This window comes from Canis lupus, chromosome 1 (assembly GCF_011100685.1).
Source record: "Canis lupus familiaris isolate Mischka breed German Shepherd chromosome 1, alternate assembly UU_Cfam_GSD_1.0, whole genome shotgun sequence".
Lineage (NCBI taxonomy): Eukaryota > Metazoa > Chordata > Mammalia > Carnivora > Canidae > Canis > Canis lupus.
Window position 1 is genome coordinate 110,115,385 of NC_049222.1, and position 142,026 is coordinate 110,257,410.

General features: G+C 49.4%; 2 protein-coding genes and 2 long non-coding RNA genes across 9 annotated transcripts; 1 reads left to right on the forward strand and 3 right to left on the reverse strand.

Annotated features, from left to right (window-relative positions):
• Nucleotides 1-8,934: 8,934 nt before the first annotated feature.
• LOC119870007 lies at nt 8,935-10,948 on the reverse strand. Its single transcript, XR_005353228.1, has 3 exons — nt 10,630-10,948; nt 9,538-9,790; nt 8,935-9,410 (listed from the first exon to the last, which is right to left on the reverse strand). It is a non-coding gene; the product is annotated as an uncharacterized LOC119870007 (long non-coding RNA).
• Nucleotides 10,949-44,354: 33,406 nt separating this feature from the next.
• On the reverse strand, nt 44,355-63,771 carry PPP5C (protein phosphatase 5 catalytic subunit). The gene is made up of 13 exons (XM_038528513.1): nt 63,565-63,771; nt 57,369-57,610; nt 51,368-51,515; nt 50,545-50,666; nt 49,657-49,722; nt 49,241-49,339; nt 48,326-48,431; nt 47,440-47,582; nt 47,204-47,291; nt 46,347-46,387; nt 46,078-46,256; nt 45,072-45,153; nt 44,355-44,877 (listed from the first exon to the last, which is right to left on the reverse strand). The coding sequence occupies exons 1-13, from the start codon at nt 63,683-63,685 to the stop codon at nt 44,815-44,817; spliced, it is 1,500 nt and encodes a 499-aa protein (XP_038384441.1). The 5' UTR covers nt 63,686-63,771; the 3' UTR covers nt 44,355-44,814.
• Nucleotides 63,772-63,786: 15 nt separating this feature from the next.
• LOC102152105 lies at nt 63,787-77,285 on the forward strand. 2 transcript variants are annotated; one of them, XR_005354560.1, is made up of 4 exons: nt 63,787-63,862; nt 69,891-70,047; nt 73,934-74,067; nt 76,313-77,285. It is a non-coding gene; the product is annotated as an uncharacterized LOC102152105 (long non-coding RNA). The 2 variants fall into 2 exon arrangements; XR_005354559.1 differs by lacking the exon at nt 76,313-77,285 and having other exon boundaries at nt 73,934-76,306.
• Nucleotides 65,870-94,608, reverse strand: HIF3A (hypoxia inducible factor 3 subunit alpha). 5 transcript variants are annotated; one of them, XM_038528509.1, is made up of 15 exons: nt 94,551-94,608; nt 89,437-89,627; nt 88,110-88,255; nt 86,735-86,819; nt 86,331-86,443; nt 85,972-86,180; nt 83,925-84,031; nt 83,566-83,713; nt 80,050-80,168; nt 78,864-79,054; nt 77,629-77,733; nt 73,299-73,570; nt 72,199-72,316; nt 70,726-70,807; nt 65,870-68,560 (listed from the first exon to the last, which is right to left on the reverse strand). In XM_038528509.1, the coding sequence occupies exons 1-15, from the start codon at nt 94,574-94,576 to the stop codon at nt 68,463-68,465; spliced, it is 2,010 nt and encodes a 669-aa protein (XP_038384437.1). In that variant the 5' UTR covers nt 94,577-94,608; the 3' UTR covers nt 65,870-68,462. The 5 variants fall into 5 exon arrangements, with proteins under 5 accessions (XP_038384437.1, XP_038384439.1, XP_038384438.1 ...); XM_038528511.1 differs by lacking the exon at nt 88,110-88,255; XM_038528510.1 differs by lacking the exons at nt 88,110-88,255; nt 94,551-94,608 and adding an exon at nt 93,178-93,328.
• Between the last annotated feature and the right edge of the window lie 47,418 nt (nt 94,609-142,026).

Sequence of the window (142,026 nt, forward strand, 5' to 3'; positions counted from 1 at the left end):
GATGTTAAGCCAAGGAAACCAGACACAAAAGAAACCAGACAAAAGCATGTACATTGGTTCTATTTATTATATGGAGTACAGAAAACAGAATCACTCTGTTATTAGAAGTCGGGACAGTGGTTTCCTGTGGAATGTCTTAATGACTTGAAATGTAGGACTCTCAGGGGGAGGGAGAGCTGGTGATGTTCTCTTTCTCTTTGTGGGTGTTGGTTATGGGTGTGTTCAGGCTGACAAATTCAGCACGCTCTATGCCTGTGACGTGCACTTTTTGGTAAATATTTTATACTGCAATAATAGGCTTTACTGTTTTGCTGATGGGTTGGATGTGAAATGCAAGGGAAACCAAGCAAGAGAGACTCCTAAATTTTTGGCATGAGCAACTAGAAGAAGAGTGATGCCGTTTCTTTTTATATGGGGAAGGTTTGATGGAGAATGCATTTGGGGTGGAGGGGAGAAGGTGAACACAAGTTTTGTCTGGGCCACGTTGAGTTTAAGATGCTGGTTGAGGGTCTCCAAGACCACACTCAGGTTCAATGGTTTCGTAGGACTTATGGAACTCAGAAGAGCTATTGTACTTGCAATTATAGTTTATTACAGCCAACAGATACCAGTTAAAATCAGCAAACGAAAAAGAATAGATAGGATAGAGTCCAGGAGAGACCAGGCATGAGCTTCAACTTGTCTCTCCTGGTGGAGTCATATGAACAGTGTTTACTTTTTCTTTTTTGTTTTTAAGATTTTATTTATTTATTCATGAGAGAGAGAGAGGCAGAGAGGCAGAGATACAGGCAGAGGGAGACATGCAGGGAGTTTCCATGCAGGGAGCCTGACTTGGGACTCAATCCTGGGACTCCAGGATCACGCCCTGGGCCGAAGGCAGGCACTAAACCACTGAACCACCCAGGGATCCTTAGTGTTTATTTTTTCCAGCAACAATGGGTGACAATGCATACGGTATTGCCAACGGGGCAGCTCATCTAAGCCTCAGTGTCCACAATTTTAATTTCTGAGTCTATCACATAGGTGTGGAACATCTGTGTAGTTGAGCTTAATTACTCAGCCTCCAGCTCCTCCAGAGGTCAAAGTGATGGTGCATGGGGGCACCTGAGGGCGCCTTGGTTAAATGTCTGCCTTCAGCTCGCATCATAATCCATGGATCCTGGGATTGAGCTCCAGGTTGGGCTCTCTGCTCAGTAGGGAGTCTGCCTCTCCCTCATGCTCTCCCTCTCTCAAATAAATAAATAAATAAGATCTTTATATTAAAAAAAAGTGATAGTGCATGGCCCAAGGCCCCCACCATGAGTGGTGGTGTTAATATAGGATACCCAAGGGCTTAGGGGTTAACTAGGAGCCAGTCAAGAGCTACTCATTTCTTTTCTTTTTTAAGATTTTATTTATTTGAGAGAGAGACAGAGAGAGTGAGAGAGAGCACGAGTGAAGAGAAGAGAGAGAAGCAGACTCCCTGCCCAGCAGAGAGCCCAATGCAGAGCTCAATCCCAGGACCCAGAGATTATGACCTAAACTGAAGGCAGGCACTTAACTGCCTGAGCCACCCAGGCATGCCCTGAGCCACTCATTTCCTTTTTTTTTTTTTTTTTTGAAGATTTTATTTATTTATTCATGAGAGACACACAGAGAGGAGAGAGAGACAGAGACAGAGACAGAGACACGGGCAGAGGGAGAAGCAGGCTCCATGCAGGGAGCCCGACGCCTTGGGACTCAATCCCTGGACTCTAGGATCACGCCCTGGGCTGAATGTGGCGCTAAACCCCTGAGCCATCCAGGCTGCCCCAAACCACTCATTTCTTTGGGATGTGCAGATTTGGACAACCCAGGCCTGCTGAGTTAACCCCCTCATTGCATGGATGCCAATGAGTGTATCAATCAGGCATCAATCAGAGAAGCAGATTGCTAAGTGTTCCAAAATATGTAAAAGATAATTAAGTAAATATTTAAGAGAGATTTTAAAAATGTTAATTTGTTTTTAAATATCAAAAGGAATTTGTAAATATATATTTGTAAATGTACAATGACCTGTATACAATGACCTGTATATATATATATATACACACACACACACACACACACACATACGTGTATGGGTGAGCGTGTGTGTGTGTGTGTGCACGCGCGTGTGTGTTCAGTGGAGTCACCTAACTGCTCCCTCTCCTATCAAGGAGTCGCCCTGATTACCAGCAGATCTAAAAATAGTTTTGAAGCACCCTTGATGGAAGTCAGTGTGGTGGTTTCCATGGCAACACATCCCTGCAGCCTCAACCCTTCCACCCATCTCTGCACTTCGGGTCCAGTCACCTCTCCCTCCTCTCTCTGTTTCTCCTTTGGGTTTTTATCTTGTGTCTGTGCATTTTAAGCGAGAGCCCAGAGAGTTTCCATAAATACTAAACACAGAGAAGGTCCAGGGGGCTCTGGGCTCCCACCCAAATTTCCCCTCTCAAGTAAGCTGTAATAATCCACCACGGTGCTTCTGTGATGCGTCTGGTTTGTACTGGGAGAGCTCCTTCTTGCTCCAGGGTCTCAGGTTCCCTCTTCCCTCTCATCACCCCCCAGTTACACCTCTTCCCCCCACCTCTACCCCCCAGGTTACCAACCTCAAATCTGGTGTGAGTCTGCACATCCATTTCTCCGTCTCATATACTCATTTAAAAATACATGGATTAGGGGCACCTGGGTGGCTCAGTGATTAAAAGTTTGCCTTCGGCTCAGGTAGTGATCACGGGGTCCTGGGATGGAGTCCCGCATTGGGCTCCCTGCAGGGAGCCTGCTTCTCCCTCTGCCTATGTCTCTGCCTCTTTCTCTGTGTCTTATGAACAAATAAATAAAATCTTTGAAAAAAATAAAAATATGTAAACTAGGGGTACCTGGCTGGCTCAGATCAGAGCACGTGACTCTTGATCTCAGGATTGTAAATTCAAGCCCTGTGTTGGATGTAGAGATTACATAAAAATAAAATCTTTAAAAGAAATGCATAGACTAATGTCAACTCTAATACCATTTTAAAAAAGAAAATAGAGGGACAGCTGGGTAGCTCAGCGGTTGAGCATCTGCCTTTGGCTCAGGGTGTGATCCCAGTTCAGCGAGGATCTGTCCCATATTGGGCTCCCTGTGGACACCCTGCTTCTCCCTCTTCCTGTGTCTCTGCCTCTCTTTGTGTCTCTCGTGAATAAATAAATAAAATCTTTTAGAAAAAAGAAAATAGAAAAAATTAAGTACCTTTTTGGATTTAAAAATAAATAGCCATAGTTTATCTCTTAAAAAAATTATTGTTGAGGGCACTTGGGTGGCTCAGTCGGTTAAGCGTCCAACTCTTGGTTTCAGCTCAGGTCATGATCTTGGGGTTGTGGGATCGAGGCTTGTGTCAGGCTCAGCACAGAGTTCTCTTGAGGACTCCCTCCCCTCAAATAAATAAAACCTTTAAAAAAGTTGTTAAAATGCTCCAGGAAAAAAAAAAAAAAGGGTAAGGGGAGATGAATCAAGATTGGCCATGAGTTGATCATCGTTATAACTGGAGGCTGCCTGTACTATTCTCTCTGCTGTTGCATATGTCTTAAAATTTCCATAATAAAAAGTGTTTAAAAGGAAGGAAGGAAAATGCCTCTGTCTTCGGGATTTTATTTTTCTCTTTTTGCTAACATGGTTTACAGAAAGAGTAAAATGCATCCCTACAAGACTTTATTGTGGTTGTTGTCGTTGTTTAAAGATTTTATTTATTTGAGAGAGAAACAGAGAGAACAAGCAGGGGTGGGGAGGGGCTGAGGGAGAGGGAAAAGGGAGGGGGAGCCCAATGAGGGGCTTGATCCCAGGACTCTTGCAATTGTGACATGAGCCGAAGGCAGATGGTTAACCAACTGAGCCACCCAGGGGCCCCAGGATTTTATTGTTTTCATCCTAATCTTTCTCATAACATGCATCCCGTTCTATAACTTTTTTTTTATTTTTATTTATTTATCATAGTCACAGAGAGAGAGAGAGGCAGAGACACAGGCAGAGGGAGAAGCAGGCTCCATGCACCGGGAGCCCGACGTGGGATTCGATCCCGGGTCTCCAGGATCGCGCCCTGGGCCAAAGGCAGGCGCCAAACCGCTGCGCCACCCAGGGATCCCGCGTTCTATAACTTTTAAAGGTAAAATTCATATTGTTAACTAACAGAGTGTCCCATCCCTCTTTATTTTATTAAACTATTTAACCAGGTCACCTGGGTGGCTCAGTTAGTTAAGCATCTGCCTTCTGCTCAGGTCAGGATCCCAGGGTCCTGGGATTGAGCCCTACATCCGGGCTCCCTGCTTAGCAGGAAGTCTGCTTCTCCCTCTCCCTCTGCGTGCCCCCTGCTTATGCTCTCTCTCTCTGTCAAATAAATAAAATCTTTAAAAATAAAATCTTTAAACAAATGAATATGTACTGCATTCTCTATCTAAATAATTATTCTCAAATAATTATTCCCATAATTTTAGAATACTGTCATTATTAAATATTTAATGAGAAATAATACCAGAATGAGCACCTGGGTGCCAGTTTTCCCACCCCTACGCCCCCTCTCCTGCTTAAGAGTAGAAGCATTCTTTGTTCATTTAGGTCTTTCTCAGCCGTGATCTTCTGTGATTCTTACCTTAGGACATTTGCACTTGCAGTTTCCTGTGCTTTCATGTAGTTCCCTTCTTGTCATCCCAAATTGGGCCAAATGTCACTGCCTCTAAGAAATCTTACCAGACTCCACCTAGCAAAAGTAGTTTCCCCTTCACACACACTCACAGAAGTCAGTATCATATTACATTTGTTTATTGGTGTATCAGTTAGCAGTCACTGTGTAACAAACAATCCCCAAAGTGGATTAAAGGTGCTGCTTACACTACCTAAAATTGTATTCCCTGTGATACTCTAAGCCCCCAAGGACAGGCACCTTTTCTCTGTCTTGTTCACTATTACATCATCAGAAGCTAGGCAGTGTTTGCCACAGAGAGACATGTTTTTGTTTTTGTTTTTTAAGATTTAATTGATTTATTTGAGAAAGAAAGAAAGCACAGAGGAAGAGAGAGAAGCAGACTCCCTGCCAAGCAGGGAGTAAAACTTGGGGCTTGATTCCAGGACAGGGTTTAATCCCAGGACCCCAGGATCATGACCTGAGCTGAAGGCAGATGCTTAACTAACTGAGCCACCCAGGCACCCCTACAGAAAGATATTCAATAATTCTGTGAATAAATATATGTGGGGATGCCTGGGTGGCTTAGTGGCTGAGCATCTGCCTTTGGCTCAGGTCATGGTTCCAGGGTCCTGGGATCTAATCCCATATCAGATTCCCCTCAGGCAGCCTGCTTCTTCCTCTGCCTGTGTCTCTGCCTCTCTCTGTGTGTCTTTCATGAATAAATAAATAAAATCTTTTTAAAAAATAAAAATAAATGGGGATCCCTAGGTGGCTCAGTGGTTTAGCACCTGCCTTCAGCCCAGGGTGTGATCCTAGAGTCCCGGGATCGAGTCCCGTATCAGGCTCCCTGAGTGGAGCCTGCTTCTCCCTCTGCCTCTCTCTCTCTCTCTCTCTCTCTCTCTTTCTCTCTCTCTCTGTGTCTCTCATGAATGAATGGAGTCTTAAAAATATATAAAATAAAATAAAATAAAATAAAATAAAATAAAATAAAATAAAATAAAAGTATGTGTCCTGGGGTGAAAATGGAGCAGGCCACTTGGACAACTGCTGTAATTCTACCTAAACCCAGAGAGAAAGATGTTCTTTAAAAAAGAAGAAGAGAGGGATCCCAGGGTGGCTCAGTGGTTTAGCACCTGCGTTCAGCCCAGGGCATGATCCTGGAGTCCTCGGATTGAATCCCACATCAGGCTCCCTGCATGGAGCCTGCTTCTCCCTCTGCCTGTGTCTCTGCCTCTCTCTCTCTGTGTCTCTCATGAATAAATAAATAAATAAAATCTTAAAAAAAAAAGAGAGAGAGAAGGTTGCTTCTGTCTGCAGCGCTGGGGAAAAACCTAGAACAGAGGCATGCTTATTCATCGGTGTAGACAGCTAAATAGGAAACTCCATGGGAGGAAACTCCCACCCTCCCTCTGCCTTGGGAGGAGGTTTTCCCAGTGCCAGTCCATGAGGCCATAGGTCTTGTGTGTGGCCATTTTCGGGAAAATGTCCAATCCGATCTCTCCCAAGGTCCAGGTCCCCTGGGCACATCAGTGTGGAGTATCCTCCGCTAATGTAGCCTCCTGTACATTTCCTCCTCGTTCCCTCAAAACACACGTTTTCACAAAACTCCATCGCTTGCATCTGGCCTTACCGCAAACATTTATTTTTTAGCCTGGCAAACTTTCCCAGTGGATTTCTTGAATTCCCTCTCCCTAACAGCCCACCTGGAAAAAAATCATCCGATGGTAAGAGCCAATGAGAGCCATCTGCTAGGAAAACCCATGTTGGCCTGGCTGCTGGGTGTGCGGGGACCCAGAGTTAGAGGGGTGAACTTCGGGGTGGGGTTGAGCTCTTGAGTGCTCCTAAGGGCTCTTGTAATATTTATCACCACTGTCATCATCATTAGCATATTATCACATTAATATGTTAATTATATATTAATCTATTCATATAGTGTAATATAAAATGACGCTATTATGTTTAAAGCATGGTTCTAGCACTTTGGGTACAGCAGTGAGCAAAATAAACAAAATGTGTGCCCTTTAGTGGAGGAGATAAACGATAAACAAATAAATGGAACATCAGGATGGGGATGAGGTCCCATGAAGTAAAATAAGGCAGTGGAGAGTGACGAGAAAGTATATTTTTGAGAAAGCAGTCACAGAAGGCTTCTCTAAGGAGGTGACTTTTTTTTTTAAAGATTTTATTTATTTATTCATGAGACACACACACACACACACACACACACACACAGAGGCAGATACACAGACTGAGGGAGAAGCAGGCTCCATGCAGGGAGCCCAACGTGGGACTCAATCCTAGGTCTCCAGGATCATGCCCTGAGCAGAAGGCAGGCGCTAAACCGCTGAGCCACCCAGAGATCCCAGGAAGTAACTTTTAAATGGAGACCTGAGGGACACCTGGGTGGCTCAGCAGGTGAGCGTCTGCCTTGGGCTCAAGTCGTGATCCCAGGGTCCTGGGATCGAATCCCATGTCAGGCTCCCCGCAGGAAGCCACTTTTCCCTCTGCCTATATCTCTGCCTCTCTCTGTGTGTCTCTCATGAATAAATAAATAAAATCTTTAAAATAAGTAAATACCTGAATGAAGGGAGAGAATGAGCTTTAGAGAGATGTGCAGTAAAGGCTTCCCAATTGGGGAAAACAGCCTGTGCAAAGGCCCTGAGGTTGGATCTCATGAGTGATTTGAAAAGCGGTGAGGAAGCCAGTGTGGCTGGTGCAGAGTGAGGGAAGGGGAGTCAGTGAGAGACGTGGCTAGAGAGGGAAGAGAACAGGTTTTGTTGGGCTTTGGGAGGACTTGGCTTTTCCTCAGAAGAACACGGGAGCCACTGTGGTGATCTGAGCAGAGGCGTGATCTGGTCTGTGTTTAACCCTTACAGTAGGCACATTGAATAGGGATTACGAACCCATTCTACAGATGAGGATACTGAGGTTCAGAGGCTACAATCCAGTTTGTATAGGGAGCCAGGATTTGGATCTGCATCTATCTGGCTCCCTGTGCCCCTAACTGGGGACTTGGACCCCAAGTACAGAGTGTATCAAGCCAGCCTGGTGACATTGGCTCAGGAACTGAGCAGAGTAGGTAGGAAGGATGGAGATCCCCCTGAGCAGGGCTGGGCCTGGTTACAGACAGCTGCTCTCATCAGAGATGCTCCTCTGTTCCACCACCCACCAGTCTGAGACCAAGTCTCAGGGCCAGGCCTGAAATATGTGATTACCTTAGAGTAGTCTGGAGAAGACCTGGAATGCACTTCTATTGTTTGAGTCGGACTTTTACATTTACTGTAAGTTTTTGTGGACTCTCTAAGCCCCCCGGGCCTGCCTCTGCAAAGCATTGGTCACTCTTGAGATGGAACACACCCCCTTGTCCTTCAGATCTCAGCTTATTCACCTCCTCCTCCAGGAAGCCCTCCTTGATCCCCTAAGCTGGGTTCAGTGCCCTCTTTAGGCTCCTTTGTCTCACCTCTGACCACTCTGGGCCATCACTGTCTGAAGATGGGCCTATCTCTCCCCACCCCCCGCCCCCAGGTTGTGAGTCCAGGGAAGGCAGGGCCAAGGCTGTCATTGGTCACCTCTGTGTCCCCAGGACTGGCTGGACACAGAGAAAGGGCTTCGGGGATACTTTTATTGGATACATTTGCCATAAATTCCTCAAAGACAGTAATGCAAGCCGAGAGGAGGATTGAGGTGATGGTTGGCAACTTGAGTCAGGGGTGCCCGGGTGGCTCAGCTGGTTAAGTGTTTGCCTTTGGCTCAGGTCATGATCCCAGGGTCCTGGGATCGAGTTCTGCATTGGGCTCCCTGCTCAGTGGGAAATCTGTCCCTCCCCCTGCTCCCCCTTCTGTCCCTCCCGCTGCTTGTGCATGTGCTCTCTCTCTCTCTCTCTCTCTCTCTCAAATAAGTAAATAAATAAAATCTTTTTTAAAAAATGAAAGACAACTTGGGTCAGGCTCAGGTTCATATCTGGGCTCTGTAACCTCAGAGGTGTGAAACTTTGAACACATCACCCCATCTGTCTGAGCCTCAGTTTCTCTGTCCAGAAAGTGGGGCATTGGGGGTTTCTGGAGACAATGCAGATGAATCATGGGGCCTGGCATGTGCCAGAACATGTCAGTTCTCATCCCTATTTATTAGCCAAGATGGGGAAAGAAATGACACAATTGTGCTTCTTAAGCATTTCATTTTATTTCTTCCTGATTGGGGGGAGGGGGCAGAGGGAAGCAGGTACGAATGAGCATTTTTATCTGATTTTAGAATACCAAAAAAAAAGGAGGGGCGACATATACCTAATATGAAGAGTTGGAAAAATGCTGAAAAGAAAGAGGGCAATAAAAATCTCCTGCAAATCCATGCTGCGTGGAGAACTTTGTTGCCACGTGAAATCATGACTGTCACACAACTCCCAAATGGGCGCATGTCAAACATTTTAATTATAATACCTCAGTAAGATGATACAACCGGTTCAAAGGACAAATCCCGAGGGGTGACAGACATGCAGGTTTTCTTTCAGGAAAGGTAAAGGAATTTCCTGAATATATCGAAAACTGGCTTTTCCCCCAGGGGAAGAGGGAAATTCACTGAATCTCCAGCAGACAAAAGTTCCTTGCATGGCTGTGGACAAGGACTATTTGCCTCGCTCTGTCATTTCCAATCTACAGAAGGGTAAAGAGCTCAAAGACTCAGAGTCCCCCGAGAATCAGAGCACCTGGAAAGGTGCACCGGACAGACCACATGGTTGGTATATTTTGGGTTTTCCCTACGGAAAAACAGAAGACAAAATGATCTGAATTCATCTCGCATGGTAACATGTTTTAGGGAGTTTTACTGTGTGTATGTGTGTGCATGTGTGTCCTCGGTCAAAATAAGTACAATGTATTTCTTACCAGACATTGCGGCCGATGCTGTGTGACAGCCACTGCCCTGTGGCTGTCATTAGCCGGTCCCCTACGGAGGGATCTATAAATTTCTCCAGCTCTTTGCCATTTCATATGAAGAGCTGACATTTGCCGGCGGGTGGTGCCCTTAGATTTCTGTGTTGCTTGGATTCAGATGCGACTTCTCAGCTTGTTTGAAATAATGATGTTTTTAAAAGAGAGAGTGTCTGGTTTGTACATTCGCGTTGCACAGGACAGGAATCTAAATAAAATACAGCCTCATCTTCAGTACCACGGACCTGGCAAGCCTGTGTCCTCCTCCCCTGGGGCCCTTCTGAGCTCTTTCTCTCCCCCTTTCTGGAAATAACCACAAAACCCTAGGATTGTGCAGAGGGAGAGGAGAAGTGTCCCCGTCCAAGCTGAGGCTCAGGTTACAGTCTCCAGCTGCACGCCCTGAATGAATCTCCTGCTGGCAAAAAGTCCAGCAGCTGCCTCCAGTCTGCAGCGAGGAAACGTGGCCAGGAACCCGAGGGGCCCCACGTTCTTTTTCTTTGCTTAATTTATTTTTCCTAAAAAACAGCCGCACAGCAAAATAATCCATATAGGAAGATCGCACTAACGGAACGTTCAAAACGGTCCATTCTGCAGTGTCGAGAAATGCAGTTTGGTAGTAAGCATACATACATATCTGCAGCAAATCAAGTTTTATCTCCTCAAACAGGATATTATTTACTCTGGGGGAGGGAGGGGTTTAGGATGGGCACGACACTCCAGGGACGTCTGGACTATTTCCTTTTTTTTTTTAATAATAAATATATTTTATATTGGTGTTCAACTTGCCAACATACAGAATAACACCCAGTGCTCATCCCGTCAAGTGCCCCCCTCAGTGCCCGTCACCCAGTCACCCCCACCCCCCGCCCTCCTCCCCTTCCACGACCCCTAGTTCGTTTCCCAGAGTTAGGAGTCTTTACGTTCTGTCTCCCTCCCTGATATTTCCCACACATTTCTTCTCCCTTCCCTTCTATTCCCTTTCACTATTATTTATATTCCCCAAATGAATGAGAACATACACTGTTTGTCCTTCTCCGATTGACTTACTTCACTCAGCATAATACCCTCCAGTTCCATCCACGTTGAAGCAAATGGTGGGTATTTGTCGTTTCCAACGGCTGAGGAATATTCCATTGTATACATAAACCACATCTTCTTTATCCACTCATCTTTCGATGGACAGAGGCTCCTTCCACAGTCTGGACTATTTCCTGATCACTTGTAGGATATGGAGTTTGCTAGATAATAATCTGTGAAACTGTATGTTTCTGTTTGGGGCACGTTTCCATATACGTGTTACATATGCCACGATTTTTTTTAAAGATTTTATTTATCTATTCATGAGAGACACAGAGAGAGAGAGAGAGAGAGAGAGAGAGGCAGAGACACAGGCAGAGGGAAAAGCAGGCTCCATGCAAGGAGCCCAATGCGGGACTTGATCCCAGGACTCCAGGATCAGGCCCTGGGCTGGACGCAGGTGCTAAACCACTGAACCACCCAGGCGTCCCAATGTCACTATTTTTTAAAAATGTTTTAAAAAAAACATTCACGCAGGGGATGCCTGGGTGGGTTCAGTGGTTGAGCTTCTGCCTTTGGCTCAGGTCATGATTCTGGGGTCCTGGGATCTAGTCCTGCATCCGGCTTCCTGCATGGAGCCTGCTTCTCCCTCTGCCTGTGTCTCTGCCTCTCTCTCTCTCTCTCTCTCTCTCTCTGTGTCACTCATGAATAAATAAATAAAACCTTAAAAAAAAAAAAACAGTCACACAGAATACAGCAGTGAAATAAATGTTATACCTGTTTTCTAGAATGTTCCGCAGAAGAAAATCTGAACCCAGCAGTACAAATGTGCATTTTCAAAAGACTCATAAGTGAATGCACACACACATACACACACAACACACACACACAATCAGGTGAAGCTTCTCGTGTTTAGGTTTCGGAGGCTGATCAGGTTTCTTCCTGGTGGCTGGAAAACATCACGTGGTTAGAATAGCCTTGGCTGGTGACTATCCCTGCTTTTTGTCTGAAGCCCTTAACCAAGGAAAAAAGAAAGAGAATGAACTGTTTTTTTTTTTTTAAGATGTTATTTATTTATTCATGAGAGACACACATAGAGAGAGAGAGGTAGAGACACAGGCAGAGGGAGAAGCAGGCTCCATGCAGGGAGCCCAACGCGGGACTGGATCCTGGGACTCCAGGATCAGGCCCTGGGCTGAAAGCAGACGCCAAACCGCTGAGCCACCCAGGGATCCCCTGTTTTTTTTTTTTTAAGAAGATGTGTATTATAGCCTTTAAATTCTAAATGTATAATTTCCGTTCGATAAAAGTTATAAATATCTACTGGAAGATGGCAACGTGGCAGAAAAACAACTGGGAAACCAAATTTAGTAAACATAATGAAGAGAGGGTCTCTCTGTGTTCCCTCAAACCCAGGACCCGCGATCACGCCCTGAGCCGAAGGCAGACAACCACTGAGCCACCCAGGTGCCCCACTTTAAAAAAGAAAAGGATTTTATTTATTTATTTGAGAAAGAGACAGAGAATGAGATTGAGAGAGAGAGAGAGAAGGAGCATGGGCGTGGGTGCAGAGGAAGAAGGAGAGGCAGGCTCCCCCCTGAGCAGGGAGCCCGATGTGGGCTGGATCCCGGCTGCGGGGATCGTGACTGATGCTAAGGGCACAGGTTAACCTACTGAGCCACCCAGGCACCCCGACGCGAGCCATCCTAATGAAGAGCATGCATAGGAGCCAGCAGATTTAATTCCAGCTGAAACAAGATTTACGCAGGAATGAGGCTGCCCTCTGGGGCCACCCACTCACACGCTGGGGAGGTTTCTAGCTTCGAGGTTGAAGGGAAAAATGAATCATTTGTACATCTTTCGTGTATTTTCTTTTTTCCTGGCAAGAGCTAGCATTTCCATTAAAGTGCTCTGTGTCTGTCCCACCCTACTTAGTCCATTTGTTTTTATTTCTTTCCCTCAGTGTCATTTAGATGGACTTTCTTCACCTACCTATAAAAGTAATTATGATTGGGACACCTGGGTGGCTCAGCAGTTGAGCGTCTGCCTTTGGCTCAGGGCGTGACTGTGGGGTCCTGGGATCGAGTCCCGCATCCGGCTCCCCGCAGGGAGCCTGCTTCTGCCTCTGCCCGTGTCTCTGCCTCTCTCTGTGTGTGTCTCTCATGAATAAATAAAATCTTTTTTAAAAAAAGTATGATGGCTAGATAAAACCCTCAGTAAACAGCGAAAAATTAACCCATCATTTTGCCACACACGTAACTAACATTTTACTGCTGAATACTTTGCTTCTTAAAGTTACAATATAGGTTTTAATTTAAAAAATATGGAAGCATGGAAGCCTTAGGGCACCTGGGTGGCTCAGTCGTTTAAGTGTCTGCCTTGGGATCAGGTCATGATCCCGGAATCCTAGGATGGAACACCACCCTGGGCTCTCTCTTGGTAGGGGAGCCTGCTTCTCCCTTTTCCCTCTGTTCGTGTTCTCTCTTGTTATCTCTCACCCTCAGGTAAATAAATAAATAAAATCTTTAAAAGAAAAAAACCAAAGAATATGGAAACCTTTTCTTTTCTTAAGATATTAAAATTTTATTTGACAGAGCAAGAGCAATGGTGGGGGGGTAGGAGCAGAGGGAGAAGCAGACTCCCTGCTGAGCAGGGACCCCCCCCCCCCCCCAAGCAGGACTGGATCCCAGCACCCTAGGATCATGACCTGAGCAGAAGGCACACATTTATTTTTTTTTAATTTTTATTTATTTATGATAGTCACAGAGAGAGAGAGAGAGAGGCAGAGACACAGGCAGAGGGAGAAGCAGGCTCCATGCACCGGGAGCCCGACGTGGGATTCGATCCCGGGTCTCCAGGATCGCGCCCTGGGCCAAAGGCAGGCGCTAAACCGCTGCGCCACCCAGAGATCCCAGAAGGCACACATTTAGACGACTGAGCCACCCAAGTACTCTGGGAACCTTTAGATAAGCCATTAACAGTCCTCGTAAGGCATATAACCATGATAATTCTAACAGGGCCCAGAGGTGACTTATGTAGTGCAAAGAAACTTTGAGTGGGAATCAAGAATTCTGGGTTCGGGGTGCCTGGCTGGCTCTGTAGAGGAGCATGTGACTCTTGACCTCGACATTGTGAGTTTGAGCCCCACGTTGGGTGCAGAGATTACTTAAAAAGATCTTAAGGGGGGATCCCTGGGTGGCGCAGCGGTTTGGCGCCTGCCTTTGGCCCAGGGCGCGATCCTGGAGACCCGGGATCGAATCCCACGTCGGGCTCCCGGGGCATGGAGCCTGCTTCTCCCTCTGCCTGTGTCTCTGCCTCTCTCTCTCTCTCTCTCTGTGACTATCATAAATAAATAAAAATTAAAAAAAAAAAAAAGATCTTAAGGGATCCTTGCGTGGCTTAGCGGTTTAGCACCTGCCTTTGGCCCAGGGAGTGATCCTGGAGACCCGGAATCAAGTCCGTCGGGCTCCCTGCATGGAGCCTGCTTCTCCCTTTGCCTGTGTCTCTGCCTCTCTCTCTCTCTCTCTCTCTGTCTTTCATGAATAAATAAATAAATAAAATCTTAAAAAAAAAAAAAGATCTTAAAAAAAAAAAGACTCCTGGGTTCTACTCCTGGTCTGCCGCCAACTTGCCCCATGACCTTAGCGAATGCCTCCGCCCATCTGCCCTCTGTTTCTTGCCTATGAAATAGAGACCAGAGCAGAAGTGGTTTCTAATCCACCATCCCTACGCCACACCTGCCACACCTCCGACCAACAGCTTCAAACTCCGAGGGTGTGGCGGGGCATCCCAATGTCTTAAACACTCCCCGGGGGATTCAAATGTGTAGCCAAGGTGGAGCACCACTGTCCTTTTCTAGGGTTCTGAGTCAGTAGTCTCTTGGAAGTGGGGGGACCCGGCCCATTGCTGCTGCTCGGGGGAACACACTTTGAGAACCACTGCCTTAGCTGTTAGTTCACTCTCTCCCCGCTGTGACAATCCTGCAAGTTTGTGAGCGTCTGGCTATTACAGACCAGACTGGTTTCCCGGGTGAGTACAGGTTTGTCATAGTGAGGTGGTTTCGTGGTTGTCCTGGAAAAGGTGGCTTTGCCGTGCGTCCATCAACCGCTCACCTAAGACAGGCTGGGATGCCATGACCTACGGTGCCACACACACACACACACCAAGAGATGATCGAAAGGTCTGTTATGAGGGGCGCCTTGGCTGCCTCAGTTGGTAGTGCTTGTGACTCTTGATCTTGGGGTTGTGGGTTCGAGCCTCATGTTGGGTGTAAAGGTTACTTAAAAATAAAATCTTTAAAAAAAATAAATAAAATAAAATCTTTGGGGAAAAAAAAGGGTTGTTGCTTACACGCTGGGACTTTTCTGGGGCAACTGAGGCAGGCAGCATAAACTAGTCCCGGTGGTTTGAACAAAATCAGAGCAGGTGGGGGCTGGGGATGCGGGTTTGCAAGACTTGACCTTCATCCCAGCACCAAGGGAGGGAGTGTATGGGCTTTCCTATCAGCCTTCCCAGATGTGCGGCATGGGGCGGGCAATCTCAGAGCTGTCAATGGTCGATGGTCGAGTCGCCTAGGTGGCTCAGTCAATAAGGGTCAGATTCTTGGTCTCAGCTCAGGTCTTGAGCTCAGGGTCATGAGTTCAAGCCCTCCTCCTAGCCCCTGCATCGAGCTCCACTTTGGGCTCAAAGCCTACTTAAAAAAATAAAAATAAAAATAAATTAAAAAAAAAACAATGATCAAACCTCAAAAACAGAGTCAGCCTCTTATCACAGGGGGATTTTACTTTTGGGATCGCTGTTTATGCACGATCATAAAACGTAAGTGGCACAAGGATTGGGCAGCCCACATAGCTGAGTGAGTGGCCTAAGGTCACACAGCAGTGAGTGGGGCGGGAAGAGGTTAGGACTTGAACCCAGGTCAGACGTCCAGAGATCAGCCTCTTGTCCACTGTGCTGTTTCTCTCTCTTTATGGGAACACAATGAAAACCGTCTGCTGTTTATCCACATGTGTATTTCCTCTTTTTTTGGTACCTCAAATGGTAATGCATAAATTGTAATGTGCATCCGAATCACCTGAGCTCCCTGGTACAAGGAAGCCCCGATGCAGTGGGTCTGGGTGGCGCCTGTGAATCCGCTGTGGAACCAGCTCCCAGGAGGGACATGCGCCTTTCTTGCAAAGGGATATAATGTGCACTGCTCCACACTTCGCTATTTCCAATTAATAATGTATTTTGTTCTATCATCTACCATGGATCCACCTTTTAAAAGATTTTATTTATTCATGAGAGACACAAACAGAGAGGAAGAGACATAAACAGAGGGAGAAGCTCCTCCTTTGGGGAGCCCGATGTGGGACTTGACCTCAGGACCCCGGGATCACGACCTGAACCAACAGTGGACACTCAACCACTAAGCCACCTAAGGGCTTTTCTTAAAAAGCCCTTGCTTGCTTTTCTTAAAGCACATCAAGCTCGTTGCTGCCTCAGGGCCTTTGCACTTGCTGTTCCCGCTGTCTGGAATGCTCTTTCCCCAGGAATCCATGTGGCTTTCTTTCTCTCTCACATCATTCAGGTCTCTGCCCAAATATCACCTCCTCATAGAAGCTCTCACTGACTATCTAAGGTAGCTCCAGGATGCTCCGTCCCCTCAGCCTGCTTTGTTCTTTTTAGCATTTGATTTATATCGTGGGCCTGAATACTGCAACTGAAGTAGGGATGTCTGTCCACTTGCTCACTGCTGCCTCTCCAGTGCCTACCCCTAGCTTCTAGGTGTGAGATCGTGGTATGTAAAATAGAGTCCCCCAATATTCATGTCCACCAGAACCTCGGTCAAGAAGTTCCAACATCCAACACCCTGATTTCAACTTCCAGCCTCTGGAACTGGGAGAGAACACATTCCGTTGTTTGAAGCCACAGTTTGTAACAGGTGGCCAGAGTCCAGCACACCAGCTTCTGGTGGCCCCTGGCATTCCTGGGCTCGTCGCCCATCTCTGCCTCCGCCTCCACATTGCCTCTTCTGTCTAGGTTTCTCCTGCCTCAGTATCCCTCTCCTTCCTTTATAAAGATGCCCCTGGTATTGGATTTGGGGCCCACCCAAAATCCCAGATGGTTTCATCTACAGATGCTTAACTAATTACATCAGCAAACACCCTATTTCCAAATAACACCTTGCTCTGAGGTTCAAGGGGAGGCCTCAGTTTTGAGGGGGATGCCAGTAGACCCACTATATTGCTTTAAGCCAGAGAGGCTTTTTTTGGGAGGTTCAGAAGCAGGCTCCGAGAGACTTTGACAGCTTGGAAAGAAGAGGCTCATCTTACAATTTTCCATTTAAAAAATGTTTCCAGGGGATCCCTGGGTGGTGCAGCAGTTTGGCGCCTGCCTTTGGCCCAGGGCGCAGTCCTGGAGACCCGGGATCGAGTCCCACGTCAGGCTCCTGGTGCATGGAGCCTGCTTCTCCCTCTGCCTGTGTCTCTGCTTCTCTCTCTCTCTCACTGTGTGCCTATCATAAATAAATAAAAGTTTAAAAAAATAATAAAATAAAATAAAAATAAATAAAAAATGTTTCCAGGGCAGCCCCGGTGGCTCAGCGGTTTAGCGCTGCGTTCAGCCCAGGGTGTGATCCTGGAGAACCGGGATCGAGTCCCACGTTGGGCTCCCTGCATGGAGCCTGCTTCTCCCTCTGCCTGTGTCCCTGCCTCTCTCTATGTCTCTCATGCATAAATAAATAAAATATTTTTAAAAGAATGTTTCCACTTGGGGCCCTGGGTGGCTCAGTGGTTGAGTCCCTGCCTTCCACTCAGATTGTGATCCCAGGGTCCTGGGATCCAAGTCCCACAGACTCCTGAGGGGAGCCTGCTTCTCCCTCAGTCTGTGTCTCTGCCTCTCTCTGTGTCTCTCATGAATAAATAAAATCTTTTTTTTAAGTGTTTCCACTTAATTTCTTTATACACATGTAAAACTTGACATGACCCGACAAACATCATCACGTGGTGATGATCTGTTACCGGCTTTGTGGTCTGGACCCACAGAACCCCTCTCCCTACATAACCAGGTCAACTTCCTACACCTTGTACTTGAGCGTTACTCTGTGCCAGGAGCTATTAGAAGCCCTTTACGTGTATTCTGCAAGGCAGATCCTACTATCCCTATTTTACAGATGAGGACTCTGAGGCCCAGAGAGGTCACAGAGTCAAGTCAGGAAGCCAAGATTTAGCTGCGCTCCTGCGCCTACCTCTTTAGCCCCTGACATGGCCTTCACGCTCTCGCTTTGTTCAGTGTCAGTATGGACACATATACAGAGAGGTCATTTGGGGCATATTTTTAAAAAAGATTTTCTGTGTTTATTCATGAGAGACAGAGAGAGAGAGAGAGAGAGAGAGAGAGAGACAGGCAGAGGGAGAAGCAGACTCCATGCAGGAAGCCCGATATGGGACTTGATCCCAGGACCCCAGGATCATGCCCTGAGCCAAAGGCAGATGCTCATTCGCTGAGCCACTCAGACATCCCAGCATATTTTTTTAAATCTTTTTTTTTTTTTTTTTTAAGTAAACTCTACCCCCAGTGCAGGGCTAGAACTCATGATCTGGATATTAGGAGCTGCATGCTCCCCCAACTGAGCCAGCCAGATGCCCCTGGGTATATATATTTTGACCGAAAAAGGAGATCATATGACAACCTTTCTGGCCTCCCGCTGCTTTTACTAAAAAGGACCCCATGGAAACTATGCAGGCTGCATGGACCCTCCATGCAGGGTTTGGGGGGTCCAAACCCTGGGCATTCCCAGGGGGACTTCTGCCCCGCAGGTGAGCCATCCTGATGCCAACCTGGGGTGCACCAGAGATCCTTTCTCTTTTCCCGAGCCCATTATCTGTGACAGCAGTGATTGTGTCACCTGATGGGCCACGTGTATTTGAGCCTTCATCTGTTAAAAGTACTTGACCAAACTATATCACTGTTTCAGGCATGCTCAACATATTTTGACACATCTTCATTAAAAAATATTTATTTAGGGATCCCTGGGTGGCGCAGCGGTTTGGCGCCTGCCTTTGGCCCAGGGCGCGATCCTGGAGACCCGGGATCGAATCCCACGTCGGGCTCCTGGTGCATGGAGCCTGCTTCTCCCTCTGCCTGTGTCTTTGCCTCTCTCTGTGTGTGACTATCATAAATAAATAAAAATTAAAAAATATATATATATTTATTTATGTATTTGTTTGTTTGTTTGAGAGAGAGAACACAAGTGGGTGAGGGGAGGTGCAGAGGGAGAAGCAGAATCCCTGCTGAGCAGGGAGCCTGACATGGGGTCAATTCCAGGACCCTGAGTTCATGACCTGAGCTGAAGGCAGAAGCTCAACCGACTGAGCCACCCAGGCGCCCCTCAATATTGTTTTTAACTTGAGGAAGATTCAAAGGGTGCCTGCAGGGTCCAGACCCCAAATGCAGCCAGTTGGCTTCTGCAGGATTGTGATTTCAAATGTGCCAGGATTTTTAGGGAGGAAGCCCCAGGAAATTGAAACCACCCTTTAACTGGAGTAGCCCAGCTGCCCCCCACCATCACCAAGGAGAAAAAACAAATACAGATGAAGAGGCCACCTGGGTGGCTCAGTGGTTGAGCGTCTGCCTTTGGCTAACGTTGTGATCCAAGGGTCCTGGGATCAAATTCCACACTGGGCTCTTTTCAGGGAGCCTGCTTCTCCCTCAGCCTATGTCTCTGCCTCTCTCTGTGTGTCTGTCATGGTAAATAAATAAAATCTTAAAAAAAAAAAAAACCACACAGATGAAGAGAGGAGAGATGCCACCCCATGATAGGTGGGGACCCCAACTCAGGCCTCATGGTGCTGTGACAGAAAGACAGGACTCCTAGGGGTGAGGAGGGATTTAGAGACTGGATCATTCTCAGGCCTGTCACTTATTACAAGCTGTTCCCTTTCAGCTGCTTACCTAACCTTTCTGTGCCTGCAATTCTCATCAAAAAGGCAGATTATGATAGAATATTCCTTCCAGGATTGCTGAGATGATTGAAGAAGACATAATGTATTAAAGCTCAAATCAGCCCCAACAGACATCATCTCTCCTTGTCCTATTCCTGTTCCATATCAGAAGCAGCCAGAACTTCACCAGATGTCTCAGCCCCAATTGGGGCCCCCAGGACCCTGGTTCCCATCCTGGCTGGTAGGTGGACCGACCAGGGAGGTTCCCAACACCCTTGGCCAGCCTGCATACGCAGAGATTGTCATGCAAGCGGTACAAGGTGAGGTTGGGGCTCCCAGAGCCCTGGGGCTTGCAGGGTGATTCCATTGTGCACCCGGGACTGACCACTGCTACCCCAGGGCTCCGGGAGATGACCAGACCCCACAGCAGACCCTCTCCAGCTGGTCGTGCAGCAGAATCCTTGGGAGGCTTTCAAAACCACAGACTGCTGGGTCCCAACCCCAAGTGATTCCCTAGGTGTGGGGTGGGCTCGGGAAGATGCATCTCGTCCAGCTCAAGCTCGGGGTGAGAGCAGCTGGTGCTGCTGATCCCAGGACCTCACACGAAGGGCCCTGCGCTACAGAAACGTGCACTCTGGGCAGCCTGACGCTCCAGGTGGAGCTTTGACCTGGAAGGCCCTGGGCCAGGGTCTGCAGCGTCCCGCGCCCTCCCCGAGCGGTCCTGGAGCGCCCCCTGGCGGGAGCCGCGGCGGGTGCGGGCGCTCTCCCCTCTCCGGGGGCCGGGGGCGGGGGGCGGGGGCGGATCCGGCGGCGTCTGCTGGCCTCGGGTCGCTGGATCTTCCCTCTAGAAGCTCTGGGACCCGACCCCATTCGCAGGAGTCCTGGGACTCGAGCGGGCCGAGGGGCCCGCACGGGGGGGTGGGGGTGCGGGGGAGGCCTGGGGGGGGGGGGGGAGGCGAGGTTGGTGGGGATCAGCGGGGCGGCGGACACTGAGGCCACAGGTTCAGAAACGTTAAGCGGTTCTGCGAGGGAGCCCCGGAATAGGACAAATCCGGGTTCGAGCTCCCCTCCCCGCCTCCTGAGCCTCACTTTCGTCACCTGGGAAACGGGAGTGAAAACCTGCCTTCGCCCATCCTATCTCCCCAACCCTATTCTACGCACAGGATCAAAAACAGGACACACACGAGCCAGCCCCAATCTCGTCACCCCACAGACCCCACAAGGACACACACAGCACGGGGGTGGCACTGGAGGGGCCCGGGAACACCCGCGAATGAGCCCTTGGCTCACGGGCCTGCTCGGGGCTTGTGCCCCGCCGTCGGGCGGCCTGAAGGCGCCTCCCTCGGGGATCCCCTGCCCTAGGCCTCACCTCTTCGGGTCCTCGCTCAGCCGCACCTGCTGCGAGAGGGCGTCCCCCAGCCCTTCTCCCTCCTCACCCCCACCCCCCACCCCCACCCCCACGGGGGGTGCTGGCACCCTGCCCCGCCGCAGCTAGCCGGCAGCCTCCGGGGTGCTGCACAGCACGCACTGCTCCAGACGCGTCTCCCCGGCGCCCCCGCCCCCCGCGCCCCGCGAGGGTCCTTCCCGCCGCCGCACTAGCGCCGAGCACCGGGCGGGGCTCCGTGTCCCCGTGACCCGCACGGTCCCTGCCGCCTCTTCCTGAGTGCCACCTCCCGCCGCCGCCTCCAGGCTCGCTGTCCTCGGGGCTGCGGTCTGGGTGGGGGCTCGGGCGGGGACCTCCTAACCTTGGGGCCACCTGACATTCCCTTTCTGCACTTGGGCCTGAGGTACCTGTGTCACCGATCCCTCTACTACACCCCCTGACAAATACAGTCAGCGGGTCATCTGGGAACAAATTAGTGTCGCAGGCGGCAACCAATTCGAGCTTGAAAAAGTGAGATGTGTGGGAAGGGCTATATTTTTTGTAGGGTGGTCAGGGAAGGCCTGCCTGGGAATGTTTGACAGTTGAACAAAGACAGGAATGAAGTGAAAGTGGAGCTACACAAATATCCCGGGGAAAACACTCCAGGCCCCAGGGGAACAGCAAGTGCAAAGGCCCTGAGGCAGGAATAGGCTCCAAGAGTTTCCTGAAAATCAAGAGATCTGGGCATCTGAAGGCCTGAGAGAGTGGTGAGCAGTGAGGCTGATGGAATGGAGAGAGTAAGCGAGCACTGCTGTCACAGAGAACTTTCTGCGATGGTGGAAATGACCTTTACTTGCACCTGAATGGAAGCCAGTGCCCCCACGCAGCTCTTGAGCACCTATAATGTGACTGATATGGTTGAGGAAATGGATGATCAATCTTACATTTAATCAATTCAATCAATTAAGTTTAATTTTAATTGTCTCATTTGGGGACACCTGGGTGGCTCAGTGGTTGAGCATCTGCCTTTGGCTCAGGGCGTATCTTGGGGTCCCAGGATCGATTCCCGCATAGGGCTCCCTGCAGGAGGCCTGCTGCTCCCTCTGCCTATGTCTCCGCCTCTCTCTCTCTGTGTCTCTCATGAACAAATAAAATCGTTTTTATAAAGTTGTCCCAATTGCCCAGTGGTATTGGACAGAGCGTCTCTAACCATTACGAAGACTTTTGTCTTGACCTTTAGTGACCTAGGAAAACATTAGAGAGTTTGAGAAAGGGAGTGATTGCCTGGAACTTGACTTCTTGGTGAAACCGAGTTAAGTCCAGCCCAGATTCAAGTGGAGGGGAAACAGGCCCATCTCCTGATGGGCGTGATGGGCGCTACTGGCAGGGAGGGAGTGGAGTGGCCCTTTTGGAGACAGTCCTCTGCAGCGCACCGGCTGGCAAGCACCGGCTGGCAAGAAGACCCGGAGTCCGTTTGTCCTGCTCTAGGCGGGACACAGCTGAGTCGGCCCGTCTGGACCCCAGCGTGAGCATCTGCAGCGGCAGGGATGCGGAGTGGGCACTTTGGTAACCTGGAGATGGAGGCACAAGTATTCACCATTTTTAAGGCCAGGAGAGTGTAAATGGTGCCTGCAAGGCCTAGTCCCCGGATTCAGCCCGTGGATCCTTCTGGGTCTGTGGTTTCGGACTCAGCACGGTTGGTAAGGCTGTGACCCCCAGGAAACCCGGGTCTTGACTCCAAACCAGCGTTTGTGTGGAGCAGCCTAGTGGCCCTTGGCTGTCATCAAAGGGAATGTCGACAGAACACAGACCTGGAGGGAAGAGCACAAGAGCACGCCTGGGCTGGGGGGAGGGACATAGATGGGGACATCATAGGTCCCCATTCTTGGGGGGGGTGGGACAGGAAGAGATCCTGAACCCACACAGCCCGGGTGCAGGTATTTGGAGTGGAGCTGCCTGGGCTCTCGCCCACTCTCTGCCCATCCTCCTTATGACCTTTGGCTGGTTCCTGACCTCTGAGTGTCTCCACTCACTCACCCGGAAAATGGGGATGCTGTTTCCTTCGCACCCTCAGGGAGATGGGAGGGTTTGATGTGCTGGGCTCCCCTGCCCGCCAGCTGCCAGTCTCATCCAAAGATGAGAGCTCACCTGGAGCCTCTGCCTCTGGCTCACCTCCAGCAGCTCCCCTACACCTCACATTCCCCCTTCTGCAGGAACCCTGCTGGGAGATTGAAGGACCACAAAGGAGAAGCCTCATGGATTCTGGAGCCACACAGATCGAGTTTGAGTCCAGGTAGCCCGCCTGGGTTCAGATCCCAGCGCTGTGTGACCCTAGGCAAGTCATCTACCTTCTCTGAGCCTCTCTTTTCTCCCGGGTAAAATGTGAACAACAGGGAGCCGAAAAACAATCTGAGTGTCATCGCTAAAACATGGCAGGAACACAAGCGACCATCCACCGATGGCTGGATAAGCAAAATGTGTTATATTCACACAATGGAATAGTATTTGGCCCCAACTGGGAAGTTAATTCTGCAACATGCTACACCGTGGATGAACCTTCGGGGCATGATGCTAAGTGCAATAACCCAGCCACAAAAAGACAAGTGCTTCCAAATGGTTCCACATATAGGGGGTAGTTAGAGTAGTCAAAATCATAAAGACGGAAAAATCTCATGGTGATTGGCAGGGGTTGGGGGACATCAGGGAGAATGGGGAGCTATTGTTCAACAGGTAGAGGTTTACAAATGGAGGGTTCTGGGGTGGATGGTGGTGATGGCTGCACAATAGCGTGAGTGGATTTAATACCACCGAACTGTACAATTCAAAAATGGCTCTGAAGGTAAATTTTGTGTTATGCGTATTTTAACTAAAAAAAATAAAAATAAATTTAAAAAATAATTAGGTGCCTGGGTGGCTCTGCGGTGGAGCATCTGCCTTCAGCCCAGGGTGTGATCCCAGAGTCCCGGTATCGAGTCCCACATCAGGTTCCCCGCAGGGAGCCTGCTTCTCTCTCTGCCTGTGACTCTACCTCTCTCTCTGGGTCTTTTATTATTAAATAAATTTTTAAAAATCTTTTTAAAAATTTTTAAATAATAAAAAAAAACAATTAGAGTACCTCAAACAGTGCTTGGAATATAGAACTATAGAAGAAATGGTTAGTGTTATTTTTGTAATTAGCGTTGAACCCCCACTTCAGAGCTGAATGGATCTGGGCAGGTTATCCCCCCACCTCCACCCCGACCCCGAGCTGCGGAGCCCCCTGCTGGGCTCGCCCTCAGCCAGCGGTCCTGGAGCGCCCCCTGGTGGGCATCTCGGGCACCGCAGACTGGGGCGGGGCGGGGCGGGGTTGCCTTCCATCCCCAGAGCCCCCATTCCTCCTTCCGGCTGCTCTAAGATCTGGTCACACACTCAAGAGTGTCCGGGCGCCCCTCTCCTTGCCTGGACGGGCCGAAGGGCCGGGACAGGGTCAGCCTCAGGGGATGGATGTCGGGGGCTGGCGTGGGGACACCAGGACCTCAGCCTCGGGGATTCGGTCTACACCCCCCTCCTCCACCACCCCCTACGCAGGACTAGGGATGGTCATAAAAGGGGCTGTGGGGTCAGACCCGGGTTGGAGGTCTTCTTCCAAGCCTCTCTGAGCCCCAGTTTTGTCGTCGGGGAAATGGGAGTGTAACCTGCCTCTGTCCTGTTCTCAGTGTCAGCCTGGGAGGGGCGCCGGGGTGGCTTCCACCAACCAGTCGGTGAGAATGGAGGGGAAAGCTTGAAGGTGCTAAGTTAGGAAGTAGGGTTTGGATAAATCTAAATATGGATTTCATGTGAAGGAATCGTTGTAGTCTGAGATCATATCCTACCCACTCTTTGGCTTTGTGGTTTCCTGTCTTCACGTGGGTTGTATTTTTATGTTTGTTTCTATTTATTTTTGCACTTAATTTGTGTTAGGCCACAGAAGAGGTCAGTGACCCTGTATCTGGGAGTCCCCAGGATGCCGAGATTACACTGAAGGTGACACCCGAACTTTGGGGGCCTGCTCGGGCGCAAGCTCTCCGTGGCTGCTCAGCACACGGACCCAGGGTGGTTTGGTAGCTTCAAGGTGTGGGGTAGGCTCGTGTCAGCCTGTGTCGCAATCACACTAACACGTTCACATACACAGAGGCTCACAGAAACTAACACACTCATAAAATACACACTCGGTCACAACTCACACATTCTAACACACGGAGGCACACTCATGCACTCACACATACAGCAGACCACCCGGGTATACACAGAGATTTGCACACCTTTGAGCATTCACATACACCACACCTAGGGAGTGGGCTGGGGCATCAGACTGGAGGCCACCCCAGCCTCTCTTAGACTGGGACTGTGCTGGGACCTTCCCTCTCTGTGGAGCCCTGGGCTTCCCCCTGCTATCACCCTCAGCCCCCAGGCCCCACCCCTCCTGTCTGGGTGCCTCCTTTCTGGTCCCAGCTCCCTCCTCTCGTCTCTTCCCATTCGCCTTCCACGTGGCTGCACAAATCTGGCCCTGCCCCTCCCCAGCTCAGAACCTGCCATGGCCCCCCAGTGCCCGCAGGACAGGGCCTGGCTCCTCATCGTGGCCCCGAGGTCTGAAAAAGTCTGGCCTCTACTCCTCCCGGGTCTCATTCCAGCCTACAGGGCCTGGACCCCGTCAGGTGCCCACTCTGGGCGGTCACTAATGTCTCAGCCTCGAGCTGTGTGAGCCCCGGGAGGGCGGTCCAGGCCTGTCATGGACAATGATGGGTTCCCAGCACCACCCAGCAGGTAGAAGAGGTTCAAGTAGTTCCTGAAATGAATAGATTAATTAATTCTCCGTTTAAACTTTGGCTCAAAAAAAAAAAAAAAAAAAACACCGAAAAAGAAAAAGGGGCAGCCCTGGTGGCGCAGCGGTTTAGCGTCGCCTGCAGCCCAGGGCCTGATCCTGGAGACCCAGGATCGAGTCCCATGTCGGGCTCCCTGCATGGAGCCTGCTTCTCTCTCTCTGTCTCTATAAATATAAACAAACAAACAAACAAACAAATAAATAAAACTTTGGCTCCCTGTTCCTTTCCCTTGAGCTGTGATTTCCTGTGCCCACCAGAGGGCGCTCTGCCCCAACAAATATCTAATTCAGCGGGTCCCTCTCGGGCAGGGAGAAAGGAGGGACTATTCTGTCGTGGACAATTACTAATTTCAACCCTACTGCCTGCCAGGCCGGCGTCTACTGAGCGCCCCCACGCACCCGATCTCCACATCAGCAGCGAGATGAGACCTAACCAAGATGGGTGAGGAAAGGCACAGAAAGATTGTTTAATTTCCCTAAGTCACACACATCCAAGCCACAGGCAGGCACAGGCAGGCTTCCACTCCAGGCCTGTGTGACTTCACGGCTCCTTGCTCTGTTGTTTGCCAAGGTTCCCAGAAGAGAGAGTGGTGACAAGGTGCCTGGCCAACGCTTGGAAACAGGGCCTCCAGCCAGGCGCCCTCCCCCCGGCCCGACCCGGCAGCCCCCAACAGGGCCTGTGTGCCATAGAGCATGTTCTTCACAGCTTTAGCTGCTGACTGTAGCTCTCTCAGCGGTCCAGAGGTGCAGGTGCTACTATCATCCCCATTATACAGAGGAGGAAACAGGTTTGGGGGAATCCGGGGACCTGTCCAGGGTCACAGGGCACGGAGGTGGCAGGGCTGTGATTTAGTCTGTAGGATGCCACAGCTGGGAGGAGGTATGGATGTCTTTCCAGAGAGGAGGAGAAGGAACTAAAGGGTGAGGATCTGAGAGGAGAGTGGGAGCCTATTTTAGGAGGAGGAAAGATAATCCTTTGTAGATCTGCATCAAAGGTTCAAGGGAGCCCAGGGAACCTTGTCTTCTCTGAAGTTAATTTTAAAAAGAAACCAGGCACCTGGGTGGCTCAGTGGTTGAGGGTCTGCCTTCGGCTCAGGTGGTGATCCTGGGGTCCCGGGATCAAGTCCCGCATGAGGCTCCCCACAGGGAGCCTGCTTCTCCCTCTGCCTATGTCTCTGCCCCTCTCCTGGTGTCTCTCATGGATAAATAAAATCTTTAAAAATAAAAATAAAATAAAAAGAAACCAAAGTAGGGGCGCCTGGGTGGCTCAGTCAGTTAAGCAATTGAATCTTGGTCTCAGGGGGGTGAGTTCAAGCCCCATGTCAGAGTGGCACTTCCTTAAAAGGAGAAAAAAATCTTTTTTTCTATTAAAGATATATTTATGTATTTACTCACGAGAGATACACACAGAGAGAGGCAGAGACACAGGCAGAGGGAGAAGCAGGAACTTGATACCAGGACCCTGGGTCACGACCTGAGCCAAAGGCAGCTACTCAACCGCTGAGCCACCCAGATACCCAGAAAAAAAAAATCTTAAAAAGAAAAAACCCAAAGGATGCAGAGTGAGGAAAAAGGAAGTAATAAACCATTCAGCTATTAGAAAGAAGACTCTAGATCCCTTATGGGCCAACCTGGAAAAAAATGCCCAGGTAATGTTATTAAGTGAAGAAAAAAGCCATGGGTAGAAATAGGAGTGTACAGCCACTCCGTTTCGGCTCATTAAAGAAATAGTTTTATAAAGCTGACATTTATTACCTGCTAATGACATGCCGGGAATGGTCTAAGAATTTTATGTGGACTTTTGTCATTAATTTCCATAACCTTTATAGTTCCTATTTTACAGGCAAAAAAATTGCATGAAGCCCAAGAGTGGCAAAGTGTGGTTGCAGACACAGGTTTTCGGACCCCAGAACCCCAGCTCTCAGTCCCTGTTCCCTGGTGCTCACAGCCCCAAACTTGCTCTGTGCCTGGGCTCTTCATGTTTCCCACGGTGCCCCCAAATAAATACCTGTTGTGTTTATTGTCTAGTTTGGCCCAAACATAAGTCCTTGTGTCCTAACAACTTAGTAGCCATTTGGAGGGAAAATAATAAAATAAATAAACACACACACATATACATACATCCATATGTATGTATATAGAAATAAAAAACCAATATTTTAATTTCATTCTTAAATAAGCATAATTATTCACTAAGGAGATGTGTGTGCTTGTTGGGCACAGTCCAACTTCTCAAACCTTGGGATCAAATTGAGATCGCCCCTTTCATTCTGTTTCGTCTTGACTTCCGCGCGGGGTTTGCTTGTTACTCTCTAAAACCCACAAAAACGCAGCTCCACCTGCAAAGGCCGGTAGCAAGGGAGGCGGGGGTGGGCGGGCGGGGAGACTTCGAGCTCCCTGAGCCGGTAGTTCACACAGTGTCCGACAGACGGCGCTGTAGTCCAATAAAAAACTTAAAAGATGCCTTGGGAACCAGGGCGCTGATGCTTTTCTACGTATAAATGGATAACTGTCAGAGCGAGTTTTTGTTTGAAAACCACAGATGGTCCACGAAGAGCTGAGTAAATATATATAGGAAACGAAAATTGGTTTTTTTTTAAAGATTTTATTTATTCATGAGAGACGCAGAGAGAGGCAGAGACAGGCAGAGAGAGAAGCAGGGAGCCTGATGGGGGACTCCATCCCAGGACCCCAGGATCACAACCCGAGCCAAAGGCAGATGCACAACCACTGAGCTACCCAGGCGTCCCAGGAAACAAAAATTGAATCCCTAATTTACACTGCTACTCACAAAGGTGGACTCTAGAGCTCTATGGAAAAACAAACAAACAAACAAACAAACCCAAAACAACAACAAAACCCACAAAAAGCCATCCAAGCTCAGAAGACTAGGATGAACTTGGGGGTTTAGGGTAAGCAAGAAGTACATCTTCGACAAAACTTAAAAATATAAACTCTCACGCAAAATCCGGTGAATCTGATTATATAAAAAAATTAGAGTTTTTATTTAATTATTCATAAGAGAGAGAGAGGCAGAGAGAGAAGCAGGCTCCACGCAGGGAGCCCAACGCGGGACTCGATCCCAGGACTCCAGGACCGTGCCCTGGGCCAAAGGCAGGCGCTAAACTGCTGAGCCACCCAGGGATCCCCAAATTAGAGTTTTTAAAAAAGAGTAGCTCTTAAAAGTTTTCACCACACACTCACAATAAAATAAATGGTAACTATGTGAAGTGATGGGTGTGTTAACTATTGTTAATTAACCTTAATGGTTGTGCAGTACACACATATACCAAATCATCCCATTGCACACCTTAAACTTACACAATGTTGTATGTCAAAAAATTTAAAGATTAAGAGCCTCTGTTAACACATCACCACAAAGTAAAGGCACAGAGAATGGAAGTGGAACATTGCAAACTGTTACGTGTTAGGAACACATGATGAGAAATGTACACAGTATTAATGCAAATTGGGGAGAAAAAGAAGGCAATCCAGGAGAAAAATGGGCGAGAATACAAACAGGCAGTGTAGAAAAGAGGGCAGCTCAAGGGCTCATCCATACATGATTAGATGCTCAAAAATCATTAAAATTCGAGATGTATGAAAGTAAGTAACAGGGATCCCTGGGTGGCGCAGCGGTTTGGCGCCTGCCTTTGGCCCAGGGCACGATCCTGGAGACCCAGGATCGAATCCCACGTCGGGCTCCCGGTGCATGGAGCCTGCTTCTCCCTCTGCCTATGTCTCTGCCTCTCTCTCTCTCTCTCTCTCTTTCTCTTTCTCTCTGTGTGTGACTATCATAAATAAATAAATAAAAATTAAAAAAAAAGAAAGTAAGTAACAATGAGCTTATCGCTTTACAACCTGTAAGACCGGAGAAATGAGAAAGCTGGATAATGCTATTAATAATATACCCATTTTCCAGAGGAGAAACCTGATACTTGGTGGGGAAAAAGGTGGGGGATCTTGCCAAGTCCCACAAGCTGGGAAGTGGAAGGGGCAGGAAGTCATTGTTCTCTCACACCTCAAACCCCACACTGTTAACAACTATATGTCAGGCAGGCTTCAGTAGCACCATCCCTGCCATTCGTTCATTTACTCATTGATTCATTCATTCTTCCATCAGTCCATCCATCCCTCCAACCGTCCACTTATCCATCCAAGAGAGCACCCACCATTGTTGGATACCATTGAGATGAAGATAAGTCTGGTTCCAGTTGACAATATAAGTCACATAAACATCTGTTTAATTACTACCTGTCAACAACATGGACTGTGGCATGACCATTAAAAAATCATGAGCCGGATCCCAAAGCACTGACCTGGCAAATGGGGGAAAATGAGTTATGGGGGAAGAGACCTAGTTAGTGCAGTCACTCATATCAATCAACTATAGTCAACCATCCTCATCAATGACCTGTCAAGTTATTTAGAAAATGTATGCATTTTCTGCCCCCCTATTTAAAATTTTTTTCAACTTATATGATGAAAATGTTTAGCTGTAATGGGGAAGATGTTGTTTTGTTTTTTTTTTTAAAGATTTTATTTATATATTTGAGAGAGGGAGAGTGAACAGGGAGAGGAAGAGAGGGGCAGAGGGAGATGGAGAGATAATCTCCAGTGACTCCGTGCAGAACGCAGAGCCCGACATGGGGCTGGATCCCACATCCCTGAGATCATGATCTGAATCGAAACCAAGAGTTGGATGCCTAACCAACTGAGCCACCTAGGCACCCCAGAAGGTAGGTCTTCAAAAACACTTTTTTTGGGATCCCTGGGTGGCTCAGTGGTTTAGCGCCTACGTTCAGCCCAGGGTGTGATCCTGGAGTCCTCGGGTTGAATCCCACATCAGGCTCCCTGCATGGAGCCTGCTTCTCCCTCTGCCTGAGTCTCTGCTTCTCTCTCTCTCTGTGTCTCTCATGAATAAATAAATAAAATCTTTAAAAAACCCCACTTTTTTAGGGGATACAAAAAAATAAAGCTTGAAGTCCACCATCCTAGGTGACTTTCATTTGCTATACATGTTCTTATTTAATTTAAAGGCGGACAGAAGCACAGGACACAATCCTGAGAAGAAAGGAAATCCTAAGTAGATGGAGCAGGAAAATCTCCTTCTGACCAAAGACCTGCAATGATTAAGCCAAGGTCAAGGAAAGGGGGTGAGTGTCAGCTGGGACAGACTCAACCTGAGTAGGGGAGCAGGGGAACCCTCCAGGTGTCTTTCGTGTCCTTCCAGAGGTGTACGCACATGTACACACACATGTGCAATGTGACATATTCTTTCTGCCATACAAAAGGCATCACATTCCACACACCTTTCTACTCCTTGTATTTTGCGCTTAACACCACATCTCAGAGTTGATTTCTTATCAGGACACTTAGAACCACAGCCAACTTTCTCTTTGATTTTCTCTTCTTTCCTTCCTTCCTTCCTTCCTTCCTTCCTTCCTTCCTTCCTTCCTTCCTTCCTTCCTTCCTTTTTTCCTTCTTTCCTTCCTCTCTTCCTTCCCCCCTTCCTTCTCTCCTTCTTTCCTTTTTAGGGGTAATAGCTTTATTGAGATATAATTCATATACCACGAAATTCACCCATTTAAAGCGTACAGTTCAGTGGTTTTGAGTACAGAGTCCTACAACATCAACACAATCTATTTTTTAAAGTTTTCGTGACCCCCCAAAGAAACTGTACACCGGTTAGCAGTCGATCCCCATCTTTCTTCCTCCCTCTTCGCTCTCAGCTCTTGACAAGCCATTTACCTACTTCCTGTCCCTATGGATTTCTTTATTCTGGACAGCTCATGTAAACAGAATCATAGAATATGTGACTAGCTTCTTTGATTTAGCATAGTGCATTTTCAAAGATTTTTATTTATTTATCTTAGAGAGAGAGAGAGAAAGAGAGTGTGAGCCAGGAGAGGGGCAGTAGGAGAGAGAGAATCTCAAGCAGACTCCGTGCTGAGCTTGGAGGCTGATGCAGGACTGGATCCTATGACCCTGAGATCGTAATCTGAGCCAAAATCAAGTCAGATGCTTAACTGACTGAGCCACCCAGGTGCCCTGACTTAGTGTATGTTTTATGTGTTGTTGTTGGTTCTTTTTTTTTTTTTTTTTAGTGTAATATTTTGAAGGTTCATCCATGTTGGTACCACAGTCACTGCTTCTTTTTTTTTTTTAATTATTTTTTTAGTTTGATGTTTCCCCAGTTTGTAACAAGTAGGATTAAAGCCTTTTTTTATGATTTTATTTATTTATTAATGAGAGACATAGAGAGAGAGAGAGAGAGAGGCAAAGACACAGGCAGAGGGAGAAGCAGGCTCCATGAAGGGAGCCCGACGTGGGACTCGATCCCAGGTCTCCAGGATCAGGCCCTGGGCTGAAGGCGCCGCTCTACCGCTGAGCCACCCGGGCTGCCCTGCTTCATTTCTTTTTATGGCCAAGTAAGACTCCATCTCCCAGATCTACCACATTTGGGCTATCCATTCATTGACTGGTATACATTTGGGTTGTTTCTGCTTTTTTACTATTACGAACGTCCATGGACAAGCTTTTGTGTAGACAGATGTTTTCATTTCTCTAGGGTAGAGACCTAGGACTGGCACTGCTGGATCATATGGGGTATCAGTTGGCTAGCGCTGCCATCACAGAGGACCAGATTGGCTTCGACAACCGAAAAGTATTTTCTTGGAATTCTGGAGGCTCGAGGTCTGAGATGGGGGGCAAAGGTGATTTCTTCTGAGGCCACTCTCCTTGTCTTGCTGATGGCTTCTCTCCATGTCCTCACATGTTCTTCCCTCTGCGTGTGTCTGTGTCCTAACCTCTTGTTATCAGGACACCAGTCACACTGGATGAGAGCCCACCCTACTGACCTCATTTAACCGCCTCTTATGGTCCTTGGAGGGACTCACATTTGGAGGGACTGGGGATTGGGATTTCATCATACGAATTTGGAGGGGATGTAATTCAGCCCATCCCATGTGGTAATCCTGATTTACCTCTTGGGGAACTGCCAGAGTGTTTGCCACAGCAGTATTTTTTTTGTTTAGTTTTGTTTTTTTCTTTTTCTTTTCTTTTTTTTTTTTCATTTTTTAAAAAGATTTTATTTATCGGAGAGAGAGAGAGAGAAAGCCTGAGCAAGGAGAGAGAGGGAGAAGCAGGGGAAAGGGAGGGACAGGAAAGAGGAAGGGTAGGGGGAGAGGGAGAAACAGACTCCCCGCTGAGCAGGGGGCCCAACACAAGGCTGGATCCCAGGTCCCCGAGATCATGACCTGAACCCAAAGGCAGAAACCTAACCGACTGAGCCACCCAGGCTCCCCCACCTCCAGCAGCATTTTAATTTAAATTTGGCTGTGTTTTCTCTGCACTCATCCTGCCCTCTCAAAAATTCCTGTGAACTGAGGCAAGTTAGCCTATCTAAATTGTTTTCAAATGTAGAGACATGCAGGCTTATTTAATAGTTACTTGACTTGACTCACTGTCAGACATTGAAAGGAAGGTTAGCTAACTACAATTTTGCTGGTTTCTTTCTGTATTTAGGGAACCAATATATTTTTCCCCGATTCAGACATTTTGGGGAGGTGCTAGTGGGCAGAAGCAGCTGTTTTTTGAGCTCCTGCTGGCTGGACCTTGCAGACAAAGTATTAAAGCAACTCAACGCAAATGTCTTAAGTACGTGAATTTGGGTTTGATTTTCATAGCTGTGGAAAGCTCAGCATCCCTCCTGGCAAGTAAGGGGAGAACTTTGCCATAGTTTTTTTTTTCCTCTCGCTATAGTTTTACTATTAATAAAGTCATTTTGAGGGTGTCTGGGTGTTTCAGTGGCTGAGAGTCTGCCTTGGGCTCAGGTCGTGATCCCAGGGTCCTGGATTCAAGTCCTGGATTGGGCTCCTTGCATGGAGCCTGCTGTTCCCTCTGCCTGTCTCTGCCTCTCCCTGCGTGTCTCTCATGAATAGATAAATAAAATAAAATCTTAAAAAAAATAAACTAAGGGGAGAGGTTGCTTGAATCAGAATCCGTAGAGATGGGATCCCTGGGTGGCGCAGCGGTTTGGCGCCTGCCTTTGGCCCAGGGCGTGATCCTGGAGACCAGGGATCAAATCCCACATCGAGCTCTTGGTGCATGGAGCCTGCTTCTCCCTCTGCCTATGTCTCTGCCTCTCTCTCTCTCTCACTGTGACTATCATACATAAATAAAAATTAAAAAAAAAAAAAAAAGAATCCGTAGAGATAATTCAGGGTAAGGTTGCTCTGATGAAAAGCCAGAACGAGATCTTCGGTGGACTGCTCTGCTCACTTCTTCAACCAGACAGCTAGCAACCAAAGGATAATCACGGATCAAAAAAAGGTGGATTCGTTTCAAGTCTTCTGTTGGTTGGTTCCATTCACCTGGGAGTCCGTGATCTCTCATTACCAGGATGGTCTCTCTCTCTCTCTCTTTCTCTTTTTTTTTTTTCTTTTTTCTTTTTTTTTTCTCTCTCTTTTTTTTAAGATTTTATTTATTTTCATGAGACACACAGAGAGAGGCAGAGACACAGGCAGAGGGAGAAGCAGGCTCTCTGTGGGGATCCCAATGTGGGACTCAATTCCAGGACTCTGGGATCACCACCTGAGCCAAAGGCAGACACTCAACCACTGAGCCCCCCAGGTGTGCCTCAGGATGGTCTCTAATCAGATTATTTTTTCCTTTATATTCTTGCTTTATGATTCCCCAGGTGTTCCTTTGAAGTTTTGTGTAGAAGATACAAGAAAGTGTTTTGCTGACTGAAGCCAGAGGGGAAAACTAGATCTGACTTTCTTCAGGGGTTGGTGGACTGTTGTCACCAAGTGACAACATGACAGGAGAGTGACAGTGACTGCGGAGTCTTTCGACTCTTGCCCTGCGAGTGTCCAGCCTGAGAGCAGCCTCTCCATCCACAGCAGAGGACGAGCCCATGTGGGGCAGAGGGTTTCCAAGAAGCTGTGAGTCCTGGCTCCTGGGCCTGAAACCCAGCAGGACTCTGCAAAGTCTGACCAGGTCGGGGCTGCTGGTTTGTCACTTGAATCTCTAAACACTTATTTGACTTTTTACAGATATTTTTGACCAGTCGGATTGTTCCCACACGTGGACTTTTGGCTCTCAATCATTTCTCTAACTACTGTTATTTTAAGTGCTGTTTGCTTTCATTTTGAATTGTATGGATTTCACGCCTCTGCACTCCCCCCATATTTCATATACCCAAACACATGCATATGGACATGTGCTGTGCAGAGAACCTTTATAAAGCCTAAAATTAAATAAGCCATAGAGGTAAAAGACTCAAGTTATTGAATTTAGCTATAATTAGAGGTTTGTGTCAGGGTGAGGCTGGACTGTGCCGGTCCTTCTGGGCTCTGCTAGGGGTTTATCCTGAGAATGCTGTGGGGCATGGAATTGCCTAGAACAGGAGAAGGGCACCAGCAGCGCTTCATTGCACAGAAGACTTGAAATCTTGGCCAGCGTGACAGGTGCTGAGCCCCACCTTGGGAGAACGTGGGTAAAATGGTGGCCTGCCACCTGCACAGCAGGAGGTGGGGAATGGGAGGGGCCAGGACATGCCCTGGGTGACAGAGAGGACAGAGCAGCCACCCGAGATGGGCAGGAGAAGAGCAGCAGGAGGAGGCTTGGGACGAGAGAGGGTAATAAGGCTGGTTTTATGAAGGTTTCCCTGTATTCCTCAGAATGGTGATAGATTTCTTCTTTTTTTTTTTTTTTTTTTTTTAAATTTTTTTTTTTAATTTTTATTTATTTATGATAGTCACACAGAGAGAGAGAGAGAGAGGCAGAGACACAGGCAGAGGGAGAAGCAGGCTCCATGCACCGAGAGCCCGATGTGGGATTTGATCCCGGGTCTCCAGGATCACGCCCTGGGCCAAAGGCAGGCGCCAAACCGCTGCGCCACCCAGGGATCCCGATTTCTTCTTTTTTATCACAACAAATAAACTAATCTACACTCTTCGAAAGGATTTGGATAAATACAAAAGTAAAAATCAGCTAGGGGCAGCCCCAGTGGTGCAGCGGTTTAGCGCCGCTTGCAGCCCAGGGCGTGATCCTGGAGACCCTGGATCGAGTCCCAGGTCAGGCTCTCTGTATGATGCCTGTTTCTCCCTCTGCCTGTGTCTCTGCCTCTCTCTCTCTGTCTCTATGAATAAATAAATAAAATCTTTTAAAAAATCAGCTAGGATTCTTCGTAAAATAATTCCTATTGTTATTTGATTGTATACTTATAATCTTGGTTACACAGACACAGGGGTATAGATACAGGTGCAGACAGGGATACACACATAGGTAAGGATATGCTCAGAGGTATGGATGCAGCCGTGGATGTGCATGTGGATATACAGAAGGATGTAGATGCTGCTACAGACAGAAGCATAGCTATTATAGTGGGGTGAATGTTGATCCCCCTGAAAATATGTCCACATCCTAACCCAACCACTGGAACCTGTGACTGGGGCCTCATCTGGAATAAAGGTCTTTGCAAATGTAATAAAGGATTTCGAGATGAGATCATCCCGGATTATGAGAGTGGGGGCTAAACCCAATGACCAGCGTCATCATGGGTGAGAGAAGACACAGGGAAGAGGGGACAAAACAGAGGCAGAGGCGGGAGCCCGAAATGCCAGGAGCCCCAGGGAGCTGGAAGGAGCAAGCAAGGTTGTCCCCTAGGGCCTCGGGACAGAGCGTGGCCCTGCTGATAATTCTGATTTAGAGCCTCTGGCCTCCAGAATTGGGAGCAAAGAAAAAAAAAAATTCTGTGACTACGCCACTGAGGTTGTGGGGATCTGTTAGGGAAGCCCTAGGAGAGGAACACAGATGGGCCTGGAAGGCAGCAAGGAGATCGCTGCGGATGCAGATCCAGATGAGGTGGTGGCTGTGGATGCGCACGCACGTGGCTGTCAGTGCAGGAACGGAGGGGCATAATAATCGCTGTGGCTGCCGGCACAGACAGACAGAACCCAGGTCTTGAGGAAGCTCTGATGAAGGACCGGAGCCAGCCCGGGCTGCCTGTGGGGCGCCGCCACAGGGAGGCCACCGCAGATGTCACAGGCACAGCCTCCCCCAACACGCTCTGCAGCTGAACTCTCAAGGTTTTCTGGAAAATCCCACACATCCTGTAATCGTTTTTAGTGCCCCCTGCAAGCCTGCTCATTCCTGGTTTCTGGATAATCATTTTGTCCCCCAAAATGTAAAAATAAATCCCGTTCCCAGACTCTCTGTAGGTTTCTGCTTTTTCCTTTCTCGTGTAAATCCTGTTTGCCTTTGCGCATTGACAGCGGTCCAGTGGCCACCTCCCTCCCCTTCACATGCCCATAACTATTTTAGAATCAGGGCTTTGGAGCCTGGGAAAGAGGAGGGAGCTAGAAAGGGCTGAGGGAGGGAGGGCAGGGCCAGTAAGGAAGGAAAGGAGGGGAGCGTGCACCCTGCCACCTGGGGATCCAGCAGCCAGGGCTTTTAAACCAGCTTCCCTCTCCAGACAGAAACTGTCCCACATGCGTCATGGGAAAGAGACCTCCTCCTCCCAAAACTCCTTTAAATACCCGTCATCCTTCCTGATGGGAAGACTAAGGCCCAGATAGAAGGGGACACAGAAGTGCGCCTCCGTGGCTCAGTGGGTTAAGCCTCTGCCTTCGGCTCAGGTTATGATCCTGGAGTCCTGGGGGAGCCTGCTTCTCCCTCTCCCTCTGCATGCCATTCCCCCTGCTTGTGTCCTCTGTGAAATAAATAAAATCTTTAAAAAAAAAAAATAGAAAAGCGTAAGCCCACAAATACTTTGATTCAGGCTCTGTTAAGATTGGTAGTTGGAACCAAATTACATTAGGAATATGTGTATCCTGTATAAATCCTGAGGATTAGGACAAATCAGGTGGATTAGGAAAAAGTCACTCCCTTTACAGAGGCACTTCCCTGAAAATTATGTCTCTTGTGTGCTGAAAGGGCCACAAAGTCTCCCCCAGATGTTCTACTTTTAGCATTTGCATCCAAGGTTCTAATTTCCTGGTTCAGGACTCACTTCCTCACGCTATTGTCAGGCAGCCGGCTTGCTGCCCCTGTGCCTGTGTCCTCAGCTGTAACACGGGGCCACAGGTTGTGAGGAGCCAGTGTGCCCGTGCCTGCAAACTTGCCTGACACAAAGTGGGCCCTGGCTAAGGGCGCAGACTCTCGAGCAGCCTGCTGGTGTTCACAGTCTGGCTCTGCCACTTGCTGGCTGGGTGATCTGGGGCATGGAGCGTAACCTCTGCTGCAATTTGTTCATCTGTAAAATGGCCACCAAAAAGTGTGTCTACCTCACAGCTCTGACTTAAATTTTTTTAAGATTTCATTTGACATAGAGAGAGAGCATAAGCAGGGGGAGCGGCAGGCAGAGGGAGAGGGAGAAGCAGGCTCCTGGCTACCAGGGAGCCTGATTGTGGGGCTCAATCCCAGGACCCCAGGATCATGAACTAAGCCAACAGCAAACACTTAACCATCTGAGCCAGCCAGGTGCCCCAAGAATGAAATGTTAATACAGGTAAAGTACTTAGGACAGAACCAGGCATAGAGCAATTACCTGTTTTTTTAAAAGTACGCTCCACTCCCATCATGGGGCTTGAACTCACGACTTTGAGGTCAAGAATCGAATGCTCCACAACTGAGCCAGCCAGGCGCTCCCAGTGCAGTTACTCTCTCAGAGTTGCCCGTTAAGGTCTCCACTGGCAGACAGCATGGGTGCAGATGCCCCTTGAAGGTCTTCTCTCAGGGAGGACTGGGCGAGCTGGGAGAGAGCCCCAGTTCTGGCCAGGTTGCTGTCCCAGCCGGGGTCTCTGCGAGGACAGGGGAGTGGCATCCCCTCTCAGCACCGCTGAGCCGCTGGACTTCCTTCCCCGCTCCGCAACATCCCACATCCCTGTTTTTCTAAGTGCATGCCTGTTTCGGGTTTTTAGCGAATGGTGGCCCCATGTGTTTGTTTTATATTGCAGTAAAAATACACACAAAATTTACCATTTCAGCCATTTTGAAGTGCACAATTTGAGTGCATTTAGTACATTCCCAGTGTTGTACAACTATTACAGACCACTATTTCCAAAGCATCCCTATCGCCCTGAAGAAACCCCGTCCCCCTGGGTGGCTTAGTGGTTGAGTGTCTGCCTTTGGCTCAGGTCGTGATCCCAGGGTCCAGAGATCGAGTCCCACACTGGGCTCCCCATGGAGAACCTGCTTTTCCCTCTCCCTGTGTCTCTGCCTCTCTGATGAATAAATAAAATCCTTAAAAAAAAAAAAAAAAAGTCCCCACTGTCCCTTCCCCTCCCACAAGCCTGGCCACCACTAATCTGCTTTCCGTCTCCACAGATGTGCCCTCCTGCGCATTTCGTATTACTGGAATCCTACTACTGTCTAGATCTGCCACATTTTGCTTACCCCTCCACCCACCTGCTGATGGACATTCGTTTGGGTTGGCCTTTTGGCAACTGTGAACAGCACCGCTGTGAACATTCATGTACAAGTGTTTGAACACCCGTCTTAACTCCTTCTGAAAAGTCACCTGGGAGAGGGCTGCTGGATGTCGGGAACCACTGACACCCACAGGGGTGGCACCGCCTTACATTCCCCCAGCAATGTTGGAGGGTTCCAGTTCCTACACGACTGTAATTCAGAATATAGGCTGCGAAGCTCGAGCTCCCAGAACCCTGAAAGCTGCCCCGATTCATCCTGAGGTGGACACTCACCCTCCCCTCCTGGCACCACCAGGCTTGCACTGCTTCCACCCAGGTTCATTTTCAAATTCAAATTCAAGCTGGCTCCCCTCACCCTTTGGGCCTTGTGGATGTTAACTCCAGGTTTAGGCAGGCCTGGGGCTCAAATCCTGACCCCCCTGCTGTGTGCCCTAGGGCAAATGGCTTCACCTGTTTCCTCCTCTTACAGAAACCATGGAAAAGCCGGGTCATGACAGAATGAGGACAGCAATCTGGTGCATGAATGGAGGCAGTGACTGGTTCGCAAGCACACTGCAAGCACTCGCACCATGCCGGGGGCTGTTTACAGCACTGAACACACAGCTGCGGACACGACAGAGAAAGCCCCTGCCCTCGGAGGCCAGGACTCTATTGGGGACACAAGCAATGAGCATGAGCAGCAAACACTGGACAGTGTGTTGGAAGCTGGTGTGCGCTGTGGAGGAAGAGTGCTGTGCCACGTGACATGGTGCATGCACTCTGGGCAGACTTCTCTGAGCAGGGACTGAAGGACCGGCAGGAGGTATTTAATAAGTGAGAAGGAGCAACATGGAAAAGGCTAGAACACATGCAAAGGCAGGTGTGCCTGGAAGGTTCCAGAATACCAAGGAGTCTTGAAGGAATCTGGCTTTTACAGAGATGGGAACCACAGGAGGGTCACAAGCAGAGGAACCCACAGGTGCGTGTGGTGGTCAGGGAGCAGTGGGCATCTGTCACTTTGGCTGCCAAGCACCTGACATCCCCCGACAGGTGGGTGCCCCCAGCCTGTGCAATGGGGCTGGTAATCTCTCCTCGCCTGGTGGCCACTTTGGGCCCAGGACCTGACTAAACATGCCAATGACAGGCTGGGTGGGGTTGTGGAGGGAGGCGTGAAGGGAAAGGTAGCTTCAAAGGAAGAGAGGCCCAGATCCAGCTACTTCCGAGCCTCAGCTCTGTCCAATGGGGCAGCTGCCTGGGTCCATCACAGCAGTTGGGGAGGGAAGCTTCCGAGACCCCCTTCTGGTTCTCCAGCTTCTCCTGTGTAGCCGTCCCCAACTCCGACAGGCCCTCCTCAGGTAGCAGGGTATCTCGGGGGCCCCTCATTCATGCCCAGACTCTGATGACCTCCACATTTGTTCCTGCTCAGATCCCAAGAACTTCCAATGGTTTCTGACATGACCATGCATCACAGTGTCTACACCTGACCTCAGTGTCTCCCCACTCGGCCACCCTGTGCACCTCTCATGGCCCCAGCTTGGTGACCCTGACCTAAATTCTAAAGGCTGGGGGTGGGGGGAGCCCCCATCCCAGCATCTGTAACCTTGCATCTTAATTACCTGTTTTCACGGGCATCTCTTGGCCAAATTCCCTTTAGTATTTAGTCTTATATTTAGACATTGGTTGTTTTTGCTGTTGTTCAATTAGCTGCCTTGAATCTTATGTTCATACAGATCCGTCCCTACTGGTACCTGTAAAACTTACGGACATATGGCGACCTTCCCCTCACAGGTCCCTCTCCCTGTCCTTCCTGCACCTCCACCCAAACTCCTTCATGTGGATGTTTAGTGTTAGTTCTTGTTGGGGGTATATCTCCTGACTTCCTTAATTCCTTTTTTTGTCAAGACATAAACACTACTGAGATGCTGCCCCTCCCAGCATCTCCTGAAGTGGTTTCTCTTTTCATTAAAAAACTCCTCTGGTAGCCACTCAGGGAAAGATAACACCCCACATACAAGAATAAGCAAACTCCAAACAGACCTGAGATCTAGATGGAAAACAAGGAATTGCACAAACGTGGGAAGAAAACCTGTCGGGGGCAGCCCGGGTGGCTCAGCAGTTTAGCGCCGCCTTTAGCCCAGGGCCTGATCTTGGAGACCCAGGATCGAGTTCTGGTCCTGGAGACCCGGGATCGAGTCCCACGTCAGGCTCCCTGCATGGAGCCTGCTTCTCCCTCTGCCTGTGTCTCTGCCTCTCACTCTTTCTGTGTGTCTCTCATGAATAAATAAATAAAATCTTTAAAAAACAAAAAAAGAAAAAGAAAAGAAAACCTGTCGGGATTTCTGTGAAACCTGGGTATAGAGTTCTAACCCTGACTCACAATGCAGAGACCATGAAAGAAAAACCCATACATTCGATTTCATCAAAATAGACTTTTGCATGGCACAAGCAAAGTCTAAAGAGAAAAGACTGGCATATAAACTGAAATATGGTTAAGACTTACACAGAGTATAAGTTTTATCTTCTGTGTAAATTTTTACAATTAAAAAATAAAAAAGGAAAGACCAGGAAAAAACTATTATTTGCAGCCTATTTCCCAAGCAGAGGGCTTCCAATACATTCCTTACAAGCTGTTCCAGTTAGAGGTCCACAAGAATCTCATGAAGAAACACCAGACCAACCCCCCAAATAAGCATTCTTTAAAAAGGAAGGATCACATTCATCACAAATGTCAATGTCATAAAAGACAAAGAGTGTGAGGAAACATTCCAGATTGAAGCAGACCAAAGGGGACAGGACAACTAAATTTAATTAGGGCATGCCTGGGTCAACTGACATGAATTGATATACACGGTGGCTGGAAGTAAATACAAACATCCTATGACTGTGAGGCTGACTAGCGGTTACGTTATCCTTACTCAGGAAAAACACACTGGAGGACACAGGGCTAATGGGCTATGACCTATGCTCTGCAACTTTCTCCCAATGGCTCAGGAAACACTGGTGTGCGTGTGTGCATGCGCGCCCCACACCGAGTGTGTCAAGCAAACGGAACTGAAATGAAATGCTTTGTTCCTTGGTGAATCTAGGTAAAAGGTATACAAGTGTTCTTTGTACTTCTCTGGTGGGCTTTTGTTCAGTTTAACATTGTTACCAAATAAAAAGTTAAAAACAAAAAAACAAAAAAAAAAAACCCAACAGGATTTTATGAAGAATGCCAGCAATATACATTCTAGAATCCAGACATCCTTAACATATAAAGCCAAGCAGTTGACAAATTAAATGCTTGCTATAGGCCTCTTTCTATAGAAAAAATTCATCATCTACTGACTTAAAAGAATCTGGCTTCTCGAGATCAACCCAAAACTGTACTTTGAATCAGAAATTTGCACAAATAAATATTTATTTCTATCTGGGTTGGCCTTAGTGACTTGCTTGACAAGCAGAATGTAGTGGCAGTGATGCTGTGGAATCTCCATGATCAGGTCACGAGGACTTATGGGCTCTCCCACCTGAGTGTGTAGGGTGCCTCTCCATACCACCCTCCCGACACCCCCCACCCCACACCCCGCCACACCAGGACCCAATTACACTAGGAGAAGCCCAAGCAACATGGAGGCCCTGTGTGGACGCTCCAGTGACAGTTCCCAGCCTGCACCAGCTTCCAGGCCTCAGAATGAGCCGCCATAAATGTCTAGCTAGGCTAGTCTTCTAGTCTCCAGGTGACTCCGGCCCCAGATGTCACCTGACAGCAAATGCCTAAGACCTCAAGTGAGAACCGCACAGTGAAGCCCAGTCAACCCACAGAACCGAGACAAATACACAGGTCTAAAGGCAGTTGTTTGTTGTGTAGCAAAAGGACTCACCTTGCCTAAATAAAGGTTTGGCCCTTGCCCAGCTCCCAGGAGGGGACCTTGAAGCCCTGAGAACATCCTCCCTGATGAGGGTCTTTGTTTACTGAGGGCCTTGGGCCACTTGAGGTGGTTTATGCTGGGGACCCTGGGCTACATGACACCAGCCCGTCTGGAGACGAAGGGTCCGCCCGCAGTCGAGGAAGTCAAAATGACCAACCCCAATAAAGACCCTGAGCGCCAAGGCCTGAGTGAGCTGCTTCTGTGCTGGGAGAAATCAGTGTGTGTGACTCTCCTGTGTGGAGGACAAGTGGGAGCTCCAGCCTCGTCTCTCCTGGACTCCCTACTCCCCCGTCCCCGTCCCTGTGTGTCCCTTGTCTCTGCTGATTTTAATCTTTTTGCTGTAATAAACTAACCATAACCGCTTTTTCTGAGTCCCATGAGTCCTCCTAGCAAATTACCAAGCAGGAGGGGTAGGTGGTCTGGGGCCTCTTGGCTACGGCTGCTGGAGAGCCACAACCCCAGTGTGCTTGTGGAGACTGCAGCTTCTCACCAGGCCTGATCCACATGCAGGTCTGAAGGCCTCCTCAGAACACGTCCTTCCTGTGGGGAGTAAATGGGACTCGGCACATCAGGATCTGTGCCTATCCTCCTCAGGATATGCTAACCCCCAGGAAGGAGGTTCCCATACCACACTGCTAAAGTGGAGCCTCTCCAAATACCATGAAATCAGGACAGCCATCTCATTTCTGCCCCAGGGGAGGCAACCCAGGGGGTCAACGTGCTCACAGGACCCCACCCTCCTACACAGACAATAACCCAGGTCTACATCTCCCCAGGAAAAGGTGGGTCCAGAGGTGCTCAAACTGGAAAACAAAAATGTCTCCAGAGGGCCAGAGCCAGGCATAGTAGCCTGGACGGGATTCAATACTCATCTCTGATGGAGAATGAAAGAACAACAGTAGAAAATACCTCTGGTCTTCCTTGGCGGGGGGAAATGTCTGCTTCACTGGGTGCTGCAAGAGCCAGAGTGGGGTCTGCCCTGGCGGACACTGAGTGGCTGAGGGCAGGCGGTAGCCTCAGTGAGGACCTGCTGACCAGATCGTTAGAGGGGAGGACGAGGCTTTCCAGCTTCTGTTCTGGCCTGGCCACCCCGGCCCAGCCTGCGCCTTGCTTCCCGGTGTGCACCCTGGGCCACTGCTGGGGTGGGGATGGGGGGTCCTCCCTCCAGAGCCCGGGGGAAGGGCAGACATTGGGCGGCCTGGCTGGTCCAGTCCCAAGGTACCCCAAGCTTTATGGCCCCCCCGACCCCTCCGGATGCTGTGCTCATCCCAATCCCAGCAGCTCCACCGAGACCAGTTGACTTACAATAATGACTTTATTTTAACATTTAATTACAGACATAAAATAGCTGGGGAAGGGGGTGAGCCCCAGCCTCGCCCCATCTCGGGGCCGCCAGGAGGGGGGGATGCAGGCGAGGCCTCCCTGATGACCCTCCTTCTGGGGGGGTCTTCCTATGGCGGGGCCCTATTGCTTCAGGGGGAGGGGCCATGCAAACAAGGGAGGCGGGGAAACCTCTGGGCCCCGCCCACCCCACATGCAGTGGCCTCCCTCCCTCTGCAATGCCCGGATGTGCCCCAACCCCAGCCTCTCCACCTCCTTTCTCTTTCTCCGGGGAGCGGACCCTCTGGTCGGCTCCCCACCCCCTCTGCAAACCTATAGGGGAATAAATACAAACTTTACAAAGTAAAAGGGGTCCAGCGTTGCCCTGGGCTGGGCCTGGGGTCACATGGGGTGCAGGCCCTGGGACATTCGGGCCTCACATCATCCCTAACTGCAGCAGCGTGCTGGCGTAGGCCATGGGCTTGACGTCGGGATGAGGCTGGGGAGCAAGAGCACAGAGGACAAGGGAGACAGAAATGGGGTGGCTTCAGGGGGAGTCTGAGCACTAGATGCAGAGAACCGCCCTCCCCGCAAGAGCTGTTGGGCACTGGGCCCTGACCCTGACTAGGCCTCTCAGCCTGGTCCTCCCTACGTCCAGGCCAGGGAGAGCAGGGGACCCAGCTGGTGACTCACCACTGCTGTGAACTGGTGGAACTGGGGTCGCAGATCGGAGCCCCGGAGGTGGATGTAGGAGGCTTTATTCCCCATCTGGTCACTGTGGGGACAGGGCAGAGTGGCCAGTCAGGGATGGGATGGGGGAAGAAGAGACCCAAGGAGGCTGGATGGCAGAAAGTCCGAGAAAGGAGGGAGAGACAGACGGTCAGAGTCCATCGGAGACTGACAGAAACAGGTACATAGATGTTGAGAGCCAGGAGAGGGTGAGAAACACAGACACAGGTGGACAGAGACACGTAAGTGAGAAAGAGGCCAACCCAGAAACACAGGGATCCTGGGGAAAGGAGGATGAGGGGAGGGAGGAGGAAGGTGGGATGGGGGAGCAGTAGAGGGCCTTCCTGAGCTGACAGGGAGCACAAGCAGCCCCATGGAGGCAGGGCTCTTGCCAAACCCTGAACTCTGACCACCCGGAGACATAGGAGATAGAGGAACGTGTGACTGGCACCCAGGGTATGGGTGGCCTGGTCCAGAGCACAGGCAACCCTGCAGGTCAGGGGGCCTGGTTTCTTCCACCAAAACCCAGCAAGTGGCAGGGAAGGAGGGACAGGGAACTGGGAGACCAGGACACTGAGAATGGGGCCCTTACTCGGGTCCTACTAGGAAGAACTCAAACTGCAAAGAGACATTTATGTGAGACATGAGGAAACAGAGCTCTGCGTTCAGGTTACCTCTCCTGACACCTGACAGTAGGACAGTGGTACCCTGCTTGCATAGAGAAAAGGAAAGTCCTTTCTTTCAGAAACATACGGGGGTGTCGGTGCATAAAAGAGGTGATGCCTGGGGTTTGCTTTAAAAGAGCCCAGGAGTTGGTAACTACTGAATCTGAGTGACTGCCACGCAGGTGTTCCTGATACCATTTGACCTACTCTTACCTCTCTTAGAAACGTTATTGTAAAATTAAAAGAAAAAAAAAATCAGTGGGAGAGAAAAAGAAGCCCAGATCAGCGGAGGAGGTGGGACCCACCAGTAGTTGGGTGCGGAGAAGACTGTGACACAGCGGCCACCGTGCGCCACCTCGTAGCCCTCGGCCTTGACTTCGTGGCTGCGGATGATGTAGTCCAGGTGGTTCTCTTCCAGGAAAGCCTTGGTGACATCAGGGCCAAACTGGCAGCTCACACCCCGCTTGCTGACCGAGCGTCCGTTCTGGGGAGACAGGGTGCTCAGGGTGCTGACCGCCCCACCCTTCTCTGCCCGCAGCCCACACCTGCCGGCCGCAGCCCTGCGCACACTGACCTGCGGCTGTGGGTCTGACCAGAGCAGGTCGCACATGGGACCTGGGGGGGAGGAGAGGGGACGTCAGGGACTGGCCCACCCCACAGCACAGGTGGGGTGGGGGCTGGGCAGGGCATCCCTGAGCAGGGGCATGTGAAATAGGGTTCTGAGCCTCGTGACCTCCCCTTCCTCCAGACCCATTCAATGTATTATGGCCCCACAATGGGAGGAACTTTAAACAGTATAGCTCAGATCACACACCCCTGCTGTTCAAAGCCTGCTGTGGCCCCCACTGCCCTAGGAACAAAGCCCAAGCTCACCACTCAGGCCTGTGAGGCTCTGCGGGGTCTGGCCTCATCAATCCCTTTAACGTACATCCTGGCTTACCCCTAAACCACTGGCCTGCCAGCTGTTCCTCCCACCTGCAAACTCACCCCTGATGTGGGGCCCCCTGTGCTTGCCCCAGACATCTTCTATGTGGCAGGTGTGTCCTTCCCCATGAGTTCTAATGTGGCATCCCTAGAGAGGCCATCCTAACCTCTTCAGGCCCGGGCAGCACTTCCCACAGTTGTGTGCATGTGCATGAGAACGCTCCGTCGGTCCTCACTGCTGGAACAGGAGCCCTGATTTGTCTGTCACTCTCTGGGCTCGGCAGCTGAACTCACAAATGAGTGACCGATGTGTGCTCCCCGTGAACACAAATGCTCCCTCACCAGCCCAGCCCCATGAAGGAGGTGCGGCAATCAGAGGACACAGAGGCTCAGCCTTGCTGTCCTTGCCGAGGGTGTGAAGCCCACCCGGGGCAGGGCCACCCGTTTCTGCTGGAGATGCTGCAGCCCTGGAAAGGAAGGGGCTGCCACTCAGCCCACCCTGGTCACCTGAATCTGGGGGCTGCCGGTTCCGCTCGATCTTCCTGATATCGTCCAGGGTGACGCCGTCCTCACTGAATAAGCCCCCATGCATGATCTGGATGTGGGAGTGACACGGCTGTGTGAGTGGAGGCGCCAGCCACACCCTACCCCTCCAACTTGCTTCACCAGCATATCTGCCTGCGTGTGGCCCCCATGGGTGCGGGGGTGGGAGGAGCCTGAGGGGTCCTATCTGCCACCCTCACCAGTACTTTGCCGTTGATACACTGGGCCAGTGGGAGCCACTCGAACACTTCGCTGAAGAGTTCATACATCTGGGCTGTGTATTTGGCCTTCACCTCTCCCTCGAAGCCATAGATCTGGTTCATGTTGTCCGTCTCGTGGTTGCCTGGCCAGCAGCACAATGAAGAGAAGCTTCAGCATCCCCTGCCTGGGCGCCCCTGGGGCCCACGTCCTGGGACTTAGGGTGACTGCCTGGCAGCCCCAAGCCCACAACATTCACACCTCTGCTTTTTGGCCCTTCACAGAAACCTGACAAGGTGCAGACACTGTTCTCGGTCCCTTTTCTGGAGGGAGAAACAGTCTGAAAAGCACACATCAGGTGTGTGGCCATGAGGTGCAGGCCTGGTTCAGCCTTGGGCTTCATTTTGGAGAAGCCTTGTGCCTTGTAAGCCAGAAGGACCAAGGAGGGGCCTGCTACAGAACACCTATTATGGGCTGGCCTCGTGCTGTGCTTCCAACTTCCCACACACAACCTCATTCTCCCCTCCCGGGTTCCTGGGGCTCAGGGGAGACAGAGAAGCTGCCCAGGCCCCCATGTCTGCTGAGTCTGGATTAGTCAAGTCTTCTGCTAGACCCACCTCTTCACCACCTCCTACAGAGAAGCCCACAGCAGGTGGTTACTGAGCACTTACCGTGTACCAAGTGCTGTTGTGTGAGCCCCCCGAACCTGGCCATGAACCTGGCCACCACTAGTGCTCAGGCCCCTGGGAGCCCCAAGCCCGGCCCACCCTTACCCCCTCCATCTCTCAATGGACAGGACCCCCCCCTCCCCCGGGGCTCCTTGTTCCCTGGCGAGCTCATCCTACACAAGGCCACACTGACCCCAAACCCTGCTGCTGCCCAGCTTACCTCGAAGTAGGTGAAAGTGATCTGGGTACAGGAGCTTAAAGCCAAACAGGGTGAGGATCACTTCTACGGAAAAGGAGCCGCGGTCCACAAAGTCGCCATTAAATATCTGCTCTGCTAAGGAAAACGAGGTGGGGCATGCACTGCCTTCTTCCCCTGCCTTTCCAGGTCCCATGGCTCCCGGTTCTTTCCTAGGAGTGGGGATGTCAGCAAGCCTGGAGGATCTGGGGTGTTCTCTCTGGCCCGGCAGCTGGGCCTATCCGAGCCTCAGCAGGACAGTCCTGAGATCCCCCACCTCACTTGTTTCTCAGGGAAACAGATGGTAGAGGGGGACATGAGGTGGTCAGCTCACTTTGCTCCCCCTCCTTAACCAAATACAAGCCCAAAACCATAGGGGAAATGGAACACAGACCCTCCCACCGCATACTGTGCAGGCCTGGTGGCCCCACACGGTGGCCATTAATCAAGCAATTGTCATAACCTCAGCAAACACTTATACAGCTCTGTGAGGCTCAGAGCCTCAGCTCTTTGCAACCCTCTCAACAATGAGGCAGACTCTACGATCCCCGTTTTTCAAACGAGGAATCTGAGGCACTGAGAGGAGGTATTGCTAACGGTCACACAGCTGGGAAGTGGCGGTGCCTGGTGTTGTTACACATATGATCTTGTGGCAGCCTCATCTGGAGATGAAGAGAGGCTGGGGCCCAGAGAGACTGAGCCACCTGCCCAGGTCACACAGCATGCAGGGAACGAGCCCTGGCCTATCTGGTGCTGGCCGGCCACTCCCACCACATCCTTGTGCCTGAGCAACTGGTCAGGCTTCTCCCTTTGCAGGTCCACGCCTTGCTCTGTGGCAGGAGCGCCTTTCTCAAATCCAGGTGGAGGAAGGGGAGGGTGTGCTTTTCTGAGGAAGGATACATAGGGGTTGGTCTCCGAGGGTAAACCATTGAGCTCAAATATGTTGAGGAGGTCATAGAACTGGCCATGAGTGTCCCCGCACACCGTAATCTTCTCTGTCTGGAAGAAAAGAGGCCACCGGAGAGGGAGGGGCCCAGAGAGAGACGTGGGGAGGGGGCAGAGGTGAGGGGAGAGGCAAGAGGTCACGGGAGACCGAGAAGAGGCATGCAAAAGACACAAGCAGGGGACACAGAAATGGAGAGGGTGGGACAAAGACCAGGAGGGGAGAGGGACATTCAGGGGAGAGGCAGGAGGTGGGGGGAGAGGAAAGGCAGACCAAGCCAGTTGGGTCTGTGAGTTTCTGAGCTCCACAGCCCCTCCCCAGCCAGGGAGCCCCCCACCCCTGGCCAGTCCACACACCACCCAACAGTGCGCACCTCTTTGAGTGTGGTCTCTACGAGCGTGCTCAGCTTGGAGAGGGCCTCTTTGACCTGTACCAGGATCTGGAAGGGAGGGCAGGCTGTGAGCGCAGCCGGTGGGACTGCCTGCTGCCCACTCCGGGTCCCGGAGAGCCTGGGCTGACCAGGAGGCACCACTGAATGCAGGGCAGGGAAAAGTGGGGGCAAACTGGAGAGCACAGAACTCCCCCAAAAATCTGGCTATGGGGCTGAAAATCCGAGTGCTCCCACAGTTCTGGAAGCTGGAGACCTCACAACTTAAAGACATTCCCAGGATGCTACCAGGGCTGAAGGAGAGTCCTGATTCCAGTGTGAAAACACCACGAGTCAGCGGTGACCACCAAGAGCTGCGCCAACTGCAGATTGCCGGGATTCAGCCCCTCACACCAGTGGCCTGACACAAGATGGGGCCGCCATCTTCGGCGGAGAATTCTTACTCAGCTCAGTCTCTACCGTTCTTTTACACAAAATGTCTGGCATACGATTTAAAAAAGGATGAGACGCATGAAGAACAGACAACAGAAGCAGACCCAGAGATGACCCAGATGGTGGAATTACCAGAGACTTTAAAATAACTATGATAAATGTGTAAAAGATCTAGTGGAAAAGACAACGTGCATGAACATATGGGGCAGGGAGATGAAAACTATTAATAAAAATAACTAGATGGAAATGCCAGAAACGAAAATGCAGCATCAGAAATAAAGCCTTCCTCTGCACTGCTCAGCACACTCCCCACTCGGTGGTGCCGGCTGCCGTGGCCACCCTTCTTCTCAACCTGCCCTCCGTGGCTGAGGCTGGGCACTGCCAGCGCTGCGATGCTATTGTGGGGTGACAGGTGTGAGCAGCGCCTGACACAGGCCTTACCTGGTAGGCGCATTTCCGGTGCAGTTTCTTCTGGTCCTTGTACCACTGCATGAGCTCCTTCATGAAGGTGATTGTCACTTTGCCATCCTCGAGCTTGGGCCCACTGTACTCATCCTCAATGGCTGGTGTGCGAATGGAAAGCAGGGGCGAGAGTCAGTGGCCGCAGCCCTCAAGGTGGTGGTGGGGGCAGGGAGGGGAGGCTGGCTCCTGGGCATGGGCGAGAGGCCGAGGGAGGGAGAAGGTCCCTCCCCTGCCCACTCCCTTCTGCTCAGGCCAGCTCTGCTAACCTCTCTGTATAGTGAGCTCCCTCTTCCAGCACCCCTCCCCCCTGCTGCCTACTTGGTTTTATAGCACTTAACACAGTTAATTCATTTGTTTACTTGTTAATCATCTCTCTCCCCACCAGGCCATCAGCTTGATGAGGGCAGAGACTATTTTAATCGCAGCTGTATCCCGCCTAGAACAGGGTTTGGCACCTAGTAGTTATCTGTAGAACGAGTGACTGAATTGTATGAGCACCCGGAGGACTGAGACAAATCCCACTGGGAGGCCCATGAGGGTGGGGTGGGCTGTACAGATGCTGGTAGGAAGCTGGGCCCTGGCACGGGGCAGGAGGGGCTCGCCTACCTCGCCTGAACCAGGGAACGCAAACCCTGGCAAACCTCGGCGGCGTGGAACTGTGGAGCTCCCAGGAGCGTAGACAGAGGAGCAACAGACATTGGGCTGGGGACAGGAGTATAGGCACGTGGGGAGTGGAGAAGGCCCAGGCAAGGATGTGGTGTGTTCAGGGCTGGGTGTGGCAGGGCACCTAGGCCTGACTCACTCATGCTCTCAATGTCCAGCGAGTCCACAACGGAGCGCTTGTGCTCATCGCCTGCAATGGCCCGCTCGAAGGCTTTCTGCTTCACGATTTTGTTGCACTCCTGGTACTTCATTTTGGCATCCTTGTCGTGGGGCTTTACCTTCACCACCTGGGCAGGCAGGCAGAAAGGGAGGGAGCGAGGGAAAGAAGAAAAGAGGCATCAAGGCCCAGGCACAGCTGGCCTAGGGCAGAGAAGCAGACAGGTAGTGGGGACACTGAGGCTGTGCTCAGCCTGCCTGGCGCTGGGCTCCCCAGACACGGAAGCCAGACCACCGGCCTCCACGCACCACTGGCACACCCCTCCACTCTCTCACTTCCAGGCTGTGTGCCCCAAAACAGGGCAAGGAGAGCTGCCCGCACAAAGAGGGCTGTCCTGGGGTTTGGTAAACACTGTGAACCCATGCAAGCGGGGATTTCTTACAAAAATCAGCTCTGTCATTAAAATAAGCGTCCTGGCTGAGGAGTACGCGCTCAGCATTTGGCTGCTTGTGGGAACCACAGCAGGCTGAGGCTCACTCTACTGACATGAGAGTCAACACCAAGGGGGATAGGATTAGAAGGAAAGGATGGGCTGGGTCTACAATCACGAACAGCCCCAGATGCAACAGAACCAATGATTTGCTGGCTGACTGGGACCGTTTTTATCACCTATAAAGGCGGGGTGTGGGTGTGGGGTGTGTGTGTGACAACACGGGACACGACTAGCTCCACCTGACAGGGCCGTAGGGAAGAACAGGTAACAAACAGAGGGCCTGGCACGTCGCAGCCAGCACCTACTGCTGTCCCCTTGGTGTCCTCCTCTGCAGGGCAGTAAAAGCTGTGGGCTGCCTGGGTTCAAATCTCAGCCCCACCAGTCCTCAGCTGAGTAACCCAGGACCAGCCTCTCTGCAAGAGGGAAGCTGTAGCAGTATCCGCCCAAGAGGCAGCAGCTCACAGGAGTGAACATGCACAAAGTGTGCACGGTGGTGCCAGCAAGAGTAAAGTCCACACAAGTGGAGGCTGCCCTTCGTGGCTCCTCTCACGGGCCGCCATGCTGGAAATGGGATCACACACACAAAAAAAGCCCCAGGCACGTGACTGTGGGGTCCAGTAAGTGTGCAATAAAGGCACCTGATCCCTCCCCACCCTCCACCACTCCACCACCTTCTATCCCACTTCCCACAAACTCTGATCCTCGCAGTTTGGAAGCACACAAGGCCACATGCCCCGGCCCTGTCACTTCCTTTTTTTTTTTTTTTTTTTTTTTATTTATTTATGATAGTCATCAGAGAGAGAGAGAGAGAGAGAGAGAGAGAGAGGCAGAGACATAGGCAGAGGGAGAAGAAGCAGGCTCCATGCACCGGGAGCCCGACGTGGGATTTGATCCCGGGTCTCCAGGATCGCGCCCTGGGCCAAAGGCAGGTGCTAAACCGCTGCGCCACCCAGGGATCCCGCTCTGCCACTTCCTTACCGTGTCATCTTGGCAAGGAATGTCATGCCCCCAGGCCTCAGTATCATTATCTGTAACTATAACTGCTATGCTCAGACCCTGCCCAACTCGCCCACCCTGCGGGTCGACCAACGAGTAGGTCCTGCAGCTCCTGTGCCAGGGGCCCAGAGAGAGGTGCCAGTGCCAGTCCTCAAGTGCGGGATGCCACCGCCCCCAGGGAAAGGCTGGCAGAGGGAGTCAGAAGCCTGTGCAGAGGTACTTGCCAACCCCCGTGGGGGCAGCCCCGGTGGCGCAGCGGTTTAGCGCCACCTGCAGCCTGGGGTGTGATCCTGGGGACCCTGGATCGAGTCCCACATCGGGCTCCCTGCATGGAGCCTGCTTCTCCCTCTGCCTGTTTCTCTGCCCCTCTCTCTCTGTGTCTCTATGAATAAATAAATAAAAATAAAATCTTAAAAAAAAAAAAAGAATAAAAGCCACAAAAAAACCCCCAAAAAAACAAAAAAACCGTGGGTCACTGTGGCTCATTCACTCTGGGAATGGGTGCACAGACGCAGTGGATGGCAGGAAGCTGGGTCATGGCACGCGGTGGCTTCCTCCCTGTCTGGGCAGGCTTCGGCTAGGGCAGCCTGCCAGGCAGCTCCACCTGAGGTGTGGGCATGGTGTGAGGCTCGGGAGGTAGGCGGCACCAGACACCACCTGGAGTCCTTCCCACTGGGGAGGGTATGAGTCCACACCCTGGGATCAAGTCCAAACCGCCACTTGGCCTGGCCCACACAGGCCTGCCCACCTCTCTGCTCTCTGTTTGCCCAGCACAACCTAGCCAGACCAAACCCACAAGTCCAACGCGCCAGCTCCCTGTCACCTGGTGCAGGCTGCCCCCAGCCCAGAACACCTCACTTGCACCTCCAACTCCTTCCTAGCTCCTCCTCCTCCTCCAGCTGTCAGCACTGCCGCCCCTCCTCCAGGAGCACCCTTACCCCCCTGGCTGGGTCGAGACCCTGGGGCTCACCTGCCCCAGTCCTAAGCACGGCTGGAGATGGGTGTCTCCACTGGAAGGTGGCCCCATGAAGGTGAGGCTGTGGCTGTGCCCCAAGAGGGAGTGAATGCCTCCCAGGGGATGGATGAACCACTAAGCACTTCCTCTGGCCAGTCCCCTGTTCTCAGAGAGTTCCTAGGGTGGGTGGAGGACAGGGATAAATACTAACAAGGCAGGGAAAAGGGAGAAGGAGCAGTAACAATACACAAGTAATTTTTGGAGCACTTATTACGTGCCTGACATCATTGTATGCACTGAACTTGCTCATTTTATCCTCAAAGTGGTTCTACTAGGTGTTACCACAATCCCCACTTAATGGATGTGGAAACTGAGGCCCAGAGACATGAGGCCTAAGGAGCCAGGATTCCGTTTTCTTCCCGCCTAGGGTCCAGTCTTCCACCATGCAAGCTAGGACACGTTCCCTCCTGGCCTGCTGCCACCTGTCCCCACAGCACCTCGTATACCCTCTGGGGAGTTGCAGGACCATGCCACCTCTATCCTGAGCTCCCCTCAGCTTCCAGGAGGGCAGGGTGCCAGTGGAGGGCTGTCACAGGCACTGGCAGCCAGCGAGTGCTCATTCCAGGCCTGGTGGCTGGCGCTGCTGCTAGGACTCACTACGGGCCGGCAAAGGAGAGGTGGCCCTGCCAAGCCCCGCTGTTCCTGGGGAAGGTCATTTGCTCCAGACTGGAGGGGCCTGTGAGAGAGAACTCAACACTGGACTCTTCTTTAGAAAGTAGTATGCGAGTTGTATCCCGGTCTGGATCCTGACTATGGTGTCTGCATAGTTAACGCAGATGTGTCACTGGGGTAACCAGGGAGCTAGGTCTCACTTGTTCACTTCTTACAATTGCATGTGAAGCTATGATGCTCTCAAGAGCTGTTTTTGACAACTGCCACCTTCAGTTGGGAATGCTCACAGGCAAGAGCCACATGCTCAAACTGATCAAACAGGAACCCAGGTTTGCGATCCCTCCATGACACTGGAGGGCCACCTGTGTAATAACCGGGAAATGCCATGCATGACCTCACGCCCCCAACAAGTCCAATCAGCACCTAATAATTACAAGTGTTCCGGGCTGTGGTTGCAGAACCTCCAGTCACCTGGAGGGGCACACTGGCATCTGCACCCAGCCCCTCCTGTGGGCCACAGGCTCTCCCCCTCCATCCCCCCCAACACCCTCCTGGAGAAATGGCAGCAAGTGCCAAGGAGGGGCAGGCCCCACTCTCAATTTACTTATCTCATTTATTCCTTGCAAGAACGCTCTAAGGAAGGCCCTAGTGTTCTTCCCCTTTTACAGAGGAGGACACTGAGGGCAGAGAGCCAAAGCACTCAGAGCTACCCAACCAATGGCTGGGTGTCCTGACCATGCTGCCAGTGCCAACTGCCAACTCCTACATTAGTGACCTTGAGGCTTTTGATTATGACTCACCGTAAGGAAATACACATTTTATATCACATCCATATCCACATAAATGAGAATTTTTTTTTCACAAATACATACACAATTCATCTAAACGAACTACTTTTTTTTTCTATTCTAGTTGAGGAAGACAGATGTGCTGGTCTCAAACCACTAAGTCACAAGATGGGACTCCAGGTCCTACCTAGTCTTAGCTCTGCCAGGAGACCTTGGAGGAGGGGTTTCCCCCTCCAGACCTCAGTTTCCTGCCTATACGATGGACTGAATCCTTGCGTGCTAAGAGCTCACGAGGCCCACGGTGAGCATGTAGATGAGGACACAGAGGCCAAGAAAGCAAAGGCCTTTAGACTTAAGGCCAGGGCTGTTGAGAGGCAAAGCCTCAGGCCTGTGTTCATCCAAGGTCACGTCTTGGCTCCGCCTCCATGGAAGCTGTGATCCAAGAGGGGGCCTGAAGCTCTAGCATATCTGCAAGGCACCAGGGCAGAAGGTAGAGCGCGTGGATGGGCAGCCCTGCTGCCTGCTGGGAGTTCACAGAGCCTGATGAAATGTGTCACAGCAGAGAAGCAGATCACCCCGCAGGCTGGGGGAGGAACCACATGGGCGAGGATCTCAGGCTCATGTGGGGACTCCCCACGGCTCCTGGCCGAAGACTCCATGGGAAAATAGGCTGTGACAAAAAATTTTTTTTTTAAGGCTGTGACAATTTAAGTGCTGAGTGTGGCCCCTCCTGAGGGTGGTTCCCAAAGGCTATGGATCCCCTACCACCAGCCTTCCATGACATCCAAAAGACCAAGGAAGAAGTTCAGATGTGATTATGTCCACAAGATGGCTGGAACTGACCATCTCAGCTTCATGGAGTATGTGGGGTTAGGCCCCTGCCTGTGAAGAAGGAGTCTTCACCCCAGGAAAGACTTTTTCCTACAATTCCAGGCACGGTGAAGGCCCTGCCATAGACCTGTGCTCAGGCCCTCTGGTCCTCTGCCCTGCCCCGTCTCCCCAGGTCTCCCCCTGCACTGGGAGCCCAGCAGGAAAACCCTGCTCCCGACCAACCCCAAGTGCTCTCCTGGGTTACTCATTAATGGACCCTGTGCCCCAATGACCTCCACTCACGGCACTTCACCAGAGTCCCACAGCCACCCAGGAGGTGGCTACTCTTCTTGCCACCATTCTCTAGATAAGAACAAGGGGGAAGTTACACTAGGGAACGCCCTGGGACCTGAAGCTCTGCAGTTCCTTCCTCCATCCTCCCAGGTGTCACCGTGCTTCCTCCTCCATTTTGCCCCCCAGTCTCTAAATTACCTTCTGTTCCATGCCCCTGCCCCCACCCTGACACAGGTGTCTCCTGACCCACGATTTGGCTCAAGACTTCACCTGGCCTGAAATCCACCCTCCACCCCAGGCCAGCAGCCAGCCCCGCTCCCTCCAACAGCAGCCTGTGGCTCTCACCTCACCCAGGCGCCCCTCCCCACACAACAGAAGTTGCTCATTGAAGTATGGTGAATGAAACAAAAGGAGGGAATATGGGGGTGAATGGGGGGGGGTCAGAATTATAATGCAACACATTCTGATTGAGCCTCTGCTGGTGCCAAGCAATGACCCAATGAACAGAACAAGCAAAACCCCTCCTCCCAGGGGGCTGACACAGGAGACATGGGTGCCAGGGGTTCGAATTCCAGTTCTGCCACTTGCCAGCTGCATGCTGACAGAGAGGTGACTTAACTCCCTGGGCCTCAGCCTCCCCATCTGCACAATGGAGTTAATCACCGTCCCTCCAGAGACTCATTTATTCCTCACCACAACCCTCAGAGGTAGGTCTCAGTGTTCTCCCAATTTCATGATGTGGAACAGGTGGCACAGAGAGGCCAGGTACTAAGCAAGTTATGGTAGAGCTGGGATGTGAACCCCTGAAGAGGGCTCCGGGCCAAGGGGCCTCACAGGCATTTATCTGTTGGATGGGTGAGGGGTGGTTGAATGCATGAATGGCCACCCATACCCTCCCAAGCCAGCCACGCACCCTGAGGCCAACCTTCCCCAGCTGGCCTACTCCCCAGGCCCACCCTCCAACGCCCGGCTCACCGTCTCATAGTCACGCAGGGCGGCCCGGAACTTGCCCAGTGCCATGTTGCTGGCGGCCCGGCGGTAGTAGCCTTTAATGTACTTCTTGTCGATCTCGATGGCCCGCGTGGCATCAGCCAGTGCGTAGCCATAGCACTCAGTGCGCAGGTAGGCCAGGCTGCGGTTGCCATAGTAGATGGCATTGCTAGGGTTCAGCTCAATGGCCTGGCTGTAGAACTTGATCGCGTTCTCGTAGTCCTTGGCTGTGGAGATGGAGAAGGCGGCGGCATGAGGCACGGTGGCTGCCACCCAGTAAGAATAGGCCCTAGGCTGGGTAATGGCCCAGTCTCCCCATTCATGGATAGGGAAACTGAAGTCCACGGCTGGGCTCAGCAATGTCTTTTCAGCCTACCTCCTCTCCCTGTCCCAACTGTCCCATGCTTTGTTTCCTCAGTTAAAATCCCCAGGACTCAAAGTCACTTCCACATAATCATCCAGCCATGCCATCACCCCTTATGGCCCCAACCTGGATACTTCTTCCCGGACTTCAGGAGGGTCTTACTCCAGTCCTATGGCCTGGAGAGGGTATATATTAGAATGCCAGAGCAGAGATGTTGTGAATCAGCAAATCTGAGTCCGCCCTGAGCCCCCTGGATGTCCAGCCCCACAAAACAAGTAAACAAGCCCAAAGAAGGGGCCTAGTAGAACAAGTAGGAAAGGAAAAGGGACCTACTCAGGCCTCGAGAAGGGGAAATACTAGCAGAGACCCAAAAGAAGTAACAAACTGGACAAGAGGAAAAGCATTCCCAAGAGAAGGAACAGGGGGTCCAGCAAAGGCCCCGGGCAAGGACGGAGGGAGTGTGCTGCCAGCATAAGCCTTGTATTTTAGGATTAGTGAGTGAGAGGCTGATGGGGCTGCAGAGTGAGTGGGAGGATGGAAGGGTGAGGGCAAGGACAAGACACATCCCGAAGGCCACTGCCACAGCAGGGGGTGGACCCTGAGGTGTAAGTGTAGAGCAGCAGGATGTGTCATCTGGCCAATGGGAAAAGGTTCATTTTATTGGAAATGAGCTATGACTGTGCCTTGCACTTTACATCTTGACTCGGGGAACCGTCACATCTCCATGGCAGAGGCACTGTCTGGTGCTCACTTTACAGATGAGCCACGGAGGTCTTGTGCAAGGTCAGACACCCAGGCTGTGTCTGCAGAGCCAAGCTTGGACCCTTCCCATGTGCCCATTTGATAGAGAGGAGGCTATGGCTCAGGGGCTTGCCTGATTTGGGGGACCATGATGTGCCAAGTGCTACGCAGGGCTCTTGGTACATGAGTCCCTTCCCTGAACCCTCACCACACCTCTGAGGATAACTGAACTAGCCCCATTTTCCAGATGAGTGTACTGAGGCTCAGTGAGGGAAACTCATACTTGAGGTCACAAGGCAAATGGTACACAGGAACTGTGGGCCAAGCCAAGACCAAACATTCCCATTCTCACTCTCCATGCCAGGTAGCCCCTGAGAGGGAATCCAGCACAAGGGGCGGGTGGTCTGAGCCCAATTCGTGGCTTCACCTCTTATTTGCCGGGTGTCTTTGGGCAACTTATGTTACCCGCTCTGGACTTGAGTCTGAGAGTCCTTCTCCCAGCACTTGGCCTAAAATGGGAATGCTTGCCCTAACTCCCACCTCATTTTTGTCCAGCGCCATCAGATAAACCATAACTTTCCTTTGTTTTGTTTGCTTATAATCTATTTCCCCAATTTGAACCTAAGCTCTATGGGGGCCAGGGCCCTGCCCTGAGGACACAGCATCCCCTCTGCTCTGGCCTGCCCTGCTGGGGCTCACAGTCCAGTGGGCGACAAACACACACACACACACACACACACACACACACACACACACACACTACTGATGAGCGTTTAGCACGGGGGCAGACCAAGAAGATGCCAGAGCAGGAGACCTGGAGAGTGAGAAAAGAGTGAGTCAGGTGAAGAAAATGGAAGAGAGTTCCAAGCTCCATGAATAATTCTTCAAGGAAGGAAGGAAGGAAGGAAGGAAGGAAGGAAGGAAGGAAGGAAGGAAGGAAGGAAGGAAGGAAGGAAGGAAAAGATTGACACTAGGAAAAGGAGAAGTCAGGTCCCGGGGAGACGGCCAGGAACAAAATAATACCTCCTGTAGGCTAATACCCACTATCTTTCAAAGAGGGTTCAGATGTCCCCTCTTCCGGAATGCCCTCCTTGACTCCAAGGCTGGGTCGGGCACTCCTTTGGGCTGCCCTGGCCTCTGGGCTCACTTATCCCAGCCCCGCTCATTTCTGCGTTTGTCACCTTTAGGTGATGGGTGTGTCTCTTCAGGACTAGGAGTCCCGGAAGGCAGGCCCCACAGACTTCCCAGAAACAAGCAAGGGCAGAACCAGACAGCCTAAGTCTGCCGGACCCTCCCTGGAATGCCAGCGCCTTCGAGGACTACTTCCAGCCACCTGGCTGAGTTCCAGAGGCCTGCTGGCCAGCTCTCTTGATGGCTGAGGTGTTACTCTCGTGGCCATTTGGCCTGGCATGGGGAGCCTGGTGTCTTGGAGCCTGACACCTGGCTCTGCGGATGCTGACCACGAAGCCTCAGGCAAACAGCCTTCCCTCCCTGCATCTTCACTGGCTCATCTGAAAAAGCAGGAATGACGATCAGCCATTCTCTGCCTCACCCAGCTGTGAGGGCTACATAAACTCTCATATGAAATGTGGCTACGGCAGAGAAAGCCATCAGCAGATACTTCCAAAAGAAGTGAATATATGACTAACTGAAAGGGAGAGGAGAATCGAGCAGAGGAAATGGGAGGGGACTGTACTTCCCGCATCTACCCAACGACACCAAATCCTGGCCCTGTTCTATCTGCTTTAGATGCGGTGCATCTAATCCTCAAGACAGTCCTCATTTTAGAGATGAGGACAGGAAGTCACAGAGAGGTTAAGTCATTTGCCCGGGGGGTGACACAGCACATAAGGGAAATAAACAAGATTTGAATCCAGGCAGCCTGAGCTCTTAACCATGTCTACAAAATCTTAGACCCAGAGGCTTCTCTGGGGGTTAAATCCAACCCCTCCCATTTTATAGAATGGGGGATGATGAGGCCCGGAGAGCAGAGCAACAGCAGGGACCAGGCTCTGAGCTCGTAGAGGGGATCCAGCCATGCTGGCAGGGGGATATCCTCTTCCCCCTGCAGGCTGCAGGTAAGGACTCTGAACAAGGGAGCACGTGGTGAGGAAGGGGGATATCCGGGCTCTGCTGCTCACACTCTGACCTTGGGCAAGCGGTTTCACTTCTGAGCCTCAGCTTCCTCTATAAAACAAACAGGGCTGCTCCTACCTACCTCTCAGTGCCCGGGGGGAAGATTAAGCAAAGTGGTGTACCTGGCCACCACAGGGGCTCAATTAAAGAGAGCTGTAATTATTCTTTTTATTGTTATTCCCACAGCCCCCGAGGCTGGGGCTCTGTGCCTGCCATTGCCTGCCAGAGAGTTGAGGGGCCTGGACCAGTAGCTTTCTCCTCTGTGCCAGCTCAATGTGAGCACCTCTGGCTGCATGCCCGGCCTCAGGGATTCTGAGCGCCCAGGTCCTGGGGGGCAGGGGGCCCCTCCCCATGACTTACGGTTTCCCAGAATTCTTACCTCGCCTCAGCAACAACCCTCATACTTGCTGCTCTTCCTCAGCCCCATTTCAGGGACAGCCAATCCCCAGCTGGAGACCATGCCTCATCCTGGACACCTCTCCCGACGACACCTCTCCCGACCCCTCAACCCCCCGAAGCCAGGCAGTTGCCATGTTCTGTCAAGGCAGCCTCCTGAACATCTCAGATCTATTCATCCACTTCCATCCCTCCAGCCCCGCCCTGCCCTGGTCTGGCCTTCAATCTGTCCACCTGCCCGGGTTCCTGCCTCAGCCTCCTCCCTGCTCTCCCAGCCTCCAGTCCTGCCCCTCTGTAGGGGTCCAGCTAAAGCACAAACCTAACCCTGTCCTTCCCTTTCTCAGAACTATCCATGGCTCCCCAGAGTCCACAGTAGAAAGCTCAGCATCCTCCCTTGCCTCCTACACTCCGGCTCCACTTACTTCCTTGAGGCTAGGTTCTGCTCACCTTTGCCAGGATAGGCCTCTGCCATCCTGTTCTTTCTGCCTGGCATTCCCTCCTCCCTCTCACCAGCCCTCATATCCTCTCTGAAACATTTCTTGTTGGTTTCTGACCAGAGACACCTCTTATCTACCTGTCCACCATCCTTGTCTCCTTCCTACCTCCAGCTCTGCCCTTGTATCCAATCTCAGCCCGGAAGCTGGGGAATCTTACCATGCCTCCCCACCACCCTCAGGATGACATCCACACTCCCTGAACTGGCCTCCAAGGCTCCGCCTCATCTCTCACTGGTCCTCTCCTCGTGGCTGCAGCCTGACCAAATGTTCCTGCTCTGAATCCCCTTGCGCTTCCACTGAAGGCCAACTGAAGGCTGCTAAGGCTCTAGATTCCAACCCCATTTCTTTTCCCCAGCTTTGCTGCCATAAGTCTCCCATCTCTCTTGTAGGATCAATTCCAGCTCTCTACTGGACCAGACTCTTGGACTCTTCCATCCTTTAAGAGAGAGAAAGAAAGCAAGCACCTCCCTCTCTCCATTTCTCCACTCCCTTTTAGGACCAAAATACTTGAACCACTTTGTCAACATTTGCTGTCTCTACTTCACTTCCTGTTCACCCTTGGGTGTTCTCCTAGCTAATTACCAACTTCATTGTTGCCCAAAACTGTTCTTATAAACTGCCCTTCTTAGGGCTACCACCAACATTCGTGAAGCCAAATCCAATGGTCAATGCTCAGTGCTCACCCTGGTAGCACCCGACCCAAGGTACAGCCCCCCTCCTTCTAGAAGCACTCTCTTCTCTCATCTTTCCTGACACCTTTCCCAACTTCCCTTTCACTTCACTGACCACTCCTCCTCAGCCTCTTCCTCTTCTTTTCTAAACATTAGAATTCCTCAAGGTTCCAGCCCCTTCTCTCCCTAGATGACCTCATCCATTTGCAGGTGTTCTATTCCATGCATAGGCTGATCAGGCCCAAATTCCTCTCCTTGCAGCTCCAGACTGGCCCATCTGTCAACTCAATGTCTCCTCTTGAATAGCCCAGTAAAATCCAAACCAGCTTTGCAATGACTTATGAAACCCCACCTGGTCTGGCCCCGGTCCTAAACTTATCTTGTATCCATCTCCCTGCTAACTTGCTAAAGCTTCCACCACACTAGTCTTTCATTTCCTACCTCAGGGCCTTTGCACATCTGGCTGCATCCACCTGAAACACTCCTTCGCGATTCTTCTCAAATGCCTTCTCAGTAAGGCTTTCCCTGACGACGCTCTCTATAAAGTAGCCTCCAGCCCTCATTCTCTCCTTCACACCCTGTTGGGGTCTGTTCAAAGCATTCTTCATAACTTCTAAGCATTTTATTATTTCTTGTGTTTTTGCTCAATGTCTTATTCTCCTGCTGAATTACAAGCTATAAAAGGGCAGGGCCACATCTGCTTCATTCCCTGCTAAATCCCCAGAGTCTGGCACAGTCCTTAGCGCAAAGCAGGTGCTCTAGAAATATAATGAATTACTGAATGAATGAGTGCCCCCACATCTTACTCTTTTTCAAGATCGGATGTCATACTATTCTTGGGATTTCCCCACCTTTACTCCCAGGGCCTCCCACGCATCCCTTTTTCTCGTGCAACCCCCAATCTCCTTGCCCTCCCATCTAATGATCTATTCCCCACCCCTACTCTACTGGGACAGTGCCCCCGCCCCCCCGCCCCATCTCCCCACTGGGTAGCACCATCACTCCCCAGCCCTGTGTCACTACTTGGCAGCGCCCTCTTCAGGCCTCACCACAACTAGCACCTCTCAAGGACCTCACGTTCGGAAATGCCCTCGCTCCCGTCCCCCTCCCGCCGCACACTTGGTAGCGCCCTCCCCAGTCTCCCCATTTAGTAGCACCCGCTCCGAATGCCGCTTCTAGGTATCACCCCTCCTGTCAGAAGCCCCCCCTGTCGGCCCCTGGTAGCGGCATCCTGGGCCTCCCCAAGCCCGGTCACTTGGTAGTGCCTGCCCCGCGCCCAGGCTGCCGCTCCGCGTTGCCATGGTTCCGCGCGGGCCGGGCACCCCTTGCCCCGGGCCGCTCTCCACCCTCCCTGGCCCCCTCCGGGGCAGGCGCACCTTTGAAGTAGTCGTTGGCCTGCGTCTTGAGCTCCTCTGCCCGCTTCAGAGCGCCATCAGCCGGGGGCTCGTCCCGGGGGGGCTCAGCACACTCAGTCCGCTCGCCCTCCGCCATCGCCATGCCGCAAAGCGACCCCCACCCTGGCAACGGCCGCCAGCGGCACCCGGCCGAATCGTCGCGAAGGAGTGCCGAGTTGCTGCGGCCGCTGCTGCACAAGTGTCGTAAAGCGCGGGCCCCGAAGGCTCCCTTCGCGCGCCTGCGCAGGGCCCTTTCGCCATAGAGCGCGCGGAGGACAAGGTGACCAGAGGGACCCTAGACAGCGCCCTTCGTAGAAGGAGCCAATGGGGAGGGCGAAAGGGGGCGCGCGGGGCGGGGGCGAGCGGGGAAGGTCTGGCCGGGCCCGCGCTCGCGAAGTCGCCGTGTTCGAAGGCCGCCGAAGTTCTGGAGGGGTCTTCTTGGGTGGGTGGGTGTGGCTGCAAGGCAGCCCCACGCAGAACCAGAGCCGGGAGACTAGCCCTACGGCCGGTTATTTGGGTGACCTTGAGCAATTAGGGGCAATTACCCCCCTCTGAAAAATGCGTGGATTCTCAAACCAAGAGACTAAAGTTCCAACCCTGAAGGTTAACTGTATCTCCATCTGTTAACTGAAGGCGCTCTGGATGCCCTAGTCCTGAGCAAGGCCCAGAAGTTTGTTGCACCATCTCCTTTCTTCATCCTCATCTCCTAGTCCCCAGCCTGCAACAGTGGCCTTAGAAAAACCTAAACTCTTTCTACTGCATTACCTAGGAAACACTGAATAGGATAGCCCCAGGCGACATCTCCAGATGCACACACACACACCCCAACCATTACATCCTAGCAGACCATCCTCTCCAAGCCTTCAACTGCTCCTCCTGTGGAACTATGGCACTAAATCATTTAAGGCCCTGCTGGAGCTCCCATCCTACAACCACAGCTGTCCCACTTCTCAGTCGCCTTGTCCTGACAGCCTGATCCCACCACCTCGTATCATAGCCAACAATCAGCCTAGAAAGTAGATTATAGTATCAGCTCCATTTTACCACTGAGGACACCGAGGTTTGTAGAAGTCAACCAACTTCCCCAAGGTCATACAAGGAGAGTGGCAGAGCCAGGACTTCACCTTGTCCCATCTGATTCTGTGCTCTTAAGCCCTACTCCACTGTCCCTAGACTCTAGATTTTTGAGATTTTTAGAAGTGTGTATGGGAAGGCTGCTGTGATGGATTTGAATCCCGGATTCGAATCCAGCTCAGTCCTTCCCTGCTGTGTGACCCTGGCAAGTGATCATCCTCTGAACCTGTTTCCTCTTCTGTAAAATGGGGACAATAACTGTGCTTATTATATATGATTAGCGGAAATTTGATAAGATCATAGGAATAAAGTATTTGGCAGAGGGCCTAACACAGAGTAAGCACTTTTTATACACAGTCCAATAAAATACTCAGAGTGGTATCGAGTACCTAGACCTGAGAGGGGAGAGGAGGGGCTCACCCTGTTGGACAAGCAGGGAAGAGTTCCTGGAGGAGGGAATGTTTGAACCAAGAGCTGAAAATGAGTAGGAGATAACCAAGTGTGAAGGAGGAAGGAAGAAAAAAGCATTTTAGGCAAGGGAGCAACGAGGCCTGAAAGTTTTATTTCTTTAGTAGAGCACGTGGCTTGGGGTCATGATTTCAAACCCCACATTGGGTATAGAGATTACTTAAAATTTTTTAAAGTAGTAATAAAAAAAGATTCCTGCATGGAACATAGGAAGAGGGTTATTATAAAAGTCATACAGAGATGGGACAGAACAGGCACACCCATCTGCACCTGAATCTGTAGATACGCAGTCTCTCTTTCTCCCTCTCTTTCTTTCTCTCTCTCTCTCTCTCTCACACACACACACACACACACACACACTCAAGTACAGAGAACCATGTCATACAGATACCAGTATACAGAATGATAGTGTCAAAACAGTCCCATATGTGTAAGCATAATTGTAACACCACAAAACCTCCCACATTCAGGAACACAGAAACCCAAAGTAACCAGAAACACAAAGCAGAATCATTTCACTCAGATACTAACATACAGGTAGAAGGAATTACAACTCCCCACTCCTCACAGGTTCACAGAATTATGTCACAAAAACACATATATAGATTTACAACATCTCCAGGCATACAACTTTACATAGACCCATATAGGAACACAGTCACACACACACACTCACAGCGACATGGAACGGCCAGTGTACCCACATACCCTGAAGCAACCCCACAGATGAGTCAACACACGGAGCTCTGGTGCCTACCAAGGCAAGATCTTTATGGTGGTGTAGAAATTAGTGGGTTTCAGAGCCAGAGTGGCTGGTCCAGTCCCTTCCCCTCCCCAACCCAGCCCAGTTCCCCGGAACCTAATTTGAGGGCCCAGATTACCCCCTGAGGGAGAGAGGGCCCAGACCCTCTTCCCCCATAGCACCAATCTGGATAGGCCATCCCATGACAAAACAGAGTGAGAAGTGCCTTCCAAAAAGGGGGTGAATTGAGCTGAGAGAGGGAGGCCTTTTTGTGTGGGAGACCCAGAGTAGCACCATCGTAGAAATAGGTTTGGAGGGTAAGAGTGACACAAAGGTGGTCGTAGAGGACTGAGGAGTCCTGGCCTCTCTCCCCACCCTGTGATATGCAGATAGGGCTGTGCGTGTCTCTGTGCGGCTGGGGAAGTCTCTTGGATTGTAAAGGGAGCCCCAGGCCCCCCAGGTACCTGGGGTAAAGTAAAGGTAAGTGCATCCCTGGAGAGCTGAGGGGGGCAGTGGTGGTGGCTCTAGGACAGGGTAACTGTAAGGTATGAGCTTGAGGATGGCGAGGCTTGAGCATGAAGTCCCCTAGTAGAGGGACTTGGAATGGGAAGACTTGAGACAGAACAGGAAGTGGGGCAAGTTGAGTAGGATAGGAAGCCTAGAATAGAGTTACAAGGATGGGGTCTGGAATCAGAGAGTCAGAGGAATCCAAACCAGAGGAATCCACAGGGTGACATCCAGATTGTAGAATCAGGAACACCTGGAGGCTAAGTTCTAGAACCAAAAGAATTTGGATCTGAAGTCAGAGATAGCTGGAGGCTGTGAGGTCTAGAACCAGAGGAATCTATAGAGCAAGAATAGAATTCACAAAACTCTAAGAACTGAGTTCTAGAACCAGAGAGATTTTGGAGTCATAAGATCTAGATCTAAAATCAGGAGTTGGGCATTGTAGGGTCTAGAACCAGAAAAATGTATAAAGGCAAGGTCTATAATCAGAAGATGTCTGAAAGCTAAGTTCTAGATCTAGAGTAATTTGGAGTCATAAGATTTGGAGAGCAAACTGGAGATTGTGAGGTCTAGAACCACAGGAATTAACAGGGTGAGGTCTGGAATCAGAAGACATCTGAAGCCACGTTCAAAAATCAGAGAAAAAAGATCATCATCTCTGGAATCACAGGGTCCTGGGAACTGCAAGTTCTAAAGGTGATGTAGTCAGGAACCAGTGGATGTTGGAGGTCACAAGGTCTAGAGCAGAAGAGACCTGGCGTGCGGTGTCTGCCCTGGAAGTACTATAATGGTTGTAAGAGTGACATAAAACTCATTTTACTCCTCTTTGATTGGAAAAACAAGTGTTGAGTGTAAAAAGTTGAAAAGGAATGAGCTGGGTATTGTGAAGTGTACCACCAAAATGACTTAGAAATTTGGAATTCTGGGTTTGGAGCCAAATGTATCACACATGAGGAAGACTAAAACCAATACGAAGCTTGGGTTGTGGGTTCAGTCTGGAATCAGAGGCAGTTGTTGGTTGTAAGAGGTGGAATCAGCAGGAGTTGGAGCATGTGACATCTGGTACAAGGGAGACTTATTTACAGAAAGGTGTGGAACCAGAGGAAGTCAGAGTGAGTTCTAGAACCAGAGGACTCTGGTGGGTGTAGGCTCTGGAGCTTGAGGGACCTGGGAGCTGTGAGACCTAGAACCAGACAACTTAGGAGACCACGGAAGTATGAAAAGAGACAGTGCTAGAGGTGGTGGGTCCAGGACGAGAAGAGGGGTTTGGGGGATATGGGGTCTGAACCCAACCTGCTGGGGGCTGTGCAGTCTAGGACTAGAGAAGGTCTGAGGTTGTGTGGTCTAGAAGCATAGAGAGCTTGAGGTTGCATGGTCCGGGAGCAGAGGAAGCTGCAGGTTACCCCTGGTAATAGGAAGCCCGTAAATGGAGCTAGTGTCCCGGCGAGGCTGGGGGCAGCAGAAGTCCCAAGTGGAGGGGCGGGTGGAGCGGGGTGGCCACTTGGGAGGCTAAGGGATTGATCAGAAGTTGCTAGGGGTGAAGTCTGCGCCAGAGGCCCCTCCCCATTAACACCTGAGGGAGGAGGGGGGATCAGGGTCCTGCATTCTCATGGACCCCAGGCAATTCATAGCGATTAAAAACATCATGAAAACAACAAGGATAAAAATAAAAGAAAGATGGATGGAAAGAAAGGTGATCATGGTTATCAATACTCCCCAGAGCCCAGAAACACAGGTCTGAATCCCAACCTTCCCCTCCCCCCCCAATTACCAAAATTGAGCCAGGAGAGTTGGAGAAAGAGATGAGGTAAGCAGTATTGAGAACCCCAAGGGAAGTCCTGAGAGAAGGAGGAGGAGGGCTCCAGGGACCCCCCTCCCAGAGGTCACTGAGCTGAGACCACCCCAAAGAGCCCCCAGATGTCGGGGGCAGAGGGGTGAGAGCTGAGGTAGGCCCAAGATGGGCAGGGGCCACCAAGAAGAGAGAGGGAACCCCTCTCCTGGCACCCCCATCCTGTGCGTTGGCTGCCGGCGTGGAGTGTGGTTGAGGTCCTTTCTGGGGAGTGGCAGGGAGAAGGGAAGAGGGCCTGGCTCAGTTGGCCTGGGCCAAGCCCACCGCTGGTTGGAAGTGGCTCCTGGGCTCCACGGTGTCCTCATCCGGGTAGAGAGAGAGCAGCGAGGGGCCCAGGCCTGTGGGGGAAGATGGGAAGGTCAGCCAGTGGGGAATTACTACCCAAACCCATCTTCCCCTCATGACAGTTAAAAGCGTGGGTGGCGAGGCAGGCGTGCCTGGATTCACATCGTAGGAAAATCGTGGGCAAGTTCTAATCTCTGAACCTCGGGTGCTCGGGATGTTTAAGGCAGCTGGAGCCAGATGCTGCCTGAGTTTGCCGCTCTTTACTTGCTGTGTGAGCCGAGGCAGGTGACTTCACCTCTCTCTGCACCAGCTACCTCATCTGCAAAATGGACTACTGCTACTCCCTTTCCAGGGCTGCTGTGGGAAGTAAACCAGTGAATCCCTGTAAAGTGCTTTGAACGATAATTAGCACTGGTGAGCGCTCAGTAAATGAGCTGTCGTCACTGAGGGAACAGGCGTACTTACTTATACCTACCCCATTCGGAAAATATCTATTGAGCACCTGCTGTGTGCCAGGCATGGGGGACAGGGCAGGTAATGGGACAGACGAAACTCCCCGTCCTGAGTTCCAGCAAGGGGTGTCAGTTCGATCATGTATACAGTAGGTTTCGCACAAAACTTGGCACAGAGTGAGTGCTAGATAAATCTTAGTTCTTCCTTTACAAACATGTACTGAGGCCCTGCTCTGTGCTCAGCCACTGCCCTGCCTCACCCAGACTGTAGAGTATGGCAGTGACAAGACAAGCCTGGCCCCTGCCCTCACACGGCTCATACCCACAGGGAGAGGACAGCTAAAAATCAAATGACAAACACCCATATATGAGCCATGAGCTTAGGAAGTTAGGGAGGGCTCCACAGAAGGGGTAATATTTGATCTGAGATCTAAAGGATGCAGTAATTAGGCAAAGAATAGAAGGAAAAGCATTTCAGGCAGAAGGATCAGCATATGCAAAGGCCCTGAGGCTATCTCCTCAAGCCAGATTGCTTCAAAGTCAGCAGGATGCCTTCTGGAGTCCCCATGTAATTAGTCCCCCAACCCTTCTTCCTTCTTTGCTGTAGTTGTACTGGCCTTGCTTTCCCCAGCTAAGATACGCTTCTACCTCAGGACCTTTGCATTTGCTCTTCCTTCCACCTCGAATGCTCTTCCCCTAGAAATTTTCATGGTTCACTCTCTCACTTCCTTCAAGTCTTTGCTCAAATGTCACTTTCTCAATGAGACCACTCTTAACTGTGCTACTTGAAATTGAAATCCCACCCCCCCCCCCGCTCCCCACCCCAGAATTCCTTTTCCCTTTGCATGCATTATTTTTCCCAGAAGCATGTGTTTCCCTCCCTTGCCTCCCTTCAGCTCTGTGACAGCAGGGATTTCTGTTTTGTTCACAGGTGTGTCCCAGCTCCCAGGACAGTGCCTGGCACTTATTTGTGTTCAGTAAATCTTTGTTTCGTGTCTGAAGGACAGAATGAACCAAACAAAAGACCGTAACTGTGGCTGGAACAGAGGATGTGCAGCAGTCAGACCCCGCAGAGACTGGAGGACAAGGTGAGGAGCCTGTTCTTTCTCGGAAGGGCACTAGGGAGCCATGGATGAGTTTGGAGCGGAAGGAGGCCTGGGTCAGATGTGTGGAGGTTTGGAGTGGAGCTCTGGCTACTGACAGGCGTGCTGGAAGGTGAGGATGGTAGCGCAAACAAGCCTAGCAGCCGGTCTCGCTCTGTGGCTCAGTGGCGGGGCTGTGAGGCCAACATGGCGTGAGGGCAGACATTTCTTGAGTGTTTACTACCAATCAGATCTTGTGCTGGGCTCTCCTTGTGCTGCCCCTCCACAGTTCCTGCACACATCTCCTTAAGGTAAGAACTATTATAACACATCTGTCGGAGGAGGCAAGGCTCCAGAAGCAAAAACTATTTCCCAAAGCCACGTAGCTGGGAATGACCAAGGCAGGACAAGCCCAAAGCATAATCAGACACAGGCTCCGGGAGGCCTAGACTGAGCCTGGGCTCAGCTTCCACCCCAAAGGGCAGCTCTGGGAAGCCTCTGCCTTCTACCCCTCGGGGCCTCTCTTTCCTCCTCACAGTGCTGCTGAGAGCAGAAAGGGGATGTCTGTCTTTACCAGGGTTGCATACAGGCACTGACAGCTGCCCCCAACCTTCTGGATTGCCCCCCCTCAGCCATCTGGGGCACCTTCTTGGGGAGAGAGGGATCCAGGGCCTTGCTACTCACGCAGGGGCTCATTCAGTTCCAGGAGGTGGGTGCTGGGATCCTGCTGGCTCCCTGGGGCTGGCCCTCCTGTCAGAAGGAAACTCTGTAGGAGAGAGACAAAGCTGCCACCACCATCATCGTCATCAATATCCCAGGAGACAGGATGGTGCAATGTGGTTAAGAGCTCTGCACGGTCCAGCGGTCACTTATGGGCTATGTGACTGTGGGTTAAGCCAATGTCCTACATCTCCTCCGTGTGTCCCTCCAGAGCCCCGTCCTGCCCTTCACCTGTGCCCCAGCAGGTAGACCATGCACATGGACCCAATCAACATGCAGCCTTGCTCCGCATGTTCATGTTAACGGGAGATGCCAGCACGATGGACAAGAAAGCAAGGGTATCTGATCTAGCTGCATCTCTGCTGGGTTGTCCTGGGTTGGCTGTGTCCCGCCATGGAAAGTTTTGGCTCTCACAAGACCTACTGTCTCCAGGATCGAGTGACCACCCTCTGCCCTGTGCCTTCAGGCAAGGGACAGTGCCAGCTCCCCATGCTGCTGGCCCCATGGTGATGCACCACCTCTTGCTGATTCCTAGACACTGACCCATGCAGTTGCTTGTCCTCTCATGTGCAAATGTGAATGCTAATAGTAACAATCATGGCAACAACATCTTAAGAGTGGTCATGGGGATTAAATAACTTAATCATGAAAGGCACTTAGTACAGTGTCTGCTGCAAGGTAAGCACTCAGTAAGTATCAGCTGTTGATACTATCAACCACAAATAGCCCTGCTCTGAGTGAGGAGCCAGAGAGCCACGGAAGGTCCTGGAGGGAGGAAGTGGTGCAGCCTAGGACGGGTTTTGGAAAGGGCAGAAAGGACAGCAGAGGTGAGATGGAAGCAGGGAGATGGGGGAAGGCGGGATACGGGATGCTGCCTTTGCTTGCTTGTTTTTATACTATTTATCACAGCCACTAAGGATGGGCCTAATTTCATTTGTTTCTCTTGAGTCCTGTGAGATGTAACCATCCCACTTCCCAGATGAGGAAACTGAGGTTCACAGTGGTCCCATCCACCTGCCCGATGGTCTCACAGTTACTAGGTGGCAGACCTGGGACTTGAACTTAAGTCATTCTAACTCCAGTGTCTGGACTCTTAATGCTATGCTAATAATCCAAGGCCAAGAACTGTCTAGGTTTGGGGGGAGGCTCTCGGGAGAAGAGGAGGTTCCTATACCTACTAACATTTGTCATTTCTCCCCTTCACCCTGCTTAATTTTTCTTCTTAGAACTTACCACCAACTTACATAAATTTGCACAGCCCTTCCATACCCCTGACCTGAGCTAGCAAATCAAGGTCCTAGCCTCACCTGGATGACTGACCTTCCATTTGACCTTCAGCCGGTACCTGCCCCTCTCTGGTTTTCCCACCCATAAAACAGTAGGCTTAAGGCCACTAGGTTCTGAGGGCCAGAGAATCACATGAGTCACCCAACATACCAGGCTGAGGGGAGGCAGCAGGAAGTTTTCGGGTTCTGGGCTGGGGGACCGTTTGGGGGGTCTCACTCCCAGCAGCTCCACCCCCTCAGCCTCGTCTTCTGAGCTCTGAGCTAGGGTCCTGGAGGGAAACAGAATCTCAGAACACAACAACCCAAGCAGGTGTGGGCACCACTGTAAGCAGGTGATAAGCACTCATTCACTCTCCCAAGTGCCTGTTTATTCCTTTACTCATACACTTACCCATCCATCCACCCATCATCCACCCATCCATCCATCATCTATCCATCCATCTACCCACTTACCCATCTCTCCATCCACCAATCATACATCCACCCATCCATCCACCAATCATACATCCACCCATCTACCCACCCATCCACCAATCCATCTTCCCATTCATCCAGTGATCCATCTACCACCCACCCACTCAGCATCCATCCATCTGCTGTATTCATTAATTTCCTCCCTCCCTTGTTCAGTAAGTCTTTATTTAGGCACCCACTGTATATCCAGCACCAAGCTGAGAGCCTTGGGAAATAATGAGATGTATCCATAAAGCCTCATACAGATAGTAAAGGGACCATTCTGGACACTAAATGGGCACATGCCTACAACGTGGAAAGTAAAAACTCGAGTATTAGTAATTTAATGTCTCTGGAAGGCAGACATGAACCCTCTGAAATTATATGCAAAATTGTGCGTCTGTATGTATGTGTAAATGTTCTTGGGAAAGAGTCCATAGCTTTCCACAGATTCTCAAAGGTGTTAGGAAACTTGGTTTTAGACAGTTGCTTTGACACTTGCAATGTCCTTTTAACTGTGACAAAAAATCATCACTAGGCCAGATAAAAATCTGTTCCAAAGGAGAGGGCTCTGGTGGACTGGATAAACAAAGAGAACAGTGGAGGGCACTCTGGGGTGGGGGTGGGGGGGCACAGCTGAGGCAAAAACAGAGGTTGAAACGAACATGGCATGGGCTGGGGACACCGAGAGCCCAGCTGGAGCAGAGGCCAGCAGGTCAGCAGGAGGAATGATGAGGGATGGGGCTGAAACAGGAGGCAGAAACAAGACAGGGGGTGTCCCTCCCCTTATATCCTCACCTCTTCCGAGCCCCAGCCATGGAGGAGGAGGCCGAGGGGTCCCCTCTGGAAGGGCTGGAACAGCTCAGCCGGGGGTCACTCCCCCAGCGGGGCAGCAAGGAGGACTCAGTGGTTGGGGGTGACAGGCCATGGAAGCTCCGTGCACGGGGCCTGGGGATGGCTCCTGGAGGTCTGTGGAAGGCCCTGGGTAGCTGCTCACTAGAGTTGAGCTGGAAGTCATCATCCATGGAGATGTAGGGGGCCAGCATCTCCAAATCCAGAGCATCGACATCCTGCGGGAAGCAGAAGGAGGTTAAGAACAAGAGCCTTGAGTCCCAGCTCTACCACCTCTGAGTTGTGTGCCTGTGTGGCTGACGTCAAGAGTCTGAGCTTCACAAAAAAAAAAAAAAAAAAAAAAAGAGTCTGAGCTTCACTTTCCTCATCTGTAGAATGGATGGAAGGACTCTGGTAGCCAGTCCCCAAGGTGGCTCCCAAGGATCCTCACCTCTTGGTGTTCATGTCCTAGTATAGCCCCCTACTACAGTGACCAGGGTTGATCTGGGAACAATAGAATATTGAGGGGATGATAGTGTGGGACTCTGAACATCAAGTTATAAAGGTACCATGGCTTCTGTTTCTGCTGCAAACTCTCTCAGGTCACGTGCTCTGGGAGAAGCCCTACGTAGAGGCTCATATGGCAAGAAACAGACCTCCCGCCAGCAAACCAGCGAGTCATCTTGGAAGTGCACCCTCTAGTCCCCTTCAAGCCTTCAAGTCACCGCAGCCCTGGGTAATGACATCTGGACTGCAATCTCGCAAGAGACCCAGAGCAAAAGCCACGCTGCTAATTGACTCCCAGGCCCCTGATCCCCAGAAATTATGTGAGCTAATACATGCTTGTTATTTTCAGTTTTAGGGGAGTGTGTTACCCAGAAACAAACAGCAAGTAAAATTTTGATTTTGATCCCAAGAGTGGGGCGCTGCCCTAACAAAAAGCCTAAAATGCAGAGTGGCTTTGGTACTGGGTAGTGGGGCAAGGGCAGGGCCCGGAAGGGCTTTGAAGAGCCTGTCAGAGCCTAGATTGCCTTGAACAAACTTAATGGAAACATGAAGCACAAGGAGCTGGCCAGGGAGGGCTCAAAGGGAGGTGAGGAACACGTGACCAGAAGCCGGAGGAAAGGGGATTTTTGTTGTGAAGTGACTAAAGTTTAGCACCAGTGTTGTGTGCAGTTCTGTGGAACTCAGAACACATAACTAGTGAGCCAGGCAATCCACCTCTGAAATTGCCAGCCAGAATGCTGAACAGCTGCCTGATTTCTTCTTGCCACTCAGAGTAAAGGCAAGAGGAGAAATCTTTTCTTTTTAAAGAATTTATTTATTCATGAGACACAGAGAGAGGCAGAGACATAAGCAGAGGGAGAAGCAGGCTCCTTGGGGGGAGCCCAATGTGGGACTCGATCCCAGGACCCAGGATCATAACCTGAACTGAAGGCAGGCGCTCAACCACTGAGCCACCCAGGTGCCCTAAGAAGAGAAATGCTAAACAGAAGGAGCTGGAACTTGAAGGTCTGGAAGCTTCTCAACCTCCCTGTGAAGCATCAACTTTACCCAAAATGAGGTGTGGTCTTTGCCCCAGCTCGTTGGGATTTCCTGAGTGGCCAGATATGTCTTTGCTCCTCAGGGTGAGCCCCTGGGGCCATATCTGATACTGTGCCAACAAGATGACTCAAGCTGGGGGCTGATCATGCCCGAATGGCCAACCGTGTGATAAGAGGGTTGGGGCCACGTGAGATCAGACTGACCTCCAGGGGAAGCATGTGTATCAGGGAGGTAAGATGAAGATTAAGGTTAACTACACGGTGAATAATCCAGTCATGCCTACATAATGACACTTCAGTGAACACTGGACACCTGGGGCACCTGGCTGGCTCAATTGGTTGTATCCAACTCTTAGTTTCAGCTCAGGTCATGATCTCACGGTCCTGGGATCGAATTCCATGTCAGACTCCGTGTTCAGCAGGAGTCTGTTTGGATATTCTCTACCTCTGCCCCCTCCCCCTATTTATGCATGTGCGCTCTCTCTCTCTCTCTCTCTCTCTCAAATAAATAATAAATTAATCATTAAAAAAAACAAAATTCTGGACATCACAGCTTGAGTGAGCTTCCTGGTGTGGTGATACACCATGTATGCTCCCAGGAGCGTGATATGTCTCTGGGGTCATGAAAGCTTTGCATGTGGGACCCTCCTGGTCCCAGATTCCATCCTATGCACCTCTTCCTTTGGCTATAATATTCTTTTGCTATAATAAAACTATTATCATAAGTCCAGTGCTGTCCTAAGTTCTAGAGCTACTTTTTTTTTTAAGATTTTATTTATTCATGAGAGAGAAAGAGGGGGCAGAGACATAGGCAGAGGCAGAAGCAGGCTCACCGTGGGGAGCCCAATGTGGGACTCGATCCCAGGACCCCGGGATCACACCCTGAGCCAAAGGCAGATGCTCAGCCACTGAGCCACCCAGGGGTGTCTCTCTAGAGCTACTTCTAGCAATTATTGAAACTGAGGGACTCAGTGGGAATCTCTGAATTTGTAGGCAGCTAATCTGAAGTGAGGATGGCCCTGGGGCCTCCCAAGCTTGTAGCTGATGTCAGGACTCTTGGATAGACTTGGCAGACCAGAGGACTGCAGCCTTCACCTTGTGTTTGCCCAGATGGCAAAGGATGCTAAACCTGAGCCAAAAAGAGCACTCTTGGGAAGGCATGGTCTAAAGATGAAGCCCAAGGTGTGACTATAAAATTCTTGGTGATGGCTTTGGAAAGATCAAAGGTCAGACAACGGCACTCTAAAGTTTAAGGATGTGTCTTCTCAATCAGACAACAGGGCTTCCATTAAACTTCCAGACACTGTCACTCAGCATCTCAGTAAAAGCCCCAAGGTAGGGGCTTATCTCAAAGAGATCATGGGCATGACTTTGTGTAATGGAGTGAACTCCAAAGAGATTCACATAAGACCCACACATTTTTTTTTTTTTTTACAGATTAATATATAAACAGAAATGTTGCCAGCTTGGACTGAAAGGGACAGAGATGGTTACTAAATGAAAAGAGCCTTTGGGTCACCAAAGTCCCCTCACAAGAAAGCAGGTCATGAAAACCCTCTCAGCTGCAAAAACATATTACCTTTTATGAAGAAGCAAGGAGGAGTCCAAGCAAGGAGTCTAGTCTAGAGGGTGGAGTCAAGAACCATGGAGAAAGTAGTAGGAATAAGTTCTCATCAAGGAACTTCCCACAGTTGTCCAACCAGATTTCAAAATTGCTGTGGACCAGTGACACCTGTACACGCTCCAATCCTCTCGCTCTTTTTAATAGAACACATGGCCTTACTTTGTGCCTGTCCCACCATTGTATATGGGGCATGTGGCTGGCACATAACTTGTCTCTTTAGTTCACAGGCCAACAGAGTGAGGGCTTCACCACTCTCAGACCCGATGTAGGTGATGAGGTTCCAGATTTAGGCTGATGCTGTCATGGGAAGAGACTTTGGGGGCACTTGGGAGGAGGTGAGTATATTTTGCAGGAGGGAGAGACATGAATTATTGGGGGCCCCAATAATCCTCACCTTCTGGTGTATGCAGATGCCTTCTGCATTGTATCAGGGTTGGTCTGTATGACCAATACAATATAGTTGCTTCTGAGATTAGGTTATAAAAGACTGCATTTTCTGTCTTGGGCTCACTCTTGTTATCTCTTGGATTCCTTGCCTTGGGGAAAGCCAGACAGCCTATGTGGTAAGGAACTGAGGCTTCCAGCCAGAGCCAGTGAGGGGCTGATGACTGTCAACAACCATGTATATGAGCTTGGAAGTGGATCCTCTAGCCCCACATGACTGAACCCCTGATGGAGCGCTTGACTTCATCCAAACAAGGGACTCAGCAAAAACCAGCTGAGCTGCTCCCAGATTCCTGAATCTCAGAAATAGTGTGACTAAATAAATGTTACTTCTTTCAAGGTGCTCTGTTTGGGGATGATTTATTATGCAGCAATAGATAATACATCATATCACTGTCATTTATCTAGACACTCAATCATCCAAGTATCCATCCATCCATCATCTATCCAAAGAACCAATGGCCTAACTACTCATCCAAACATCCAATATCCATCCATCCATCCATGTATCTATCTAACCATCATCCATCCATCTATCGACCATCATCCACCTAATGAATACAGTGGCCTTTCTATCCATCCATCCACTCATGCCCTTAACCATTCAGTCACCCTCTCTAAAGCTCAGATATATCAGCCCCCAGAGCACAGACGTAAAGACTGTTCCTTCCAGGCCAGCCCTTACCTGAGCTATATCTAGATCCGTCTCCACAGCCTCAAGGTCTTTCCCTGAGGCCAAGAGTTTGTGTGTATTTTCCATGTTCATGAGTGGTTCATCTGGGAGATCAGCCTGTGGGGAGAGAGTAGCCACTTAAAGGAAATCTGGAGCCTAGGAAATGTTAACAGTAAGATAGTCTGATATTTGAGCTCAGGGGTAGAAGTAAGGGTTAAATGTCAGATGGCTGGGACACCAAGGAAATCAAACAGCAAAAGCGAATGAATTCTGGACCCCGGTGTTCAGTAGGTGGAAGAAGCTGGGGATAGCTTGACAGGGAAAACTCAAAGATTAAAAGACTAAAGCCTGAGGCCAAGGTATTCAGGCCCTCTAGGGTTAAAGGTCTTGGAATCTGAAGTCTGGGTAAAAATGATGCAGAGTCCACTCTCCCAGGTGAGGTCAAAGGCCACAGTCTTATTTTGCTGGTGGAGAAAAGATTTTAGGGGTGGGGGGGGGTTGGGTAAGGATGAGAAAGTCAACATCATATAATATGGGCCCCTGAGTCAAAGGTTATACTATGGGTGCCTGTGTGGCTCAGTGGTTGAGCGTCTGCCTTCAGCTCAGGGAGTGATCCCAGGGTCCTGGGATGGAGTCCCACATTGGGCTCCCTGCAGGGAGCCTGCTTCTCCCTCTGCCTATGTCTCTGTGTCTTTCATGAATAAATAAAAAAAATCTTCAAAAAAAAAAGTCACACTATGTGAACTCATGTAAAAAATGTAACTGCTCTGGTATACTGAGCACCTACTAGGTATCAGGTGTCTACTAAGCACTTCCCATGAATGATCTCAATGAACCCTCAAAACAATCAATGAGATAGCTACTTGCTGTGATCCTAATTTTATATATATAAAGACACGGAGAGCCCACTTGCCCAGGACAACATAGCTGGTAAGTGGCAGATTCAGGACTTGAATCCTAGTTTGTGTAATTTAAGACATTAGACATTCTTGACTGTTTGAGAGCCTGGATGATTGATCACAAAGCAAGGAGGAGGTCACCCATGCCAGTCCCAAATATCCCAGGTTTTGGTCCAGATAAAAGTTGAAGAATCTGAGATGTAGGTCTTAAGGGAACCCCAAACCCCATCTCACCCCAGCCTTCCCATTGCACAGATGGAGAACTGAGGCCCAGAGAATAGCAAGATTCAAAAGCCAGAAGCCAAAGCAGCATGGATCCTGAGGGTTTACTCAGGAGGAACTGCTTACCGGAAGAGGACTTTGGGGGCGCCGTGTGGCTAGGGGTGCGCTGGGGGTGGCGGCTACTGAAGTCCCATCCAGGATTGGTGCCAGGAGGCGACGAAGGTCAGGGCTACAGAAGCGGCGGGGATCAGCGGCCAGGGTGGCTTCGCTCAGGGCAGGGGGGTGCAGGAAGGCCAGGATCCGGGGACCAGAGGCATCTACGAGACGCAGAGATGGGGAGGACACAGGATGGTCATCCAGGGCTGAGGGGCAGAGCCCTCCACACCAACCCCAGGGAGCCTCATTGACATTTTCAACAAAGTATCAGAGGGGATGCCATTCACATGCTGCAGAGCTAAGTTCTGCAGAACGCTTGCTGGACCAGGTCTAATCTCTTCCGTTGCCAGATTGTGGTGAGGCCGTGGAGGGTCCTCGGGGGGCCAGTGCAGGGTGGGGGGCACACAGTAGGCTCGGGATAGTAGCAACTGCCCAATGATGGGGAAATGTTTTACTATTTAAAATCAACACGGCTGGGCCGAGGCCCACGACTGACCCTATTTTCCAGTGACACAGAACAGCCATCAGCCACTCAGCTCTGGGGGGCTTGCATGTTAGGAGAAAAGACTGGCCCAGGGCCCTCAAGGAGGTTCTAAGGTCCCTGGAGGGGAGTTCTGAGCCAGAAAAGGAAAGGATATCAGTGACCCCATACCACACCCAGGAGCACTGGCTGCCAGTGACAGCTTGGAGAAGGTGATTGGCCTTGAAGAACCAACAGGAAGAGAAGCTGGTCCAGGATTGGGGAGTCACCGAGAAAGGAGCCAGACGTGGGAGGGTCAAGATTCCTGGATGCCAAGGAGCAGTGAGGTGGGAGCAGGGAACCAACCAGCTGAAGGGTGGGGGCCATGGGGAGCCATAGCAGGATTCAGAGCAGAGGAGCCACAAGACTGAAAGAATCATCCCAAGGACACAGGAGAAGAGGAAGGATAGCAAAGAGAAGAGCATTCTGGGCAGAGGAAACTGCCAGTGCATAGGTCCTGAGGCATGAGAGTCTAGCATGTTCCAAGAGGGCTAACTAAGGAAACTGGTGCCGCTCAGAGAGTGAGAAGAGGAAGGAGACAGGAGTCCGGTCACACAGGGCCTGGTGAGCCCTTTATTAAGGCATTTGGGCTTTTCTGGAGCCACAACCCCTCCCGGTCCCGGCCCTGTCCCATACCAAGGCTGTCCCCGGGATTAGGGGTGTCCTTCTGGGAGGGGGTGCCCCGCTGAGAGTGTCTGCGAGAGTGTCGCTCCGTTTGCTCCAGGGACAGCACCACTCCGGTCTCTTCCACCCGGCTGGGGTACAGGGCAAAAAGGGGAGTGGAAGTCAGGGAGCATCCTCGGCCCCCAGCCCAGGCAGCCCCTTCAGATGACGTCCTGTCATAGGAGGCGATCTCGTTCAGGGGCAGAAGGGCATTGTGCAGAAAATAATGTGCCACATTTACTTGTTGCCTTTAAGGATTTAATTTTTGTTGAATGCTTTTTATGATAATAGCTTTTAAAATAAAATTATGTGTGTCTTCCCAAGCTCTCTCTGTGGAAGGAGACAGAAAAAAAAAGAGTTGGCATTTAGCACAGCCTGGGTAGAGAGGGGAGACGGGTGGGGGCGGGGGTGACAAGGGACAGAGAAGGGGAGAATAAAAAGGCATAAGAACAAAATATTCTCTTTATATTTGCTTATAAACATATTCTTAGAAATGACTGATTAAGTATATATATTTAACATTCTTACATTACCAAATATGAAGAATTCAGAGGGATATATTTTAATGAATAAGATTTTATTTATGAAGTTTCTATTCATAGACATTTTTCATATTCAAGGGAATGGATTTATAAATATATCCTTCTTATGTCCCCCGTGCCTCCCTTCCCCCCAGTCTCTAGCTGCTCAGACAACCCAAATGTTCGCTGAGGGAACTGGCTTTTGGAGAATTGGTCTGGGGGCTGAAGACCAGACCCTTGTTTGCATCTCATTTGCATAACAATATGCAGGAGGGCCTGTGGGTGGTCCTCCCACCAGCTCTTTGAGAAGCTACAACCCCTTCCCCACCCTCACCAAATCCCTTCTGGGCTGGACACATCCCAATTTAGGCTGGACCAAAGCCACCCCATCCCCTTTGAAAAACACAAGCACGCACATGTCACACATGTACACACGCATGGTACACAGGAGAACAGCAATGCTCATATACCCCCAAGTGTATACACAGACAGATATGGATGCATAATCCATGCTCTCCACGCTCACACGTGTGCATATTCAGCACATGAAGTTCACTCATTCGTTCATTCCATAAACATTTCCTAGACAACTAGTACTGCCTGATGGCTAAGAGCAATGGCTCTGCAGGCAGTGGCCTGGGTTCAAATCCCTACCATGCCACTTTTGAGCTGTGTGACCTTGAGCATGCGGCTGAACCTCTCTGTGCCTCATTTTCCTTCCCTGTAAAGAGGCAATATAATAATACCTCCTCCCCAACTTGTTATGAGGCCTAAGTGGGCTAATGCACATCAAATGCATAGAACTATGCCTGACACATGGTGAGCTCTATGTAAGTATTTGCGATTATTGTTTATTGAACAACTACTAGGTGCCAGGCGCTGTTCTGGGTGCTGAAGATTCAGCAATGCCCGTGTAAATGAGTTTCTTTCCTTATAAAGCAATTGCTCACTGCAATGGATGGAGGCTCAGGTGTGGAAGGGAAGGGGTTCTTATATACAGAGTATTACCACCTGACACACAGATAGCCATGCAACTGCACACCACACAACAAGTACACAGAACAAGGGCAATTAACACCATATACTCCTTATTTCACTATCATTAAGTAAACTCCTATTCTTTCCTCACCCATTTCTGCCAGGCCTGCTCTTTGCTTAGAGTAAAGAAGACTGAAATCACATGGCCAGGCCATAGAAAAGCAAATCCTCACAATGAATAAAAGACATTTCCAGAAGGGGGGGGATAGGCCCCCTCTCATTTGCAGTGACAATGGCAATGGGAGGCCTCTTGCCACCTCTACAAGCTATTCAAAGACTCTGATTCGGAAAGGTGTTAAAATGAGAACCCCTAGATGATCAGTCTTGTTTTCTTGTGCAATACAAAGATTCATATGGATATTCCTGTTACTTGTTTTTTTTTTTTTTTTTTTTTTTTTTTTAAGTAAGTTCCATGCCCAACATGGAGCCCAATGCAGGGCTTGAACTCAGGACTGCAAGATGGAGAGCCGAGCTGAGATGAAGAGCTGGATGCTTAACCAACTGAGCCACGCAGACGCCTCTACCCATTTCTGTTTTCTAATAGAATCTGTCCTCGATCAGGGGTGCCTGGGTGGCTCAGTGGTTGAGCATCTGCCTTCAGCCCAGGTCATGATCCCGGGGCCCTGGAACTGAGTACTGCATTGGGCTTCCCGAAGAGCCTGCTTCTCCCTCTGCCTGTGCCTCAGCCTCTCTCTGTGTGTCTCTCATGAATAAATAAGTAAAATCTTAAACAAAGAAAGAATCTGTCCTTGATCAAAAAGACGTAAGAAAACTCCTAAGGCTTTAGAAATTGATACCATGTCCTGGAAGTTAATTTGCAAAGAAAAGCTGTAATTTTGTCTTCTGTGGTAATTTGCTGCCCTCGCCACAATGTTGTCATGGTAAAAACTTCTAATATGCTTAATGCAGTGGAGGAGAGCCTGTGATTTACCAGTGCACATCCATTAGAATGGTTAAAATTAAAAGAAGACAAAAACAGACAATACAAAATGCTGGCAGCCATGCAGAGGAACGGGAACCCTTGCAGGGCTGGTGGGAATGCAAAATGGTGCCGCCTTTTTGTAAAACGACCTGGTGGTTTCTTGTGAAGTTAAATATACACTGACCATATGACCCATCCACTCCATGCCTAGGTGTTTACCCAAGGGAAATGAAAACATGATCTCACAAAATCTTCTATGAGAATGTTTACAGTAGCTTTTTTCGTAATCACCCGAAATAGGAACCAGCCCAAATGTCCTCCAACTGGTGAATGGTAAACAAACTCTGGTCTGTTCATATTCATACCATAGAACACCACTCAGCATTAAAAAGGAGCGTCTCATACACACAACGGAGATGTTTTAAATATATTATGCTACGTGAAAGATGCCAGACTCAAAATGCTCCATACTGTAGGATTCCATGAACCTGACATTCTGGAAAAGGCAAAAGCCTAGGGTCAGAGAACAGCTCTTGGTGGCCAGGGGCTGGGGGGTGGGGTGGGATTCACTATGACAGAATGTTTTCGGGTGATTCTCTATACCTTGATTGTAGAAGCGATTCACAATCGCACATCTTTGTCAAAACTCAGAGAGCTGTATACCAAAAAGTGAATTCATTATATGTAAATTACACTTTAATTTTTTTAAAAGCCCCCACGATTCTGCTGTATTTCTTTTTTTTTCTGCTGTATTTCTCACTTTAAATTGAATATAGAGTCCTTTTCCATTTCAGTGAACAGTGCACACATGTGCATGGGTGTGCGCACACCCATGCATGTGTGTGTACATGCAGACACATCTGTGTGCATTTAGTCACACATGCTCTGCATACGTGCACATGTGAACACTCCCTCTCAGAGCTGGATGCACAACACACGCACGCTGTATGCACACACACCTATCCACACACACACAGATCAGACCCACACACGCCCCCTCACACTTACCTGATCAAGAAGTGGACGCAGACGATACTCTCAGAATGGGGACCCCGGCCCCCTGACACCACTGTGGCCTGAGTCTGGGTCCACAGATAGCCACCACTCCGGGCCAGGAAGCGATACTGCCCCGTTACTGCCTGGCCCTTGCTCAGCACTGGGGAAGGGGACGGGGAGGGGTCAGGGCCCCAGAAGGGACAAATGGGGCAAGAAGGTGCTAGGGGCAGGGGCTTGGGTATGGGGACCAGGAAAGAGAAGGTTCCTTGGGGTGTGGGGAGCAGGGAGCCGGGATCGGGTTTGGGGGTAAGGCTCTCTGGAGCATGGGGAGCTGGGGGGCTGGTTTCAGAGTGCCAGGAAGTCTCACGTACGGGTGTGGATGCTCTGGCCAACGGCGTCCGAGTCCAGAGCGTGAATGTACTCATAGGCAGAGCAGCCAATCAGGTCATCAGGGCTGTAGCCAGCGACCTCTGCGATCCTGGGGTGGGTGCAGTGGGGCCTGGTCAGTTCAACCGGCTGAGGTGGAGGGTGGGGCTAGGGGACATGGGGATGAAGCCGCCAGGACAGAGACAGATGGGGTTGTAACAGAGAGAAAGGGAGAGTAAGAAATAGAAAAGGGGTTATGATAGGCTGAATTAGTGGTCCCCAGAGAGGTCTGTCTCCTAATCCTGGGGACCTGTGACTACTGCAACCTCCCAGGCCAATGGGACCATGGGTGGCTGCTTAAGTGAAAGATCTTGAGATGCGGAGCTTTATCTAGATGAGCCAGGTGGGCCCAGTGTGGCGACAGGGGCCCTCACAAGAGGGATACAGAGAACAGGACTGTGCTGATGGAGGCGGAGGGCAGGGCCTTGTGTTTTGAAGATAGAGAAAGGGGTTCCAAACCAAGGAATGTAGGAAGATTCCAGAAAATTTTAAGGCAAGGAACCTTCAGAAGGAATGAGGCCTTTGGCTTTAGCTCCATAAACTCATTTCAGGGGCGCCGCACCTGGATGGCTCAGTCCACTAAGCATCTGCCTTCAGTTCAGATCATGATCCCAGGGTCCTGAGATCGAGCCCCACATCAGGCTCCCTCTCAGCAGGAAGCCTGCTTCCCCCTCTGCCTTCACTGCTCCCCCTGCTTGTGCTCTCTGGCTCTCTCTCAAATAAATAAGTAAAATCTTAAAAAAAAAAAAAAATCTAACTCATTTCAGGCTTCTGACCTCCAGAGGTCTGTGATGTTTTGAGCCACTTGGCTTATAGTGATTGCTACAGCTGCATGGAAGGAGAGGAATGGGGGTGGTGGGGATGGGAAGAGTAAAGAAGGGAAGAGAGAAAAGAAGCGGGGAAGAGAAAGGACAAAAGAAAACCACAAAATGAAAGATTGGAAAAACTGAATAAAATAGAAAGTAATAATGATGATAATGATTAAAAAATATTCTCGCAGCTCTTGGCTGGCTTAGTTGGTGGAGCATGCTTCATGGAGACTCTTGATCTCAGGGTCACAAGTTAAAGCCCCACTTAATGAAAAAAAGATTTAAAAAAAAAACACACTTTTAGGGGTGCCTGAGTGGCTCAGTGGTTGAGCATCTGCCTTTGCCTCAGGTCGTGATCCCGGGGTCCTGGGATCAAGTCCTGCATCAGACTCACTGCATGGAGCCTGCTTCTCCCTCTGCCTGTGTCTCAGCCTCTCTCTCTCTCTGTGTCTCACATGAATAAATAAAATCTTACAACACACACACACACACACACACACACACACATCTATAGCGCTCTGCACTGGGCAACCCACTGAGTGCTCAGAACAGCTGCTCTAAGGAGGTTCTGGTCTCTCACTCCACAGGAGAGACTGGAGAGCACAGCACAGAGAGGTGCCGGCGTGTAGTGAAGGGTACACAGCCAGGCTTTAAACCCAAGCCCGACAACGGAGCCCAGACTTGCCATTCCCAAGCAACTCCAGGACGGAGGGAAGGAAGGAAGATGCAGGAACAGGAAGAGCCAATGGGAGAGAGGGGAAGAGGGAATTCCGAAAAGGAGAGGAAGGAAAGGCTAGGGGGGTGGGTTAGGGCAGTGTGCTGAGTGCTGCCTTCCGTGTTGGGCACTGCGCTAACTGCTTCAAACAGACAGATTCATTTAGGGAAGGCGACAGAGGGACAGAGAGAGAGAGAGTAAGGAAGACTCAAAGAGCACAGAGAGAGAACACAAGGTAAAAAGACCCACAGAGAATTCAAGGACAGACAGCCACACAGAGACAGAGAGAGATAGCATTAGAGAGAGACAGAAGTGGATCAGATGGAGAACCAGGGGAGGGAGTGGGGAGGCAGGAAAAGGACCAGCGAGTGACTGGGGCAGAAAGGAAGAGGAGGAGCTGGGCCAGTGGAGGTTGGGGGGGGGCGTGGGGGGGAGTGGGGGTGGATGGGCCGTGGGACTCCTGCCCACCTCTCATCACAGTAAGTGAACTTCATGTCCAGGCTGTGGCGGCTGAGGAAGGCCCCCCGGCCTAGTGGGGGCTCCAAGCTGCCCGGGTGGGGGATGGCTTCACAGATGAGCACCAGGCATTGCAAAGGAGGCTCCAAGTTGGGGCTCCCCGCTGGGGAAGCCTGTGCAGGGGGCTTGTAGACCCTCATGTGTCCAGAGCAGTGCAGCACCTAGTTTGGGCGGGGACAAGGCGGTAATTCACGTGGGCCCGGGGCTCCCAATGGGGCTGGGAGGTATGTCTCTGTGGGCCCTCCCCTCCCTTCCCCCCAGAAGCTGAGAAGGAGAAACCCCTGACCCACCCCAGGCCAGGCCCTGCACACCTTCCAGGTGGCTGCCTTGAGGTTGAGGGTGCGCCCACGGTTGGTGAGAGTACTCTTCATGCGCAGGGAGAAGCAGCGCTCGGTGGGGACCTCCGGCTTCTTTTTGGATAGGCCTGGGGTGGTGGGCCACAGGGATGGGGATGAGCAGGTCACCAGGTGGCTCTGGACAGGGCCCAATTCCCTCCAAAATCCTGCTTACTAAAATCTCCCTGGCCTCAAAGGTCGCAGCCTCCAGCAAGGGCCCCCAGGAGTAGGGAATCCTCCCTCAGATACCCCAGGGCAGGGCTATGTCCCCCTCTTCCCATCTCCCTCAGTCCAGGCTTCCAGAGGAGGAGGGGATGTGCTGAGGGACCGGTGGAGCCTTGGCACCTATGACCAGGGTCAGAGGCCTCAGAGGAACTCACTCTGCCGCGGAGTCAGCGCATCCTGGAGCTCCTCTTGGTCGCAGGGATGGATGAAATCAAAGATACTGTGTCCGATGAGCTCAAGCTGCCGGGGCGGGGGGGGGAGTCGGGTGGATATAGGGGGTGTCTAGGAGGAAGAGCACTTTTACCAGGGCCTCTGACCCGCCCCCTCCTACCCATCCTCACCATCCCTGCCCAAATTCATGAGCCTGGATTACTTCACTAGTCCATTCATTCATTCATTCACTTGTCTTCATTCATTCACTCACACACTCACTGAGCAACCATCTCTTCGGCACCTGCTATAGCCAGGCCCTCTTCTAGATGGTAGGCAAAGCTGTGCCACACAGGCAAAATCCCTGCTTCTCAGAGCTTATTGGCTAGCGGGGCAGATGGTCCATAAGGAAACAAATACAACAAAACAACACAGATATAAAACAATATGGTAAGGAAATGAAGAAAACTAGTGTAAGGCCATGAAATGAGGGGATGCTATCTTAGAGGCCATGGTCAGAGTCCGTGTCTTGAGGTGATATTTACACAAACTGCTGAACCAAGCCAGTGAGGTGGTCATGTGGCTCTCTGCAGTGTTCTGGAAAGAGGGAACAGCAAGTGCAAAGAGGGAACAGCAGGTGCAAAGGTGCACCTCTCCACCTATGTCTCCTGCCTTCCCATCCCCAGGCCTCTGGGGATTCTTCTTCTCCCACCTAGGGCCCCACACCCCTCCCTGTGAATGGACCCTCTAGCCTCTAGTCTCTTCCCTCCAACTCCACCTCTGTGTGCACCACAAGGGAGATCTCCAAATCCTAAATCCGATTCTACCTCTCTCACAGTCTCTCCCCTGCTGAATATCCTTCCATGGCTCCCCAGTGCCCTGGCAATAAACCTGATTTGGCCCTAAGGCATCTAGCTCTGTTGACTTCTCTAAACTTTTTTCTCTCTCCTTTCCCACTGCACTCAGCACGTAGCCAGGACACACCTCTTTCTTTACCTCAAATTCTCTATTTTATCTCACCTCTGGGTCTTTGCATATTCTGTTCCCTCCACCATGAACACTGCCAGTCTTTGCTGTTCCCATCCATTCCCCATACCTTCTGACTGGCTAGAGGCCTTCAGGTTTCAGCTCAGATGTCTTCTTTCCCAGGAAGCCTTTGATTCCCCACTGAGGCTGGCTCAGGTAACCCCCTTCCCCCGAGGGGCCCCCTAGGCTGCCCCATCCCAGCCCTGGCCGTTCTGAATCTTCCTGTGTGATGACACATCTGACTCCCCTCTGTGCTGTGAGCCCTGTAAAGACAGGGCTCAGGCAGTCTCCATCGCCTCTGTAACCCAGCATCCCCTGCACAGGGCCAGGCACAAAGCTGGCAGCTCCTCTCACCTGACTGAGGCCCAGGTGTTTGCTGACATTCTCCGACAGGTAAGCCATGTCTCCCTCGGCAGTGAGCACCATGACGAAGCCCTCCAGGGCCTTCAGGTAGCAGGCATCCAGAGCTTCGCCCCCTGCTCCCACCTGGTTCCACTCCCCTGGTGTCCGGGCCAGGGTGGATGGGGTGTCTCTAGTCAGCCATGGATCCACCCTGGCTAGCCTCCCTCTGCCTTCCCTCATTTAGTAGAACTTATAGATGCCCCCAGGTGTGCAAGAACATATGCCAGTGGCTTGGGAATTCCAAGGAAGGCAGGGCCACCATGGATTATAATCGTAAGGGGACAGGGCTTCTCCAGGGCACAGAAGTCTAAGGAGGTGGGGGTCTCCCAGGAGAATAGAATTCAAGGGGGGTGGCCTCCTTGGATGGAGGGCAGACTTCTAAGAGGATGGGATTCCCAGGGGTCAAAATTTAAGGGGCTAGAAGGAGTCAGAATTCTAAGGGGGGGGGGGGCGGCAAGCCTCCCAGAGGTTCAGAATTTCAGAATTTTGGGGGCAGGACCTTGTAGATGGGCAAAATTCTAAGGAAGCAGGGACTCCCAGATGACAGAATAGTAAAGGGGCTGAGCCTCCCAGAGAAGGAAAATTCTATGGGGCAGGGAAGTCTCATGGGCAGAACCTGCCAGAAGATGGCTCCACATCCCTCATAAATAAAATCTTTTTCAGGGTCCTGGAGATTCCAAAGTGTGTGTGTGTGTGTGTGTGTGTGTGTGTATAAAAACCCCCAGCAGGATAGAACTCCAACGGTGTGGGAATTCAAGAGGATGGCTACTCAGGGGAGGGGCCATGGACCCAGGGAGCTTGGGAGGGGACTCTCTTAAGTAGTCATTAAAAGTTGGGCAGTGGGACGCCCGGGTGGCTCAGCGATTGAGCGCCTGCCTTCGGCTCAGGTCGTGATCCGGAGCCCTGGGATCGAGTCCCGCATCGGGCTCCCCGCGGGGACCCTGCCTCTCCCTCTGCCTATGTCTCTGCCTCTCTCTGTGTGTCTCTCATAAATAAATAGAATTAAAAAAAAAAAAAAGTTGGGCAGCTAAGCCTCCCAGGGATATTTATTGCAAGAAGGTCTCTCTCCCTGGGGACCAAACCCTGAGGGTTGAAGCGCTAAGGGAGCCGGCCGGCCTCCGGCCTCCTCCTAGTCCTTGGAAGTCTAACTCGAAAGAGGTGGGGCTTCCCCAGGGGGCGGGGCCTCGTCGGGCTGGCCCCCAGGGGAAGGGGCTCCGCCGGGAAGGCGGTAGGGGGCGGGGCCTTGCCAAGGTGGGACTTCCCGGGGGGCGGGGCTCACCTGCGGCGCAGAGGCGGTGCATGCGCAGGTAGCTGATGGTGAGGCGCATGATGGAGGCCTTGTCCAGGTGCGCGCTGACCCCGCGCGCGAAGGGCAGCGTGTGCGCCAGCTGGTACAGCACCTCGGTCTCCTGGCTGCGCCGGCTGCGGGCCGCATCCCGGGACTTCTCCTTGCGCAGCTCGGTGCTCGACCTGCGGGCGTCGGCAGCGTTCACTGGCGGCGCCCGCGGGGCGGAAGGAGCTGCGTGGGACATGCACGTGGGGCGCTGCCACATGGGGCCCGGGCTCGCGGACGGCAGGGCCGCCACCGCGCACGTCTCGCCGTGCGGCCCGGGCGAGTTTCCGGAGCTCTCTGGGCCCTGCTACGGTTATATTCTGGGGCAGCTCCTAGCCACGGTTTTATCTGTCCCCGAGCCTGCCCGGGCTGCCCCCAGCGGGGCCGCTGTCCCCTCCCTGACTTATCTGCTGTTTGTTCCCCGGGCTTGGGACGCCAGGGGACCAAGAGGCCTCCTGCTGGGAGGGGGCTGGCCGAGCTGGCCCCAAGCCAGGAAAGGGAGGGAACATGAAGATGTCAGCAGCCTCCGGGCCCCCTGCCCTGCAGCCTCCCAGAACCCCCTCTCTCCTGCCCTTTCCCCTCCTCAGCTGAGCTGAATCCTCAGAATCTTAGAACACAGATCTCAAAGTCCAACCACCCACCAACAAGGGCCCTGCCAATGTGACACAGCGAACCAACCCCAGTGTTCTGTGGAGCCAACAGCTAACCACTCACCCCTGCCCTTGAATCTGCTTCAAATGCCTGACTTCTACGTGTGGGGTTGGGAGAAGGATGGGTACGGTTTTGTCAGAAATATCTGTCACTTATCCAGCTTTTTGCCATCAGTTTCCTGTGCCAAGTGGGTAACTTACATTAACCCCCTTAGAGCTCAGACAACCCCAGAGAGAAGGTAGTAACGTTATCCCCATTGAACAGATGAGGAAACCAAGGCACAGAGAGGTTGCAGTGCTTGCCCCCTAAGGAGTGAAGTCAGATTTGAACAATTGTCTGCCTGAACTCTTCAGTTTTCTCTGTTCTGTGGTCCTGGGTGTATCTCCAGGTTAGTGCTTCTCACTGTCTTAAATGTCCAAGTCCAAACAACATGGTTTTTGATAAAAAAGAAAAAATTAGAGTACATTATATATAGTATAGTATGCGTTATCTTCTCCATATTAATAATATTGATAAAACCATTAACAAGCAGTTATGATTTGCTGAGCAGCACGTGCGTGTCTGGCACTAAGTACTCATTCAATCCCACCTTAAACTTCCATTTCACAAAAGGGACACAGAGGCTCTGAAAGGTAAAGTCCCTGGTCACAAAAAGTCACAAAGCTAGTAACTGGCAGAGCCGGGATCTGAACTCAGGGAGTGCGGTTCCAAAGCCTTCCATCTTCTTCTGATTCCTTCCTTGTGACCCACCCAGGAGAAGCAGAACTCTAGGAAGGGAGGCTGGCCCTTCCAAAAACCAGAGGCCACTCCTGGGCATGGTATCAACCTCGCTCGCACACAGCAGACCTGCAGCCCCACCCCCAGGCATGACGGAGAGGGGAGGGGACTGTCCTGTCAGGCCGCAGAGGGGAAAAAACTCAGTGCAACCACTGGGAGGCACAGGAGGGGGCAGGCTGGGTGGAACGGTGGAGGGAGCCAGTGATCACCCCCATCCCCTCCTCCCTGGCTGGTGGGAGGCAGGGGCCCCCAGTCCTGCTCTGCCCGGAGGACATTCCGTCCTGTCCTGTTCTGTTCTGTTCCAGCCCTGTTTGTCTTCCTGCCCAGAGGGTGGGGGTGGGCGGGCCTCACTGAGCTGGGGGCCCAGACAGAGGGAAGAGGGAGTGAGAACGGGAATGGGGGTGGGGCCGGCCCCCCACCTCCCTGGGCAGCTGGGCTCTGTAATCCTCTCCGTGGCTTCTCCCTCCATAGAAAGAGCCAGCTGGTGGCTGCAGCAGGACCCTCCTTCCAGCTCCCAGCCTGATCTCTGGATACTCTTCTGGCAGGAAGTGTGGGCCTCTGGCTGGCTTCAGAGACGCCTGGGTCTCTAGCCTTTCGTTCAACAGAGTAGGGACTAGTTCCTCTGGTTCAGGGTTCCAGTCTCACTCCACTACTTATTAGCTGTGTAACTTTGGGACAAATCACAGGGCTTCCCTTGAACATAGCACCACAACCCCACAGGGTTGTTTTAAAGATTAAAATGAATTTATATACGTCAAGGACTTAGAATAGGGCCTGGCAATTGATTAGTGTCACCGAGAAGGTTAAGCTTTTCATTATTCCTTCTTTGTCCACATCAGGAATGGAAGGCTCAGGAGTCTTTTGCTCCCTGGAGACCCCCGTGGGCTTTGGTGGTGACCCTGTGGCGTGGTGTGGGTGCAATTACACACACGACTTTCGCACAAGCGCCTTGGAAGTAGACCAAACCATCATGACAGTAAGAATAATGATCACTTTGCTGTACTGAGCACTCAAGGAGCTAGAAACCCCACCACCACCACCACCACCTTCAATCCTCTCAATAGCCCTCCGCAGCAGGGAAAGTGATCTCCCTTTCCCAGGGCCTGAACCTGAGGCTCAGAGCAATGGGATCACTGGCCCAAGTAACCCAAGTGGTAATTGGGGCCCTCCACCCCAGAACCACCCCATGTTCCAACCACACCCCAGTCCGACTGACTGTGTATCTACTTCTGCCCAGAACACTGCTACCAAGCTTATTGCACACCTGTGGGGTATCCTGCCCCAAAGATCAGTTCCCTCACTGCTCCTCGTCTTGGGTAAGGAGAGGTATGACCCCCATCTTCTAGGATATGTTACCGGGGCTTAGAGAGGCAGTCACTGGCACAAGGCCACACATCCAGGAAGCAGATGAGCTGGGATCTGAACCTGACTTTGCAGTCTGTGCTCTTAACTGCCATGCCTGGGTGGGCACGTCCACGCCAGGGGTCTCCACCCTGCCCCTCTTTGCCCGGTGGCCTCCATGCCTTTCCCTTGTCCCACCTCTGCTGCCTCCGGATTTCCCCAGCTGGCCAGTCTCCCCAGCTGGCCCCATGCCCAGCCCTGGTCCAGCCCCCTGGCACTCTGCCCAGCTTGGGACGTGCAGCTGGAACCCTGCCACCCTTCCTCTGTGTTCCAGCAGAGAACAGGGGGCGGGACCAGGGTCTGGAGGCCCCAGGGTGAGGCCTGGGAATGGGGGCTGGGGCGTGGTGCCCCCATTCCCCAACTAAGAGAGGGAGAAGCCCACCTCTGAAGAACCTGCCACCAGAGAGCAAAGGCATAGATAAAGTAGGAAGACCCTGAGCCACACTCGGGGCTGCTCTTGGCCCTCTCTCTTCTGACACTGAGCTGGATATTGGGGGGGGGGGGTGGTCATGAAAAAAGTGTAGAGGATCTAGGGGGCCTTAGGTTGTATCTGGGCATGGACCCCTCTTGGCACTGCGAGGCCAGAGGCAGGGTTTGGGTTTGAGAAAGGACTTGGGTGGGCTCAGTCAGGAGGAATCTCTCTGCCTCCACCTCTGCTCATTCCCAAGGATATGGTAATCCAGTGGGGTGCCTGTACCCAAAGTCCCATCTTCTCTGGGAACCCTCTGATCTGGGGGGCACCCGGGGCCCTTACACCCATCAGAGACCTTCTAAGAACATCCCTGCCCCGGGGTGGGATGGTAATATGCCTGAGCTGGAAGAAAGGAAGGGGGTGAGGAGGTATGGGGGCCCACTCACCATCACCCAGGCCCCCTTTGGCCCAAGTGCCATCCTAGGGGTGCAGGAGGGGACGGAGCGTGGCCGGGATCCGGGTGCGAGTTATGAGTGGGTGGTGCGCAGCACTGGGATGACACCACAGGAAAGGGTTGGCCTTGGTGGGGAAGGGGGAGCGCCCCAGCTCAGCCAGGAGGGGCCCCCACCCAGCCAGGAGGGGGCGCTGGGAGGGGCCGGGCTGAGGCTGGTCCAGAAGGAATGGGATGGAGTTCCTGCAGGCCGGGAGCCAGAGACTGGAATAGAACTGAAGGGGGGAACAGTGAGGCAGGGGTGGGGTGTGGGGGCTAAAAAACATGGTGTTGTGGACAGATCCAATCAGACCTGTGAAGCCAGGGAGGAGGGAAGGGGGTGAGGCTTACTGGATGCCTCAGATTGGACAAGGAAACCGAGGGCCTGCAGGATTTTCCGGGGCCCCACGAAAACATAGCCAGATAGACCCTCTGGCATCGGACCCAGAGCACTCAGCACATCTGCACCTGCTGGGCGGTGATCACAGAAACCTACCCTCTGGCCAGGAGGACCCAGCTGAACACTCTGGCAGGGGAGGTGCTCCCAGGAAGGCTTGCACTGAACCAGGCACAGCACCCTCCATGGGGGATTCCCCAAATAGGGCTTGGCTGGGGTGACCCTGTCCCCAGACCCAGGCCCTGAGTGGGGGTGGGGAGGGAGATAAGGGACTAGACTGTGGGAAGAGGGTCAGGCTGTTTCTCCGTTATTAAAAGAGGTGGCTCCACCTTTCAAAAGGGTACAAAAAGGTCCCTGGGAACGGTCCCAGGTAGCTTCTGAAAGGGGACCCCCTCTGCTTATGTCTAGGGAACCCAAGGTTTGAGAGATTGTCGGAGAGCATCCAATTATAGGGCATCTCTCTTCTCCCGAACTCAGCATCTGACTCCTCGTTCCAAGGGAGTCCCTGTATCTGGGAAGGCTTAGTTTGGGGGTATCCCATGAACCCTAGGATCCCAGGGGTCCGGGGGCAAGGAACAACCTCATTGCTGGGAATTCGGAGGCCAGTAGGTTCAGGATGTGGAAGGAGAATGCCGCCCGCTCCCGCAGAAGCCCGGGCACCCCCAATTCCGTGGGGACCCTGGAACCAGGAGGGAAAGCGAACCCGGAGCGGCAGGAAATTGGGGATCACCACCCTGAAGTCACTCCAGGCTAGAGGGGCGGGGCAATCCCCCTCCCCTGCAATCCGCAGGCTGGAGGGTGCGGCGGGGACGGGCCTCCAGCCGCGCGTCCTGGGGCGTCCTCGGCTGGACCCGCGCATCCCCCGCCCGGCTCAGGGGTCCCTGGAAGGAGAGCCCCCCGACTCCGAGCATTCCTGCCCCGAACCCCGGTACCTTGCGCGCTGGAGCCCCAGCGCCATGGCTCGCCGTCGCCGCTCCCGAGCCCTTCGAGGCCCCTAGCCCCCTCCCCTGCCCCGCGAGCCCCCTCCCCAGCCCCGCCCCCGCCGCGCCATTGGCTGCGCCGCGCCCGGCCCGCGGCTCCGGTTGGTCGGCGGGTGTGTCACTTCCGAGAAAGAGGCGGGACCAGAGGCGAGGACCTGGAGCTCCAGCGGTGGGGGGGCACCGCGGCGTCCGCCGCCCCCCAGCCACACCCCTCGCCGCGGACTTCCTCGCCCCCTGGCCCGGCCCCTCGCGCGGAGTTCCCGCACCAGCGCTCTCCCGAGCCCAGCCGGGCCGCCCTGACCCTTACCCCGCCGCCCCGGCCCAGCCCTCCATTCCCTGCCCCCGGTCGGGCCCCTCGGACCACCAGTCCCACGCCCTTCTAGTCGCACAGCTCTGCCTCCTCCGTCGCTTCCTGAGATCCCCCCGCTTCTCGCCACCCCCACCCCACCCCGGCTCTCCAATCCCTCCCCCTCTGTACCCCACCTTTCCCTCTCGGTCCCATCCCTGCAGCCAGTACTCCCACCTCACCCCGCTCCTGCTCCTCCAGCCTGGCACCCCCTGCACCCCAGCCCCACCTCCTTGCCTCCCTAACTCCCTTCTCAAGTTCCAACAGCTGAATGATTACGTTTATGTCAAGTAAATATGTCAAACCCAATCACACCCACTTTTGAAAAGAGCAGAGAAATGGTATCTTTCTACTAGGGAAGTAAGAAGAGAAAGGTACAAGGTCACCAAGGAGTGGCTAAAGCCTTAGGATTGGCTAGGGAACAGTGTGTGTGTGTGTGTGTGTGTGTGTGTGTGTGTGTAGGGAACGGTTTACTAATCCACAGGGCACCCTTCTTCTGGATGCAGCTTTGAACAGGGAAAAGAATAGTATAGCCAAAGTTTGTAGGATTTGCCTTCTCCAGTATCTCACTCATTTTTCTTATAGGGAACCACTTCTCTCTGTAATATTCTGTTGTCGTTTTTTTTAAGACTTTATTTATTCATTCATTCCCACTGAGCAGGGAGTCTGGTGCAGGACTCGATCCCAGGACTCCAGGATCATGACCTGAGCCAAAGGCAGACGCTCAACCACTGAGCCACCCAGGTGCCCCTGTTTTACTGTATTTAATTTAAATAGGGCTGACCATAACCCTCCCTGCACCAGCTCCAGGGACCTAGGATTCAAACCCAGCCAATCAGTTTATTCTGTTTCCCTGGTCACAGAGATTGGTTCAGGGAAGATGTGTGACCTAACCCAGCCCAGTAAGAACCATTTGCTGCAACTAAAGAAAAAAGATTCTTTATTTCTGCTAGAGTTGCCCAGCTGGTGGGAGGTGAGCCTGGAACTGATGGAAAGAAGAGGCTTTACAAGATAAAAGTCAATACAGAAGAAGGCAGAAATGAAATTTTGTGAAAGATAGTCCTGACATCAGCACTTGGGTACCTGGATCCAGCCATACCTAAACTCCAATTTAATATCAGAACCATTTTGGCTTTTCTTGGCTGTTGCTGTTGTTAAATAAATATTACTTTATTCATTTACTTTGTGCTTAGATTAGTATGAGTCGGGTTTCATCTGCTTTCACCCAAAAGAAAGAGTCTTGATTAAACAAAGGAAATATCTCCCAAGCTCCAGCATGAAGGCATGTGGAGTATGAGAAAACAAGAGGCCTAAATTAGACAGGGCTGCAGGGGAAGCAGTGTCCTACAGGAGGAAGCAGAGGCTATGCGAGTCATAGCAGAGAGCCAGTGTGAGCGTCCGAGGAAACCTGGCACGTGTTAAACACACATCAAAACGGAATTCACAAATATGTACGGATGCGCCGGGCATCTATGATCTGGGTTAGCATTAAACTTCACTCACTGGTTCCTGGCAGCTAAGGCAATAGGGGAAATGTGTTTGTTGAAACGGTTTCCAATTTTTGCTGAATGGGTAAGTTCTCGTCTGCCTCGAGAAACAAGGTTTGTTCCTGGAACTGAAGTTCAGCGGATACATTCTCGTTATTAAAATGTAGAGTGATCTGAGCCACCAAGGACTGTGGGAGCTCCGTGGAGGTGCCTCCTCACCCAGGCCGTCAAGGTTTCCTAGGGAGGAGACATCTGAATGAATAGGATGAACAGCAGAGAGGAAGGTAAAGGGAGGGCTAGGGGAAGGTACTCTGGACAGACGGAAGTGAATATAATGGTGTGGAGTCGAGAGAGCTTGGTACCGCGAGGGACCCAAGAAGTAGACTGCCTGTAACCTGGAGGGTAAAGAGAAGAGGTGAGAGGTGGTGGTGGAGTGGTGCGTGCAGGTGAAAGCCGTTAAGGAAGTTTGGGCGACCTCCTGAGGGCACTAGGGAGCTATGGCAGAGTCTTGAGCAGGACAGTCTTTTTTTTAAGATTTTATTTATTTATTCATGAGAGACAGATAGAGAGGCAGAGACACAGGCAGAGGGAGAAGCAGGCTCCATGCAGGGAGCCTGATGTGGGACTTGATCCCAGGACTCCAGGATCATGCCCTGAGCCAATGTCAGGCGCTAAATCGCTGAGCCACCAGGGATCCCCAATAAATAAAATATTTAAAAAACAAAACAAACCACCCCACGAAGAGATTTATTTTGCTCATGAACTGCCATCTAGGCAGGGCTCCACGCAGGCAGCTCATCTCCACCCTACTTGGCATCAGCAGGGACCACTCAAGGGCTGTGTGCTGGAGTGAGCTGCAGCTCCCCCGTTCACCTGCCTGGCACTTGTTGCTGCCATCAGCTGGCGCCTCAGCGGTGGGCTGCGGCTGGGACATCTCCATGCGACCTTGCCCCGTGGCTGCTTGGGCTTCCTCACATCATGGCAGCTGGGTCTCAAGGGAGAGGAAAAGTGAGTGAGGAAATAGGCAGGAGCTGTGTCTCCTTGATGACTGGGACCTGGAAGTCATGCTGTGTCACCCCCTGTTTTAAAAATTATGTATTTATTATAAATTTTTTTAGATTTTATTTATGTATTCATGAGAGACACGCAGAGAGAGGCAAAGACACAGGCAGAGGGAGAAGCAAGCTGCCTGTGGGGAACCTGATGCAGGACTCGATCCCAGGACCCCGGGATCACGACCTGAGCCAAAGGCAGACACTCAACCACTGAGCCCCAGGCGTCCTCCATCCCCCTTTCTCAAGTCAGACATGAGTCCTGTCTGGCTTCCACTTCCTGATGGGAATTGGCAAGCTCGTGCAATGAAGAGTGTGTGGGACTCGAAATACTACTGTGGCCGTATGGGGGAATATCTGCCACACTCCTCGCGAGACAGGATCTTGGAGCTCTGCCTAGGAGCAGCCCCGTGGGGTGGAGTCTTAAGTCTTGAGATTCTGGAGAAGGGACAGAGGGATCGTGTCCCCGGAACTGTGCACGCACCCAAATCTGGTATCCCTGGCCACTGTCGCCTGTACACCTGCTCAGACATTTCACCCCTAGTATTCACCTCCTTATGTTCACCGTCCCTGCTGCCAGAGACGGGAGGGAGTTGCTCCTAACCTCCTTACAGCTACCTCTTGTGATCTGATTCTATCTCCACTAGTCCTTCCCCGGACTCTGACACCTGATCATAGGGGTTTATAAAGGCCAGCTGGCATTCCTGGAACACTGCCAGGGGCAGAAAATCCCTCCATACTCAAGCCAAGACTAACCTGGAACTAGGTGATGGAAATAAACAGCATGGGCCATAACTATCATGCCCGGGTCCTGTGCCAAGCGCTGTACTAAGCCCTTGGCATTCCTGCTCTTACTAGAACATCACGCCAGCCCCATCAGGTGCGCTCCCTTTTTTTTTTTTTTTAAGATTTTATTTATTTATTCATGAGAATATACAGAAAAGAGAGAGAGGCAGAGAGAGAAGCAGACTCCACGCAGGAACCCGACGCAGGACTCGATCCTCGGTGTCCAGGATCATGCTCTGGGCTGAAGGTGGTGCTAAACCGCTGAGCCACCCAAGCTGCCGTTTTTTTGTTTTTTGTTGTTGTTGTTTTTTTTTAATTAATTAATTAATTTTTGCTCCCTTATTTCCCTGAAGTGTAGCATTGTGACCCAGGGGGCGCTGGAGCCCGCCGCCTGCTTGGGTTCAAATTCTGGATCCTTCTTTTGCAGCTATGGGACCTTGGGCAAGTATTTACTTCTCTGTGACTCAGAATCATTTCTGAAAACTGCATTTCATAAAATAAAACACACACACACACACACACACACACACACACACACACACAATCACCCGGGGTAGATTGGATTATTGTTTCCCCCTCTCTCCATTTCCTCCTTGTTCTAGAACCGCACAACCACGACTTCACTATGTGCCCGTGGAGGCCCTCCTGAATAAATCAGATACAGTCCCAGGCCCAATTGGTCACGTGACATCGTTCGGCCAACGAGAGGGGGACAGACGCTGCTGTCATCACACACACACACACACACACACACACACACACACACACACACACGCCAAAGACTCCACCAAACTTGATGATGTGCCTCCTGGAGGGAGGACAAGCAGCATCAGTGAAATACTTTCACCAAAGTAACAGGACTGAATCTCGCAAAGTTTCCGGACGTCACTATCCATTTACAGTGGACAGAAGAACACATGAAACACACTATGAAGAAACAATCAGCCAGATAGATGTAGACTGTGGGAAACCCTAGACCAGCACTGTCCAATAGAACTTTCTGTGGTGATGGAAATGTTCTATATCTGTGTTGCCCAGTATGGTAGCCACTGGCCCTATGTGACTCCTGAGCCCTTGAAATGTGTGTAGGGTGACTGAGGAATGAATTCTTTATTTTTAGCTTCTGGGGTTGCTCCTTTTCTTTCTTTTTCTTTAGGATTTATTTATTTATTCTAGAAAGAGAGGCGAGGGGAGAGCACAAGCGAGTGCAGTGAGGGGCAAAGGGAGAGAAGTCCCCAGGCAGATGCCTCGCTGAGCGGAGAGCCCCATGCCAGGCTCGATCTCACAACCCTGAGATCAGAACCTTGAGATCATGACCTGAGCCGAAAGCAAGAGTCAGACATTCATCCGACTGAGCCACGCAAGTGCCCCAGTATAGCTCTTTCTTTTTTCTTTATTGAGGAAGTGAAATTTACATAACATAAAATAAACCGTTTTAAAGTGTATAATTCGGGGGGGCCTGGGTGGCTCAGTGGTTGAATATCTGCCTTTGGCTCAGGTTGTGATCCCGGGGTCCAGGGTGCGAGTCCCCCATCGGGCTCTCTGCAGGGAGCCTGCTTCTCCCTCTGCCTGTGTCTCTGCCTCTCTCTCTGTGTTTCTCATGAATAGATAAATAAAATCTTTTTGAAAAATAAAGTGTATAATTCAGTGGCCTTTAGTACATTCACGATGGTGTGCATCCATTACCTGTGCCCAGTCCCAAAGCCTTTTCATCACCCCAAAAGAAAACCTGGCACTCTCATCCAGCCTCTGGCAACCACCATCCTACATTTGTCTCTGTGGATTTACGTACTTTAAACATTTCATATAAATGGAATCGTACAACATGTGGCCTTTTGTGTCTGGCTTCTTTCACTTCGCACAATGTTTGCAAGGTTCAGGCGGTAACCCACGGTGCAGCTTGTATCCCCACTTCATTTCTTTGCATGGGTGTTATTGCATTACCCCACTGGATGGCTATCCCACCTTTTGCTTATCCATTCATCAGCTGATAGACATTTGGGTTTGCTTCTATTTTGTGGTTGTTACAAACGATGCCGCTGTGAACATTCATGGGCAAGTATTGTTTGAACACCTGTTTTCAATTCTTTTGGGGTATATGCCTAGAAGGTGGAATTGCTGGTAAATCTAAGTTTTTGAGAAACTGCCAAATGGTTTTCCACCACGGCTATGCCACTTTATAATCCCACTAGCAATGAACAAGGGTTCCAACATGTCCACATCCTCACTAGCATAAGGGCTGTGGACCCATGATGATAGGGGAGGGAGAAGGAACCCCTCTTCTGCCTAATGGTTAATTGTCACTAGACACCCCCCCACACACACACACACATGCACACACGCACAGGGCCAGGTGTTCTTGGATTAAATTGCGATTAAACTGTGTCTACCTCTTTTCTTCTCTGAATTGATGATAGGGGACTGCCTTCTGTTCTTTTAGCCTGCTGAGTGCCTGCCCTGGAAGGACGGCAATGTATCTCAAGAATTGGGGAAGAGGACTGTCCCATCACAATTGGAACAAGCCAGTGGTTAAGAACACTGGGTTTGGAGTTTAAGAGGCCTGGGTCAAATCCAGGGTCTGTCTGCTTTTTTTTTGAGAGAGAGAGAAGGAAAGAGAGTGAGAGCAGAGAGGGGCAGACAGAGTGGGAGAGAGAATCCCAAGCAGGCTCCATGCCCAGCCAAGCCTGATGTGGGGCTCAATCTCATGACCCTGAGATCATGACCTGAGCTGGAATCAAGGGTCAGATGCTTACCCAACTGAGTCACCCAGGTGCCCCAAAGTTACACAGTGTCTTGATGACTCAGTTTTCCTCATCTGTATGGTGGGGATATAATAGTCCCTACGTCTCTGAGACTGGAGAGGATTTATTTATTTATTTATTTATTTTATGTTTTTTTTTTTATTGGTGTTCAATTTAATAACATACAGAATAATACCCAGTGCCCGTCACCCATTCACTCCCACCCCCCCTGGAGAGGATTTAATGAGAGCAGGGTCATCCACGGTAAGCTCACAGGATCATGTGCCATTCACTAGCTCATTCCTTTTGTTTTCTTTTTATTATATATATATATATATATATATATATATATATATATATATATATAGAGAGAGAGAGAGAGAGAGAGAGAGAGAGAAGCAGAGACACAGGCAGAGGGAGGAGCAGGCTCCATGCCGGGAGCCCGACGCAGGACTCAATCCCGGGAATCCAGCCACCCAGGGATCCCCTCACTTGTGCATTCCTTCGAGCGTTTATGATGCATCTATTCTCTGCCTGATGGAGGGGACATAGACTTTCACCAGAACTGCCTCTGCTGGCCAAGGGGCTCCAGCCTGAAGGGTGGACGGAAAAGGCTCAGACAGGCACTTTCCCTATCCACGTGTCCACATGTATATATGTCATGTGCGTGTCAATGTCACACATGTGGCTGTCACAAAACAGGCTGCTGTTAAGGTGTTTCAGTATCAACCCATGTGGATTCTGACACATACACGTGTCATACCATAAGCCTGAGATCTGTATCTTAGCCTTCGGCACACAGTGATATTAGCGTGCTTGTTGATGTTGGCACATGGATGCATGTTGGCACCAGTGCATATCTGGGTTCTGCAAATAAGGGCACCGGTCATAAATAAAACAGGCGAAAGCTCAGTCATGTCCATGATCGCAGGTGTGTGAAGGTCTCACGCATGTCATAGCTCCCTGTACAGACGTTGGTGTATATGTTTGTGTTGGCACAAGTACGTGCCCCGGACAGTGAAGATGATGGAGTGGATGCTGTGGCCCAAGTCCCCTGGTGCCCCCTGCAAGAGAATCTCTCACTAGACTCTGGGAAGCCAGGGAGTCTCAGAGCCCTGAGCCCCTGTCTCACCTGCTCATGCCTCTTAGAGCTCAGTGAGCAGCCTCAGCAGCCAGGGTGTCCCCAGGAGGTGTATGTAAATAAGGTTTCTGGCAACTGGTGGCTGGGGTCCCTGGGTTTCCTGGGTCCTGCAGGAGTCTGCTTACTGTCAGAGGCTACAGCAACTCCCGTTTTATATCCAAACAGCAAGAATTCTGCACTATTTTAATCTGCTCTGAATTTTCCAGAAAAGTAAGTCCATGTGAATCAAGGGAAGATCATACTCTGTTTGGGGCAGACGTTGGGAGTGTTCACCATTTCAGAGAATCCGAATCCTATCATCGACGTCTCTCTCATCGTGGTATTTGAATCCCAGCCGATCTAGCTGGCCTTTCTGCTTTGGCTTCTCCTGTAGTCCACATGGACACATCAATGTTCTTAGTTAGCCCTTATTCCAGAATGTCAACAAGGGCAGCCCAGGTGGCTCAGAGTAGCGCCGCCTTCAGCCCAGGGCGTGATCCTGGAGACCCGGGATCGAGTCCCACGTCGGGGTCCCTGAGTGGAGCCTGCTTCTCCCTCTGCCTGTGTCTCTGCCTCTCTCTCTCTCTCTCTCTTTCTCTCTCTCTCTGTGTCTCTCATGAATAAATAAATAAAATCTTCAAAATATTGTCAACGATAAAGAAAAATAGACATTGATTGAATCTTGTCTTACTTTAAATCTAAACATACAATTCACCCAAAGCAGGAACATCTGGCTCGGTTATATCTGTGAGCACTGACCTAACGGAGCACTTCATATTCCTCATAAATTACAGGCTCTCCATCAGCCACTCATAATTCCAAAATCCAAATAACTCTGAAAAGGAAAGAGTGTTGTCTAATTTGATGACAAAGCCTGGCCTGACACAGGCTATTCTTGATCATCTGTATTCAGCCCACTTTGATGTGAAGAGCCCGCATTTCCCTGCATTACTATTGAGATGTTAGATTTCCAGAGCCACCCTGACCCTAGCTGGGCTGTTACAGCCTAGGTGCCATGGACGCGTGTCACTTTTCCAAGATCTAACCACCTCCTCGATTCTTAAACTCGTGTGTCTGGTGAAGGACAGCAGATTGTATTTTTTCCTTTGTTTCTTCTCTATATTACAGACAACGTATCACAGTGAATTTCAGTTAGAGATTTTAGGCGCGGGTAAGGTGTGCTGTGTACGAATTTTGTTTCATGATAACAAAAGGGTATTATAAAATATCTTTTTTTTTTTTTTTTTTTTTTTAAAGAGGGGTATTGGATTGAACGGAGTTGAGAACTGAAATTCGAAGCCCGTGGTTCCCGAAGTGTGTGGTCTGCAGACCCTGGGGGTCTCTAAGATCCATTCATGGGATCCACAGGATCAAAACGATTCTCATAATAAATCTAAGATGTTATTTGCCCATTATTTTTCCCAGGGCACAGTGAAGCTTTCCAGAGGCTATGTGATATGTGATGGTGTCACTGCTCTGATAACACGTAATGGGTTTATTATTGCTATTTCAAAATGAATAAATAAATCTTTAAAAATTTTGCTTAGGGCAGCCCCGGTGGCACAGTGGTTTGGTGCTGCCTGCAGCTTGGGGTGTGATTGATCCTGGAGCCCTGGGATCGAGTTCCATGTCGGGCTTCCTGTGTGGAACCTGCTTCTCCCTCCGCCCATGTCTCTGCCTCTCTCTCTCTGAATAAATAAATAAATCTTTTTAAAAAAATTTGCTTAAATTGACGTAAGGTAAGTATGGCTAGCTATCCAGGGCTGCTGGTGCCAGCCCCTACTGACACACAGATCCAACTGTTACATTTTCAGGATCATCTGAGCCAGTTGTTAAAACTTTGGTGGCTTGAAATGGGCCATGGGGGGAGTACTTACACCACGGAAACACCACATCACGGGGTTACTTTTCCTTCAGGCAGCTGGTTCACCAGCACACCACACCGTATACAGCCTGCACAAACAGAAACTCTCTGGGGGTCCTCAATAGTTATTAAGGGTGTAAAGAAGTTCAGGACCACTTGTCTAGCTAAACAAAACCAGTAGAGCCCTAACCTAACCTGAGGTGCCCTCTGGTGGTAAAAATTAGGGTGGTTATGATGATCTACATACTCAAGCATCCACATCTGGGGCGGGTGTGGGGTGTTTGTGTGGTTATGAAGAAATGGCAACACAGAGAGGTCCCATCAGTTAAATATTTTTGGTGGCTTGATTTTACTTTTTTTAAAGGATTTTTTTTTTAAAGTAATCTCTAAAAAAAATAAAATAAAATAAAATAAAATAAATAAATAAATAAAAATAAAAGTAATCTCTACCAACATGGGGCTCGAACTCACAACCCCGAGATCAAGAGTCCCACACCCCACCAATTGAGCCAGCCAGGCACCCCTTGATTTTACATTTTAATTATTGATTCGTTCAAAGATGACATGCCAGGGACTGTTAACAAGCTATTTCACATCACACAACTTGATCCTCACATCTATCCTATGAGTAAATATCATTACCTCACTTTTGTGTCCTGAGCCATTTGGGGGTAAGTGGCCAGTGTCATGCCTCATCACCTCACCTCTGAATCTCTGGTGCGTAAGTGCTGGAAACAAAGGCCCCCTCCTCCCTATGTATGCTTGTGACTTCTCTTCTACCTTTTAGGCCGCTCAAATCTCTTTTCACCCTGATCTTGCACGTGCCTCTCTTTCTCTCAACCTGTCCAGCACAAAACTGGGGTCCTTGTTCTCGCCTTTGGAACAAGTCAGGACAGAACAGTCTGATTTAAATCACTCAAGAGGGAGGCAGCTGTTAGAAACTTTGAACTCAGGGTGCCTGGGTGGCTCAGTCAGATAAGCGTCTGCCTTTGGCTCAGGTCATGATCCCGGGGAACTGGGATCCAGCCCTCCGGCTCCCTGCTCAGCGGGGAGTCTGCTTCTCCTTCCCCCTGCTTGTGTTCATGCTATCTCCCCCTCTCTCTCTCTCTCTCTCTCTCTCTCTCTCTCTGTGTGTGTGTGTGTGTGTGTGTGTGTGTAAAATAAATAAATAAAATCCTAAAAAAGAAAAGAAGAGAAACTTTGAACCTGCCCGGGGCAATCATCTGTGTGTCCCTCCCGCTCGGCAAACCTCACTGTCGACTAGGACCTCATGGATCTGTCTCTGGGTGGGCCTGGGAGGCTTCCCCTCCCTGGCCCTGGGATACTCTGATGATAAGTTCTTCTTCCACTATGATAAGCGAGAGCCAGGGCAGCCCCGGGGTCTAAGGACCTGGGAGTGGAGACCCAGGACCTGAAGGAGAATGAACCGTAGCTCAGAGTCTGGTAGAGATAGTGGCCCGGGGGGGAAGGGGGGGCAGGGCCAGAGGCATGTGGGTCCCAGCTCCAGTCCCTGCCCTATTCACCCTGCAGCTGGGGACAGGAGGGTGCGGCAAGGCTGGAATTGCACAGAGGTGAGGCCTCCGTGAGACTGCCCCAGATACCCCTCACTTGAGTGGAAGAGAGGACACACCCTTCTGGGCTGGAGTCTTGTTTTGTTTTTAAGATTTTATTTATTTATTCATGAGAGACAAAAAGAGAGAGGCAGAGACACAGGCAGAGGGAGAAGCAGGCTCCCTGTGGGGAGCCCGATGCGGGACTCGATCCCAGGACCCCAGGATCACGACCTGAGCTAAAGGCCCATGCTCAGCCACTGAGCCACCCAGGTGCCCCAGGGATGGAGTCTTTAGGGTTGAGAAGGTTAAGGACAAGTCACTGCCTGGAGTGGGCCAGGCCTTCACTCCCACCAGGCAACACTGGGCTCTGAGCTCCAGGGGGGCCTCAGTACTAGAAGCTTCTAGCAGTTGGACTACAACGGGCAGGACTTCCTCACCTTCGCCCTAGGGCTCCTCGTGTGGATGGTGGGTGTGTTCTTCTCCAGCATCAGGAAGCTCTGGGAGACACAAGGCCTTAGGGCTGATCTGGTCAAGGCTTTCCTGCATGAGACTTGTCCTGCCCAACCCCTTAGATAGCTGGCCTCCTGCAGGGACAGTGGACCCAGGAGGAGGGTCCACTGAGTCTCTCCTGATTCCTACAAGGATGAGAACTTTCCTGTTGTTCTCTGAGTGGCTCTCCGCCTCTGGCACTAGGTTAGGTGCTGAGTCCTGACTTGTTGGTGGGTGCCACAGCCTAAGGTCACACCCACGTGGTTGGGTGGGTCGGAGTGTCCTCCAGACCCACTGCTGATCCTCCACCTGGAGAAGCAGAGGGCCCCTAGGTGTGCACCTGGGTCTCGGACCTCAGGCCACAGGCAAGCAGGAGAGAGAAACATTTTCTCTCCAAGACCCTTATTTTCTGGGATATGGACCTTGAGGAGGGGAGACCTCTCGGTTTGAACTCCTTGCTAGAGGCACTAAGATGGGGCCAACCCGGCTGGCAGCTCATACAGAACATAAAATATTCCAGCCCTGGAGCGTGAGGCTCACATATTCAAACCCAAACCACCCAGAATCATGTCCACCGGGGCCATTCCACGTTCGTTCTGCTATTTCTTTTGGGGCAGGTCTAGACGGAAGTTTCTTCCTTGTCTAGTCTCGTGACAGAAAATAAAAGGTGCTGGGATGCTGGTGGGCAGGAGGAGAACACCTACAATCAGCCAGAGGTCCCCCATGGAATGGAAGGCCCAGGACAGGGCAGCCCCGGTGGCGCAGCGGTTTAGCGCCGCCTGCAGCCCAGGGTGTGATCCTGGAGACCTGGGATCGAGTCCCTCATGGGGCTCCCTGCATGGAGCCTGCTTCTCCCTCTGCCTGTGTCTCTGCCTCTGTGTGTGTGTGTGTGTGTGTGTGTGTGTGTGTGTGTGTGTGTCTCATGAATAAATAAATAAAATCTTTAAAAAAAAAAAAAGGAAGGCCCAGGACACAAGAATCAGGGCTGGCCATCCCTGTGGGCAGTCCCCCCCACCGCTCCCTGGGGCCTGCGGAGCTGATTTTGTCAGGCAAGAAAGAGGTGCAGCACACTCAGGTCAGATTCTCAACCCCTGTGGGCCAGAGCAGCCCCCTCTGTCCTGTCAGTGCCCACAAATTCATTCACACCATGTGCCCATGCATTCAGGGCAGGATTCAGGGGAGCACCAGGTGGACCTGCTGGTCCCCAGGAGCAGGGAGTTCAGCTCCTCTTAGACATCCAGGTGCATGAGGGCCTGACACCCTCGGAGGGTCCTGAGATTGTTGGGGCAACACAGGGGGGCCTCCCACATGTGTGACCTCCTGGGGGCAGGACGGGTGGGGGAGGGGTTAGCTGGAGGTGCATGCGCACTGGCGATTCAGGCGGGCTATACCTTCTAGCTGTTTTCCTTGAAGTGGATGGAGGGAGGATCCCCAGCCTCCCTGCACTGTGCCTTGTCTTCCCCCAGGTTCCTGTGGGTGACTGTGACCCACAGCAAGAACCCGGTGGGCAGGGTCACCCTGAGGTGTTGGGCTTTTAGCTTCTATCCTTGAGGTGCCACCCTGCCCTGACCTCATCTCGGGATGGGGAGCCTCGGCATCAGGGCTTGGTGCCTTTCTTCCCAGAGGGGACGGGACCTACCAAACCCGGGTGGCCACTTGGGGTATCTTCCCCGGAGAGGAGCAGAGGTTCACCTGCCACAGAGGATGCTGCAGACTGAACGAGTCTTTGCTGAGAACTGGGGAGGACTCTAGGGGTCCAGGTTTCTGGAGGTAGAGTCAGTGTAAGAGCCTCGTATGAAGAAGGGCCCACTGGCTATCATCACAGCCCTTTAAAAAAAAAAAAAGATTTTATTTATTTATTCGAGAGAGAAGCAGAGACATAGGCAGAAGGAGAAGCAGGCTCCATGCAGGGAGCCTGATACGGGACTCGATCCCAGGAATCTGGGATCAGGCCCTGAGCCAAAGGCAGACACTCAACCACTGAGCCACCCAGGTGTCCCATCACAGCCCATTTTAAGGTGGCCTCCAGGGCACCTAGCTCAGAGGGATGTGGGTGCTGCCTCAGCGGCCACTCTTCTGACTGTATCCCCTCTCGCTGCTGTGTTGAATTTGGTGGGTGACCCCTGGCTACCTGAGGAAGGACGCAGAGCCTGTGAGAGCCCAGGTGGAAGGCACCTGGGGCAGTGAGGACAGGTCTGATTTATTTTTTCTCGGGGTGGTGACTGGAGATACCTCTCTTCTCTTATAAACGAGACAACAGGCCCCTGTGCTAACTGAGCCTCATGTCACCAAAGCAAAACTTAACTAAATGACAGTTTCGGATTTTGCAGAAACAGAGTCTTAAATCAGGGATCACCTGGTCAGCACTAGTTAGGTCATCTGCCTGAGAGCCCTGCCATCCCTACAAAGGAAAGAAACCTTGCAACATCCATCTGCCTTTTCTTCCTGCACCTTCTGTCTGTACAACTGCTCCCCCCTGTATCGCTTTTTGGGGCTCCTTTGCACCTGCAAGATGGGATGCTGCCCAATTTATGAATCACTGCTTAAAGCCCATATGATCGTTGAAATCTTCTCAGTTGTATTTTGTTTCTTAACACTTTTTTCCCTTTGGGGACAGGAGAGGATTAGACAAGCCCTCTTCCTATTAGAGGATCGAGGAACCAGGTCAATATTATGAAAATTGGTTTAAAAAAAAAAAAAAAGAGGGACTCCTGGGTGGCTCAGCAGTTTGGCACCTGCCTTCAGCCCGGGGCGTGGTCCTGGAGTCGTGGGATCGAGTCCCATGTTGGGTTCCCCGCAGGGAGCCTGCTTCTCCATCCCCGTGTCTCTCATGAATAAATAAATAAAATATTTTTAAAAAAGGATAATGAATCAAGCATTCGTCCTGCCTTTCACATTAGAACTGGACTTCAAGGGCATCTGGGTGGCTCTGTTGGTTGGTCGTCTGCCTTCAGCCCAGGTCATGATCTCAGGGTCCTGGGATCAAACCCCTTGTCAGGCTCCCTGCTCAGTGGGGACTCCGCTTCTCCCTCTCCCCCACTTGTGCACTCTTTCTCTCTCTCTCTCTCATAAATAAATAAATAAATAAATAAATAAATAAATAAATAAACAAACAAACAAACAAATAAATAAAATCTTTTAAAAAAGAACTGTTATGGGCAGCCCCGGTGGCACAGGAGTTTAGCACCGCCTGCAGCCTGGGGTGTGATCCTGGAGACCCAGGATCGAGTCCTGCATCAGGCTCCCTGCATGGAGCTTCTCCCTCTGCCTGTGTCTCTGCCTCTCTCTCTCTCTGTGTGTCTCTCATGAAGAAATAAATAAAATCTTTAAAAAAAAAAAAGAACTGTTATTAGTTGAGAAAGACAAATATTTCTTCGCAGTAGTCTGAATAATAAAGGTAGGAAAAAAAGAGGCAGAGTTGTATTATGATCATTTTTTTACCCTAATGAATGAATAGATCTAGGCAGTAGCTCACTGCCACCCTCAAGGGCTGCCAGCTGCAGCTTGGGAGGCAAGTGGTGTGAGGTGCCTCCTGGTGGAAGTCCGTCACTACATGTGATGAGTCCCTCCATCCACTCACTGGAAACAGGAGGAACAGCCTTAAGCCACTGAGGGGACAGGTGGACAGGCCGTCGGCAAAGGCACAGTGCAGACTGTGGAAAACCACGGGACAAGCAACCTTGTTCCTTCACTAAATAAACTACCAGGAAACAAACAAAAAAGATGCAGGGGGAGTGGATAGATTAAAAAGCATTAAAAATTTTTTTAAAAATTTAAAAAATTAAAAAATAAAAGGCATTTAAGAAACATTTTTCAATCACCACGTCTGAACCTAGTTTGGGTGGGGTTTTTATTTCTTTTTACTTTCTCCTATTTTGCTGAGATATAATTGACTTCGAGCACTGTTTCTTTTTTATTTTTTTAAGATTTTATTTATTCATGAGAGACACACAGAGAAAGACAGGCAGAGACACGGGTAGAGAGACAAGCAGGCTCTATGCAGGGAGCCTGATGTGGGACTTAATCCTGGGTCTCTAGGATCAGGCCCTGGGCCGAAGGTGGCGCTAAACCGCTGAGCCACCTGGGCTACCCTCCAGCACTGTTTAAATAAGTTTAAGGGATGCCTGGGTGGCTCAGTGGTTGAGCACCTCACAAGCTCAGTGGTTGGGCATCTCATAAGTTCTACAATGTGGACTGTACTATGATTTTATTCATGGCCCCATGGACCCAGAAAGGCACTAACCAAAGCCACTTCAAGTTTGGCTAAGGTCAGGATCCCAGGGTCCTGGGATCAAGTCCTGCACCAGGCTCCCTACAGGGAGCCTGCTTCTCCCTCTGCCTATGTCTCTGCCTCTGTGTGTGTGTTTAAATAAACAAAATCTTTAAAAAGCTAAGTTTAAGGCATACAGTATAATGATGTGACTTACATGCACTGGGAAATGATGACCACAATAAGCTTATTTAACATCTATCATCTCTAGGTCCCTGGTTGGCTCAGTTGGAAGACCATGTGACTATTGATCTTGAGGCTGTGAGTTTGAGCCCCATGTTGTGTGTAGAGATTACTTAAATAAATAAAACTTTTTTTTAAAAAAAGGTCCATCATCTCTTATAAGGAAAAAAAATGTCTTCTTTGTGATTAGAAATTTTAGGATCTACTCTCTTGGCAACTTTCAAATATACCACAGCAGGTTTAACTACGTATAACTATGGTCATGTTGTGGGTTACATGCGGTACTCATCTGTCTTATGACTAGAAATTCATATCTTTTGATCACCTTCATCCAATTTCTCCACTCCAATCTGGACCTAATTTGGATTTTTTAAAAGATTTTATTTATTTATTTGACAGAGCAAGAGAGTACAAGCAGAGGGAACAGTAGAGGGAGAGGGAGAAGCAGACTCCCTGCTGAGCAGGGAGTGGGACTTGGGGCGATCCCAGGACCCTGAGATCATGATCTGAACCCAAGGCAGACACTTAACCTGACTGAGCCACTCAGGCGCCTCTTGACTTTAGTATTCTGAGAAAATATTCTTTTGTTCCTAATTCTACATTTCTGCCTGTCTCTAAGAATAGATTTTGTTCAGGAAAAAAAAAAATCTGAATCTTACTCTGCAACTTCATAAAATTCTGGGTTGAAATGACATGTGATACACACACATACACGCACGTGTGTGCACACACAGACTACAATAATTTCTAAATTAATGTTTTTTCCAACCAGGAACATACTACACTTTAAAATATTTGCTAAGATACTCATGACCTTGTAACTGGGGGACGTTATGTGGTATCTTATACAAGGAATAGGGAAATGTTCTCTCTTTTCTCTCTGTATATACAGATGTGGATTTTTTTTTTTTTTAATAATTCTGGGGCACCTGGGTGGCTCAGTGGTTGAGCATCTGCCTTTGACTCAGGTCGTGGTCCTGGGGTCGTGGAATCGAGTCCCACATGGGGCTCCTCGCAGGGAGCCTGCTTCTCCCTCTGCCTATGTCTTTGCCTCTCTCTGTGTGCCTTTCATGAATAAATAAAAATAACTCTGAAGGACCTTCCTAGTTTTTTAAAGATTTATTTTTCCTTGAGAGAGAGAGGCAGTACACACGAGCTTTGGCAGGGGGAGGAAGGAGAGGGAGAGAGAGAACCTCAAGCAGACTCCCTACTGAGCGCAGAGCCCAACTTGGGGATTGATCCCATGACCCTGGGACCAAGAGTCATATGCTCAACCGAGTCACCCAGTGGTTTTCTTTCTTTAATAAAGCACTTAGTACATTTGTAAGCATGTTCTGCACCAGTGGCCACAATTTTATTATGAAGTCAAGTGAGAGGGCTGTGGAGCTCGTGAGCTGACCAAATCATGGGAATGTGGATGGAGAATGGAGGGTCAGCACTGCAAGCTCCTCCCTTGCTTCATCTCCTTCACGGTCACCTCCAACCTCTTGAATGGGAATCTTCTTTCTAACCTTATGAATTCATCATCTCACAAGCTCTACAAGGTTGACTGTGCCATGATCTTATTAATGGCCCCGTAGACCCAGAAAGGTACTAATCAAGGCCACTTCAAGTACTGTCCCAAGCCTGGAGACACCAGAACATTTATCACCCAGGGACATGCTTCTCTAAGCTGAATTGGTGGTGGCTGTAGAGGGAGAGTCCCACTCCACTTCAGAAATAATGGGGACAGGGATCCCTGGGTGGCACAGCGGTTTGGCGCCTGCCTTTGGCCCAGGGCGCGATCCTGGAGACCCGGGATTGAATCCCACATCGGGCTCCCGGTGCATGGAGCCTGCTTCTCTCTCTGCCTGTGTCTCTGCCTCTCTCTCTCTCTCTCTGTGACTGTCATAAATAAATAAAAAATTAAAAAAAAAAAAAGAAAGAATGGGGACAGCTCTCTTCCCCCAACTGGAGCCCATGTTCAGAGTTCCTCCTCCACCACCACCCCCAGGAAAAGAGTAAGAGAACTGAGTGCCAATCCTTCACCCCAGCACAGTCTTTCCCCCAGTAGCTGACCCAGCAGGGACGGTATCAAAACTCTGATGTGAAATTGGAAACTGGTTGTGAGACGAACTGTGGGTGGGTCTGAACTCGAGGACATAGCACAAGAGACGAGAGGAAACTGGGAAAGTCACAGAAATGGCAGGATAAAGAAGGAGAGAGTCTAGAGAGACTTTGCCATATGGCCATATGGAGAGTTGATTCTGGTTCTGCAGTTCCTGGTCTCCTCGGAGCCCACCTGGCCCACGCCTGTGTCTGCTCAGCCCTTGATCTACTAGTCTGAGAACAGGCCCCATGTTTACTGGGGTCAGGAGCCCACCCGTATGGCCACACTCTGGATGCCCCATTCCCAGCCCCCATCCCACATTCCTACCCCCCATGTGCCCAACCCCTGATCTTCTCAGCTCAGTTCTGAGCAGAGCTGCACCTGCAGCCAACTCCCTCCCCAGGGCCGCGGCGGGGGGTGGGGGTGGGGGTGGGGGGGTGGGGGGGTGGAGTTCTGGTGAGGAATGGCTTGCAAGGTTATCCAAATCCACCTCCTCACTCTGAAATGGCCCTTCTTCCCCTCTCCTGGCCCTTCACCCTCCTGCCGCTTCCCTTCTTGGTCCCAGGGTTTGTGGTGAACTCCCCTAATGCACTTTTTAAATTGTGAAAGACAGGGGTGCCTGGTCGGTCAGCGGGTTAAGCGTCTGCCTTCTGCTCAGGTCATGATCTTGGGGTCCTGAGATCAAGCCCCAAGTAGGGCTCCCTGCTCAGCAGGGAGTCTGCTTCTCCTTTTCCCTGTGCCGGCTCCCCCTGCTTGTGTTCTCACTTTCTCTCTCAAATACATGAGTAAAATCTTTTTTAAAAAATAAATTGTGGGATCCCTGGGTGGCGCAGCGGTTTAGCGCCTGCCTTTGGCTCAGGGCGCGATCCTGGAGACCCGGGATCGAATCCCACGTCGGGCTCCCGGTGCATGGAGCCTGCTTCTCCCTCTGCCTGTGTCTCTGCCTCTCTCTCTCTCTCTCTCTCTGTGACTATCATAAATAAATAAAAATTAAAAAAAATAAATAAATAAACTGTGAGGGCAGCCCCAGTGGCGCAGCGGTTTAGCGCCGCCTGCAGCCTGGGGTCTGATCCTGGAGACCTGGGATCGAGTCCCGCATCAGGTTCCCTGCATGGAGCCTGCTTCTCCCTCTGCCTGGGTCTCTGCCTCTCTCTCTGTGTCTCTATGAATAAATAAATAAATACATCTTTAAAAAATAAATAAAATAAATTGTGAAAGACATGGAAAGTATTTTCTTTTTTTTTTTTAATTTTTTTTATTTATGATAGTCACAGAGAGAGAGAGAGGCAGAGACACAGGCAGAGGGAGAAGCAGGCTCCATGCACCGGGAGCCCGATGTGGGATTCGATCCCCGGTCTCCAGGATCGCGCCCTGGGCCAAAGGCAGGCGCCAAACCGCTGCGCCACCCAGGGATCCCTGGAAAGTATTTTCTATGCATTAATCTCACGTTCAGCACTTTTATATACAAACTGGACAGAAAGGGGAGGTGCTCGGGGTCACTGATGGGGGTGTGTGTCTCCCCAAACAGGCCTCAGGCAAATATGCGCCTCCAGCCCCCTGGGAGATGCTGGTGTCATCGGTGTGGCCCATACTGGGGGGCCTGACTGGAAATGATTTTTAGTTGGAGATTCCAACACCCCTGCCTCCCATCCACCAAAGCTGACTCAGGAGGGCCCTAAGAGTCAATCCTTCCTCTGAGGAGGAGGATCAGTCCTATGCATTGCCCACTTTGACCTTGTTCTATTTTGTTACTAAGTCCAGAGCTGTCGGTTTCCAGGATCCCATAATGCTGATACGTTTGGTTTAACCAGAGAAATTATTTTGGAGGGGAGTACCTTCTTCCCGTGTGAGAGACCAAACCCCTACACCACTGCTTCCTGGCTGGTGGGCACAAGCCCTGGGTTTGGGATTCCAAGGGAAGAGAATTTTTTTCTCTCTAGGGCAGGCGATTCCCACCTGGTCCACACGCAGCGGCCCCTGTCCTCCCTCCCCTGGGCAGGTGGAGGCAGGTGGAACTCAAGCTCGGGGCTGACGTCTCCTTTCCTGTATATCGTTTGCGTGTCCCAACTCCCTGTCCCACACCCTGGTGAGGTCACTGCAAAAATCCCGAGCCTTGCACGGGAGATAGGATTTTATCCACTGAAACCAGGAGATTATGGTTATTTTGAAATTTGTTCATATGCAGGAAAAGCGTGCAGACCTTGCCACCTCTGGAAGCAGAGAAAGGACCCCATGTCCACCATTTCTGATGCTTCCCAAACCTTCAAGCTCCCAGGATGACAGTCTATATGTAAACCCGCAAAAAATATATATATAAATAAATAAAATAATAATAATAAATAAATAAAATAAACAAACCTGCAAAATTTATGAAGTGCCTTGTGTTTTGCATCTGGCAAGAAAAGGGCCTAAGGTTACGAAAAATATATCAGAGACGTGTCCCCAGTGCCAGCCTGGAGATTGTGTCTAATGATTTTGGCTATAGGGGTAAGTGTCAGGGGTCAGGGCCCTGGGGACTTCCCAGAGCAAACTAACCCCTTAGGATTGTCCAGACTCATAGATCGGGGACCAGTCACTCTACCCAGGATAGATCCAGGCTGAGTGTCTCCTGTGCTCAAACACCACTCGATGTCCCAGATCTAAGTCAACAACTGATCCCACTCTCCAGGCTCATTTATGAAACAGAATCCAATGGGTCCTCTGGTCACCTGATCATCTGTCAGCTGACACTGAAGAGGGACAGAGAAACTGAGGGGGGGGAGGGGAGAGATTGAGGGACAGAACGTGGGCAGGGCAGTGGAAAAGAGAGACCCGAGCAGGACACGCTCCCCTCCCACCCCACATCACCCCTGTTGCTGGTTCGCTCTCTCCAGCAGCTGCAATGCAGAGCAGTGTTCTCCAAACTGTGGCTCTCACCATCTTAGTAGGTCATAGGACCACCTGAGTTGGTCATGAAGGATATTGTTTTTAATTAAAATAGGTTAGAGGGATCCCTGGGTGGCACAGCAGTTTAACGCCTGTCTTTGGCCCAGGGCACGATCCTGAAGATCCGGGATCGAATCCCACGTCTGGCTCCCGGTGCATGGAGCCTGCTTCTCCCTCTGCCTGTGTCTCTGCCTCTCTCTCTCTCTCTGTGACTATCATAAATAAATTAAAAAAAAAAGTAATTTATAAAAAAAAATAGGTTAGAAAAGGGGCACCTACCTGGGTGGCTCAGTGGTTGAGCGTCTGATTTCAGCTTGGGTCATGATCCTGGGGTCCTGGGATCAAGTCCTGCATCCGGCTCCCCATGGGGAGCCTGCTTCTCCCTCTGCCTTTGTCTCTGCCTCTCTCCCTCTCTCTCTCTCTCTCTCTCTGTGTGTGTGTGTCTCTCATGAAAAAATAAATAAAATATTTTCAAAAAATAGATTAGAAAATGGTTATTATGTGCCTCTTGGAATCATATCAAAAGCTGTTTACTGAAACTCATCTTCAGGGCTGCTGTAAATCGAGGGAACCAGATGGTTAGAGACTCAGGAATGGGGGAGGCCCTGGTCAAGGGCCCCTTTCCACTTTGCTAAGTGCTACAGACTGGGCTGCCCGGGCATGTCTCCTGGTTGAGGTCCCATCTCTCATGGCCTGGATTCAGTGCACTTCCTGGGCAGACGTGGGGCCGACCCAAACACAGGCCCCGTTGCCTCCACCAAATCCCAAGTGCAGTAGAGGCATGGAAGACAGCCAAGGGGAGTGGGAGAGATCACAGCCCCCAGCACAGGGCTGGAGAGGTCTCTGAGGAGGGATGAGCCCAGCATGTCCCCCTGGGGCCTGGAGCCACATGTCTCAAAGCATCCGAGTCACAAAGGGGCAGGAAGGAGGAGGGAGACCCAGACAGGATCTATTTACCCATCTTTGATTTTTTTGTATAATCAGAAGAATACAATCCATCACGCTCAGCTTTGTGTCTGGCTTCTTTGACTTGTCACGAGGTTTTCAAGAGTCATCTGTGTTGCAGCTTGTTAGCAATACTTCGTTCCTTCTCGTGAGGAATAATATTTCATCACAGGGATATATGGCATTTACTTTATGCATCCATCAACTGATGGACATTTGTGATATTTCCACCTTTAAAAAATATATATTTATTTATTTTGGAGAGAAAGCAAGAGAGCACAGAGGGGCAGAGGGAGAGAGAGAGAATCTCAAGCAGACTCCCTGTAGAGTGTGGAGTCGGATGCGGGGCTTGATCTCATGACCCCTCAGATCATGACCTGAGCCAAGACCATGACCTGAGCCAAAATCAAAATCAGATGCTTAAATGACTGAGCCACACAGGAGCCCAACATTTCCACCTTTTGACTCTTGTGAATAATGCCACTATGAACATTTGTGGACAAGTGATAGTTTGAGCAACTATTTCAGTTCTTTTGGGTAAATAACTAGGAGCAGAACTGCTTGTTCACCTGGTAATTCTATGTCTAACATACTGAAGAACAGACAGTGTTCCATGGCGTTTGTAACCATTTTACTTTTCCACTAACAAAGCACGAGGCATGCAATTTCTCCATGCCCACTAACGCGTTTTTCCTCATTTTAAAATTATCACCAGGGCAGCCCGGGTGGTGCAGCAGTTTAGTGCCGCCTGCAGCCCAGGGTGTGATCCTGGAGACCCGGGATCGAGTCCCACATCGGGCTCCCTGCATGGAGCCTGCTTCTCCCTCTGCCTGTGTCTTTGCCTCTCTCTCTCTCTGTGCCTCTCATGAATAAATAAATAAAATCTTTAAAAAATAAAAATAAAATTATCACCATATGAAGTGATAATTCCTAGTAGCTTTGGTTTTAAGTTCCCTAATAAAAATGACTTTGCGCATCTTTCCACGTGCTTGTTGGACCTCTGCATATCTTCTTTGGAGAAATGTCAATGTGAGTCCTTTGCCAATTTTTAAATTGTGTTGTCTTTTTGTTACTCAGTTGTACAAGTTCTGTATATATTCTGGATACAATATTCTAGATCACTATTAGATAACATGATTTGCAAATATTTTCTCCCTTTCTGTGGGTTGTATTTTCACTTTTTTTTTGTAGAAATAAAAAGATCCAATTTCATTATTCTGCCTGTAGATATTCATTTTCCTCAATACCACATGTTGAAAACCATTCTTCCCACATTGAATGGTCTTGGCACCCTCATCAAAAATCAATTGGCCACAGATGTATGGGTTTATTTCTAGAACTTCAATTCCATTCCACTGATCTATATGTCTTTCCTTATGTTATACTGTTTTGATTCCTGTATCTTCATAGTAAGTTTAAAACTAGGATGTGTGAGTCTTCCAACTTTGTTCTTCTTTTTCAAGATTCTTTTAGCTACCCAAGGTCCCTTGACATTCCATATGAATTTGAGAATGAGCTTTACATTTCTGGAAGAAGTAGCCCAAAAAAAGCCATTGGGATTTTGCTAGCAATTGAACTGAATCTGTAGACTGCTTTGAGAAGCAATAATCTTTTCTTGAAAAAAAAAAAAAAAAAGATTCTATTTATTTGAGACGGTAGGGGGAAGGGGCAGAGGGAGAGGGAGAAGCAGATTCTCTACTGAGCAGGGAGCCTGATACGAGACTCTATCCCAGGACTCTGAAATCATAACCTGAGCCAAAGGCAGACGCTTAAACTACTGAGCCACCCAGGTGCTCCAAGAAGCAATAACCTTAATAAATAAATGAAATTGATTTTGGAGGTGAGGATGGGGCCTTGCTATGGAAGGAGATGAGAGCAGGGAAAGGAAGGCACTGGGGTGGAAGTTGAGATTTGCTCGGGAGTGGTTGTGATTGGAGATGGGGTTCTGTCCTCTGTACCCTGGAGGCTACATCGGGGTAGCCACATCTCTGCAGTTGCCATTGGTTTAGCCCTTGAAAAAGCAACAGATTTGGCCAGTCCCTTTGTCTCTAGAGAAGAATGGGTGGTGGCAGTGGCCCTACAGTCCTCCTCCCTGGCCCCCTGGACACCACTTGGCTCTGGAGCTGGGCAGGCATCATACAGGGCATCTGTCACTTTGGAACCAGATGTCAGGTCCTTTAAGAGCCTGGAGAGGCCAGATGACCCCTTTAGTCCCCCAAATACCTCCTTCTTACCCCCTGGTAACAAGGCTGCTTGAGCAAAAAGGAAGGCATGGCATAAGCCTCAGAGCCATCCCCACTCTTCCAAATTGAAATAGTGAGTAATGCCTAATCGAAGTGACCCTGCAAATCTTCTTTCTCCGGGGCCTTCTGTACATGTCCACCCCTCCTGCAGGGCCTGTCTGCTCCCCGACCTCACACTTCCAGCCCAAGGACCGGAGTGTAGTAATTGCTCACCTAACCACAGCTGATGTCCTTCAGGTGAAAGACACTGTGACAGGCAGTGACATTTTCTTTACAGATTGGGACATTCCAATTTGAGTTGAGTTGGCAAAGTGGAGAATTTGCCAGGTTTCTGGGGTCACACGTAAAACCAAGACCCCAGGACTCAAATGCCACAGGGACACTAGGTCGACCTCCATATCTATATTTATCCAAGGACGCACAACTTGTAACATCCCAGGCACTGATTGCAGGGTTCAAGGATCTGAGGGTCAGTGTGGAGGGTGCCCCACAGAAATCACTACTCTCGTTGGGTTCGGAGGGGAGAGAGAGGGCAGGGGGACACAGGAGAGAAGACAAGACTATACACGAATGGGAAGAAGCTGTGCCAGGCCCTACATGAGCGATCGGTGACTTCAGAGGTGACTGATGTGAGATCAGTGTCATTATCATACTTGGTTCATTGATGTGCTGGACGGGAAAACCCATCACTAGACCCTCGAGTAGATCATGGCCCCCTGATAGTGGACAGAAGGATGGGTACAAGGTTTGCACTCATCTCTTTCACAAAAAGTAATCTGCTTCGTGGTTGAATGCACTTGATCCGAGGGAGGGGGGCATAGTTCTTCCTCCAAGGGAAGCCACTTGGGTTCAGAAGATGAAGGAGCCACACCCCTGAGGGATGCTGACAGTGCGGTTTATTGCCTATTTTTCTTTTCACTTTGAGACTGCGTGTAAGCCGCACCGTGGTGTAATATCTACTTTTCCTCGTAGGTGCAGGAAACGGTTAGTAAAATCAGGACTAGAGAAGGCTCTGGGGGGCCTGGCAGGGCTCCCATGCTGTTGGTGGCCTCGGTTCCTGGCTCCAACACAGGGCTGGGTCTGATGTGTGTGGAGTGGAGGAGCAGGGGAGCTTGACTCTGAGGGAGGCTTTTCTGGAGAGGGAGGCCCTGAGGCCACCCCCAGAGCATGAGATCTCACAGGGCCTGGCTGAGCAACAGCACAGGAAGGACAGGGAGGCTGCCTGGAGACGGAGAGGCTGGGTGTTTAGGCCAATTTCTGACCAGTTCTCAGAAAGACAGTATGTCAGACAGGCATGTGGAGTTAGATACATGCTAAACACAGTGCTTCCATCCATCCATCCATCCGTCCAACCATCATCCATCCATCTGTCCAACCATCCTTCTATTCATTAATTCAGCATTCCCAAAGCATCTGCTCTGTCACCAGCCCTGTGCTAGTCGATGCTGGGGACACAGTGATGACTTAGCCTCAGAACCTGTTCTTCTGGTTTTTACATCCAGAAGGGGACATAGACCACCTCAGACAATAGTGATTCACGGTGAGTAGGGCTAGGAAAGAGGGCCAAGGGCATCAAGGAGGGCTTCCTGGAGGAAGGGACATCTGAGCTTTGACTTTAAGAGTGAGCAAGAGGGGCGCCTGGGTGGTTCAGGTAGTTAAGCATCTGCTTTCAGCTCAGGTCATGATCCTGGGGTCCTGTGATCGAGCTCTGAGTCAGGCTCCTGGCTCAATGGGGTGTCTGCTTCTCCCTCTCCTTCTGCACCTCACCCCTGCTCATGCGTGCTCTCTCTCTCTCTCCTATAAATAAATAAAATCTTTAAAAAAAAAAAAAGTGAGCAAGACCTGTTTCAGTGGGGTTCAGCCATGGGAGGGCAGGGCCAGTCCTCCTCTGGGCCTCAGTGAGGATTGGACTTAACCTCCCAGGGCCCTAAGCAGGGGTGGAAGTGGTGAGGTTTGAGTCTGTGGAAGATCCTGGTGTCTGTTTCCTGCAAGGGGGGTAGATAAGAGGGTTGAGACAGGAAACCAGGGAGAAGGTTTCTGAAGCAGAAACAATTGTGTAATTACCAGAGTCCTGCCCAAGGGGTGCGGGGACAGCACATTCCCCTCCCTACCTCATGCTCCCCTGCTCTTCAGGTCTCCCCTCTTCTCAACTAGCTGCAAGGTAGAGAAGTGTTCTCCAAACTATGGATCAGGACATTCACTCGGGATGTAAAAGCAATGAGTTTGTCATAATGGGTACTTTAAAAAATGCAAGGAGGATACACAAGAAATAGAATTGTATGTACTGCAGAGAATCTGGACCATTACTGGGTAATTAAACTTTCTTTTGGACTGTTAGCCATATAATGATGTCCTGGTGAGTCACATACAAATGGTTAATAAGCACGGGAACACCAGGGGCTCCAGCTCTTCTTTCCTAAGACCCATTGATTTAGCTGCCCCATCACTTCTTCTGAAGAATGGATTCAGCTCTCACATCCTCGGTCCCAGGTGTTTCCTGGGGAGGCTGAAGGATAGGCTCAACATAACCATGAGTCTTTGTGCCCCTCCCCTTTCAGCAGCACTGCCTCCTCTGTCATCACGTGAATCCAGCAGGTTCCCTAGGTGTGGGTAAGGGTGTCTATCGAAGTTCTGGTATAAAGTCCCAGTCCCAGCTCTGCTCCTTCCCTACCATCAACTGCTCTGGAGCCGAGGATCGAGAACCATGGAGCCCAGGATCTTTGGTAAGGATCCATGGGGGGGCACTCCGGCCCCAAGCTTCTGTCTTGATGTATCTCCAATGCACCTCTCAACCTCAAACTTCATGCTCTCTTGCCTGTTCGATTCTTGGCTTCCTCCTTGGTAATCACTCCCAGGTGATCTCTGACTGCATCTCAGCCTCTCCCCTGCCCTGCAAATATCATCCCCAGCCCTTCCCAGACCCCTCCCTGCCACCCTGCCTCAGTGTCAACATCCACTCTGAGCTGTTGCCCACGGTGACAGCTCAGTGACGTCATCTTGTGTATCCTGGTGCTGACCAGATGCTTATACTCTCAACATCATTCTCATGCCCCTCTGCTTCTCAGCTGCTGCCTTCAATTTTGAACTCCTGAGCTCAGGCTTGGAAGGAATTGCAGGTGAGAACAGGTATAGTGTGGAGGGAGGAGATGGTACCATGGATAGAGGTGGGGTCCTAGGCTAATCTTTAGATCCAATCCAGCTCTGGCTCCCCCAGATACTACACTCTAGATGTAGCCGCTGGTGCTCAGGTATAGACAGTCCTACAAACCTCTTAAGAGTGGTGGCGAGGGGGCCTTCCTACCTTTTAAATGGGCCTGCCTCTGTGGCTCCAACTGCACCTTCTGACTCTGTTTCCAGCACCATTTCCCCAAGTCCTTGACCTCTCAGATCAGGTGGTTGGGAGGTTGAAGGTCTCAGGCATGAAGCTCAATTGCACCAGGATCTGTGCCCAAGGAGCCCATTCCAGTCCAGGCTCAGGGAGGAAGGAGAAGTGGATGGAGTTTTGTCATCTATGGTCCATTCAGATGAGCAATGCCTGCTGCGTTCCTAATACTTCCTTTTGGGTAACTATGTCTCTCTCATCTCCTTCCCTGTATTCCCTTCCCCTCCTCTCTCCTTCCTCCCCTCTTTTCTTGTGTCTCCCAAGTTGAAGGAAGAGTAGCCCAACCATCTTCCAAAATTGCTTTTTACCTGAGCCACCTAGGAATGGAGCCAGAGACCACCCTGTACCCATTTACCCGTTGCTTCCCATTCCCTCTTATCCCTACCCCTGGCAACCACCAATCTGCTTTCCATCTCCATGGATTTTCCTATTATTTGAGACATTCTGTATAAAGGGAACTAATCATACCATATGTGACCTTTTACGTTACTTTCATCTTTCACTTGGGTAATATTTTTGAGGTTCATTGACACTATAGAATTTATCAGTCCTTCCTTTTAGAGCTGAATATTTAGATATTCCATTTGCATATATATTACACTTTTTTTTTAAGAATTTTATTTATTTGAGACAGAGAGCGCACAAGCAGGGAGGAGGGTCAGAAGAGAGGGAGAAGAGGCTCCCTGTTAAGCAGGGAGTCTGATGCAGGGCTCGATCCCAAGATCTGAGATCCTGAGATCCTGAGATCCTGAGATCCTGACCTGAGCTGAAGGCAGATGCTTAACCCACTAAGCCAACCAGGCGCCCCACACAATTGGCTTATCCATTCATCTGTTAATAGACCTTTGGGCTGTTCCTATATTCTGGCCCCTGGGAATAGTGCTGTTACAAATATGCGTATATGCATATTTATTGGAGTACCTGTTCTCAATGCTATGGGCTATGTACCTTGGAGCAGAGTAGTTGGGTCAACTGGTAATTCTATGTTTAACTCTCTGAGAAACTATCAAACTGCTTTCCACTGCTGCTAAACCACTTCATGTTCCTATTGGCAACATAGGAGGGTTCAGATTTCTCCACCTTCTCTCCAATCCTTTTATCCTCCACTTTTCTTTTTATTACAGTCATCCTAGTGGGCATGAAGCGAGTTCATGTAGTTTTAATTTGCATTCCCTTAGTGAACAGTGATGAGCATCTCTTCATGTGCTGACTGGCTGTTTCCTTTTTGGAAGAGGGTCTCTTCAGATACTTTTTCCACTTTTAAATTGGGGCGTCTTTTCATTATTGAGTTTTTCAACATATTCTAGATACTTCTCCCTTACCATATATGGGATTTGCAAATACTTTCTCCCATTATGTGATTGTCTTTTCACTTCCTTAATATTTTTGTGTGCAGTCCATAGGTTTTCAATTTTGATAAATCCTATTTTTTCTTTGCCTCTTATGCTTTTGATGTCATAGAAAATATGGCCTAAAAAAAAAAAAAAAAAAAGAAAATATGGCCTAAATCAAGGTCCTTAAGATTTACTGTTTTTTTTTTGTTGTTTTTTTTGTTTTTTTGCTAAGGGTTAGATCTTAAATTTAGGTCTATGATCAATTTGAAGTTAATCTTTGTGTACAATGTGTTCTCCTTCTTGCTCTCTTTCTCCACGTCCTTCTTAGTCTCTTTTTGCCTACAGACACCCAGTTTTCCCATGACCATTTGTTGAAAAGATTAATCTTTTCCCTATTTAGTTGTCATAGCACTTTGTTGGAATTTAACTGACCATAAATATACGGGCTTATTTCTGGACAGTCTATTCTGTCCATTGATCTATATGTGCATCCCTTAGGTCAATACCACACTGAATTAACTACTGAGGCTTTGTAGTAAGCTTTAAAATTATGAAACAAAGTTCAACAACTTTGTTCCTCTTTGCTTTGACTATTCTGAGTCCCTTGCATTCCAATATGAATTTTAGGATCAGCTTGTTAATTTCTGCAGAGAAACCAGCTGGATAGGGATTACACTGAATTTATCGGTAAACTTGGGGGCAATGGCATTTGAATAAGATTGTTTTTCAATTTATGAACATGAATATGGTACAATTAATTTACACATTCTTTAAATGCTTTCAACAGTTTCATTGTTTTCAGTGTACATGTTCTGTGCTTCTTTTGTTAAATTTATTAATAAGTATTTTTTACTCTTGATACTGTTATAAGGAGAATTATTTTCTTAATTTCAATATCATATGGCTCTTTACTAGTGAATAAAAGTTTTTTATATATTGGTCTTGTACCTCGCAACCTTGGTTAATCCATCCGTTAGTTCTATAGTGGTCTTAGTAGCTTCCTTAAGCATTTTTAACGTACCAGATGATCATGTCATTTGCAAATAAAAATAGTTTTATTATTTATTTTTTTTTAAGATTTTATTTATTTATTTGAGAGAGAGCCAGGTTGGGGGGGCAGGACAGAGGGAGAGGGAGAAGCAGACTCCCCACTGGGCAGGGAGCTTGGTGGTGGGGCTCAATCCCAGGACCTCGAGATCATGACCTGAGCTGAAAGCAGATACTTAATCGACTGAGCCACCCAGGCGCCCCAGAAATAGTTTTACATCTTCTTTTCCAATCGGATTTCTTTTTCTTTCTTTGCCTGATTATTCTGGGTTGAACTTTCAATGCTATGTTAAATTGAGTGGTGAGAGTGAATGTACTTGTCCTGTTCCTGACATTGGTGGGGAGCACTCAGTCTTTTACCATTACAGTAATCTGTGGGTTTCCTTATAGAGACCCTTTTTTTTTTTTAATTTTTATTTATTTATGATAGTCACACAGAGAGAGAGAGAGAGGCAGAGACACAGGCAGAGAGAGAAGCAGGCTCCATGCACCGGGAGCCCAACGTGGGATTTGATCCCCAGTCTCCAGGACTGTGCCCTGGGCCATGCCCTGGGCCAAAGGCAGGCGCCAAACCGCTGCGCCACCCAAGGATCCCCTATAGAGATCCTTTATCAGGTAAAGAAAGCTCTCTTGACTCCCAGTTTGTTCTTTGTTGTTGTTTTAATCATGAAAGAGTGTAGATTTTGTTAAGAGCCTTTAATGTGGGGATCCCTGGGTGGCTCAGAGGTTTAGCGCCTGCCTTTGGCCCAGGGAGTGATCCTGGAGTCCCATGTTGGGCTCCCTGCATGGAGCTTGCTTCTCCCTCTGCCTGTGTCTCTGCCTCTCTCTCTATATATATATATCTCTCATGAATAAATAAATAAAATCTTTTTTAAAAATGCCTTTAATGTATCATTTGAGATAATCATGCCCCCTCCCACCATATTCTACTAATAAGGTGTATTACGTTGATTGATTTTCATATGTTGAATCAATTTTGCATTCCTGGGATAAATCCCATTTGGTCACAGTGTAGAATTCTTTATGGAAATATCCTGTTGGATTTTGTTTGCTAGTATTTTTTTTGAGAATTTTTTAGTTTATATTTATAAGAGATGTTGCTTTGTCTGGATTTGATATTAGGGTAATAATAGTGAGTTGGAAAGTTCTGTTTTTTTTTTTTTAAGTTTATGAATGATTGACATTAATTTAAGGATTCTTTTTTCTTGGTCATTTCAGCTAAAGGTTTGCCAATTTTGTTAATTTTTTAAAAACATCCTTTAAATTATATTGATTTTTTTTTTCTATTCTCCCATTTCATTTATTTTCATTGGTATCTTCATTATTTCCTTAGTTCTGCTCCTCTGGGCTTATTTGCTCTTATTTTTCCAATCAGAAGACTAAATTATTGCTTTGAGATCTTTCTTTTTTTTTATAACATAGGCGTTTATGTCTATGCAGTTCTCTGTCATCCTTGCTATAAGCTGTGTGCCGTATGTTTTAATGCATTGTGTTTTCATTTTCATTTGTTTCAAATATTTTTGAATTTCCTTTGTGATTTTTTTTCCTTGACCTACTAGTTATTTTACTTAGGAGTTGGGTTTTAAATTGCCACATATTTGTGAGTCTCCCAAATTTCCTTCTGTTACTTATTTCTCATTTAGTTCCACTGTGGTCAGAGAACATACTTTGTAGAATTTCAAACCTTTTACATTATCGAGACTTTTTAAATGGCCTAGAATATGGTATATATTGTAGAATGTTACATGGGCATTTGGAAAGAATGTGTATCTTGCTATTTTGAAGTGTTCTATAGATATCTGTTAGGTTTAGTTGGTTTCTAGTGATTTTTCAAGTATTCTATATTCTTGATGACCACCGATCTGCCTTATTCTATTCTGGAAAATGAGGGTGGTGAAGTCTCTCTGGCTGAATTGCCTATCTTTTTTGTTTGTTTAGAACTCAAAACCTTTATTTGTGCTGTAAAGGGGAAGAAAAGTGATTAGTAATCATGTGCATGATGCAACAGGACTAGTTCTTACAATTTCACAATATCATACCCAAACATATTTCCCCATATGTGCATGACTAATACTCGCTAAATCTCAATGACAATAACTGTATTAAGTCACTAGTAAGAACCGAACTCTTGTGCCAATGTATATTTAAACTTTAAAAAAAAAAAAAAAAAAAACCAGAAGCCAGAAAAATCCCAAGGGCAAAAAGTATCGGGGGTTTTAAACTTTTAAAGTGAAATCTAAATAAATAAATAAATAAATAAATAAATAAATAAATAAATAAATAAAAATTTTAAAAATTAAAAAAAATTTTTTTTAAATAATAATAAAGTGAAATCTAGGAGTGCATGCTTAGTGGTTGAGCACCTGCCTTCAGCCCAGGGAGTGATCCTGGAGTCCAGGGATCGAGTCCCACATCGGGTTCCCTGCGTGGAGCCTGCTTCTTCCCTCTGCCTGTGTCTCTGCCTCTCTCTCTGTGTCTCTCATGAATAAATAAATAATATCTTAAAAAAAAATAAAGTGAAATCTAAGGGGAAATGGGATAGGATTAAAAGCCACTGGTATTACTTTACCAATTCAATAGATGAATCTCAGAAAACTATTATACAAGGTTTTCAGATCTTTCCCTGAAGTTTTGTAAGCAGACCACATCTGGTAAAGGTCCCTCCTCCCCCAGTTTTGCTGTTATTCCCCAAACTGATTTTGGGTGGTAGTTTCCCCTCTAGTACTGGATCATTTAAAAAGCACATTAGACAAACAAGGTGACAGGTGGAGCCCATTGGGAGCATCCAGATTCAATGACCTCAGTTTGCCCTGTGCTTCCCTCTACCCGAGCTGCACGCTCAAGTACTGCATCACATACCACCGCTACTTATTTTTATTTTATTTTATTTATTTATTTGAGAGAGAGAGAAATAGACAGCATGTGAGTCAGAGGAGAGGTAAAGAGGGAGGAAGAAGGACAAGGAGACTGCATGCTGAGCGTGGAGCATGACATGAAGCTCAATCTCACAACCCTGAGATCATGCCAAGAGCTGAAGCCAAGTCGGTTGCTTAACCAACTGAGCCATCCAGGAACCCCTCCTACTTCTTCTTCTTATTTTTTTTTTAAGATTTTATTTATTTATTCATAGAGACACAGAGAGAGAGGCAGAGACACAGGCAAAGGGAGAAGCAGGCTCCATGCAGGGAACCAGACGTGGGACTTGATCCAGGGTCTCCAGGATCATGCCCTGGACTGAAGGCAGTGCTAAACCACTGAGCCACCCGGGCTACCCATCTTATTATTATTATTATTATTATTATTATTATTATTATTATTAAATATTTTATTTACCTATTTTAGTGACAGAGAGAGAGCAGTGGGAGGAGCAGAGGGAAAGGGACAAGCAGGCTTTGTGCTGAGTGCCGAGCCCAAGGCAGGGCTCAATCTCACAATCCTGAGATCATAACCTGAGCTGAAATCAAGAGTCAGATGCTTAACCCACTGAGCCACCCAGGCACCCTGTTATTATTAACATTATTAAGATCTGCCCTCTAGAACCATATGCTCTTTGGAGCCTCACAACAACCCCCTGAAAAGAAATTGCAACTGTTGGGGCACCTGGGTGGCTCAGTGGCTGAGCATCTGCCTTTGGCTCAGGTCGTGATCCCGGGGTCCTGGGATCGAGTCCCGCATTGGGCTCCTCGTAGGGAGCCTGCTTCTCCCTCTGCCTGTGTCTCTGCCTCTCTCTGTGTGTCTCTCATGAATAAATAAATAAAATCTTTAAAAAAAAAATTGCAACTGTTGCTCTCCTCTGGTTCCCTTCTAGAGTTTATGGAGCCTGTGCTCTTCTGCTAGATCATGTGACAACTGTGAGAATCATTCCAAAGAGCTTTCCAGAGTAAACAAAGTGGTTTGGGACACAATCTCCTGAAACTTCTAAGGACAAAGTACTTGGGAAATATAGAAATACCAGGTGTTTTATTGGGGAGAAAGCTTAAAATAAATGGAGGGAGCCACCCTCTCTGATTGTATATTAACTGACAATGCCCGGTAGAGCTAGAGGCCAGCAGCATTCTAGAACCATAACATGGAGTGAACCTCAGAGCTGCCTTCAGTCTCTGATACCCAGTAGCCCCTGGTGGGGCTGAGGTTATAGAGTAACAGGGCATTTTCCACTTGCAAGCACAGAAGATGAAACCATACCCTTTGCATCCTGTTTTATCCATGAAATCCCATTGTTACCAGCCCCTACATGCTTTCAAAATAAGGACAACTGTGGAATACATGAACTGGGTGAATCACTAGCCCAGGCATGTGACTGCATCTATAAAAACCCTTCATGACCTATTCCTTCTTTCCCAACTCCTGTATCTCTCCATCTCCATCCATAGTCACAGGGGCCCAGAAGCTGCAATTCAGGGAAGGGGAGCCCCGACTCCAAGACCCGTTCAAGGCCAGTCATATCCCCAAAGCAGCTCTGCCCCCAAATTCTCTTCTTGTCAATCTACCTCAGCTTCTTTCCTCTTCCTCTTCACCCTCTGGATGCCTTTAACACCCAACTGGGGAGCTGCGCTGCATTTTTAGAATCTTAAGCTATGGCATGCTAAGAGTTTTCCCTGAATTCTCTCCCCTTAAAGGGCCCAGGATGCTCTGGATTGGACTCTCACCTGCGTCAGGATCTAGACCCTATGCAGAGATGGCCCCAAACCCAAGTCTATAGAGCAAATCTGGGGCCAAGACTCCCCCACACTGGCCTGCCTCCTTGAGGTCAGTCAGCCCAATGGCCACACTCCAGCCCCATAGTCAACCTCCTTTCCCTCTCCTCCAGCTCCTGTCTGCGTGTTAGTCTTCCTTCTCCTCCAGTGCTCAAAGACAGTCACAGGTGAGTACAAGGATGGTGAAGAGTGAAGAGGGACAAGGCTCCCCTGGGGAAGTGGGGTCACGGTTCACAGGCTCCTGACTAGGGAAGTTAGTGCCTGGTCCTCCGTGGGCTCACACCAGTGATCTCTGCTCAGACACCCCTGCTGGCCCAGGGGTGTGGAGATCAGATCTACAATCCCATGGAGCAGTACTGTGATGATGATACTGTCCTGCCCCTGAATCGGACCAGACACCCCAGGTGTCCGGGTGTGGAGATCAGATCTACAATCCCATGGAGCAGTGCTGTGATGATGATACTGTCCTGCCCCTGAATCGGACCAAACTCTGTGGCCCCAACTGCATCTTCTGGCCCTGCTTTGAGCTCTGCTGTCCTGAGTCCTTTGGCCCCGAGAAGAAGTATGTTGTAAAGTTGAAGGTTCTGGGTGTGAATTCCCGATGCCCTTCCTCCCCCATCTCTGGGGACTGTGCCAGGTAAGGACCTTGCCCCTGGCTGTGGGGTGGGGATGAGGGTGGGGAGAAAGGAGGCAGGGAGTGTGGGTGTCCAGACCACTCCTTTTGAGGAAACCCTGCCCACTTCATCTCCAGCAGTGACTCAATTCTCATGTTCATCTCCTCATCTGTGCTTCGTAACTTCTTGGTTCCTCCTTCTTTGCAGCAGAAATATATTTTCTCATTGAGAAAGAAACTGAAGAAAATAAATTTCCACTAAGGCAGCTCAGAAAAGAAGGCTGGGGCAGGCCTCAGAGACTGTGCAGTGAAGAGCCTGGGATTCACACCTTTGAGAGGCCTTATCTGACTGCCACCTGATGTTGCCACCAGGCTCCAATTTATGGTCTGCCCATTGTATCAGGCTTTGCTCCTTGTCTGTCTGCCCCTCCATCCTTATCCCCTTGCTGATACGTTAGTCAATCACCTTGGGAAGGCACTCTGTAACACAGGGTACCCTTGATTCTTTACTTGCTCTGTGAAACACCTTTTGCAATTAAGTATCTATGGGATTCTGTTGCAAAAATGTTCTTCAGACTGTAACTTATCCAGAGAGGATTTTCCAGAATGTACCAGACTTGCTTGTACTTCCATATGGCCTCTAACTTAAGAGATGTGACCGATGCCAGCAGGCCTTGTTGGGTAACTCCTAGTTGCTGAGCTCATTATGTTTCAAGTCACTAATGACATAGTGAAAGAGTCCTCACTCTTGCAAGATCAGAGTATAAAGATCTATCTAGTAAGGCTCATAGACTTCACCCTTACAGATTATGCCCAATAGAGATCACTAAAATGGTCCTGTGTACAGCTCTTGGGAAAGAGGATTTCTAATTACCTTAATTTACCTGAAAGAATAACAGAACTATGAGCGGGCCTGGGTGGCTCAGTGGGTTAAGTGTCTGCCTTTAGCTCAGGTCATGATCCTGGGGTCCTGGGATTGAGCTCCACATTGGGCTCCCTGCTCAGCGTTGGGCTATCTGCTTTTCCCTCTGCTCCTCCCCCTGCTCTGTCTCTCTCTCCCAAATAAATAAAGAAAATCTTAGGAAAAAAAAGAAAAAAAGTAACAGAACTGTCATCAAAATGGTGAAACAGTTTTCTACCATCTTCCCCTCAGAAAAAATCAGAGCACTGATTTTTCCCATCACCTACTGTTCAAGAGTTTAGCTCAGCTATTCCATGGTATTGGTGCCTCAACATCCATTTTGTTTAGGCAAGCAGCCTGCAGGGACCTTACTGACACTTTCCCCCATTCCCCTCCTACAAGTGCATGCCCAGATAAAAGCCCACAGAGTCAGAAGCAAATCTAGGCGACTGACTTCTCTAACAGCCCTTGGGATCAACAGTCTCCCCTAGCTCCCAGGCCTTTCCCCTGTGTGCCCCTGAGATAAGAACCCTGTGGAGCTTATCAAAACACTGCCCTTTATGGTTTCAATGGACCAATCTGGCCTTGGCACAGGAGCCCAAAACCTTCCATTCACAGACCCAAATAAAACCGTGTGCCCTGAGTCCTGCCTCTCTTTCTTTCTGCCTATTCCCTGCCCTGACCGTGTCATGTGGTCCCTTGAAGCCTGCTATGGACCTGAGTAGCAAATTCTGTTTCATTTTCTCTTGTGGTCTTTTATTGAACCATGGCTCACTATCTGGCCCTCTTGGCTCTACTTAACAACTGTTGATTTAACAAAATCGTAACACCCACAGACAAGGTGCCTTGGTGGAAGTCTGGGAGTCAGCAGAGAGGTTCCAGCACGCCACTGTAGGGAAAAGAAAAAGGAAGGAAGGAAGGAAGGAAGGAAGGAAGGAAGGAAGGAAGGAAGGAAGGGAAGGAGGGAGGGAGGGAGGGATGGTTCTTGTGTGAGTTCTGTTCTTACGTCGTCCCCCCCTACCCGACTCCACACTCTCCCGCATCCATCCCTCCCCCTCCTCCCCCATCCTCCCTCCTCCCTACCCTCCCCCCTCCCTCTCCCTCGCCCCTCCCTCCTCCCTCCCTCCCCCCTCCCTCCCTCCCTCCCCATAAAAAAAGAAAAAGAACTACCTAAAGAAAGAAAAGACTGGCTACACTTCAAAGTGTAAGAAAAACTGTTTCACCTGGTTCTCATTACGCCTTTCACAAGGCGGCACAGCTAAGTGCCAGGAGAGACTTCTCAACTAGTGGTTTCTCCCATGGGTAAAGTGGAAGCCTGTGATTAAGCAAGCACTTGGCTCCTCAGGCTGTGTGGAACGCTGCCCAAAAGATCAACTTCTTCCTCACCCCACCCAGAAGGATAAGGTATGCTGTATGACTGGGGAATGTGGAGTGGCTAAGAGAACTGCATCCAGGGTCTTGAGAGCAGAAAAGTGCCACAGATCCTACTAATCACTTTGCATACACTGTCAGGAAGTTCATCCCTAGGCTGCTAGGAATGCCTCACCTGTAGATCCACCCCCGCAGGTGGCCCACAGGCAACCCCAACACTGTGCTTCCCTACTCCTTTCCCATCCTCCCACATCCATCCCAGCGTATGCCCTGGGGGGCAGCTAGTGAAGGCCTTTGCCTACAGCTAGTGAGGACACGCCGAAAACTGCTCCAGCTCTGCGGGTTGGGTAGAAACCACCCAAACTTAGGCATTCAACACTGTTCAGGAAAAACAAACAGAAGGCTATCAGTACCTAGCCTGCCTTAGCAGTATCAAGAGAAGGCACACAATTTTAAGAATTCCACCCAAAGTGAGAACAAGTAGTATGGACCAGGAGTATCCATAGAAAAGGTCTGAGAAAGCCTCAGGATACCTAACAGTATTGATGGAAGGTACTTCTCTCCCAAAGCCAGTCAGTAAAGCCTGGAGGGGGTGAATGCCTCTTCAAATGCAAAGCCAGCAATGCAAGGGTTCAAGAGTTCAAGGGACATGGAAAGTCAAGCAAACAGGACACTGCCAGTGGAACGGGATTTTCCAGTAACTGGCAGCGAAGAAAGGGAAACCTGCAATTTATCCAACAAATAATTCAAAATGGTGGTTTTAATATTTTTTTTAATTTTTATTTATTTATGATAGTTACAGAGAGAGAGAGGCAGAGACACAGGCAGAGGGAGAAGCAGGCTCCATGCACAGGGAGCCCGATGTGGGATTCGATCCCGAGTCTCCGGGATAGCACCCTGCGCCAAAGGCAGGCGCCAAACCGCTGCGCCACCCAGGGATCTCAAAATGGTGGTTTTAAAGAAGCTCAGTGAGCTACAAGAAAACACAGACAACTCAATGAATTCAGGAAAACAATATACTATCAAAGTGAGAAGTTTAACAGAGAAATGGGAACATAAAGAGCCAAACAGGGCAGCCCGGGTGGCTCAGTGGTTGAACGTCTGGCTTCGGCCCAGGGCATGATCCTGGAGACCCGGGATCAAGTTACACGTCGGGCTCCCTGCATGGACCCTGCTTTTCCCTCTGCCTATGTCTCTGCCTCTCTCTGTGTGTATTTCATGAATAAATAAATAAAATCTTGAAAAAAAAAAAAAAAGAGCCAAACAAATTCCATAGCTGAAGAAGTGAATGAATGAAATGAAAACTGCAACGGAGAGCACCAGTAGCAGACTTGATCAAGTAGAAGAAAAAATCTGTAAAGCTAAAGACAAGTCAGTTGAAATGATCTAATCAGAGGAGAATGAAAAAAAAAAGAATGAAAAGGAGTTTTAAAAGCCTAGCCTCTGAACAAAGGGATACCATCAGAACAAAACAAAACAAAACAAAACAAAATACGTTATTGGAATAACAGAAAGAGAAGAGAGGGAGAAAGAGAAAAAAATTATTTAACAAAATAATGGCTGAGCATTTCCCAAATGTAGGGAGAGATTCAGGCATCTAAGTTCACAAAACTCTTAAGTCGCACCCCCCCCCCCCAATTTCAACCTAAAGAAATGTTCTCCAAAATACATTATAATAAAACTCCCTAAAATCAAAGACTGAGGGAATTTTATTTTCTTTTTTTAAGACAGAAAAATTTAGGGGATCCCTGTGTGGCTCAGGGGTTTAGCACCTGCCTTTGGCCCAGGGCGTAGTCCTGGGGTCCTGGGATTGAGTCCCACACCGGGCTCCCTGAATGGAGCCTGCTTCTCCCTCTGCCTGTGTCTCTGCCTCTGTGTGTGTGTGTGTGTGTGTGTCTGTCTGTCTGTGTGTGTGTGTGTCTCATGAATAAATAAATAAATAGGGATCCCTGGGTGGCGCAGCGGTTTAGCGCCTGCCTTTGGCCCGGGGCGCGATCCTGGAGACCGGGGATCGAATCCCACGTTGGGCTCCCTGCATGGAGCCTGCTTCTCCCTCTGCCTGTGTCTCTGCCTCTCTCTCTCTCACTGTGTGCCTATCATAAATAAATAAAAATTAAAAATAAATAAATAAATAAATAAATAAATAAAATCTTTAAAAAGAAAAATTTTAAAGCAGCAAGAGATAAAAAAGATTCCTCACAAATAAGAGAAATTGTATAAGGCTATACTAGATTTTTCAGCTTAAACTTTGCAAGCCACAAGAGAATGGGATGATATATTCAAAGTTCTGGGGGGAAAAAACCCTGCCAAGCAAGAATACTTTACCCAGCACATGTGTCCTTCAGAAAAGAAGGTGAGACCAAGACTTTCCCAGATAATCAAAAGCTGAGGGAGTTGATCACCAGTAGACCCGCCTACAAGAAATGCTGAAAGGAGTATTTTAAGTGGAAGTGAAAAGACACTAATTAGTAATATAAAAACATATGAAAATATAACACAACTGGAAAAAATAAGCACAGTTGACTTTTGAATAATTTTGGAGTTAGGGGCACCATATCCATTCATGGTTGAAAATCCATGTATGACTTTTGAATCCCCCAAAACTTAAAAACTAATAGCCCACTTTTGACTGGAAGCCTTATTGATAACATAAACAGTTGATTGAGATATATTTTGTGTGAGTTACATGTATTATATATTGTATTCTTACAATAAAGTAAGTTAGAGAAAAGAAAATGTTATTTAAAAATCATAAGGAAGAAGGGCATCTGAGTGGCTCAGTTGGTTGAGTGTCTAATTCTTGATTTCAGCTCAGGTTGTGATCTCAAGGTCGTGGGATCGAGCCCCATGTGGAGCTCTGCACTCAATGTGGAGTCAACTTGAGATCCTCTCCCTCTGCCCCTCCCCACTTGCATTGACTCTCTCTCTTGCTAATAAATAAATTTTTTTAAAAAGAAAGAAAATCATAAGGAAGAGAAAGTGAATTTACAGTATTGTACTATTTTAATGTTTTTTAATAAAAACTCATGTATAAGTGGGTCTGCACAGTTCAAACCTATGTTTTTGTTTTTTTTTAAAGAATGCTTTATTCAGCTTTATAGGCTCTGTTACTTCTTTTTTGTTGTTAAGATTTTATTTATTTATTTTAGAGAGAGAGTGAGCAAGAGAGAGAGAAGGTGCAGGGGAGGGGCAGAGGGAGAGGAGAAGCAGGCTCCCCACTAAGCAGGGAGCCTGACGTGGGGCTCAGTCTCAGGACTCTGGGATCATGACCTGAGCCAAAAGCAGACACTTAACCAATTGAACCACCCAGGTGCCCTCTCTCTCTCAGCCCCTCTTCCCACGAATGAGCACTCTTTCTCTCCCTCAAATAAACAAAACTATGTTGTTCAAGGGTCAACTGTACATAGTGAGATTCAGAATACTCAAATTCTGCAATATGATGGTGTGTTAATCACTAGGGTCAAAAGACAAAAGTGTTAAAAATAACTGTAACAAAATAGCTACAGTAATTTGTTAATGGATATAGTATATGAAAAGAGGTAAACTATGACATCAAAAACAAAAAATGTTGGGAAGCCTGGGTGGCTCAGTGGTTTAGCGCCACCTTCAGCCCAGGGCGTGATCTTGGAGACCCGGGATCCAGTCCCACATCAGGCTCCCTGCATGGAGCCTGCTTCTCCCTCTGCCTGTGTCTCTACCTCTCTCTCTCTCTCTCTCTCTCTCATGAATAAATAAATAAAATCATTAGAAAGAAAGAAAGAAAGAAAGAAAGAAAGAAAGAAAGAAAGAAAGAAAGAAAGAAAATACTAACAGAACTAAAAGGAGAAATAAACAGAAATACAATAATAGTAGGGGGCATTAACACCCCCACTTTCAACAATGGTTGGATTATATCCAGACAGAAAATCACTAAGGAAACTAAGATGGATTTGAACAATACTATAGACCAAATGAACCTAAAAGAAACATGCAGAACATTCCATCTACAGCAGAATATTCTTCTCAAGTATGTTCCAAGTGGAACATTCTCTAAGACAGATCATATGTTAAGTCACAGAGCAATCCTAGCAAATTTAAGAAGATTGAAACCACACCAAGTATCTTTTCTGACCACAGTGTTATGAAACTAGAAATCAGTAACAGGAGGAAAACTGGAAAATTAAAAAATATATGGAAATTAAACAACACAACCCTGAACAACCAATGGGTCAAAGAAGAAATCAAAAAGTATCTTGAATATACAACATGATGACTATTATTAGCATTGCTGTATGGTGTATTCGAAAGTTGTTAAAAGAGTAGATCCTAAGAGTTCTCTTATTACAAAAAAAAAACCACATTTTTTTTTGTATCTTTGTGATTTGACAAATATTAACTAAACTTACTGGAGTAATCATTTCACATTATGCAAGCCATGTCATTATGCTGTATGCCTTAAACTTACACAGCAATGTATGTTAATTATATCTCAGTAAAAATGAGGAAAAAATTAAATATTTGACAAAAATGGAAATAGCAAAAGCAGTTCTAAGAGGGAAGTGTATGGTAATAAAAGCCAACATTAAGAAAATAAGATTGGGTGTTTGGGTAGGTCAGTTAGTTAAGTGTCTGATTTCAGCTCAGTTCATGATCTTGTGGTCCTGGGATTGAGCTCAATGTGGGGCAACTCGGCCAGCAAGGAGTCTGCTTGAAATTCTCTCTCTCTCTCTCTCTCTCTCTCTCAGCCCCTCTTCCCACTAATGAGCACTCTTTCTCTCCCTCAAATAAATAAATAAATCTTAAAAAAAAAGATCTTAAGTAAACAACCTAACAACACCATAAGGAGCAAGAAAAAGGTGACTAAACTAAGCCCAAAGTTAGTAGGAGGGAGGAAATAACAAAGATCAGAACAGAAATAAATGATATGAAGACTAGAAAGACAATACACACACACACAAAATCAATGAAACTAAGTTGGTTCTTCAGAAAACAGACACAACTGACAAAATTTTCGCTGAACTAACCAAGAAAAAAAGAGAGGACTCAAACAGACAAAAGTATAAATGAATGAGGAGGCATTACAAATGATACCAGCAAAACACAGTGGCTCTTAAAAGACTACTATTTATAAGTACATGCCATTAATTTGGATAACCGAAAAGAAATTAACACATTCCTAGAAACATACAACCCGAAGACAATCACAAAGAAATAGAAATGATGAACAGATCAATAATGACCTGATAGTTTTACTGGTGAATCCTATCAAACATTTGTTTAAGCAGGCTCCACACCCAGCACAGAGCCCAACTCGAGGCTTGAAGTCAAAACTCTGAGATCAAGACCTGAGTTAGGATCAAAAGTCAGACACTTAATTGACTGAGCCACCCAGCTCCCCTGCCTCATCAAACATTTAAAGAAGAATTAACACCTACCCCTCTCAAATTCTTCCAAAGATCTGAAGGGAAGGGAATTATTTCCAAACTCACTTTATGAGACCAGCACAACCTTGATACCAAAGCCAGACACTAAAAGAAAATTACAGACCAATATTCCTGATGTAAAAGATGCAAAAATCCTCAACAAAACAGCAGCAAGCTAAAAAAAAAAAAAAAAAAAAAAAAAACAGCAGCAAGCTGAATTTGACAACATATAAAAAGGATCATATACTATGACCAGATGGGATTTATTTTTTTTAAGTTTTATTTATTTAAGTAATCTCTACACCCCATATGGGACTCAAACTCATGATCCCAAGATCAAGAGTCACATGTTCTTCCAACTGAGCCAGCCAGGTACCTCCAGATGGGACTTGTTTTTGCAATGCAAAGATGGTTCAACATACTCAATTCAAAAATGTGATACGATACACCACATTAACAAAATAAAGGACAAAAAAGAATAAACACATACACACACACATATACATGCAGAGAGATTTCTAAGAGACCTTCTGGTGGGAATAATGGTTCAACAGAGTCACAAGTATCAAGACACTGTGGAAAGTCCTGTCTTAGAAGACTTAAGAGGATAATTCTGGAAATATCTGTTTCAGTCTTGCAAAACATCATGCATTGGTTTCCAGAGCCAAGAAAATGAGACAGCCACCCATAGAATACATTTGTGAAATGTGGTCTTAATTCTCTGTGGCTCTTTCCTTTTATGTTCATGGTAAATGTATCTATTCTAGTATTCTAGGTAGGGAAAATGCAGGCAGTTCATTGACTCAACACATTTATTGATCTGCCAACACTGTGGAATGCTAAATAGATGATAAAGAGTTTGTTTGATTTCCAAAAGCCAATGGGACTCCAATAAAGCGACTCAGGTGGGATGAAGTGACTATTCTGGCTGCTGTGTAGGGGTGGACTCAGGGGAGAGATGAGGAATAGGGTATTATAAGCCAAGTGACAGGTGTGGATGGGTTCAAAGGGTCTTTGGAATTATTTAGGCAGTTGTGCCTGGCCTGTCTGAATCCAGTGACAGAAGTAACCAGTAGGAAGTGGGAGTGGACTCAGAAAGAATTAGCAATGAAAAAAACCAGGGACTGGTGTTGCAGCTTAACTTAATAGAGAAATCTGTTGTATGTGAAGGTTATCACAATCTTTGTTTGTTTGCTGTAACAGCAGCAAACATTTACCAAACCATTAGGCTCTTGGCTTAGGAGTCCTCATTATTAGGGTTCATTATCTGGGTCTTGCAGTTACAAGACTGCAAGGGGAAATTAAAGCTGTTGTCACAAAAATACTATTAAAAAAATAATGTGGTAGTCCCCACCAAGCATGTCCCTGCTTATTATTAGTGTGAATCCTCTCTCATTACGGGAACTTCCTCATAGGCCAGCCATTCTGTGACCCTCTGATGCAAGGTGAAATTGCAGATCTAACAAAAGATGCTTGGCTACAAAAAGTCTTTGTAAGTGATGGGGGGAAAGTGATGGAATCCCATCCAAATCCCTTGACCAACTGGGATCTGAGGTAGACCAGTTAACTTTTAAAGAAATTAACATCCACAATGTTAATGCCATGATGAGCCTTCAAAAAAGTCTGATGCAAATATCGAAAGGGTAAGAGAGGCCATTGGGGACATCGTTGGCACCCTAGAATAATTTTGCAAAGATTAATTTTATGACTTAGGCTAGAAAAGCCAAATGTGAAATAATTTTGTAGGAAAAATCCCAATCCTTTCATCCTCATTCCCCACCAAAAAATCCATCATTTGATTCGTTCTTTGTTTATTCAAAGAATGAATCACATATTGCTATTAACATATCTAAATTTATTAAATTAAAGCTAAGCCTAGTTTCAAAATAAAGTTTTTTTCCCAGATTCTTTTTATGGTGATAAAGCACAGATAACATAAAATTTATCATCTTAACCATTTAGAAGTATACAGTTCAGTGACATTAAGTACATTCATACTGTTGTGTAACCATCACACACACCCCCCCAAAAAATGAAGGATAAAGTCATACAATCATCTCAATAGATAACAGAAAAGACATTTGACAAAACTTGACTCTTTCATGGTAAAAAAAAAAAAAAAATCTCAACAAATTAGGTATCAAGGTTAATGTGCCACAACATAATGAAGGCCATACATGACAGGCCCAGGGATAACACCACACCCAATAGTGAAAGGTTGAGAGCTTCTAAGATCAAAAGCATGGCAAGGAGGCCCACTCCTGCCATTTACATTCAACACGGTACTGGAAGTCTGAGCCAGGGCAACTAGGCAAGAAAAAGAAATAAAGGGTGTCTAGACCAGAAAGGAGTAAGTACAATGGTCTGTGTAGATGCCATGACCTTATATACAGAAAACTCTCCTTCATTTCTACCAATACAACTTACATGCTGATTTTGTACACTGAAAGCTATCCTCAGGGGCACCTGGGTGGGGTCGTGATCTAAAGGCCCTGGGATCAAGCCCCATATCAGGCTCCCTGCAGGGAGCCCGCTTCTCCCTCTGCCTGTGTCTCTGCCTCTCTCTGTGTGTCTCTCATGAATAAATAAATAAAATCTTAAAAAAAAAAAAAAAGCTATCTGCAATTGAGCCCTTCAACAACTGCATAGGTCTACTTGTGTGTGAATTTTTTTTTAATTTTATGTGTTTATTCATGACAGACACAGAGAGAGAGAGAGGCAGAGACACAGGCAGAGGGAGAAGCAGGCTCCATGAAGGGAGCCTGACGTGGGACTTGATCCAGGATCTCCAGGATCACACCCCAGGCTGAAGGCGGTGCTAAACCGCTGGGCCACCGGGGCTGCCCGTGTGTGGATTTTTTACAGTACTATAAATGTCTTTTCACTTCATGATTTTCTTTCTTTTTTTTTTTTAAGATATTTTTATTTGACATAGAGTGAGCGAGAGAGCAAAGGCAGGGGTAACAGCAGAGGGAAAGGGAGAAACCGGCTCCCCACTGAGCAGGGAGCCCGAGGCAGGGCTTGATCCCCAGGATACTAGGATCATGACCTGAGCCAAAGGCAGACACTTAACTGACTAAGCCACCCAGGTGCCCCTTTCATGATTTTCTTAATGACATTTTCTTTCCTCTAGCTTACTTTATTGTAAGAATACAGTATAAAATACACTGAACATACAATATAATATGCTAGCTGTTTATATTATTAGTAAGGTTTCTAATCAACAGTAGGCTATTAGTAGTGAAGTTTTAGAGGAGTCAAAGTTATAAGTGAATTTTTGACTGCACAGGGCCAGGGTGTTGGCTTCTCACCCCAGCATCATTCAAGCAAAGGTCAACTGTACTTACATTTTAGAACTGAGTATTTTTTTTTTAAGATGTTATTTATTTATTCATGAGAGACTCACAGAAAGAGGCAGAGACACAGGTGGAGGGAGAAACAGGCAGAGAGAGAAGCAGGCTCCCTGCGGGGAGCCTGATGCAGGACTCAATCCCAGGATCCCGGGATCACACCCTAAGCTGAAGGCAGACGCTCAACCACTGAGCCACCCAAGAGTCCCTAGAATTGAGTATTAAAAGACCAGTCTTCAGAATTTTAAAAGCAGAATGCAATGAAGGAGGTAGAGCCATAGGGGGAAAGATAGCATCCTGCAATAGAAATCTTTTTTTTTTTTTTTTTTTTTTTTAATGAGAGACACACACACAGAGAGAGAGGCAGAGATGTAGGCAGAGAGAGAAGCAGGCTCCACTCAGGAAGCCCCATGTGGGACTCGATCCCAGGACTCGAGGATCACATCCTGGGCCAAAGGCAGGTGCTCAATCACAGACCCTCCCAGGCATCCCTCCAAAAGAAATCTTAAAAATCTCTTCTGCTGAGGCGATTCTCTCCTTTGTCAATTTATTTATTCTATCCTTGCAGTGTTATTTTCGCAAAGTGGTCCTGAACATATTCCAAGAACTTAGAACTGTTGCTGTGCCCTGTTCTAGAAAGAAACGTGTAATTCTGCTTAGCTTTCTTACTTTAGTATCTTATTGCTTTGGCAGTAATGGAGAAAAGAAAATTTCTGTGTTAAGTACTATAAATGCTTATTTGTTTCAGGAAAAAATTTCCACATAATAAAATACAAAGCTGAAGTTTCTGCCGGTATTCATATTTAAACCAATACATTGGGATCCCTGGGTGGCGCAGCGGTTTGGCTCCTGCCTTTGGCCCAGGGCGCGATCCTGGAGACCCAGGATCGAATCCCACGTCGGGCTCTCGGTGCATGGAGCCTGATTCTCTCTCTGCCTGTGTCTCTGCCTCTCTCTCTCTCCCTCTGTTACTATCATAAATAAATAAATTTAAAAAAATAAACCAATACATTGAGATTTGTTTCATTTAAATATGCAAATGGGGGGCACCTGGCCGGCTCGGTTGGTAGAGCATGCAACTCTTGAGGTCAGGGTGGTGAGTTCAAGCTCCATGTTGGGTGTAGAGATTACTTCAAAATTTAAAATCTTAAAAAAAATTTCAGCTCAAGATAAATTATTAATAAGTAAATAAATACACCACACACACAACTAGGGCCAGTTTAGTCAATTGACTAAAC

Excerpts from the sequence above, each read along its gene's own strand:
- PPP5C (XM_038528513.1), bottom strand. The coding sequence starts at position 63,685 with ATGGCGATGGCGGAGGGCGAGCGGACTGAGTGTGCTGAGCCCCCCCGG. Across the intron at positions 48,432-49,240 it reads CCTCGGAGACCAACCCCTAT|ATATTTAATGGCGACTTTGT; the intron begins GTATCCTTCCTC and ends TTAGCAGAGCAG. Across the intron at positions 46,388-47,203 it reads CCGGCAGCCCCCAGATTCAG|GTCCCATGTGCGACCTGCTC; the intron begins GTGACCAGGGTG and ends CCTCCCCCCCAG.
- HIF3A (XM_038528508.1), bottom strand. The coding sequence starts at position 89,710 with ATGTGGCAGCGCCCCACGTGCATGTCCCACGCAGCTCCTTCCGCCCCG. Across the intron at positions 83,714-83,924 it reads TGGCCAGAGCATCCACACCC|TGCTGAGCAAGGGCCAGGCA; the intron begins GTACGTGAGACT and ends CCCCTTCCCCAG. Across the intron at positions 72,317-73,298 it reads ATGGCTGGGGCTCGGAAGAG|GACCCTAGCTCAGAGCTCAG; the intron begins GTGAGGATATAA and ends GTTTCCCTCCAG.